Source organism: Oryctolagus cuniculus, chromosome 5 (genome assembly GCF_964237555.1).
Source record: "Oryctolagus cuniculus chromosome 5, mOryCun1.1, whole genome shotgun sequence".
Taxonomy (NCBI): Eukaryota; Metazoa; Chordata; class Mammalia; order Lagomorpha; family Leporidae; genus Oryctolagus; species Oryctolagus cuniculus.
Window position 1 is genome coordinate 169,469,062 of NC_091436.1, and position 142,770 is coordinate 169,611,831.

At 50.9% G+C, this 142,770-nt stretch overlaps 1 protein-coding gene and 2 long non-coding RNA genes across 17 annotated transcripts; 2 read left to right on the forward strand and 1 right to left on the reverse strand.

Moving 5' to 3' along the window:
- Positions 1-21,030: 21,030 nt before the first annotated feature.
- On the reverse strand, positions 21,031-81,443 carry DUSP22 (dual specificity phosphatase 22). Of its 14 annotated transcripts, none has more exons than XR_011389079.1 (10): positions 81,077-81,439; positions 68,150-68,183; positions 61,399-61,481; positions 40,144-40,193; positions 27,948-28,022; positions 24,060-24,231; positions 23,602-23,674; positions 23,258-23,463; positions 21,836-22,093; positions 21,031-21,556 (listed from the first exon to the last, which is right to left on the reverse strand). XR_011389079.1 is itself a non-coding variant. In XM_017337677.2 (10 exons), exons 1-9 carry the CDS (start codon positions 81,095-81,097, stop codon positions 21,879-21,881), a joined length of 693 nt encoding a protein of 230 aa, XP_017193166.1. In that variant the 5' UTR covers positions 81,098-81,291; the 3' UTR covers positions 21,031-21,556; positions 21,836-21,878. The 14 variants fall into 14 exon arrangements, 12 of the variants coding, with proteins under 12 accessions (XP_017193166.1, XP_017193161.2, XP_069930979.1 ...); XR_011389078.1 differs by having other exon boundaries at positions 21,836-22,184; XM_017337677.2 differs by lacking the exon at positions 23,258-23,463 and adding an exon at positions 59,985-60,071 and having other exon boundaries at positions 21,836-21,976; positions 81,077-81,291.
- LOC138849848 (uncharacterized) lies at positions 48,865-63,796 on the forward strand. 2 transcript variants are annotated; one of them, XR_011389080.1, is made up of 2 exons: positions 48,865-56,014; positions 60,395-63,796. It is a non-coding gene; the product is annotated as an uncharacterized lncRNA (long non-coding RNA). The 2 variants fall into 2 exon arrangements; XR_011389081.1 differs by having other exon boundaries at positions 48,865-54,298.
- Positions 81,444-131,189: 49,746 nt separating the features above from the next.
- On the forward strand, positions 131,190-134,690 carry LOC138849751 (uncharacterized). Its single transcript, XR_011388881.1, has 2 exons — positions 131,190-131,353; positions 134,110-134,690. It is a non-coding gene; the product is annotated as an uncharacterized lncRNA (long non-coding RNA).
- The last annotated feature ends 8,080 nt before the right edge of the window (positions 134,691-142,770 follow it).

Sequence of the window (142,770 nt, forward strand, 5' to 3'; positions counted from 1 at the left end):
TGTGTTCCATGTATATACAGTGTGTTGTGTCTTCTATGTATACACACAGTGTGTTCTGTATATATAGTGTGTCTGTGTGTGTTCTACTTGTATACACTGTATGTGTGTTCCACGTATACACAGTGTCTGTGTATGTTCTGTATATACACAGTATGTCTGTGTGTGTTCTAAGTATATACACTGTATGTGTGTTCTGTGTTTACACAGTGTGTCTGTGTGCCGTGTGTACAGAGTGAGTCTGTGTGGGTTCTATGTATATAAATTGTGTGTGCTGTGTGTACACAGTGTGTCTGTGTGTGTTCTGTGTATATACACAGTGTGTCTGTGTGTGTTCTGTGTGTACACAGTGTGTGTGGGCTATATGTACATATACAGTGTTTGTGTGTCTCTTTGTATTGTATCTATATACACAGTGTTTCTCTGTTCTATGTGTATACACAGTGTCTGTGTGTGTTCTGTGTATACACAGTATGTCTGTGCATTCTATGTATATACACTGTGTGTGTGTGTGTGTTCTGTGTGTACACAGTGTGTCTGTGTGTACACAGTGAGTCTGTGTGGGTTCTATGTATAACATTGTGTGTACTACGTGTGCACAGTGTGTCTGTGTGTGGTCCCTCAGGGTTCCTCCACCATGGATTTCTGATGCGCTATACTCTTGGTGTACCCAGGAAGGGCGGGAAGGGGCAGAAAGTGCCACAGAGCTGCCAGGGGTCCGTGCAGCCCTCTGCCCTTGCCCACCCCTCTTGTGCTTCACTGTGGTGCCCGCAGGGCTGCCGCAGAGCTGCCCAGTGGAGCAGAGGAGGGGTCAGAGCGAGGAGAAGCTGCCGGGACGGCGGACACAGCACTGTGTGTGTGTCAGATCCCAAAGGCCGCTCTGCCTAGTGCAGTGTGTCCACTGCCGTCACGGGGCCTCCCCGCAGGCCGCGAAGCTTCCCCGGACGCCGGGTGTGATTCCTCGCCTCCTGCAGCCCCTGGAGCTGGCAGCCAGGATTCCACATCTTGGCCTCTCAGCCGCCCAGAGGACACCAACCAAGCGGCCAATGGGGTCCTTGATCTCAGATAAAACGACATCGTTTGGTTGTGGCCGAGGTCTTACTCCTGGAGGGTTTGAGCCGTGCCAAGCACTGGGAGATAAGAGTGTCTTTGGTTTCGTTTTCTCAGATCTGTGTTCTTTAACCTCTGCTCCTCTGCACTGAGCTCGCTTCCTCCACACAGAGAATAACAGTAGATCATACCGGCGGTTCTGGAGTTGAACTGGGAAAGTGCATGCAGAGGGCGTTGCCTTTGGGCCACAAAAATTATGGTGCAATTTGTTGCTTGTGAACTGAATGCCCTGCTCGTCGGACTGCCGGCTGCTCCCCAGCTTCCTGCGATCCTTGCCTCTCCCACCACCCCGCCTGCTATTTTTCTATTGCTAAATGTTGACAACCAGGTTGTGCTGAGATGGCACCGAGAGACCGGAGCTGCAGCCTCTTTCCGCTCCTCTTCTCTCACGCGGGACGTGCACACTACTGTGTCGTATTTTAGGATATTTCAGAATCAATTCAAATAGTAAACAAACCCACAAGGGGGCTGGCATTGTGGCGCAGCGGGTTAGTGCCCTGGCTTGAAGCGCCGGCATCCCATATGGGCTCTGGTTCAAGACCCAGCTGTTCCACTTCTGATCCAGCTCTCTGCTGTGGCCTGGGAAAGCAGTGGAAGATGGCCCAAGTCTTTGGGCCCCTGCACCCACATGGGAGACCTGGAGGAAGCTCCTGGCTCCTGGCTTCAGATCGGTGCAGCTCCAGTGGTTGCAGCCAACTGGGGAGTGAACCATCATATGGAGGACCTCTCTTTCTCTCTCTCTCTCTCTCTCTCTCTCTCTCTCTCTCTCTCTCTTTCTCTGCCTCTCCTCTCTCTGTGTAACTCTGACTTTCAAATAAATAAATAAATAAATAAATCTTTTTTTTTTTTATTTATTTTTTTTTATTTTTTTTTTATTTTTGACAGGCAGAGTGGACAGTGAGAGAGAGAGAGACAGTAAATAAATAAATCTTTTAAAAAACGCACAAGGAGTTCCTATTTTAAATATAAAGAACGAAGCAAGTTAAACATAAAATTAGGCAAACAGAATCCCAATTTGGTGGCACTTGATACACACCTAGGGGAGGTTTACCTCCTGCAGTACTTGGTCTGAAACCGTGGCAGTTCAGTAATGCAGACCTTCTTAACCTTGGCATTGCTGACATTGGGGCCAGGTGCCGGGACCATGCTGTGCACTGTGAGACATTAATAGCATCTCTGGTTTCTCTCTCTGAGATGCCAACAGCAGCCCCACTGACAACCAAAAATGTCTCCAGACAACACCACGTGTCCCTTGGGGGTGACACAGCGGGTCCCAGGCAGAACCACTGGGCTAACCCATTAGTGATCAATTCTTAGCTTCAGCTAAAAAAAAAATCTAGATTATTTCATAAAAATGAAAGAAACACTGGTACGTGTTGCGGCGTGCTTGACTCTTAAAGTCTGACACCAGCCCTGCTAATGCAGCTGGGACAGCAGTGGAGGATGCCCAAGTGCTCGGGCCCCTGCACCCACATGGGAGACCCGGAAGAAGCTCCTGGCTCCTGGCTTCGGATCGGTGCAGCTCCGGTGGTTGCGGCCAACTGGGGAGTGAACCAACGGATGGAAGACCTCTCTCTCTCTCTCTCTCTCTCTCTCTCTCTCTCTAACTCTGCCTTTCAGATAAATACAATGAGTCTTTAAAAAGAAGAAGAGAGAGAAGATGACAAGAGGAGGAGTAGGAAGCTCTACTGAATCGGCACCTCTTTCACTGGACTAAGAGTACAGACTTCTTTAAAAAAGAAAAAAACAAAAACAAGAACGACTGAGCAGGTGATGAGCCCCAGCCAGGAGAGACTGTGGATTCCACTAATCTGGGTGTCCGTCGGGGCAAATGCACGAGGCTGAAAGGGGACAAAGGTCGTCGGCGAGTGCAGTGCCAATGGGCAGGAGGGAGTGCACGGGGTGACGCAAACGTTTAGAAACCGGATGCTGGGGAGGCTGCAGGACGGCATAGATTTACGAAGACTCATGGCGCTGTACAGCCTGGACGGCCGAGGCTGATGGTGGGTGATTTCGCCTCTATGCAGCTGCGTTTAAAAACCACGAAAAAGTCTGGAGGGGCCGCTGTGCTGCAGAGAGAAGAATCAAACCAGGAGGTAAAAGTAATCCCAGAGTTCCCTCTAACTACAGAAAACAGTCTCCTGAAAAGACAGAGAGGTCGGGACCCCACGTCGTCTTGACCCCAATGACCGTTAGACAAGCCCACAATATTTGTGCTGGGCAGACAGCTGCAGCGTCTGTTAGCACCTGATGTAGCCCAACGGGCTGCCTAATCAGCTCTGCTGTGTATCTTTCTATGGAAAATAATGGGTATGCATGGCCACCCATGTTCAAAACGGCCAGGAAGACACCAGGGGCACCAGCCTGGCGTGTCTGGCGAGACAGTCTATGTTTTCTGCTAGAAAAGTAAGAGAATCCACAGGAACACTGTGCTAATGGGGTACGCAGAGTGTGACACAAAATACAAAGAGGAAAAGGTTTGAAACCACCCAGAATTTCCCGTTGCCCACTCAAACCTCTACCATCATCAAAATTTTTTTTTCTCTCCTCGTTGGTTTGCATTAAATGACAGCTGCTGTTGTTATTCAAAGAAATTCTGGGGACCTTCGGTGTGATGGGCCACCACACGCTCAGCTGCCGCCGGTTTCCTGTAAAACGTGTTGGCTCTTCTTGTAGACACCGCGTGACCTCCAGGGGGTTCATGAACTGTCTGGCGTGCTAGCCAGGGCTGTGGCCACCACTGCACGGGGCCTTTTCCTGGCCGTGCTGCAGACAGACACTAACCTGGCAGAAGGCACAGCCGTTGGTGAGGCCACACTTGATCCTTCCAGAACCTGCAGCCCGGTGGAGGGAAGCGCAGATGGTTAAACAGCAGTGTTTGAGCAAATCATCCTACGGCCGCAATCGGGCTAAAGAAAGGTGATGAGACAAACCCTCACCCAACCCTGCCCTTTAGCTGGAAACCGGACAACGAGAGATCCTCGCAGTAATTCTAACTTCCTCCAAACACCACACGCACACAAATTTCCTCTTTAATAACTCTGCGACCCCAGCTTCCCGTATGGGGCCGGTTCGAGTCCTGACTGCTCCACTTCTGACCCAGCTTCCTGCTAATGCACATGGGAAAGCAGTAGAAGTACTCAAGTACTTGAGCTCCCTGCGTTCTCGTAGGAGACCCGGATGGAGCTCCAGGCTCCTGGCTGGGTTGCTTGAGAAGTGCACCAAAGGATGGGAATGCCTGCCCCGTGTCTCAGACGAACCCTTAAAAATGCTGAGAAACGCTGTCCTTGTTTTAAAGCCTGGTAAGCTGGGGACTGCGGTGATCGCCGCATCTATGTGGGCAGGAAGGCGGCCAGGGAAACTGCAAGCCCAGAGTGCCTGGCTGCTCCGGAAAAAGCAGTGGAACTCACGAACACTTCTGACAAGGGAGGTCGGAGGCAGGTGGGGCGCCGACGTCCCTGATTAAATCCCCCAGTTTCCTAGAACATCCTGTTCGGCTTTTGCTAATCAATAGGCAGATTAACAGGGCCACAGGGTTTGTCCCAGGTGTCTTCTCTGAAATGCACACACCGCCAGACCACAGTTGCACGGCAACATCTCACTCATCGGGACTCCTGCCACGCACACCGGCCGTAACCCGGATCTTAGAAAATACGGAAATAAGGGAAAAAAGGCAGCGTCTCCAGAACAAGTCCAAAGATTCTTTTCAAACCTTAAATGTTGCTTGCCTCCTCTGGGCAAATACGCTCAATGTCAGAAGTCATGTGAGAAGTTTTCATAGGAGCAGCTGTCAGTCCAGTGCCAAAATTAGGTCAAAAAAGCACACGTCTGGGATGAACTAGGATTCTCACCAACCAAGTGCTGCAAGGTAGGCTAATTCCAAAATACCAAGTCATCGTCTACTGGTTGAGATCATCATGCTTTCCCAACTTTGAGTTAAAAACTTCTAGAAACCGCAGGTGGGGGTGTTGCTGGGGTGAGGCACTGATTCATAAACAGATCTGCTCCCGCTAAGAAGGTCCGGCATACTGACCGTTCTGCTTAATCTCCTTAGAGGCGCGTTGTAACAACCACTTTCTGAAGTTTGGTCGGAGAGAGGCGCACACAGAACTCCTGTCCACGGGCTCACTCCCCAGTGCCCACCGCGGCTCCTGGCCGGGGCTGAAGCCAGGAGTCAGGGACTCCCTTGTGGGTGGCAGGACCCGTCACCTTCTGCTCCCGGCATCAGAACTAGCAGAAAGCTGGACTCTGGACTCTGCTGAACCCAGTTCCTCCCATCCGGTTACGAGCCTCCTAACAGAGGCACCAAGCTCCGCCCATAGCCGGTCTGTTCATTGGCCTATTGCTTCCTTTCATACTCAAATTTTTTTTAAAGAAAAAGTAAAATCCTTTTCCATGGACTCCAGAGTTCTTTCTTTTCCTTTTTTTTTTTTTTTTTTTTTTTTTTTTTTTTAAGTTTTAGAGCCACACAATTCTGGGGCAAGAGGACCCTGGTGTGGTGGTGCTGTGGCCCCTCACGAATGTTCTCTCCTCTGATGAGTCTGCATTAGACGGAAGGGCTGTCCTTGCTTCAGAACGGTCTATCTGAATACAGAATTCGGTGCTCCGCTTGTCCAGCCAGGGGTGAGGCTGTGCCTCTGAGCGGCCTCAAGACGCCCCAGGGCCCCGCAGCCCCCTTCTGTGTCCCCTGTGTCCCCTGTTCGGGGCAGCCTGGCACAGATGGAGTTTCTTCCTCCCTGTTGGCTCACTTCTGGGCCACTAAGCCGTCTGCTCTCCCGCATCTCTGGCTCTTCTCAGCACCTGTCTTTCTTGGTTCTGTCATGGGCTCTTGCGCAACGTCCCTCCCAGCAAGACCCAGGTCCGCCGGCCCCGCTAAGGGAGATGCTGCCTGCTGGGCCACTTCAAGTCTCAAAGACAATTTCAGATTCAGCGTCCTGGAGCCAGAGGCACTTCTGAAGGAAAGCAGTTTCCCTGCACAGATGGGTGGTGTGGTGGCCTCCTACCCTTGTGGGTAGTTAACTGTGGTCTCCACTAGTCGTTTCTGTTTTGTGAAGTCATAAACAGACCCTTGTAGGACCGACTGCCCCAGAGCATAGCGTCCCCACACGCTGTGCTGCTGAGTTATTCGGGACACTCTCTCTGCTCCACGTGCAAGACGGCTCCTCACCCACAGCTCTACTGCAGTCAGTACAAAGAAGCCCGGCCCGGGAGGCAGACCTGAGTGCTGCATCTCCGGCTGCTGCTTAGAGCTAGCATGGGGACTACTCACCTCATCGGTTTGCAAAAAAAAAAAAAAAAAAAAAAAGAATTCATGTATGGGAAACTGTTCCATCAGTGGAAAACACTTTAAGGGTATTATAGGAAGATAATTTTCTGGATATTTAAGACAGACTTATTTTAAAAAAAATTTGGGAATTGCAGAAAAGAGTTATTGGACAGAAAATCTAGTCTGGGCACTTTTTTCTAAGACACCCATGGAAAAGACATTGTAAAGAAAAACAGACTTGGGGCAAGCGCTGTGGCGTAGCGGGTTAAGCCGTCGCCTGCAGTGCCAGCATCCCATTTTGGGGCCGGTTCTAGTCCTGGCTGCTCCGCTTCTGATCCAGCTCTCTGCTATGGCCTGGGAAAGGCAGTGGCAGATGGCCCAAGTCCTTGGGCCCCTGCACCCACGTGGGAGACCCGGAAGAGGCTCCTGGCTCCTGGCTTTGGAGCAGTGCAGTTCCAGCTGTTATGGCCATTTGGGGAGTGAACCAACAGATGGAAGACCTCTCTCTCTCTGCCTCTCCTTCTCTCTCTGTGAAACTCCGACTTTCAAATAAATAAATAAATCTTTAAAAAAAGAAAAAGAAAAGCAGACTTCGTCCCTGGACACGACGTGTGGCACTGAGTGGCCACAGTCAGGAGTTCCTTGTGGACTTGACCATCAAAGCATCGGCTGGGGGGTGGGGAGGGGCAGCACTCGTGTTCAGTGTTATCCAGGGTCCTTTCTGTGGTAGGAGGAGAGTCCAGTGACAGAAGTTGTACATCTCAGAAAGAAAAGCGGCTTTCCACGCTGGTTTCAGCCGGTGCAGGGTTTCTTTGCCAGGGAACTATCAGCGTGAAACCCTTGTGAGAAATGAGTGTAAACTGCGCGAAAGACAGGGAATGAAAAAATCCAGGAACTAGAACGAGGCTATCAGATAGGAAGTGCAAGGACTGGGGTGAAAGGTGACAAAAATGTCAACCACGTGGCAACAAACTAGATCAGAGTTTACAAACCCAAGCTTGAAGAAAGCAGGTGAAGCCGAGGGTGGGCTCCGGTGGGGGCTGCGTATTTAATTATGGGAGATGGAACTGAACTAGCTGGCATGATTTTTTTAATCTTGACAAACCAAAACTCAAAAGAAACCTAAAACCTGCAAAGTTAGTATGCTCCTGAGAAGGTCTTTTTATTTTAGTTAAAAAAAATTACTATTTATTTGCTTGGGGGTGGGGATGGGGAGAGAGAGATTCCCTACCTCCTGGTTTACTTTGTAAATGCGCAGACAGCCAGGACTAGGCCAGGGTTGAAGCTGGGAGCCAGGAATGCCAGCAGGGTGACTCCTTGAGCCATCACCCACCCCTGCCTCCCAGGGTTGCCCATTAGCAGGAAGCTGGAGTCGGGAGTGGAATCCAGGCTGCTCTTGCTGGCCGAGGGGTGCAGCAATGGTTTGACTAAAATGCAGAGAGGGCACAAGGAGGTGGCAGCAGCAGGCAAAGGGAAGAGCGACAGAGAAATCTCCAGGAGCCACAGAGGAGAGCCCGCGTGACCAGGCGCCTCCCATGGCCCGGGCCCTTCTGAGTGACAGGCAGGCAGGAGGCAGGAGAGACGTGAGATACGTGCCCCTGGCCACTTGCAGCCCGGAAGGAGGGCACATGCTGTGACTGGGCGTCATCTAAAGCCCACACGTTTGAATCAGGCCGCCAAATGGGGATGGACCGTGGTTTTCTGCGGGGGAGGTAGTCTTGGTGTTTCGCACAGTGCACGACTGCAGCGTGTGACGCCCACATCTCTTACCAGAGAGCCTGGTCCCAGTCCAAGCTCTCCTGCTTCTGATTCAGTGTCCTGCGAATGCCCACTCTGGGAGGGGGCAGATGATGGCTCAAGTCCTTGGGTCCCTGGCACCCACACGGAGACCCCGATGGAGTTCCAGACTCTTGGCTTTGGCCTTGACCAGCCTTGCGGGCATGTGGGGGAGTAGACCAGTAATTGGAAGGCCTCTATCTCTCTGCCTTTCCAATAAAATGTATTCACACGAATTTTGACACGACTTATTCATTTGGGAGGTAGAATTACAGAGAGAAGGAGAGACAGAAAGAAAGGTCTTCCATCCGCTGGTTCACTCCGTAAGTGGCCACAATGGCTAGAGCTGGGCCAATCCAAAGCCAGGAGCCAGGAGCTTCTCCTGGGTCTCACACTTGTGTGCAGGGGCCCAAGCCCTTGGGCCATCGCTGCTGCTTTCCCTGGCCATCAGCACAGTTGTTTTGGAAGAGGAGCAGTCGGCACAGGGCCCATATGGGATGCCGGCGCTGCCGGGGGAGGATTAGCCTCTTACCCCAGGGCGCTGCCCCATCACAGGCGATTGTTTTTAGAGACCACTAAAGGGAATTCCCTGAGCCTCCGCGAGCCCCGAGAGCGGCAGGCCTCTTATAGAGCCCGAGAACCCTCTCCTAAGTGCTCAGGAACAGAGGTGTTTCCAACCTCAGATGTTTTTAGATTTGGGGGCATTTGCATATGCATAATGAGCTATCTTGGGGAGGGGACCCAAGTCTAAATACGAAATTCGCTGAGGCTTCACGGCGGCCTTTTCCACTGGGCCTGAAGCTAACACTGCACAGCAATATTGCTCGTGCGTCTGCGCTGCCTGGGACCCACGCCGTCGGTCAGACACGGAACTTTCCGCTTGTGTGTCATGGCAGCCGTCGGAAAGTGTCAGGTTCTGCAGCGCTTGGGATCTGGGGTTTTGGATTAAGGATGTTCAACTTCTGTGCGGTGCTTCTTAGTCCAAGGTTAGAACAGCAGCTTTCTCACCCACGGACCTCAGAGTCACCCTTAGGTCTTTTTAAAGAGAGGGCCACAGCCTGGCCTTGGGGCGCAGGGGGCTAAGCTCAGCCCTGCCGCAGCTCCGGTTCCATCCCGGTCCGCGTCCGGCCCAGCTCCCTGCGGATGAGGATGGCCCAAGTGCTTGGGAGACCTGGATGGAGTTCCTGGCTCTGGCCTTCGCTTGCCACAACCCTGGAGCATCTTTGTCTCTCTTTTGCTCTCTCTCCCTCCCCCCTTCCCTCTGTCTCTCTCTCTCTCTCTGTCATTCTGAATAAATAAATGAATCTTTTTTAAAAAGAGACAAGAAAGAAAAAAAGGAACAGGTGAGAAGTCCCAACATTTCACAATCCCTTCCATTTCTGTTGCTGTAGTTGGTGGGGAAACCCAACAGAATCACAGAATGGGGAGGTGGGGTGCCCACAAAGCTACAAATCAGGCAGCCTTCCAGGGCCTCCAGTATTTCCTTATAAAAAGGAGGTTGACATAAAAGAAGAACATAAATCTTATTTTTCATGAAGGCGCTTTTGAGCACAGAGGCATAGCAAGGATCTTCAGAGGAGTTCACGGAAACTGTGTATGTATTTAATGTACTTGTATAAATAAGACACACATGTATACATATATGTACACATATAAAATGCATATGCATACACATGTGTATATACACACACACGCTTACACACACACATGGGTCGGTGTGGTGGCGTATATACACACACACACACGCTTACACACACATGTGGGTCGGTGTGGTGGCGTATATATACACACACACACGCTTACACACATATGGGTCGGTGTGGTGGCGTATATACACACACACACACGCTTACACACACATGTGGGTCGGTGTGGTGACGTATATATACACACACACACGCTTACACACACATATGGGTCGGTGTGGTGGCGTATATACACACACACACACACGCTTACACACACACTCACATATGGGTCGGTGTGGTGGCGTAGCGGGCTAAGACACAGCCTGCAACCCAGCATCCCATATGGGAGCTTGTTCGAGTCCCAGCTGCTCCACCTCTGATCCAGCTTCCTGCTAATGCACCTGGGAAAGCAGCGGAGGACGGCCCAAGTGCTTGGGCCCCTGCACCCACGTGGGAGATCCTGATGGAGTTCCAGACTCCTGGCTTTAGCCTGGCCCAGCCCTGGCCATTGAGGGCATTTTGGGAGTGCACATGGCCCTGGCCATTGAGGGCATTTTGGGAGTGCACATGGCCCTGGGCATTGAAGGCATTTGGGGAGTGGATGGAAGATCTCCTTCTATCTCTGTCTCTTCCTCTTCGTCTCTCCTTCTCTCTCCGTGGCTCTGCCTTTCAAATAAATAAACAAAGGCACCTCTACGGCTTTCCCAGGAACATCAGTAGGGACTTGGATGGGAAGTGGAGCAGCTGGGACTAGAACTGGCGCCCCAGCAGGGATGCAGGTGTGCAGGTGGTGACTCAACCTGCTGTGCCCGAAAGCTGGCTCGGAAGCACCCTCAGATTGGCATTTCTCTGTGTGACAACCATTATTGATCAAGGAGTGAAACAACAGGGGTCAGAAAAATGCATGTGGTAGAGACGTCTTTCACAGGACATTATATCTATTACCAAGCCAGCAGCGAAGACGAACAGAAATAAATAGTGCAATAGAAAATGGGGACAGTCACATACTGAGGCTTGTTCAATAATGTATATTTTGAAATATGTTCAAAAAGGTTGTTCTTTCATATTAATGAATAATTACCATTTCTGTTTCTGGGCCTTAACCTGTGTAAATTTTCAATGCTTTTGTCAAGATTAAACTTCTCTTTTTTAAAAAGTTATTTATTTATTTAAAAGGCAGAGTGACAGAGAGGGAGAGAGAGAGAGAGGGAGAGAGAGAGAGAGAGAGAGAGATCTTCCACCCACTGGTTCAATCCCCAAGTGACCACAACCAGCCGGGCCAGGAACTCCACTCAGGGGCCCGAGCACTTGGGGCATCCTCCACTGCCTTCCCGGTGTGTTGGCAGGGAGCCGGCTTGGAAGAGAGCAGCGGGGACTGGAACCGGTGCTCTGACCGGGGATGCGGGTGTGGCAAGCAGTGGCTTAACCTGCTGCCCGCCAGCGAAGGGCCCTGCACATCTCTTTAGGTCAGGGTTGTTGATCTGTTTTCATCCATCCATCGAAGGACAATTCTGCTTTGATTTCAGCTAAAAGGCATCTTTTCCATTAAGCAACATGTATGCAAATAGTGGGGAAAAGTGTTAAGGCAAAGGATGAGATAGAGAGACTCCCAGAATTCCCAGTTTCCACAGTAAGCGTTGCTGTTTCTTTGAGATCACTTCCGGTGGCTTCCTAACCTCTCTTCTGTCCAAGTGTGCTCCAGGGAGCAGACAGCAAGCGGCCACGTAACGAGGCACGGCTGTGTTAACTGACCACGCTCTTGTCAGCTACCTGCAGTCTCCTTGCTGTGTGTGGGGGTCCCCTCCCCGTCCTGCCCCCGCAGAGCTCAGTTGTCCAGTACTTGTGAAATAACTGACCATGAGGACAACGGCCGTGAGCTCTCCACGCATGGAGTACGTTGTGCGTAATGAAATGCGCTAATTTGAAGTCCACCTGTTTATTATTAAACATCGATGGCAGTCGTAGGTCTTGGCCCATCAGGAAAAATCTGGGGGTGGGCGAGCAGGCATTTAGCTTGGCAGCTAAGCTGCCTGTGTCCCACACTGGAGGGCCCACGTTCCAGTCCCAGCTCTGCCTCGGGGCTCTGGCTTCCTGCAAGTGCAGAGCCTGGGAGGCAGAGAGGATGGGGAGACCTGGAGTTCTCCAGTCCTGGCCCCAGCTCTGCCCAGCCCTGGCCACTGACTGTGGGCATTTGGTGAATGAGCCAGTGTAAGGGGTCTCTCTCTCTCTCTCTCTCTCCCTCTCTCCTCCCAATAACTGATAAGTAAACAATTTTTTAAATTGTTTACAGTCTTTCTTGGAGGGAGGAGAGGCATTTTTTCACCAGGATATTTTTGGAATGCTGGCTCTTGGTGAATAACAAACAAACTTTTAGTCGTTTATTATACAGACACCCCCTCCCCCATCTCCTGCACCTGGGGCAGAGGGTCCTGCACCTGGCTTGGGGCTACTGAGCTGTACTCCTGGGACCTTCCAGCTGCCAGCTGCGCCCAGCCCATGGCCATCGTGGATGCTGGAGGTGGGGGAGGTGTTTCGGGCAGCCCGCGTGGGAGATGTGGCGTGGCGACGTCAGGCCTCCCCTTAGTATCAGACGCCCTTGGGAGCTGCCAGGCTGCTGGCTCCTGGAGCATGCTCAGTGCCCTTGAGCTCTGGCCTCTTCAGGCCTGCCTCGCCTGCCAGCCCAGGCCACTCCTCTGGGGCCCTGGAAGAGGCGGCCGGCACAGGGCTGGCCGTGTCTGCAGCCCCGGGCTCCTCGGAAGGGCAGCACCTGCTGGACGCACCCACAGGGCTGGCCACAAGGAAGCGAGACTGAGCTGTGCTCCGGGGAGCCGCTGCTCCCAGCAGCTTCCCCATCTTCCTGTCCGCGGGTCTGACCCCCAAGCTGTCCGCGGGTCTGACCCCCAAGTACCCTTCTCCACCTGCTCTGGGAGCACCCAGCGCCTGTCACTACGCGTGGCCATGGCCCTCCATCTGGCCACCTCCCTTGATGCCCCTCCCTCGCAGAGGTCCCTGGAGCACTCAGGCCAAACTGGGGCACCTGCTCCGCTCCGAGCTGCCCGTCCTGCTCAGCCCAGCTCAAACCCCACGACCCCTGACGCGCTCCACTTCGGGCTCACGGCCCCTTCAACTTTCTGCCTTGGGCCCCGGCTCAGTTACCTTCCCAGCGAGTTCGCAGCAGGTTCGCAAGCACACCAAGTGCATCCCGTGGGCCTGTACCTCTCCCTCACGCCACCTGCCATCCTTCCGCCGAGCTCTCCACCCTAGGCAGGGTGCTCTCCACTGAGCACCTGGGGCTCTCTCTGCCTGCACTCGAGGCTTTGCTACTCAGCATTCGCGAATGATGGCCTTCTCTCCCCAGTGGCTTGCCTCTTCACTTACTTGGAATGTAGAGCATGAGAGAGAGAGAGAGAGAGAGAGGAGAGAGAGAGAAAGAGAGAGAGAGAGAGAGGTCACCCATCCTCTGGTTCACACCCCAAGTGGCTGCAACAGCTGGAGTCGGGCAGATCCGAAGCCAGGAGCCAGGGTCTCCACACGCGTGCAGGGGCCCAAGCACTTGAGCCAGCTTCTTCTGCCTTCCCAGGCCGTAACAGGGAGCTGGGTCAGAAGTGGAGCAGCAGGGACTCAAACCAGCGCCATGTGGGATGCCGGTTCAGCAAGTGGCGACTTGACCTGCCGTGCCACAGTGCCGGCCCCTGCATCTTTTCTCTTTGCCGTGGCACTCTGCATGGTGCCGGGTCTGCTGTGACCGGGGGCTGTGGGCCCCGTGGCAGGATGGAGGCAGGGCAGACTGCAGGAGGGGGAGGGTGCTCGGGCAGGCACAATTCACAGCCACCTAACCAGAGGACCTGGCCCCGGGGAGGGCGCATTCCTCCCACTGGGCTGCCGGGGAAAACGCAGCTCAGTGGGGCACACGAGGCACGAATGCGTCCGGACACTTTGTGAGGGTGGACGCTGAGTCCTGGGTGCACGTGCAGGAGAGCCCTGGGATCCTGCTCAGACCCCCTCTCAGTGCTGCTTCCCCGGGCTCCGATGCTTCTTGGAAGCTGGGGGCACTTCCCCTACCGGGCTGCCTGTCCCCAGCCCCACCCGTGGCCGAAGGTCAAGGATGCCTGCGTGTAAGGCAGTAGCCAGTGCTGTGCCACCCTCAGGGGCTGCGTCACGAGGCTCCCCGGGAGACAGGGCAGGAGGACACGGGATGGGACGCTTGCACGCTCCCCCTGACCCTGGCACTGCATTTCTGTAGGACTGCTTCCACGGATCACCTCTTCCTTCCGTGGCCCCTGGGTGGACCGCCGCCCGCTAGCCCTGCTGATCAGTCAGTGCCCGGTTGCTCCCCTTGTCCCCGACCTTGAAGAGTGCCTCTTCGTTCTGGCTGTTTGAGCTGAACTGTTTCCTGCCAGGACGCTGGCACCAGGTCTGCGTCGGCCACTGCTGGGTGCTCTCGCTGCCGTCTGAGCCCTGCACACGCCTCGCTGGACGTCCAGAGCCTCACGCCAGGCCCCGCGGGCAGACCGCCATCGCTGATGCCCCAGGCCGAGCCCTCCAGTCTTGCACACACGGGCAGTTCTCGACTCCTGCACGAGGCATCAGGGGAGCGTGACGGCCGCTGTTTCATTTGCTTTTATTTGCTTCCTGGCCGTCCTGGTGCTTCAGAGGGACCGGGGTGGGGCAGGATTCCAGGCACACGTGCCCGTGACCGTGCCCATGACCGAAGAGCCCCGCCGCATGCATTGCAATCCCACCCGGGGCACTTTCTGACCGTGCGGCTGGAATGCAGCTTCTTCAGGTGACAAATGGAGACACAGTAAAACTGATCTCAGAGGATCGCCGCGAGGGCGTGATGTCTAAGACTTGGCCTCCCTGCCTGCCCGCAGTGCAGGAAGCACTCCCAGGCCCTCGCCATGCTCAGGCCGATGGGCTGACTTTTGGGATCGGAAGGGGCCTTCTGGCCAGAAAGTGCCACCCAGGAAGGCTGGCCCGGCCGCCTCAGCCGGGGTGTCGTCCGGCCCCTCTCGCCCCTGCTAGGGAGTTTCTTCCAGGGCAGGCAGGAGTAGAAGTTCCCTACGTGAGTAGCCTGCCTCCTCGGGGACTTCCCCCAAGGTATTCCAGAGAACTGGGATGAAACTGGGCGGCGGCCAGGCCTGCTGGCTTGTGACTCCCCGTCTGCCTGCTCACCGCTGGGCCCCAGGGCTCAGGTCTCTGCTAGGAACCAGCTCTGCCTCCGACCCGCACCATCAGGACCTGCAGCTCTTGCTCCCTGGCAGGTGGAGGATGCCGGGAGGGGCCCCTGTTGAGGGACGGGAACTACGAAGGCCCCGCACGGCTCAGCCCGCCTGGCAGCACCCTGAGACGCGAGCGTCTGCAGACAGCAGCTGCGCGGGGCTCAGAACAGCAATGGCTGCAGAGCTCTCACACCTTCCTGCCTCCCCTCTGCCGCCACGTCTGCGTGGCTCAGCACGGCCAAGGAGAGTCCCTTTGGCTGGCCTCGGGGCCCTGGTTCCAAGAAGCTCTTGTGCTGCTTGGGCCGTGGCTGTGAAGGGCACGCCCTTTGCAAAGCAGAAGGTGACATTTTTCTGGTGCACACGTAGGAGACTTCTGAGTTTTATCTTCCTACGAGGCTTCTTCATTGCGTGGGGAAACCCGAGCCGGCGAGCACACAGCAAGTGTGTGCTCTGTGCCGCCCCTGCTTGCTCCCGCTTGGTCAGCTCTGGGGCTGGTCATCCAAGGCCAAGGGCAGGGTCATCTAATGCTAACTGGACTCTGAGGGGAGGCTGGCATGTTCCATTTGCACACACTGCCGTCACGCATGGGCACCCTGGGTCAGGGAGAAGCCTAGTGGCCGGGCCCCCGCAAACTGCTGGGGCTCCCTGGGCCATGCTGGGAAGCCCCTCTAACCATCTGCTTTTCTCGCGCTCTCCTCTCTCCTCTCTCCACCTCTCCCCTCCCCAGCCCTCCCTTCTCTTCTTTCACCCCCCCTTCTCTCCTCCCCTCTTTCTCTCTCTCTGTCCCCCCCCCCCCTCCTCTTCTTCCTAAGGCAGAGACCATCTGCTGGCTCACTCCCCCCAGTGACCACAATGGCCAGACCTGGGCCAGGCCAAAGCCAGGAGCCTGGAACTCCATCCACGTCTCCCACCATCTTCCGCTGCTTTCCCAGGCTCCTGAGCAGGGATCTGGATGGGAACTGGAGCCGCCAGGACATGAACCAGTGCTCATGTGGGATGCTGGCATTGCGGGCAGTGGCTTAACCCACTGGGCCACAGCGCCAGCCCCCATCTAGCTTTCTTTATCGGGCCTTTGTACATGGACCACGCACAGGCACATCCCAAATGTCTCCTCTACCAAGCCCGCTTCCAGTCAACAGCCGGCACACCACCACCACGTGCCATGAGAATGCGGAACACTGAACTCCCTGCACTGGAAGGCACCTGCTGAAACAGCTTTCCTTCGATGCCGGACTCTCATAACTGAACTTGCAGCCTCAGGAAACTTCAGCGTGAGCCACTCCTTATGATCAACACTTTGCATAGAGATTTGGAGCCAAAATAAACCCACATTGCAGATGTTCAAGCCTCGCCCCCGCTGGAAAGAGGCTCAGATCAGCACTGGGAACCTCCCATCAATCAGAAGTTGACTCCGGCTGCTGCAAACGAGAACACTAATTGTGATACCGCCAGAAAGGACGCTGAAGTCGTCGTGCCCTGTTATCTGCCGTCACAGCGTCTTGGCACCCCCAGCTGTCTCCGCGGGACCCAGTGCCAGCACGTGGCCCCCGGGCGGGGCTGGAGCCTCTGAGGACGAGGGGATCCCACTGAGCGAGGCCAGGGATGCAGCCTCCGAGTGACAAGGCAAAGGCAGTCGGCTTTTTCTTTTTCAGTTTCTCCCTTTCTCTGGCAATAAAAGGGGAGGGAAGAGGAAGTCCCCTGAGCAGGCTTGGCGATTTCTTGGTAAGGACATTTATAAGCACGAGCATGTTGAAAGCACGTTCTTAATAAAATTATTAATAGCTCAGGGGCAGGATGGGTGGAACCATCTGATGTGGGATTGGGGCGAGTGAGTCTCGATGTGTTCCCCATTTTTAAGACCCAGGCTGCCATGCGCCCAGCTCCGGTGTGGGACGTGGGCTGGCTCGGACGTCTTCCTGGGCGCTGGCGGGGGCCTGCGGTTTGAGCGTCCAGGTGCCTGAGCGAGGCTTCTGCAGTGGCCCAGCCGGCGTCCCTGGAAGCTCGGGAGTTCCTTGAGATACAACTAAAAACCACGAAAACACATTCTGCCCTCCCCAATCCCAATCACCAGAACCAAGAGTTCCCTCTGTGCCTAAGTAAGAGGCAGCCCGGGAAGCCAGAAGGGGGTTCCTTGTCCAGACAGGAACTAGAGGAATCAGCACCCGGAGCACTTGCAGAGGCCCTCAGCGGGAGCCCCCTTCGAGGAGACCGGGGAAGACAGCAGTCTGGGGCAGGGGCCGAGAATCTCCATCGGAGTTGAGTCCCCGCAGCAGAGCGCCTGCACGACGGGGCTGCCTGGGGGCAGCAGCCCCGCTCAGCCAGGGAGGGGACGGAGCCCGGGACACCCTTGCTCACCTGCGTAATACTTGAGGACCGAGTCCATCCCTGCCAACATCTCGACACTCAGAGAGACAGCCTTGCAGGGGGCAAGGCAATAGTTCGTGTTCACAAGAATCGGGAGAGCGGAGATGTGCGTTCTGCATGTAGATTCATGGGTCTGGCCCTGGGCGTGCACGCAGGGTGCACGGACAAACCTGCCTCTTCTGCAGAGCTGCGCACCTGCAGGGTTGATCCTCCTTGGAGGCTGCAGATAGGGGCCCCTCCCCGGCCTCTTCCATAAATCTAACCTTGATGCTGAGGGGCACCCACACCACCCTCCTGGACGGGAACCACTGCATTGGAAGCCAGCGCCCAGCCAGCAGCGGGTCACTGAGCCCTCAGCACCCCCATCCACCCAGTCGCCGGGATTGCTTGTGTGTCCCTCCTGGCCGTCTTCATCGCCACGGCCCCGACCCCACTCAGGGCACCATCTTCCCTCTCCTGGACGCTGGCCCCAGGTGGGCACCTGTTCTCCACGGGCATCCAAGTGAGCTTCCATCTGCTCGCAGGCACAGCACCTGGCTGCCCCACTGTTCAGTGAGAAGCATGAGTCCACACTGCTTCCGAGACCCCAGCTTGGGAATCAGACATCTCTGCAGCCCTGCGCTCGTGGAGCTCCGAGGTCTGGCCCGTGGACTCCTCTGTCAGCTTCCTGGCACACAGTAACCGGCTGCAACTATAGACTGGATGTCCCTGATGTGAAAACCCAAAATGCTTCAAGAGCCAATACTTTTTGAGAGCTGACGTAATTCCACAAGTAGAAAATTCCACACCTGACCTCGTGTGACAAGGTCACAGTCAAAAACTGCAGGTTTGCTAAAAAAAATTTATAGAATTGTGTAAAAACAGTCTAAAATTACCTTCAAGCCATGTGTAGGAAGTATACAGAAACATAAACCAATTTTGTATTTATTTTTAAAAGATTTATTTGAAAACCAGGTAGACAGACAGAGAGGGAGAGATCTTCTACCTGCAAGTTCACTTCCCAAATGGCTGCAATGGCCAGGGCTGGGCCAGGCCGAAGCCAGGAGCCAGGAACTCCATCCAGGTCTCCCACGTGGGCGCAGGGGCCCAGATACTTGGGCCACCTTTCTTTGCCTTCCCAGTGCATCAACAGGAAGCTGGATCAGAAGTGGAACAGCGGGGTCTCCAACTGGCATTCCTACAGGGGATGCCAGAGTCCCAGGTGGCAGCTTAAGCCACTGTGCCACAACACGGCCCACGAGTTTCTGGATTTAGACCTAGGCTCCATTCCCAAGATAGCTCATTATGTAGATGCACATATTCCAGAATTAAAATAAAAAATCCCCAACTGGAAACCTCTCTGGTCTCAAGCATTTTGGATAGGGGAATACTCAGCCTGCAGTAACAGCTCCCCTGACCAGGCCGGAGCCGTGCCGCTGGCTCCGTCTGCACAAACCCCCACTGCCGGCCGCACTCCGTGCGCTGCTGTCTGTCACGTGGGGTGATTCCCCAACGCGGTGCTCCCTGTGCCTCAGGCTTGCCCACAAGTAGGGCCTCTGCCCAAATGCTTCCTCATTCCCAGTGTGCCCAGCTAATTCTTTTCCCAGGACTTCTTCCCTAAACACGCTCTGTCTTCCCAACTGGAACAGCGCCGCCCGCCCCCCCCCCCCCCAGCCCCGTGGCACCAGGAGCAGCTGTGGCTGTGCTCGGTGAGCACCAGGTTCCCACTGTCACCATCGCAGCCTCCGGTGTTGGGAGACTCGGGAGTGTGCCTGAGTCCTGGCTGCACCCACGCACCTGCTGGGCAGGAGAGAGGCGCAATGTGAATGAGTGAATGAGTGAGTGAGAGTAAGTGCAGTGACCCGGCTGTCTTGTCCATTTCTGGGCCGTGGTTCCGAGTCCCAGGCTAGAGCAGACCTGTGTTCTAAGAAAGCCAACAGAGAAACCTTGCTGGGCCACGGCCCACCTGGCCTGCCCAGCCAGGGCCTCAGGGAGGCAGAGGGGCCCCGGCCCCGTCTTCAGGGTGACTCACAGGCACCTGGGCTGCTCATGGGCAGAACAGGGGCCTCTGGTTTCTAACATCTCGCAGCCTCGATCCCGTCTTAGCGCAGCTGTGAGCTCCCGGGGGCGGGGGTCAGGAATGGCTGCCACCCCGTACGCGTCTAAAACAAACTCCCCAGAGGGACCGGGCGGAGGTGGGGGCAGGCAAATAGGGTTCCTGGTTTCAACAGCTGTGCTGACGCTGCAGCTGTGGGCCCGGCCCTCCCCCCGGCAGGCAAAGAGGTGCCTTAGGCGCCCGAGCCCGCAGCTGGCGCCCCCCCCCCCCCATCCACGCTGCCCACCGCCGACTTGGGACCCAAAGACCCAGCTGCCCTGGTGCCAGCAGTGCTAACGTCCCTAGTGGGAGGTGTAATTCCGAGCCTTGGGCGAAGGGCATGGCTTCTCCCTGGCCTTCTAGAACGCTCGCAGCAACAGCTCAGGATGTGCTCACCCACGAAGACGGGGTGACCCGCGTCAGTGTCACACAGGGTCCCGCCGGACTGTGCTGCCGCCGGAAGTGCTGCTCCCTGTGCACATGCGCAGGGCCTCCTGAGGCGGTGGGCACCTGGCCGCGCCGCTTGGGGGGTTTGGGAGACAAATCCGGAGCTCATCCTGGAAGTGAACACCCGCAGGCACCTGCCACGCCTGTGGCGGCCACGAGCGCCTGTGGAGTCAGCACACGCACTCCCAGGCCCCCGCTGGCTTCCCGGGCTGAACCAGGCCAGTGTGCACGCGCACCCCCCGGGGCGCCCGCCGGGGGCTTCTGGGCGTTGAAAGCGGAGGGTCCGAGCCTCTGCGGAGGCTGCCGCCTGCCGCCCACCACCAGTGTTGGCTCCCACATCCACCTGCCTCGCGTTCAAGCCAATCTTATCCTCAGAGAAAAAACCTTTCTCCCTGCCCTTCCTCCCACAAGGGAAGTTGAAATGGCTTCTGGGGTCCGTTTCTATTCCTTCCTACTCAAAGCTGACGAGGTCGGAATAGCTGCATTGAACAACGCGCAGCCAGTGTTCGTGGGGAACCTGGCAGTCCCCTCCTGGGCTTCGGTGCGACTCATTCCAGGGCTGCCAAGTAGGCGGCGCCCACTCTGCACGGGCCAACCTTCGCCCATGTCCAAACTTCTCTCCCCTCTCTGAGGACCAACAGGGACATGGATCTACTTTTATAGCAGTTGTCCTCTCATCGAAAGTCACGGGGTGGGAGGGCGGCGCTGTGGCATAGCAGGGCAAGCCACCGCTTGCAGTGCTGGCATCCCCTATGGATGCTGGCATCCCCTATGGATGCCGGTTCGAGACCTGGCTGCTCCACTTCTGATCCAGCTCCCCGCTATGGCCTGCGAAAGCAGTGGAAGATGGCCCAAGTCCTTGGGCCCCTGCACCCGCGTGGGAGACCCAGAAGTAGCTCCTGGCTCCTGGCTTCAGATCAGTGCAGCTCCAGCCATTGTGGCCATCTGCCTCTGCCTCTCTGTAACTCTGACTTTCAAAACTTTCAAATAAACAAACCTTGAAAGAAAAAAAAAATCACCCGGGGGGTGGGGGGGCGACGCAGCCTTCAGTCTTGCTAGGAAAAGAAAAAAGCATGGCACGTGATGTTAAATATGGCTAAGTTGACCTTTATTAATAAAAATGTGCAGCTTCTGGTAAATTCCCTCCTGGACAACACAAACCCTGGAGAGAGCACACACCGAGAGATGGTTCTCACGCCAGGGGCGGGGGGACCCCAGAACCCCAGAACACGTGGACAGTGTGCACACCGCAGGAGACCCAGAGGCCCAGCTGCTCATGTGAGGCAGGCACCATGGCTAACCAGTAACCAGAACAGACCAACAGGGCCCTTGAGAAGTCTGACAGGCAGCAAAGTCAAGTTAAGCAGTGGAGTTAAGGTGAAAAACATTCTCCCTTGCTAAAGAACATCCTGCATTTGCAATGTATTACAACACATATTCAGTTTAAAATGAACAAACAGCTTTACAAATCTCGGCTGGACACTTCAAAAATAAACTCTGGGTGGCTTTTTCTTTTTTGGCAGCACCAGCCTGAACTCTGCGATATTTCAGAAACGGCAGGTGCATTACAGTCTTCTGAGAAAGGCCCAGTACTTCAGAATTCTCGGAGTGGCTGTGGAGAAAGAGCGTTACTGGCAACAAGTATTAAGACGGCATTTCAAGGCCAGCAGGAAGACGTAATCGCTGGGCACGTGCTTTTAAGCAGTCAAGATAATATCGTAAATGCTTTTTCCGTTAGCATATTTACATGGCTTTTTGGTGTAAGGACACAAACAATGCCCTTTCTTGGCAGATTGCGTGAGCTGCCGATGCGGCTCGCGGTGCATCGGGGCCCATGCCTCCGTGGCGCGAGGCAGGCTACTGCGCTGTCCCCGGTCCCCAGGGGGCTCACCTTGGCAGACCCTCTACATGCCTGGGAAAACCGCTCCTCTTGCTCAGGGGCTCTGTTTGTGGCGGAATTCGGAGGCACTGGGTTGCAACATCTTTCTAGGGAGAGGTCGGGTGTACTTTTTCATTCGTGTGGCTCTGCGTGCTTAAGAGATCTGAGTTGGTGGGATGCGCTGGGCCACTGCGCTGTGTGCACCACGTCCCAGGAAGCCTACTGCCCCGAGCTGCGAACTGCACACACTCTCGCCACCTAAATGGGATTCTACCCACCAGGAAGCATTATTAGAGCCCTAATCAGACACTTCACATAGCTCAGAGACACTGACGCTTTATCTTCGGCCACACATTTTCTACTATGAGGCAGAGTTGATTGGAGTAACAAAAAAAAAAAACCTTTTCATAAACATTTAATGAGGTAGCTGAGATCCAATATGCAAACCACAGCATACACAAGGAGCTTAATCAATGCTCATTTTCAAATGCAAACTGCAGCAGAGCTTAATAAATGCCGTTTCTTGCCAGTTCCTGCAGGTGCATGCAAACCTCGAGCAGGGGCCACGGCAGAGTGAGGACAGCAGAAGCCAGGAGCGTGTGGAGCTAGGCGGGCGCAAGGGGGGCTGCTCGCCAGTGACTGGAGAAATCAGGGGCGTGACAGGCGAAGGGGCCTGGAGCAAGGCAGCGGGCGCTGACGGCCCGGTGCTCTTCCAGTGAGACGGAGACACTGCTCAGAGCACCCCACGGCTTCCCGGGGACCAGAACTACCCTCTTTCAGGAGAAATCTGCCCCCTGCTCCCCACTCACACCTCCCTGGGGTCTGGGTGGGGCTCTGCTCCCAGCCACTCATTCCCCTGAGTTCTCACAGGCACAGGCTGCTCCTAGCTGGACAGCTTTGCAGAGGTCAAGTTCAAATGCCTTCCAGGAGGAATCCAAGGGAAAAGTGGCCACACCAATCCTTGCAGTGTGGATTGGGTGACTTCCAGGAACATGGACATTAGGAATTCACACATGCAGCCACATGCTCACAATGCACACGCCTGTGCACACTCACACACAAGCTTACAGTGCACGCTCAGAGCCCACATCTCATTCACACAAATGAGCATACTCTAACACACACTCACAAGCTCATGAAAATGCACACAAGCCCATGCCTACACTCACTGTGAACACACTTGAGTGCACACACCGACATGCATATGTGCAAACGTTCATCCATGCACACTCATATGCTCACATGCATACACACTGACACACGCACACCCACTCGCCTGTTAATCTGTACTCACACATGCGGCTGCGTGCCCACACATCTGTGCACATGCACGCACACCCTGACACACACATGCCCACGCCCTCGCCTGTTACCATGCACACCCACACAGGCTCACACCTGCGCACGGTGACACACGTGCACCTGCACACTTACCTACGCATGCACAAAGCAGTGCACATCACAGAGCAGCATCCCGGGGTGCAGCGAGCTCAGCAGAGGGGAGGGGTGGGGCAGTAGGGGAGGGGTTGAAGCCTGGCCGGATAGGGTGGCGGGTACAGGAGTCCAGAGCCCTCCACCTTTCCCGCTGTCGCAGCAGCGCAGCCAACACGCCACCGCCCGGAACGCGCCGAAGACAAGCACTGCAGAGAGGCGCCAGATCCCTCCGCGTTAGGTCTCCGTCGTGTAGTTATTGTAGGCCAGAGGGGGCAGGCCCGGGAAGCTGCTCCACCGCCTGGCGCCAGGCTGCGCCTCCACACGCCCTTGCTCTTTATATTTACCCAGAATGCTTTTGGCTTCTTCAGCATCCCGCAAGGGGCTCTCTCCATACTCTTCCTTCAGCCACTGGCGATACTGGAGGTGTTGGAAACAAAGCCCGCGAGTCACACACATGGATGCCCCCTGGGCTTACGAGGGCGGGGGAGGGAATGCCTGCACAGGCACGGGCAGTCACCGCTCTGTGGTTGGCTGGTGTGGGGCAAGAGAAGTCCTTGCACCTGCAAAGTCTTGGCTTGAGCACGGGAAAACCAGCCACACCGTGACAACGGAACTGCGCCCAAAGGCAGAGGCAGAAGCGGATACGGAGTCCCGGGTACCAGGGCGGTGGCCGTGGCTGTGGCTGGTACACGGGGGATCTGTGACAACTCTCGTGGGGTCGCTGGTGGGCAAGGCACCCTTGCTTGCCACCTCCAGCCTCCCTGATTCGAGACGTGCACCGGGAGACCACGCGACGGCTCACCTGCTGGACTTCGTGCTTCTCGAACTCCTGGAGCTGCCTCTGGAAGCCCAGGTTGGGGTTGGCGCAGGACCTCCCGGCGCGCACTGTGTGCAGGGCGTCTTCCCAGCCGAAGTCGGTGACGGTCATGATGTAGGCGATCACCAGCGTCACGCTCCGGGAGACCCCCGCCAGGCTGCAGGGTGAGGGCAGTCTCAGCGCAGGGCTGGGTCGACCACCCTGCCCAGGTGCAGCAGGGGGCTCCGGGGACCCTGTCTGAGAGTCGCTTGCCCCGACTGCAAGTGGTCAGCAAGTAAGCAGGGGGCGGGAACTCCATCATGAGAACAGGCCGCCATCTCTGCTTCCTGACCCCAGGTTCTCAGGCGCCCCGAGGCATTGATTTTTCTACAAGAGATGGCTCCAGGCACTTCGGCTCTAGGATTTTCCATTACTCCTAAGCCCCTCCTCAGCTACTGCCCATTTCCTTGGACAAAATAAAATAACACAGGTACTCCAAGGGAGCTTGAGGCTGCCAAGACCCATGCAACAATCCACTTAAAATCTGCACTAGTTTGGAATGCCTCACGATTTTTTTCTTTAAGATTTATTTATTTTATTTGAAAGTCAGAGTTACAGAGAGAGGGAGAGAGATGGTTCTTCCACCTGCTGGTTTACTCCGCAAATGGCCAAAAAGGCCAGAGCTGGGCTGCCTGAAGCCAGGAGCCAGGAGCTTCCTCTGGGTCTCCCATGTGGGTGCAGGAGCCCAAGTATTTGGGTCACCTTCTCCTGCTTTCCCAATTGCATTAGCAGGGAGCTGGATCAGGAATGGAGCAGCCAGGAATTGAACTGGTACCCACTTGCAGATGGTGGCTCCACCTGCTGTGCCACAGCGCTGGCCCCAGTCAGTTCTTAAAAGGCTGGTTTCCTTGGGGCCAGCGTTGTGGCAGAGCAGGTTAAGCCAGCATCCCATGAGTACCACTGTTCAGCTCCTGGCTGCTCCACTTGTGATCCAGCTACCTGCTAATGCGCCTGGGAAGGCAGTGGAAGATGCCCTGAATCCTGGGAGGCCCAAATGGAGTTCCTGACTTTGGCCTGGTCCAGTCCTGGCTGGCATGGTCATCTGGGAAGAGAACCAGTGGATGAAAGATCTCTCTCTCTCTCTTTCTCTCTTTCTTTCTTTCTCTCACTCTCTCTCTCACTCCTCCCCCTTCTCTCTAATTCTGCCTTTCAAATAAATAAAAAGATCTTTTAAAAAAATATCTGGTTTTCTTAGCTACTATATAAGGACTAAATGTTAGATTTTTAAAGCCCAGGAAATACAGAAAAAGACATCTTAGTTTCATGTTCTTTTTGACATAATCAAGCCGAGTGCCAGCGTGGGCACAAGGAGCTTGGCCAGTAGTAACAGTTTGGTTCTCTGCAGCCGGCTGAGTAAGGACCAATTGTAAATGCACATGCAAATGAAGACAGTGACAAATGGCTGTACTGCACCAGCCTCGGGGTGTGCCGTGCCGGCAGTGGTCTAAGATGGGGAAGTCTGGCAGCTGTGTCCCCTTTAGAAAAACTCGTCTTCAGATGTGCACACGGAATGAAATGCGAATTCCTAGAGGATCAGGCTCGCCTGCATTCAATGTCAATAACAATGTAAAAAAAAAAAAAAACCCACACTCACGTGAGGCTGCCTCCCTAGACAGAGGGTTCTTCTTTTATTATTATTGATTTATTTGAAAGGCAGAGTTACAGAGAAAGAGGGCTGGGGAGAGGGAGGGAGGGAGGCAGAGAGAGAGAGACAGAGAAATCTTTCATCTGCCAGTTTACTCCCCGAATGGCTACAATGGCCAGAGCTGGGCCAGGCTGGAGCCAGGAGCCAGGAACTCCATCTGGGTCTCCCACGTGGGTCCCAGGGGCCCAAGCACTTGGGCCATCTTCCACTGCTCTCTCAGGCACTTAAGCAGGGAGCTGGATGGAAAGTGGAGCAGCTGGGGCTCAAACTGGTGCCCGTGTGGGATGCCAGCACTGTGGGCAGTGGCTTTTCCCCCTACGCCATGGCACCGGCTCTTTTCCTCGTAGGCTCAGGAAAGTAGAGCAATGTCCCCTCTCTGTTCTTTCCCAGGACAAGATGTCCAGCAGAAATGTAACAGAAACACTCAGAGAGCTTTTTAAAGATACATGCTCTTGGGTTGCACCCCTGGAGATCTGAATTCATGAGAATCCTGGAGAAGCCCGGGGGTGGGAGTTCCAGAACAACCAGGGCCCTTTAAAACCAAATGTAAACACACACAAAAACTCCTTCATGTCAGCATGCTTTCTAATCTTCCAGAACACGAAGATATGGGGCCGGCGTTGGGTGCAGTGGGTTAAGCCCACGCCTGTGGTGCCAGCATCCCATATGGGTGCCAGTTCGTATCCCAGCTGCTCCTCTTCCCATCCAGCTCTCTGTTAATGGTCTGGGAAAGCAAAGGAAGACGGTCCAAGTACTTGGGCCCCTGCATCGGCATGGGAGACCTGCAAGAAGCTCCTGGCTTCGGACTGGCCCAGCTCCGGCCGTTGTTGCCATTTAGGGAGTGAACCAGCAGATGGAAGAACTTTACCTCTCCCTCTCTCTGTCTGTAACTCTACCTCTCAAATAAATAAATAAAAATCTTAAAAACACACAAAAGACATGCAAAGATGGGGCGGGCATTGGGGGCACAGTGGGTTAAATACTGCTTGGGATGCCAGCAACCCATATGAGTGCTGGTTCAAGTCCCAGCTGCTCTATCTCCAATCCAGCTCCCCGCTGAGACACCTGGGAAAGCAACAGAAGATGACCTAAGTCCTTGGGCCCCGGCCGCCCCCGGGGGAGACCTGGATGACGCTCCTGTCTCCTGTCTCCAGCCTGGTCCAGCCCTGGCTATTGTGGCCATTTGGAGAGTGAACCAGTAGATGGAAGAGCTTTTTCTACTCTGTAACTCTGCCTTTCAAATAAATAAATAAATCTTTTAAAAACTAGGAAGAAAAACCAAACTATTTCAAGAACTGCAGAGCATGGTTCTAAAAGCAACCTGACTGCCTGGTGCCCTCCCTGCCTTCCTGGGTTTCCCAGGGACATCTGACACTTTTCACAGCTCAAGCCTCTGCTCTGTTAATCTGTGTCACCTCTCATTCGAAACCAGGGGGTCCTGGTCCTGCCTGCGCCTTGCCAGGATGTTGACCACTGGCTCCCTAGATCAACGAGCCAGGTTATTAGTGTGGCTGCTCATGGTGATGAAAATAATAGCTAACAGTTACCAAGAACTTCCTGTGTGCCAGGTACAAAGTCCAGGGCTTTCTATCGTATCCTTGGCTTATATGTCTTTGACCTTTCTTTTCACTGTGTGTGTGTGTGTGTGTGCGCATCCTAAGTTATAACAGCATGCAAGTGGAGAGCTGTCACTCCACCAGTCACCTGTTTAATGCCCAGGGTCTGTTTTAGACTTCTGAAGGCAAAGCAGTAAGGCAGACCAAACGCCCCAATCTACAAATCCAGAAGAAATGGTCCTTGGGTGTGACAGTGATATGATGTGAAACACCCTTGTCTGCAGGCAAAACCTGGGAAAGAAAAGCCACTGAGGTCTTGGGGATGAACCTACAGAACCGGTGCCACCTCGGGGAAGCTGTTATGATAAACGTTAGCAGCAGATGAGCAAAGGGTCCAGCACCTGGGGTCCAGGACCCAGACAGTCCCCACAGGAACCCAGCAGGGAGTGGAATGCAAGCAACACAAACGCGAAAGCAGTAAGGATTCTCCTTCAACAAAGGCAAACAAGGACTCACACAGCAGGGGACAGCTGCCCCGTGTGCTCGAGTCAGAGTGGAGAGCAGAGGAATGAGAACCCCAGCGAGTGGCTGGAGAGGCCAGGCTGGTCTGTCCTGAGCAGGAGACATACGCACCAGTGCACAAGGCAGCCCTCCCCCTGGAGTCGGCACTCATGAATGAACTTGATGCTTTCTTTGAAGTGTCTGGTCCTGGCGGGGAGAGCAAAGAGAGAGTAGTCACATCACTCTGCTTAACACAGGAGGGAGAGGACAATGTGCTGGAAGTTTCTGGAAAGGAGTCCCACATCTTTCAGTCCTGGCTGCCCTGCCTGGAGATGGGTTGCTTTGGAGAGGGTCAGCCATGCTGAGGGCTGGGGCAGGCTGCGCGTCATCTGGACCGTGGAGCTTCTCTGCTAGGGAGCCTTGGCACACGTGGCTGCTTCCGACTGCGGTGGGGGTGGCTCGCCCTCCACGTGCACAACCCGCAATGCCCACCGGCCCACGGGGACCCTCACACAACCTCTGCAGGTTTCTCTGCCCCAGCGACGGGGAGAGAAAGGTGCCTACAGCATGCGGGCTCCCCTCGTCCTAAAAGCTTGGTTACTGCTGACCGACCGCTCCACGTGGGTCTCTGGGGACTGTGTAGGTCCTGAGTGCCCGGCTCCACCGGTCCCTGCCTTGATGAGCCCCCAGCCAGCATGTGCGCCCAGCACTGCTCTGACTCCAGGGACACACCCAGCGTGCACTTTCCCAGCGTCCTCTGCCGTTTTGCCCATGACAGAATCCAAAGTTGCCCAGGACAAAACCCACTTCCCTTCACACACTGACGGAGCACTGACAGTTCACCAGGGACCCTGCCGAGCTGTGAGACATCCAGAGACAATAAGAGGCAGCTCCGGGCTGCAGCAGGACACAGCAAGTGACAGGAAGAGAACGGACGCTCAGGTGTGACGTGATGAACACACCCGGGTGCGGCCTGCAGAAAAAACCCAGCAGCCTGGCTGCGGGCGCCTGGTGAGCAGACAGCAGGTGCAAACCCCTTTAAGTGTGCACAAGCAAACACGCACATCCCCGCACACTGACCATGGTCACAGGGTCGCCACAAGTGGACAGGCCCAGGGCGGCGACTAGTCTCTAACTCGCACTCTTCAAGCTCTGCTTCGGTTGACTTTCCCAAACGCTGGCTTGCTCTCCGGCAGAACGCCGGGAAGGATTCTTGCTGGAAGCCTGAACTCTGAGAGAGGCCTCAGAGGACATGCGCAGGGCAGCCGGGTAGTGAGGCTGACCGCCTGGAGAGAAAGGTTTCCGGGGCCCGCGCCGTGATGTGAACTTGGCCCTGAGCAAGGTGCCAGGCAGCCTGGCCAAGGGCTGCAGGCAGGAGCTTCTCACCCTTCGAGCGCTGGAGGGGGCAGGCACGGCCTCTGATCTGCCGGTGGTGGGACTGCAGCAGGAGAGGGGCTTAGAGGTGCAAGTGCCCAGGGCCGCAGAGTAGCCCGCTGTTGCCACAAGGAAGTCAGAGAGGCTGTGAGTGTGTGTGCGCGCGCATGTCTGGAAGAATGTTTCCCTTGTGAGGAAAGAAATCTTCCTGCCGGGGGCTAGAGCGGGCACCGTGCTCAGGACGACATCAGCTGCCCCCGTCACGGTGGTGACTGCTGGGGACACCAGGCCTGGGAGTACCCCTGCCGGGCTTCCTGGTGAGTCTCCACCGCTCAGAAGGCGGTCAGTCAGATCTTCTGTTACTTAAAGCCAACTGTACACCACTTGGAGTCAGCAGCCAGCACTTCTAAAAACGCTGGATCAATTCATCTGGCCCAGAAGTGGCTCCAGGTTGCTGATGCGCCCTCTGCCCCGGGGCTTGCGCAGGGCAGCCTGATATAAACTGGACAGGCTCGAAGCTGGGCGGGGCGGGGCTGCAGACCCCAGGGCTGGGACAGGCTGCCTGATGCCAGGCTCCCTCCTGACCGCAGCCGGTGCCCCGGCTGAGGCTGCTGGCTTCAGCGGCATGGCCCGGCCGCACACTCCTTTGGCCCCCAAGGTGCCTGAGAGGCTCGCCCCTGGCCGTGGCCCCCGAGCTCGCCTGTTCTTTGTGGGGACTCCTTCTTGTGCAAGGAGAGCACGGGTGGGTGGGAGCGCAGCTGCTGGAAAAGCAAAAGCAAATCCAGAAACGAGCGACAACCGCCTGCGTGGAGCAGTAAACCAGAGTGCCTAGAACACACTGCACAGCGCAGGGAGCCACGGGCAAGGTAGCAGCGCCCCTCTGTCGGGGGGCGGGATTCCGTGTCTCGGACACACACACACACACACACACACACGGCTGATTCTGCCACCGGAGACCTCGGCCCGGCAGCAACTTCTTACATCGGGTGTTCACACCTCATATCCCAAACTACGACGAACCCCGCTGCGAAGGGTGGAGTCTGGGTCCAGAGTCAGCCTCCACACACTGGGATGGATGGAGTCTGGGTCCAGAGTCAGCCTCCACACACTGGGATGCAGTCTGGGTCCAGAGTCAGCCTCCACACACGGGGATGGATGGAGTCTGGGTCCAGAGTCAGCCTCCACACACGGGGATGGATGGAGTCTGGGTCCAGAGTCAGCCTCCTCACACTGGGATGCAGTCTGGGTCCAGAGTCAGCCTCCACACACTGGGATGGAGTCTGGGTCCAGAGTCAGCCTCCACACGCTGGGATGGATGGAGTCTGGGTCCAGAGTCAGCCTCCTCACACTGGGATGGATGGAGTCTGGGTCCAGAGTCAGCCTCCACACACTGGGATGGAGTCTGGGTCCAGAGTCAGCCTCCACACACTGGGATGCAGTCTGGGTCCAGAGTCAGCCTCCACACGCTGGGATGGATGGAGTCTGGGTCCAGAGTCAGCCTCCACACACGGGGATGGATGGAGTCTGGGTCCAGAGTCAGCCTCCTCACACTGGGATGCAGTCTGGGTCCAGAGTCAGCCTCCACACACTGGGATGGAGTCTGGGTCCAGAGTCAGCCTCCACACGCTGGGATGGATGGAGTCTGGGTCCAGAGTCAGCCTCCTCACACTGGGATGGATGGAGTCTGGGTCCAGAGTCAGCCTCCACACACGGGGATGGATGGAGTCTGGGTCCAGAGTCAGCCTCCACACACTGGGATGGAGTCTGGGTCCAGAGTCAGCCTCCACACACTGGGATGCAGTCTGGGTCCAGAGTCAGCCTCCACACGCTGGGATGGATGGAGTCTGGGTCCAGAGTCAGCCTCCTCACACTGGGATGGAGTCTGGGTCCAGAGTCAGCCTCCAATAAGCATGGGGGTGTGCTCAGTCTGGCAGCAAACAAACGCACCCCAAACAGAGGAGCTGAGGGCGAGGTGAGGAAGTGGCCCCTGAGCCCTGCTGTCGAGTTCCTTTGTCAGGTCTGTTACGGCAAGGGTTAAGGCTGAGACAAGCGTGGGACCCCGCCGTCGGCCCCACCGTGCCGTGCAGCCCTCGGGCAGGCGTCCGTGGCAGGACCCCCGTGCAGGCCTGGCCTGGAAGCACGGACGGTGCCAACACCGGGCAGCTCAGAGCCCCACTGTGAAACCTGACTCCTGGCCACCGCTGGGCACGAGGCCAAGCCAGGCAGACATTCCTAGAAATGCCTTTTCCAAGAAAAGCCAGGAGGCAGGCGGGCTCACTGCTGCTTTGGTGTAAAGACTGCGGGAGTCGGGGGTTATTTCCAGGGACGCTAATGACATAAGCCAGGGCTGGCCATTAACCTCCTCCTCCACAGTGGGAAATACCCACGGCCCCGCTCCTTCTCTTGCTCAATCCCATCGGAAGCAGAAGCGCCGACCTGAAGCCCGCCCACCCCGGCTGCTTCAGTGAGCACCAGTTCCCCATTCCTGCTCTGCGTGTCCTGCGGGCCGAGAACCTTGTGCTTCCACAGACGTGTGGAGCACACTCTCACCTGCACGGGAGCACGGCCTCCACGTGCAGCACAGACCCACCCAGGGGCACCTGCGTGTGGGCAGCTGGCAGGGGCATTCCGTGGCGGGGTGCCCTGAGTGTGTGAGTGGGGGTGGACATGCCTGAGCAGACGGACGTGGGAGGGGCTGTCAGGGCACGGCATTAAACACGCAGGACAAACTCACGTGCCATTGGCACCTGCCTCACTTCAGACTTAACGCCTCGTCCTTATTTTACAAGCAGGAGGTGCATTGCCATGCTTGTCACGCCAGGCAAGGTCACCATGACTGCACACCAGGCCGTCTGCTCCAGGATCATTTCACAGCTCCAAGAGAGAAAGGACACCGTGCAGGCTAAGGCGCAGGTCTTTAACTGAATGAGCCACGTCTCAGGAAAAGCGGGATACGCGCTGTCCAGAGCCTCTCCCTGCCCCCCGGGGCCTGAAGGATGCCACGACGGGCTGACCAAGTCCTCAGGAGCTGCACCACAGTCCCCCAGGGCCCACCTGGCCCTGACCTGATGCCAGCTACAAGCCCTGCAAGACAGCAGCAGAGTTGGAGGGACAGGAGACACCAGTGACACTAGAGACAGCGCAGACGAGGAGGAGGAGGAATGAGGCAGGAACGCTCTGCCGATGCTGTAGATACGGCCTCCCTTTCCTGTTCAAGCTGCTTCTCCCCACAAAACCTCACGCACTGCAGAGATCTGCTCGAGTCTCAGACCACGACCTTCACAAGCTCTCCGCTGTGAGGACGCAACACCGTCGACTCGGAGCCTGCCAAGGACCACACACGCTCAGACTGACAGAGAGGAAGAAAGAAATGAATTACTCGTTTAATGATGTCTAACTACAAAATGCCAGTGTGATACCTTTTCATATAAGAATGAATAAACAGAAGTTGAGATAATCCAACCACTCACTCTCAAAACACAGCAGTGGTCTCTACTTGAGTACACAGAAAATGCAACATTATTTCGGAAATGCTTAGTGTTAATAAAATACACGTCGGCAGGATGGGCATTCGGCACAGCAGTTACGATGCAGCGTGGGGCCTGTACCCTGTATCAGTGAGCCTGGGTTTGAGACTTGGATCCAGTCCTGGTTCCACTTCCTGCTAACACAGACCCACTGGGTCCCTGCCACCCTCACAAGAGACCTGTATTGAGTTCCCAGCCCCTGGGGGCCCTGGTGTTGAGGGTCTTTGGGGAGCAGACCAGCAGATGGTCTTTCTTTCTCTCTCTCAGTCTTCAAATAAATAAATTGGTAATTTTAAAAAAAATTTCTCTGAATACTATAAACATGTTGCTGAGATAGGTGTCTTACAGATGAGAGAAGTGAGGTTAAAATGACTTGCCCAAGAAAGCTCCGGGCTGGCGCCGCGGCTCACTAGGCTAATCCTCCGCCTGCGGCGCCGGCACACCGGGTTCTAGTCCCGGTCGGGGTGCCGGATTCTGTCCCGGTTGCCCCTCTTCCAGGCCAGCTCTCTGCTGTGGCCAGGGAGTGCAGTGGAGGATGGCCCAAGTGCTTGGGCCCTGCACCCCATGGGAGACCAGGAGAAGCACCTGGCTCCTGCCTTCGGATCAGCGCAGTGTGCCGGCTGCAGCGTGCCGGCCGCGGCGGCCATTGGAGGGTGAACCAACGGCAAAAGGAAGACCTTTCTCTCTGTTTCTCTCTCTCTCACTGTCCACTCTGCCTGTCAAAAAAAAAAAAAAAAAGCAGCTCAGAGAGACAGCAATACTTACCTAAACCCAATTCACTAACTCCTTGTGCCCCTACATAGACCGTTTGGGGAACACACAGCCTTCAACACACACTCCATCATGCCTCAAATTACAACAAAGCCATGAGGAACAGACCATACCAGGTCTGTAGGGGTCATTACGATGGACTTGAACTTTTCCATTTCCTGACGTGGTAAGGCGAGGTGGCCGGGGGAACCAAGCTAAAATGTCGGGTTAATGTTATCTCAGACCAGGTTTCTGCATTTTAAGTTCCTAAAAGATCAGAGGGGGAGATTCTCAAGGATTGAAGCCAAGACAGAAAACTGACCTTTCTGGGCAGTTTGCAGCAGTGGTCACGTGACAGCAGTCTGGGAGGTCACAGGCCTCTCACTGAGCACAAGAGCCGGAACTCCTGCTGCGGGAGCGGCTTGTGGGGAAGACTTAGCGCACTAAGTGTTAAAGTGTACTCAAGGTTGGGTGCTGTATCTATGCTCAAAGCCTGAGCAACACAGATTTTGAGAATTTATTTTGTCATTAGATGGGGCACCCTTAGGTCCCAGGGATCAGACAAAGCCAGGAGCAAGGATTACTACTTCCAGTTGTTGGAGTTACCCAGAGCTCATTTTCTAAGGCACAGGCGTGCTCTCTCTCGATTGTGCTAACTGGAGTGCTAAGTATTTGTCCCCCGACCATGACACTGGCTGCTGATGTACAAGGGGGAGGCTGGGATCAGCTCCTAATATTTGGGGGGATGGAAATACAGGCGACCCGAGGTGAGGTGGGCCACGGTGGGCCAAGGTCTGCCTGCCAGCTGCGGGCCAGTCCTTTGATTGCATCACAAAAGCATGCCCCTTGCTGAGGTTGAGTGTGCGGCCCTGAAAGTTCAGGTGTGAAGGCCTGGGTCTCTCAGAGTGGTCCTCTTGGGAGGAGTCTGGATCGTGGGCTGCAGGCCTCCTGGACAGCTGTGTGCCTTTTCTGAGAGAAGAGCTAGCTATTGCAGGAGTTTGGCCTCTCTTCCCTCTTGCCCAGTGCCTGCCTCCTGTCCTCCTTCCACCGTGTTAGGGAGCACCATGAGGGCCTCGCCAGGCATGGCCGTGCAATCTTGGCCTTCTCGGCCTCTAAAGCTGTAAGCCAAAATTCATCTGCTTTCTTCGTAAATTACCCAGCCTCAGGTATTCTGTTACAGCAACAGAACAGAGGAAGACATTCGTCACTGACAAGTAAGCTATGGGGCCAGCCCTGGGGTGCAGTGGGTTAGGCTGCCTGCTGCAGCCCTGGCATCCCATGTCTGAGTGCTGCTTCGTGTCCCGGCTACCCTGCTTCCCGTCCAGCTTCCTGCTAACGTGTTGGGAGACAGCACTGCAGGATGACCCAGTACGTGGGCCCCCGTCCCCAACATGTACGGAGTTCCTGGCTTCTGGCTTTGTCCTGGCCCAGCCCTGGGTGTTGTGGCCATTCAGAGAATGAACCAGCAGATGGACGATCTCTCCATAATCCTCCCTTCCCTCTCCTCTCTCTGTCACTCTGCCTTTAAAAACAAAAGCAAGCTATGTTTTCCAACAGAACACCACCAACAGGTAAACAGAAATTCAAGCTATTTCACAGTCCACCTCTTAAGAAACCCAACACACTCAAAGTTCCAAACTCAGCCCCACCATCTCCATAGAACTTTTTTTTTTTTTTTGACAGGCAGAGTGGACAGTGAGAGAGAGACACAGAGAGAAAGGTCTTCCTTTTTGCCACCGCGCTGATCCGATGGCAGGAGCCAGGTGCTTCTCCTGGTCTCCCATGGGGTGCAGGGCCCAAGCACTTGGGCCATCCTCCACTGCACTCCCGGGCCTCAGCAGAGAGCTGGCCTGGAAGAGGGGCAACCGGGACAGAATCCGACGCCCTGACTGGGACTAGAACCTGGTGTGCCGGCGCCGCAAGGTGGAGGATTAGCCTAGTGAGCCGCAGCGCTGGCCCTCCATATAACTTTAGTACAATAAGAAATATTTATGGAGTCACAGACATCTGTGTACCAGAGCCTCACTCGTGCATAAGCCTTGCTGTTATTAACGCAGTAAGCAGAAACTTCTCCCGGAGAATCATACAAGGGTCTACGAGCATGCCGCCATTGTAGAGTGCCGGCTTTTTCCGACTTTTTCTGAGTAGCCGTGTTGACTTCTTTTTCCAGCAGAAGTCTCACTCTTGTTGGACCTCACTGGGAACAGCATCACAAGCAGTCTCCCCATCCCTCTCCCAGGATGGTACTAGAACACCTGCCGAGCTGCTGGGCCTGGGACCCCACCCCACAACTACATCCAGACACAGGAGAGGGCAAGAAAAGTAAACCACCATACCACACCACAGGCCTCTTCCCGTCTTCAGGAGGGAACGAAGCAAAATCCATGGGCGAGTGTGCAGGGTGGTTTGACAGACGCACTGAAAGGACAACTGAGCCAAGTGGCAGCAGACCTGGAAAAGCAGCTGTCCATCCTCTGTCTCCCTTCTCCTCCACGTAAGCACGTCTTCCAAGTGGGTTTTCCAGGCACCGAAACGTGCTATTCCGGATACCTCTGAAGTAACTCTCAAGATATGCTAACACACTTTGAGTGGAGTAAAAGTACACCCCGACTTTCCAAAGTGCCGGAGCTCCTGGAGAAGACTTTCACATCTTGCCTCCAGAAATCCTGAAGCCGACCTTTCTCAGATAACGCACGTGAAGTGTGACTGAGTGAACGTGACTTGCCTGACACAAGGAACTTGTTGTAAATTTGAGATTTCCTGACATCAAGGTCTCCTTCTCACTTGTCTGTGGGAAGGCCCACTCCAGTACATCCATTAGGGCATCAAGCACGCAGCTTCCCAGCAAAGCCGAGTTCTGCGGCATCTCTAGGACAAGCAGCCATCTTCCCTGACAACAGAGGCCCTGCTGGGTTACAGTGTGATTCCTCTAAAGAATCCGATAGCCAATCAGGCACTGCCAAGTTCAACAACATGGCAGGATCTCGGTTTGAGATAAGAGCAAAGCAACCATTCTAAAAATAGCCACCAAAACATGGGCAGAAGATTGCTGTGGTCTTCAGAGAAAGGCAGTGGCTCATTTCCTTCCGTATCAACCATGCCCTTCCAACCACTTCTGTTTCTTGACACGAGTAGTAACCAAGGAAGTTCTCTGATGCTTCTTCCCCGCCCCTTTCCAGCCCTAGGGTACTACTTTGTTTTCCTAATAAAATTCCTCCTCTTTCACCCTCAGTCTTCAAGGTTCTCCTGTCTGTGGGAGATCAGCATGGAAACACGGCCCCTCGATAGAATGCACTGGTCCCAACTTCACACCTACCGTGTCCTTTCTCACTCTGACTCGACTCTGTCCATTTCCTGCCCTGCCGCCTCACCTTTCCCAATATCAATCCACCTGACTCCAGCCCTGTTTATTCGTTAGACAGACAGAACTCACAAAAAATACTGCCTAAGTTGTGATTTCTTCGGTCTCCAGCAGTGAAGACTCAAGGTTGGCCGACATTCCAACATTCGACAGCTTTTACGGAAGTCAGATACCGGGGACACTGAATACAGAGAGTGGGTGGTCAGTACTGCTCATAGGTAGCATCTGTATGCATTCACTCCTAAGAGCCATGGAGTAGGAATCCTGCAACCCTGAAAGCTCCCACATTTCCCACCACCACCGCCGGCCGTACCTTCCCCCGCGGAACGTGGTAACCTGTAACGCTGGGAGGCCCCTCGATGAACAGCGGCTTGGGCTGGGCTGAGCGCACTGAGTGGTGAAGCCCTTTGCTGCTGCCCCCGCCTCCAAGCCGTGAGCCTTCCGAGTCACTTTTGGATGGCCAGAGGTGAATGCTACAGCTGGAACAGCCACTGGTCTCCAGGGCCCGCCCTCGTCCTGCCAGAGCCTAATCCCACCCACCCCCATGCGGCTGCTGTGATCTGGACAGGCGATCGTTTGTGATCCCCCCGATAGGGACGGGGTTAACACGACATCAGCTGTGAGACTAGAGAGGGCAAGACTCTCCTGACCCAGAGGAAGGATTTACTCAGCTCAGGCAGGCTTTACAAGTTCTCCGTCCCAGGACTGGTGCTGTGGAGCAGCGGGTTAAGTCACTGCCTGTAGCTCCAGCATCCCATACGGGGCTGGCCAGAGTCCTGGCTGCTCCTCTTCCAATCCAGCTCCCTGCTGATGCACCTGGGAAAGCAGCGGAGGATGACCCAAGTGCTTGGGCCCCTGCACCCATGTGGGAGACTGGAAGAAGCTCCTGGCTCCTGTCTTCAGCCTGGCCCAGCCCTGGGCTATGGCGGACATTTGGAGAGTGAACCAGTCGGTGGAAGATCTCTCTGACTCTGTCTCTCCCTCTCTCTAAAATTGGCTTTTGAATAAAGTAAATAAATCTTAAAAAAAAAAATAGTTCACCACACCATGAGGCAGCCACCAGAGCATGTAGCCTTCAAGCTCTTGAAATGCAACTGGTTTGAACTGAAATGTGTTATCAGTGTAAAAAAGTGGAACAGATTTCTGATACTTCAGTATGAAAAAAAAGAGATGTAAAATATCTCATTCAGGCCGGCGCCGCGGCTCAGTAGGCTAATCCTCCGCCTAGCGGCGCCGGCACACCGGGTTCTAGTCCCGGTAGGGGCTCCGGATTCTGTCCCGGTTGCCCCTCTTCCAGGCCAGCCCTCTGCTGTGGCCAGGGAGTGCAGTGGAGGATGGCCCGGGTGCTTGGGCCCTGCACCCCATGGGAGACCAGGAAAAGCACCTGGCTCCTGGCTCCTGCCATCGGATCAGCGCGGTGCGCCGGCCGCAGCGCGCCAACCGCGGCGGCCATTGGAGGGTGAACCAACGGCAAAGGAAGACCTTTCTCTCTGTCTCTCTCTCTCTCACTGTCCACTCTGCCTGTCAAAAAAAAAAAAAAAAAAAAAAAAAAAAAAGAGAGAAAAAAAAAATATCTCATTCATGTTTTTAAAAAAAATATTTGGAAGGGACCCAGATGTCCATCAACTGATGATTGGATAAGGAAATTGTGGTATATATGTATGATGGATCAGCACTCAGCCATAAAAAAGAATGAAATCTGTCTTTCACAACAAAACGGATGCAACTGGAGACCATTATGCTTAGTTAAATAAGCCAGTCCCCAGAAGACAATGTCATATATTTTTCTGATCTGTTGTAACTAATACACAGAGTACCAAAAAATGTTATGTATAGGAGAGAAACTGACATTTTGAGATCAGATTATTCTTTGTAGCCCCTGTCTATACTCCTGAGGAATAGTGGTTTTTCTACTTGCTACTTGTTGGATTCTTTACTTAGTGGAAGATTAAGCTTGTGGTTATAAAGTAAACTGAAAATATGTCGCTGAAAAAGTTAAGAGAAAAATAAGAAAAGGAGGAGGAGGGAGGGAGGGAGAGAGGCAGCAAGGGAGGGTAGGGTGGGAAGTATTTTTATTCTATTAAAACTGTATCTATGAAATACATGAAATTTGTTCCCTTTATATAAATAAAAATTAAAAGGATATTGAGTACATATTGAAATGGTAGTATTTTGGATATACTGGGCTAAGTCAAGTGTGCTACTAGAATCGATGCCGCTTGTTTTCGCTTTTCCGTGTGGCTCCTAGAAAGCTTGCAAGGACACATGTGGCTTGCGTGTGCAGCTCACACTCGATTTCTCTGGGACAGCCATGCTCTGGACAAAATCCAACGGCTTCTCTGAGGATTTGCTTCCAGGGAAAGGGGAATGAGCCAGGCTGAAGTTTTCATTTCAGGTAGCTCTTTTAAAGATCAGACCCTTCTGTGGGCATCCCGTTGGCGGTGTTGCGCAACGGAAGGACCGGCAAACAAGAAGGCACCTCCAGCCGCAGCTCCGCCCCGCTGTGGTCAGCGCCAGCCTCGGCAGGCTCACATCCTCTCCCGGGGCCTGCAGCTGTACCGGGACACCAGGGCTCCCCGGGGCTCAGACAACTTCACCGTCCTCTCCCTATTTTCTAAAAAATACCTACCTATGTATCTGGGGCCGGCGCTGTGGTGTAGTAGGTTAAGCCTCCATCTGCAGCGCCAGCGTCCCATGTGGGAGCCAGTTCGTGTCCTGGCTGCTCTTGTTCCCACCCAGCTCTCTGCTGTGGCCTGGGAAAGCAGTGGAAGATGCCCACGTGCTTGGGCTCCTGCCACTCACATGGGAGACTTGGAAGAAGCTCCTGGCTCCTGGCTTCAGACTGGCCCAGCTCCGGCTGTTGTGGCCATTTGGAGAGTGAACCAGAGGATAGAAGATCTTGATCTCTCTGACTATCCCTCTCTCTGTCTGCAATTCTGCCTCTCAAATTAAAAAAAAAAAAGTCTTTAAAGAATGTCTATCTATCTGTTTATATATGAGACAGAGAAAGAGAGAGAGACAGACATTTTCCATCCAGTGGGTCTCTCTCCATTAGCCAGGGCTGGGCCAGGCTGACGCTAGGAGCCAGGGATCCATCCAGGTCTCTCACGTGGGTACAGGGGCCCAAGCACCTGAGCCACCTTCCTCTGCTTTCCCAAGGTGCCTTGGCAGAGCAACGGTACTCAGATCTGCACTCCGAGGCGGGATGCCAGCACCACAGGAAGCCCCTTAACCGGCTGTGCCGCGACACCAGCACCGTCCTCCCCGACACATACAGTCCTGTGTGCACGTTTCATGCCTCCAGATGCACACTTACAGGTTCTGAGATGGTGAATCCGCTGCCGGAATGCACAGGTATTTCACTCCCTGTAGAATGATAAAACGAAGCGCATAAGTGAAAATAAAGAGGGGGCCCTCGGTGGAGAACGTATCTAAAGGAACTGTTTACTCAGACCAAAAACTAAAAAATGGAAAGGAGAAGTTTGCACTCATCTTTCGTTGCCAAGGAACTGAGGGGGAAAAACTCTAATTAAGGCTCCTGGTTACTTTCCATGACCACACGAATATTCACTTTGCAAATAGCCTGTAGCTTTAGACAGAATTCAGAGTGACACAGGTGAGTCTTTTCCAGTGTCAGCAAGTTTCAAACAACCATCTCAGATGCCTGTTCACTTATCACACTTTTTACATGGATTTCACCTGCGATCCCAGCGCTCCGAAAGGAAGCTCCGTCAGTAAGAACATCAGCACGGTGACGGGACACTTCTCTTTACCGTCTCCACAGCTGCGGCGTCACCCACACACTGACGGGAGCCGTGCACCCCAGAAAGGACTGGTTCTATTTTGCCCATTTTTTAGAACAGTATAAGTTTGTGAATCAAACTAACACATTTCTTGAAAAAGAATTACCCGATTTGAAAAAGTTGACTTCATATAGTCCTCTATAAAAATGCAAAAAAATAGTTTGCATAAATTCATGCAACAAAAATCGTATTAAGTGTGAGTTTTATCCCAAACCTGGCTATTTCTCATTCAGAAAGCATAGCTTAAAAGGTCTTCAATGCCAAATAAAAATTAGCCTTCTTTATAAAAAATATTTATTTATTTATTTGAAAGAGTTACAAAGAGAGAGGGAGAGACAGAGAGAGGTATATTCCATCCACTGGTTCACTCCCCAGATGGCCCCAAAGGTCAGTGCTAGGCCAGGCTAAACCAGGAGCCAGGAGCTTCTTCCAGTTCTCCCACGTGGGTAGCAGGGACCTAAGCACTTGGGTTATCTTCCGCTGCTCTCCTAGGTTCATTAGCAGGGAGCTGGATCGGACGCAGAGCAGCCGGGACATGAACTGGCACCATATGGGATGCCATAACCTTTGCAGGAGAACATGGCTTTATGAAAAATTAGGTGAACTGTTTTAAACCCTTCCTCTTTTAATCACCGAATTTCACAGCATGTGCCACCATGCCATGGATAACAAAGGGAGAAACTCACTGGAAAGCAGAAAAGTAGCCAAGCAAGAGAAGGAGGCAGACAGCCAAGTCCCTCAGCGCCTCAAGTTACGAAACGACTTATCTGCTAGTCACTAGAAATGTTTAGTTCTTCGTGAAACGTTCGAGGCCATCATTTGGATTTCTGTGTTGCACACATGTGCTACTATTGTCTGGGAAGGAGCACGTCTGTCTGTGGCTGCCCAATCCTTCCACGGCCTCTGCACCTCCTGTGGCTCCCCAGAGTGTGAGTCCTACTTTTCCAACACAGAAGCTGCGTGCGCTGCATTTTCCAATCCCCCTTGCTATACAGGTGCAGACCGAAGAGCTGATTCCACCAACCGACACTCCACGACAGGATGCATTCGGGAGCAGCACGTGGGAGAGGGGAGGGGCAGGGGTGCAGAGCCACGGGCCACTGTGTCTCGAGCCCTGGGGACCACGCCTGGGACTTCAGCTGACAGCCTGTGTCTCCAGCTCTTCTGGGGGAAAGTAAGCTCCCCGTTGTCTCTTAACAAGCCCCTCCCTTCCTGTTGACCTCCCACCGTGGCGAGAGGTCAGTACAACATTTTCACCTTTATATTTCCTATGTGTTCTGCCCATCTTCGCAAAAGATCGAAAACATTCACCATGATTTTGAAAACAACGTATGGGTCTGCTGTGGCCCAGCAGGTCAAGCGTCCACTTGCGACACTGTATCAGGGTGCCAGTTCAAGTCCTGGCTGCTGCTTCCAGCTTCTTGCCAGCACATCTGGGAGGTACAGAGGAGGGCCTAAGTGCTTCAGTGTCTACCACCCAAGTGAGAGGCCCAGTGCAGTTCCTGTGTAGCCTGGCCCAGACTTGGCTGGTGTGGTCATATCCACAGATGGGAGGAGAAATCTCTCTCTCTCTCTCCCCCCTCCCCCGTCACTCTGCTTTTCAAAGAAAAAAATCTTTAGAAAGTTAAAATAAATCACACAATCTACTAGTACATATTCCAATAAAGTCTCCTTGGGGTCTTGACAGAGTTGAGCTAATTCATGGCCATTTACCCATATGGGAACACTCCTTCCGGACCAAACACACTTCACATGTGCAGGTTTCCAGATCAGCTGGCATGGGGCTGGCATTGCGGTGCCATGGGTTAAGGTGCTGCCTGCCACACCAGCATACCGTTTGTGCACCAGTTTGGGTCCCAGATGCTCCACTTCGAATCAGCTCCCTGCTAATGCACCTTGGAGAGCAGTGGAAGATGGTCCCCTGCCACCCATGTGGGAAACCCGGATAGATGGAGTTCCTGGCTCCTGGTTTGGGCCTAGTCCAGCCCACTTGGGGAGTCAACCAGTGGAGACATGGAAGATGTCTTTCCCCCTCTGTAACTCCGCCTTTGAAATCAATCAATGAGTCGATCTCAACAGAAAAGAGCAGCTGGCACGGGACACAGGGAAGCAGCCGGCTCTCCCTCGGCTGACTTCCACTCCACCGCACCCACCGGCCTCCTCGGCCGCTGTGCTCAGCTTGCTGCAGACCCAGCAGCTGTGTAGGCTGCTCTGGGACTCGTGGCAGCTCTCCAGGACTCGAAGGCAGCCCCGGAGCCAGGGAGGCCTGGCAGCCCTGACGCAGAGGGCGAGGAAGCGGGAAGCACGGCTCTAACTACACAAGGTCATCTCGCGCCTCCCCTCCGCCAGCGTGGATGAGGCACTGGTTTCCTGCAGCATCAGTGGGATGACTCATCAACTTTTCTCTCTGACTCTTCGGCGAGAGTCGGCGGAGGACTGGGCACCGTGGCTTGTGAAATCCCTGCCTCCCACACGCTTGCCCAGCCTCCCTCATGACCAGCACCTCCAGAGGGCCTGGGGGAGCTCAGCTTTCCATGTCCCTTCCACTGCCATCTCCGGTCTCCACGTCTTCACCCCCTCCAGGCCACGGGAGCGGATCTCCTCTCCAAGACAGGATGGAGACACTGCCTGTCACAGTGCTGATTCCAGCAGAGCCTAAACCCAGCCTGGTCCATGTCTTGGGAGGAAAGAAAAAAATTCCGAAGAACAGGCAGGGGCTGGAGAGAGGGCTGGTGCCACTGCTTTTTGCTATCCTAAGCGCATTTGCCATAAATGCCCACGGCAGTGCAACTGGAAAGCCCTGTGCTTCCTTCAGACAATCCTGGGATGATGTCACGCGGCCCTTGGCAGTGACCCATGCAGGAAAGGACAGAAAGCAAGTGCACCTTGTCAGGTGGGCAGAGACTCTGGAACCACAGGGACATGGTGCAGGGCACCCCTGCCCACAGCCACAGAGGACAAGGGGCTCACTTTTGTCCACACTGGGCCCCTCACCCTCACTGGCGGCAGCTACAGCTTCCCATCGATGAAACTTCTGAAGAGGAACAAAGAGGCTCCTGACCACAGGTTTGGGGACCCCCTGCTGCTAAGGCAGGACAGAGAAGACAGACAAGAGCACACTGTCTCAAAGACAGAACGACAACAGAAGCAGCTCCCTGGGGTGAAGCCAGGCACTAGCCAGCACCTGCAGCAAGAGCGAGGTGAGGGTCAGGACACACAGGGGTCCTACTGCGAGAACAGGCAGGGCAGAAGGAATGGATGGAGCACCAGCCCCGTCATCCTGGCAACCCCAGGAGCAGGCGAGCGGGGCTTCAGGCTGTGCCATACACAGGCACGCTGTCCACACCTGCTGCGGCCACATCTCCTGCCCCTGCCCGCTCGCATGGAACGTGGCTGAGAACACCTGACTGCGCTCTGCCACCGGCTCAGTCAAGGAGGGAGAGACAACTGTCAGAACCACTCAGCCGCTTGCCGCCAAGAGCATCTATTTATTTTGACTTAGTCATTAACAGAGCACACAAGGGGTCTCTTGGAGGCCACAGGCGAGAGAACCGGAGCTACCTGCAGGAGGCTTCAGCTGCCTGCACATGTGCACGAGTCGTGACAGTTGCTTATTAATCCAGAAAGCGGCCCAGGGCCCCAGTGCCAGCGCAGATCTAGCCTAGCACCACTGAACTGAGTCCTGCAAGTGGGCTCCTGCTGTGTGGCACTCACGCCCCAGCTACAGGACTCAAACGAAGGAGAGAGAGAGAGAGACGCGGGGTGGGCTGTGCTTTGTGAGGTTATGAAAAGTAGAGCAAACTTAAAGGTCACAAAAAGAGCTTATGCACCTTTCACATTTTATTTCAGAGTAGCTTTATATGTGCAAAACAAAAATTGTGCGGTAGGAATTCAGAGTTCTGTCATTCCATTTCCCCATCCAGCATCTCATATTAGTATCCCTGCCACAACTAACGCACCACACCCAACCCCCTCTAATTTTTAATCCAAAAACCTTTTATCCCTCCTATAAAAATTCTAGAAAAATCTGAAACACTTGTAAGTAATAAACACAGTTGCAATGTTTCCCAGCAGCATGGCACTTGCTATAGTATTGTATTTATTGTATTTATTTTTATTTATATTGAAATCTAATTCTCACTTAAATCACCCACACTTTCCATGATGGTGCAGCAAAGTGGACTGGTAGAAAGCCAACGAACGTCCACTCTGCCGGAGCTACTGAGCGTCAGCTGTGGCTTTTCGAGTGCTGGGGCTTGTCCGGTATTACACTGAGCCTGGCTCAGTTAAGGGAATGGGACCACCACAAGCGTGGCAGAGTGGCCAACTCCTCTGAGCACATGGCACTCTGAGTGGCCTGACACCCACAGACCTGCACCAGCACCGACGAGGTGGGCACCAGCATGGGGAAGAGGGGAACAATTCAGAAAAAGTCCCCACCTATGTTGAGGTGACCACATAGACACTGAGTGTTCCTGGTACCAAGCGTCCCAGCGATGGGCATGCAACGATGTGGTGTGAACATCAGGAAGACACAGAAGAGAAGCAGAAGAGCCAGGAGCCATCTGCACACAAGGGCTTTCCGGTGAAGCTTCTGTGTTTTAAGTTTCGAAAGAAACAAGAGGCATCTCTGGGCCGAGAAGAGAGCATTCCAGAGGCCCTTGCTGAACAAAAAGCTAAAGCTGAGTCCATATTCTCAACAAGTTCGCATATTTTCTCAGTTTTCTGTTTCAACAGGTATAGTAACCACCAAAAGTAAAAAAGGTTTTGGCCTTGCTTAGGGCTTGAAACTCAAGATTACAGTTAAAACGATACACAGGCAAGGAGCTAAGCAGCAGCCGAGATTCTGATTTCAAGAGTAGGAATGAGATCAAACTCTCGCTTGTTTCAAGTATGATTTCTAGAGCTCACTGTTCCTCTCCTTCTGAAACAGCGTCAGTAAAAGTCTCCTTCTGCAGAACCGAGCTGGTGTTCGGCTCTGCACAGGGAAGATCCAGCCCTGCGAGCGTGGTCTGGTGTCTCCCAGGAAAGCGAACAGAGACCCGTTACGGACAGGGCGGCACGCCTGCATTAGCGGGAGGGGTCAGGAACTCGGTGCAACGGAAACATGGGGACTGGAGGCCTTGGTTTCTCCTCTTAGCCCATCCAGCACCTGTGACAGCAGGAGTGAGCCCAGGCAGGGTCCTCCACAGAGATGGGGTCTTCTCCGTGACCACAACCACCTCTCGGAGGCATCACGGCGGCCTGCTGACCTGGATCTCTCTCTTCACGTGGTTCATTCACCCTGTGAAGGGGGCAGTGGGACAAGACAGTGACCCTATCGAGAGCTAGTGCCATTTCAGTCTCGAAAACTCAGTTCCACAAACAGAAATGAAGTTAAAAGCAAAATTTAAATCGGGACCGCCCCTCCCCCCAGTGAGAAGCAAGACCACGGCTCACACACAGTTAACAAACCACACACCCAGAAAAACCTCTCCTGTAGACATCACTTGCTGCACTTTGTTTATTGTGGGAGAATACAGAAAAGATTTACCACCTTAGCCAATTTTAGGTAGAGTGATACACACACACACACAGAGAGAGAGAGAGAGAGAGAGAGATCTTTCATACCCTAGTTCATTCCCCAAAAGGCCACAATGGCCAGAGCTGAGCCGGGCCAGGCTGAAACCAGGAGCCCAGAACTCCATCCTGGTCTCCCATGTAGGTGGCAGGGGCTCAAGCACTTGGGCCATCATTCATTTGCCTTCCTGGGTGCATCAAGAGGCTGGACTGGAAACAGAGCAGCCAGGAGTTTGAACTGGTGTTCCAATATGGGATGCCAGTGTTGCACGCAACGGCTTAATACAACACCCCTGCCCCCTCATGTTATCAGTGTTTAAGTACACTGTCCAGTGGCATTAAGGACATCCACTATTGAGTGACCACTGCACCGTCCATCTCCAGGACCTCCTCATGGTCCCAACCTGAGACTCTGGCCACTGAGGACTAACTCACCACTCCCTTCTCCTCTGTCACTGGCAGGCCTCATTCTCCTTTCTCCCTGTGACTGGCTATTCCTGCACTCTATAGAAACCTAACGGTAAGTAGACGCTGAGAGAACTGACTCTGGATTCCAGAAGGCCAGACCCAGGAGATGGTGACTGCTGACTTGAAATTGCAGTGGGATGCACTCTGGGTTGGACGGCCTCATCTCTGCAGAAGCCTGTGTTCCAAGGAAGCACACGAGGACTCCCACCTCGTCCGATGGGTAGAATCAAGCCGGTGCTTGGTATATGCATTTTGATTGGTTAGTATTTCTCCTCCCCATAACATCTGGATAATGTACTCAAGGTTAAAGGAAAAGAGAAGAACCTGAAGTAACATCCTTAGGAAGATCACACCTACAAACACGTGTGTACAGACGGACTACCAACTGGAGGTCCACACGAAGAAGGAGAAATGGATGACAAGTGGGTGGAATCCTTGGCCAGCTCCCTTTTGATTGCAAGAATCTCAAAGAAACTGTCATATGAAAACCCTCAGAGCAGTCAGATACGGTCCTCTGGTTGTGCTGCATACCCACGTTTCACTCCAGGGTCTAAACTGAAGAAGTACACGCTTGCCACTGATTCTTCCTGCACGAGCTAAATTTAGGAAACGCTAACTACAAATAATGACTTCCAAGAACTCTGTGGTCCTTGCGGGGTGGGGAGGGGTGGGCAGGTAGAAGTGGAGAGACAAGATTGAGCCTGGGGTTGGATTTTGTGAGACATGATGCAAATGAGAAACCTCCAACACCTGCTGCCTTCTTTCAGGTTAGTCAAAAACCGATGTGTGTTTGACTCGTCAGATCAACAGATGAGGGCTCAAGTGTTTATTTTTGTTCAAAGTACTTCAACGAAAAGCTAAAGTGGGCATAGTCAGCACATCCAGTTTCCTTAAGCCAGCGCGGGGTGGGTCATGCGAAGGCAGCGGGGGTGGGAGCCACACAGGCTCCTACCTGCCACCGAAAGCCACCGCTCGGTTCTCAGGTCCCTGTGTGGACCGGAGGTGCACAGCGGTGACTCATGAAAAACGGGCCCGGTGGGAGCTGTCGCCCCAAACCAAGGCCATCTCCTGTCTTACTTAAGGAAGGAGATGCTGGACAGCCATTTCCAGAAATTACCGTAAGTGAAAGCCACTGATTAGAAACCATCCAGAGACATCAATGGTAGACTTGTCAGAAGCTTTCTCTAAACTGGTATCGTCAAGGAAGGCTCTCTCTCATGCATCTCAGCTCCTGAAACAGGGTCCCTGGCTCCTCCCTGCCCACCCGACACCAGTATGCAGCCCCCTGCCCCTGATCTCGCTCTCTGCCACTGTCCCCAGCTCATCCGGCTGCAGGACACTGGGCTGCGTGCAAGTCTCAAATCTTCTGTACTTTCCTGCCCCTCCAAGTCCCTGCTGTTTCCTCTTTCTGGAACACCCTTCGACTCAGGGCCCCGCCTAGGGGCTCCTCCTCGGTACAAGCGCCGTGGTGTAACCCACTGGCCTCTCCCCTCACCACAGCCTCCAGCTCCTGCTCTGCACACCCCACGCACCCCGGCACAGCCAGCACACGCAGGCAGGAGGAAGAAAGCACACTGTTAAAGTCTGAATTTTTCAGAATTCTGGAAGTGCTGTTCCTGGGCCGGCCAATGCACCTGCATCGGCTCCAGAGCCAGGTCAGGTGCCGGGGGACAGAGGCCTCGGCACTGCGCGGCAAGACACTCCCCAGCAGTGGAGAATTCCATCAGCGGAGAGCATGCCACTGACAGCCATTTCCAGGGGACAACGTGGTCCCAAGCTTCAGGCCTGGCTCCTGGAGGGCCCCTCCCAGCGGTGCCCCACAAAGCCAGCCTGAGGCCTGCGATTACTGGGGCACAGCCATGCCTGCTGGCCACCTGTTGTCTAAGGTCCCTCCCAACACAGCACAGACACCCTTCAGACCCCCCAAACGCTATCCGGGCCTTGACAGAAAACAGTGCACCGAGGAGCGTCCAGGCAGTCTCATCACACACACACAGTCAGCCTGCACATCCATGCTCTGCTACATGTTAACAACAGCTGGGACAGCTACCGCCCTCTCAGCAAACGGCTGTGGTCACCTCTCTTCCCTACTCCACTAGAGACAGAGAGAGAGAGAGAGAGAGAGACAGAGACAGAGACAGAGAGAGACAGAGACAGAGAGAGGCCATTATTTCACCCCCTCTTCCCTCCCGCATGATGTCACAATATGTGAACGTCACTAAGGGCACTGCCAGGAGACAGTGGGTGTTCAACAGATGGTGGACGGCAGCAGGCCTCTGGTCAGTGGCTCTCCTGTGATGCTTGGTCACCTCACCCAGACCAGGCTGGGGAGCTGGGAGCAGGTGGCTCCAGGACGTGCCTTCAGGGAGCGAGCTGGCCTCACTGGAACACAGCGAGGCAGGCACAGGGCACTGCTCAGAATAGCACTCTTTGGCAGGTGAGTGAACCAATGCATCCTCAGGCTCCCCTGGCCTGTGATGTAGACAAGGCTCAAGCTACAGCATAGGGAGTGGCTGGCAGTGTAGACCTCACCTGGCAGCACCGAGGAGCCCCTTTCTTAACAGCACTCCCCGTGCTCCCAGCCTCACGCTGCTTCCTCCCTCTGTTCTGGGAAGGAGGTAGGACTCTGGCCAGTCCTCTGTGGGTGGGGCTCCGACTCCACATCATGAGCCAAGGCAGCTCAGCACCAGGGGAGTAGAGGGAAGCCAGGCGGGGGACAGCAGCTCCCCCATTTCTCTGACTACCCTACAGGTAAAGGCGGCCTGGTGGAGACGCACTGGACGCTCCTGGCGCACGCACACGCAGGTGCAGGCGGGAGGACAGGCTCCCGGCTGGCTGAGAGGGGCACTGCACTGCTGCCCTGCCCCCGCCTGCCATGGCCCTGGGCTGCAGAGAGCTATTTTTACCTCCACAGCTGCATCCTCTTGCATGCAGCGCAGAAGGAAGCCCCAGGCCACCTTGGTCAGAGTCCCTGTGGGGAAGCACAAGGGAGGCCAGGGGTCCTCACTGGGGTCAGCAAGCCCTGGCAATGACCACTGGAAGCCCTTCAGCCCTGCTGCTTGTCGCTGGGAGCAGTTTCCACGCACACGGGCAGGGACCTCAGTTTCCAGAACAATAACGATGCTACCTCTCCTGTGTCAGCTTTGAGATTTTTTTCCTTAGGGCATGGGGCCAGGCCACTCAGCAGCATGGCTTCCAGGGACCATCATCCCAGGCTGCACTGGAGCTGCCTCCTGTTTGGGTGCTGTGGCGCTGCTCTCCTGAGACAGCGGATTTCACATAACAGGTCAATGTGGGTTATACCTGCTCCACTCCAGGCTCAGGCCTCTCCCAAGGCCAGAACAGCCTGAGACACTCTGGGGGCCACAGAGCTTAGGAACAGTTCCCGGGGCAAGGAGTCTCATGCCAAGGGCCAGGCTCAACTCACCCCCCAGTCCCAGAGGGACAGAGACGCCTGTCTCTCTGTGGCCACTGCGAGAGGGCGAACGGACCGACGACCTGCCCCCCACCCCCACTCCCGTCGCTGCCTCCCTGGTGCCCTCTCCTTGCTTGGGCTTTAGTTCCCACCGACTTGTAGTCACAGGCCTCCACAACTGTCTCCCCGTAGCTGGGGAAAAGTCTGAGAAGCAAACAAGGATGGCCTCCCAGAGAAAGAAGCCCTAGCTCAGCTCCATCCACCTCCTGCCTTCCCGTGGCCCCCGGGCTGTGAGCCACCCGCAGTGCACTACCCCAACTTTCACTGAGCATTTTATCTGCTTTCCCACCAGAAAGGAGGGCAACAGGTAGCTGCCGGTGCCCCCGCTCAGTGATGAAGGCTGAAACTTGACGTCTTCCCTAGTTGTGGTGATAACTGAAAGGGGAGAAATAATTTCTCAGTTCAAACGCAGGGTTTGACAATATGCTTCACCCCAGTGCACCCACGTGTGCACACACACACGCACGCACACGCACCTCCAAACCATCTCAGGGAGTCAGGCCACAGAGACGGGAGGCACGTTACAAGCAGCACACAGGGCGCTGGCTCTAGCGCCTTCCACTGAGCTGATGAAACTAGCTGGGTGCTGTTGCCTCACTCTCGGGCTTTTCAAATACGGCGGGATCACTTCCCCTGCAGGTGTGGGCCGACACAGCCCCACCTGCAGTGCCTACCGGCACAGAATCATCACAAGCACCTGGAAACAGCACATTTGCTTAAACCAGTCTTTGGTAAACCAGGCTGCATCATGATTTTCCTTATGGTAAACACCAACAGGGGTTCCCAAGGAGCCCTTTACCTCAGCTGTGGGTCTTGCCCAGTTGCTGTCTTTAGCTTCCTGTTCAAACTTTTGATTGCAAACTGGCAGGCCCTCCACCCAGGGAGCTCTGAATGCAGAATTCCCTTGGAGACACCCCCTTCCCTCCCCGTGACCTGGAACTGGAGGCACTCCTGCTCCACGGATACTTCTTGGGCTGCTTCCTCCAAACCAAGCCACTCTCCTCTTCCCAGCCCTTCACTGAAGCTTCGCATCCCCTGTGAAGCCTTGTCCCTCCTCCCGTCTCAGCATCTAAAACAGCTGCACGCTCAAGGGTCTTCTTGGGTTGATGAGCGAAGAATGGCTGACTCTGGGGTGAAAGGAGACAGACTATCCAGGCACAGCGCTCGGTGGTGCCCTGCAGGGAACCCCAGAGAGACCGTGCTCACAAGAGCCGAGTGCAACTGGGATGCACGCAGACTGAGCAGGAACCACGATGTGCCGCCCTCGCAACATCCACCTGGGCCCGGGTGAGATCTGTGTGCTGTGCCCTGGACGTGGCTACACAACCCACAAACGCGTCACGGCAGGACGGTGTCACAGCACACGTGCACGCCGACGATGCTCAGATCCTGCTGTCCAGCCTCAGCCTCCCTTCCGAGCCCCGCACCTCTACCTGCTTGTGAACAGCACATGGGCATCTTGCCTAGGCCTGAGCCGGGCACGTTCTCCCACACCAGCTCTGCCCCAGGGCAGGCACGGCTGTTGGTCTTTTTTCAGCCTGTAATGCTGTAGCCTCGGGTGTCCCCCCATCCCCCTCCACATCTGTCTTAGCAGCAGACAACTCCCGTTCACTCCACTCGAGAAGTGACTTCTTGTCGACATTCTGAAGCCGTCTGATGAGACTCCTACAAGCTCGTGGCTTCCCGATGGACTTCTGTCTTTTCATGTACATAGTCTCAACCTTTGTCCTTTTCTTGGTTTGCTTTCAACTCCATTTCATCTGATAAAACTGTTCCCGGGCGCCTTTCTGTTGGTTCGCTTGCTGGAGAACCCGTTCCCATCCTTTCATTTTCAACCTTCGTGTGTCGCATTGTGGGAGACTCAGATCACATCAGGCTTCCATGTCTAGGAAAATAACCCACCCTCCAGTGTCCCAGCTCAAATCCCCGCTTCTTACCAGGATTCCAGGAAGGGCTTAGGATTCCCAAGTCCACACCATCCACAAGCCAGCCTGCTGGGAAAGAGTCTGAACGTGTCACCTGACTTGTGCATGGACCCTCTCTGGGTTTCTGTTTCCCCCAAGGTGACCAGACAGCTCATCTCCACAAGCCCTCTCCTGGTCTGTGCTGAGCCTGCTTTTCTGGCCTGGCCACTCCGTGGACTACTCGGCTGTGTGGTCCCCGACTGACACACATTGCCTTTGCAAGTCCCAAGCCTTTGCACACGCTGCCTCCTCTATCACGAATCTCACCACCAGCTCCAGCTGTTTCTCCTCTCCATCACTCCCTAACAGACCTCAGCTACGTGCAGCGTCACAACACATGGGCACCTCTGCCAGGCCTTGCTGGTGGCCACTTGCTGCTGAGCCTTGCCTCTGGAGTGCATGTGCAACTCTGCGCCTTTCTAAGGATTTACATGAATGCACAGCTTCATCTTTGTTCTCTGTGTTTGGTTTCAACTACAAGACAGGTGATCAGTAAATGTCTGCTAGATCTAGAGCAACAACCCCCAGTTTGGCCAAAAGGAGAACTGAGGATGTACCACCCTCGCCCCACTGCACAGACCACCTTCTGCACTCTCTAACCAGGCGGACCTCCTTGTGGGATCTCCTATGGCCACAGGGATCATTTCCTCCAGGCAATACCTGCCTCCCCCTCCTGCCTCCTGTGAGGCCATCTCAATGCTGTCTCTTTACAGTGTCTTCCCTAAATCCCCAGCCCTGGGCATGTGGACCATGTATAGACTTGACAGCGGCCTCACATCCAGGCCACACATCCTGGAGTGTGCAGCCATGCGAGCTGCAGTGTGTGAACGCATATCTCCCTCGGCTTGGAGATCCTGGCAGATCTTGCCACTTGCATATTCACCACTGACGACCAGGAGGGATGCAAACCAGGCAAACCCTCTCCCCACGCCAAGAACACAGTACTTAGCACACGTGCACTTGGGTCTTAATCACGCACAGGACTCAGAAGATGAGAGACACCAGGGGGGCGCAGTGCAAAACGCTCAAGAAACTGAGAGTTGCCCTGCAGGAGGAATCTAGAAAGAGTGTTCTGTAGAAGTGTGCCCTTGGTGAATGTGAGTCCTGAAAAGAAGGAGCATGGCAGAACTGCAGGCTGCCACCAGAAGGCCAGGCCCAGAGAAGCGGGCAAGAGCTGACTCAGTGATTTTAGGAAGCCCGGCTCCTCCCCAGAATCAGTGCTGGAATTCTCCCAGTGCTCCATCTGCAAACGAGGCTGTGGCAGAAGGGCCACAGGCAGATGCAGCCACCCTCTCGTGCACTTGACTGCCCACACACAAGGAACTTAGACACAGCCTGATTCGACACAGAGCGATTACTAGACAGTTTTCGATACCTACCATGATCATTTCTGTTTGAGTCATATCTATTTAAGTCTGGGGTTGGCGTCAAACAAATTTGCCTCGACACATGAAAGCTGCTAGAGGCCTTTGGTGGAGAAGGCACCGCTGATTCTTGGGCTGCATTAAAGAGATTTTCCTAGAGCGGTGAAAACAACCAAGGTTTTCTGGAAACAACTGTCAACCTGAAAAACCTTTCCCGGTGACACGAGGACTTGTTTTTCAAAGGCCCTGGCCCTTACCAGCCACTTGGCAGGGTGGTGTTTTCGTCATGCCAGTAAGGTACCTGAAACCACTCACCCCGGAAGCATGCCCACTCCAAATAGGAAAGCTCACCCAGGGCTTCCGGCTGGATCACCGGGTGAATGTGGGGACCCTGAAGATGGGATATAAACTCACGCAGGAGCGTACAGATACTGAGAACAAATTCAGTGCCACTAAAAAGATGTGGCTGGGGCTGTCCTCTCGAGTGGACAACATGCTTGTTTTGTGCCTGTTGACCATGGGTGACCACCACACATGGATCCGTGAGACACGGGATGCTTTTGGGCCAGGAGTTGACCTGTCACAGCACGGCCCACCCACCTACCCACCCTGCTTCCCTCTCCCTCTTCACTCACAGAGACACTTTGGGGATGTTCTCGTTGTAACACACACATTCAGTCACAGAAGCACAGAGCAGGAATGGAAAGCACCCTTCCTGCCTGTCCCCCTCCCACTGCCGTCTTCCAGGGAAGAACCTCGCTGCAGAGACCGCGTGGCACCGCCCTTCCGCACCCGTACCTGTACTGCTTCACCAAGCTCAGGGAAATGGAATCAAAAGGTAAATTTATTCTATTTAAAAAAATTTGTTAAACCCATGCAGTTTTTTCATAGTATGCATTTCCATGAACTTTTAAAAAGATCCTTGTATGCAGGAATTAAAAAAAAATTGGCACCAGATAAAGTCACCTTTTAATTCCATTTTCCATTGACTTTTTTTAGAAAATGATTTATTTATTTATTTGAAAGCTAGAGTTATAGAGAGGGAGAGGCAGAGAGAGAGAGAGAGAGAGAGAGAGAGGTCTTCCATTCACTGTTTCATTCCCCAAATGGCTGCAACAGCCAGAGCTGTACCCATTTGAAGCCAGGAACCAGGAGCTTCTTGGGCCCAAGCACTTGGAACATCTTCCACTGCTTTCCCAGGCCACAGCAGAAGCTGGATTGAAAGTGGAGCAGCTGGGTCTCGAACCTGTGTCCATATGGGATACTGGCACTGCAGGCAGCAGCTTTACCTGCTACACTACAGCACTGGCCCCATCCACGGACTTTTTGAAGGACTCTGGTCTATATACATACAGATGTGCAATATTACATAGAGGAGATAGTATCGTGGGTATTATTCTACACCTTGCTTCTTTCCCCTAAGGAACTGTTCTGTGTGCAAATACAGAGATCTTCCTTGTCTTTTTGAATGGTTGCTGCTGGTTGCCGAATATGGCTGGACTGTAACTGACCACTCTCTGCTGCACAGGCAGGCTGGCTCCAGTTTCTCCCTGCGACAAACACAGCTGCCATGAACATCTGCACAACCTGTGTGTGGCAGGGTGGGGGGAGGGCATGTGGCTTTTGGGGTTTATCCTTTTTGTGTCTACAGCCTCTGTGACTTGCTGGTCTTGGAAAGGACAGACCCACGGGTCCCAAGAGCTGATTGATGCGGTCACCAGGTGGAAAGACAAGGGATGTTCCATGGGTATGTTGAGTGGCACCAGAGCGGGGGCCCAGGCAGCCAGGCTCTCTGTCTTGAATGCTCTTGTGAGCTGACCACGAGTCCACAAAATCTGATACAACACCTTCCTGCACCTTGCTCCCCCCCCAGCCTTGGGCATGGGGTCCTGACTATGGCATTACCTATCATCTCTGTCTTGGATGCACGCTCCTCCTTACAGACCAAACCAAAGGAGCTGAAGGATGCCCCAGAGATCACTCGAAGTCCAGAAGCTCCGCAGGGGATTCTTGTCATAATTTAGTACGAGAGGATTCTGAACTAGAGAACAGGGTTGCTGCATAAAATACGCATCCCCGCCTGCCCGTGCTTCCCGGCAGGTGAGGTCCTGCACACCCAGCTCACGTGGGTGAGGCACACCCAGCTCACGTGAGGCTGCACTGCACTCATCGGATCCTTGGCTTCCAAAATTACTCAGGATCGAGAAATCATTCTTGACACAGCTCGACCTTCACACCCCTCCATGAGCTGCGAGTGGCCAAAGACATGATTTCTTTCTTTTCGTGGAGCTGAACGTGTGCATGGCGCTTCCCCTGTGCCCAGCAAACATCTGCAGAGCCGGCACCCATGTGCCAGACCCAAAGCGAGTGCCTCCAGAAACCCCAACACGGCACCTGCCTGCCACCAGCTCAGGGGCCAGGCCAGGAGACTTGGAGCACCAAACAGGTACCATGCCGTCTGCTATGGTCCAGAGGCTGTCCCAGGACAGACAGCACAGAGAAGGGGAAGAAGCCCTGTGGTTGGTGGGCACTGGAGTGTTCCTCTCAGAGCCAGGTGAGCTGGGGCTGGGCTTTGAAGCAGGGGTGGACTTGGGCAGGCGAGAGAGGGAGGGAAGGAGAAAGACGAGAGAGTTGAAGCAGCTTGCTTGAGCTTTAAATGCCTCTGAGCACCTCGCTTCTGTCCTGGGGCGCCTCTAGCCAGGGGCCACTCGGCCCCCGGGGACAGACCCAGTGCCAAAGGACAGGACTATCCAGGCAACCCGGGCATCTCACCTTGGCGAGGGTTTCCTTACACACACACACAGGTGAGTGAGACAGCAGTGCAAGAGGGGCAACAGCAAACATCAGGACCAGGCACAGAACTCACAGAATTAAATTCTGGGCAGCGTCACTGGAAGAAGTGTCCTTAATATTAAAGGAAACATAAGACAGAATCACCAGGAATGATGAAAGTCTGCCTGTGAAGGGACTCCATTCTGTTAAACAGGAAGAAAACGTAAATGGTTCAGAATATACAAGCCACACTAAAAAAAAGTCCCAGCTGAAGTACAGCCCGTAAATCCTAGCTGGTTTACATATCGTCCTCTGCTTTGCATGCATACGTACAAGCTATTTCTCTTTTTAATCATACAATATATATCATTTAACAATTAAAATCTTTAGGTCGCCAATCTAGTGAAGGCATGCGAAACGTTCAAGGCATTTTTGTTAATAGTGAAAAATAGTTTTGCTTCCTGCAGGTGCTCTGGTTAAATACACAGAATGAAAAATGAAACAAACTCTGAAATTTTTACCTTAGGAAGATAGTGTTCTGTTTCTTTTTTCAGGGGAAGAGAGAAACCTTTCATTGCTCAATATTACTTCCTCAGCATCTACGAATAATTTCGGGCTTCTGATTTGAAAAATCACGTCTCTGACACAGGAGTTTTCATTCTCCCCATCCCAAAACCTGGAGAAATCAGTAGGCACCGAAGTCACAGGCTCACACCTGTCGCACCGCACTGTAAGGGACACTTCTGAGAGAACAGAGCAACCCCCTGTGGAGGGCTGAGCAGGGCATCAGAGGAAGGCGAATCCCCCACCAAACTTCACCATTATCTTCCCAATTCTGGCTCTACTTTCTGTAATCAGTGTGACAATGTTTCCCCCCAAGGGCACTGTCTGGCAGGAAGACTTCAGCTTCCAGCCCTAGCTCTGCTGTGAGCAGTGCCCTAGCCTGGTTACTCCGCGGAGGAGCCAGGGTGATGCCATCCACTTGGCTCGGCATTCCTGAGAGCGAGGTGCAGAGTCCGGGCCACAGGAGAGGAAGTCCTGGCATGGAGCTCCCTCCCAGGCCACAGGGTCAGAGCCAGGTAGCCTGAACTCCCAGCCTCCCCCAAAGGCCCAGGCAGCTTCTCACTCACACAGCACAAAAGGGAGCTGCCGCAAACAAGGACCCGTTAGATTCCTCGCCTGATCCAAGCCACGCTCTTCTCTCACTGGACTGTAGTCACGAGGATATTTATAAAACAGCCACGATACACAGCTGGTTTATACACAAAGGGCTCTGCCACCACAGACCCCAGGGCCTGGCACACAGTAGGAGCTCAACAGAACGAATCACTAACCCCTTGACTTCAAGAGATTTGTCTGCAAAGCAGCAGGACATGTGAGGACGGCATTTGCGGCAAAACCAAAATCCTGCCAGTCAGAAGCAGAGAAGAAGAAAGCTCAGTGCTGGGGCCGGGTGGGGAGATCAACACTCACACCCAGCTACCACTACCGAGGCGGCCATGACAAGCAGCAGGCGTGCTGGGAGACTCTGGCCTGGGAGAGAAGCTGGCTTCCCATCCAGCTGCCCAGGCCGGCTGTAGGGTCCTTGGGCAGGGCCCTTCACGTCTCTCAACTTCAGGATTCTGGTTCACGCAGCGGTGGAGTCGGACCCCACTTTGCTGGGATTCCTGTGTCAGACGAAGAGCGGCGGGCAGAGATGGAGACGGAGCTCTTCGCCTCTCGGCTGTAACTCACAGTCAGCGACTGCCACGGTCCGGGAGTTTCTCCGGCGTTTCTGGGACCCTTTGTGCTGGGAGGTCTGCCTGTAACTGGGGCTCAGACCCCTGCTCTCCTGGTTCAGAGCGAACAGAAATCCTGTCCCGTCCACCAAGGAAGCACCAGAGGCTGCCCAGCTCCAGCCGACCCCCAGAACTCCCAGAAGGCCTGAGACCAGCATCTGCCAGCCTCTCCCCCACGTCAGGCTGCCCCACAGAGACCAGGCACTGCCAACACAGAGCTCCTCCCCACCCCCAGACTACCCAAATGATGCAGGGTCACATCTAACCCAGCCCAAATCAATCGGGTCATCAGTTCCCCAATTCCTCCCTAAATGAAACCAATCAATGCGCAACGACTGAACATGTCTCTAGCAGACCGTCCCTTGTGGGTGCGCTCGCTGCCGCTGATGCCGGCTGAGTCTCAGCTCTCGCCACTCAGAGACGTTGTAACAGGCAAAAGAAGGTACAGTCTCCATCCCCTCCACAGCAGGTTCTTGGAACAAAACAAAGGCAAAGAGGACCAGGACGTGGTGTGTGCACAAAGGCAGCCGGCAGCGGGCAGCAAGCCCAGGGCTGGGGCTGACTCCCCTCCCCAGGAGTCTCAGCTCGGCAGCGGGGGAGCAGCCCTCAGAGCAAGCACCCGCCCAGGAGCCTTGCCCAGGCTCCAAGGGGCAGCACGCCCTTCCCAGGGCTTCCTTCTCGGCATCCCCGTGACCTCAGCAGGTGACGGGGACAGGAGCGTGGGCTCACACAAACTGCCCCCTGCTCGGAAAGACTGGCAGATGTATTCCTCCGGCAGAGAGCCCTCCCTCCCTTCTTCCATCAGCACAATGGTGAAACCTTCCGAGAGGCCTCCAGCCGGCCCAGCCCCCGGGCTCAGTGTTTCCCCCCGGCATCACGTCCAAGCCCATCCTGAGAGTCCTCCCAGAGCCCCGACCAATGACCCCGGTGCAGGAAGCCGCCCTCAACCGCGTGCCTTCCTTCTCACTCAACTACCCGACAAGAAGAGCAGACGGAAGATTGCAAGCGTCCTTGATGATGGCTGTGAAGCACCCAAGTGCTTAAAAACCCACTGACACGTTTGTCGGAAGCCACCCAAAGACGTGTCTACAGTGTGGTGCCCGGGGCCTGCCTGGAACAGCAGCAGGACACATGGACACAAGGGGCTGAATTCTCCATCACGCTCAGCCCCAGACTTGGGCACCTGCCGTAAAATCGGGGCCATCGGACAAACACGCTTGGTTTTGGGATCCCAGCCCTCTCCTCTCCCGCGCACTATTCCGGCCTCCTGCTGGGCCCCTCACCAGGTGGAGCAGCAGCCCACCCCTTGGGCTCAGCCCTGCACACACTGTCCTCTCTCCCCTTCATCCTGCCCTATTTCCCTCCAAGAGTCAGGGCCAGCCTAACAGCTGCCGCAGAATAAAATCCACCCACCAGTCCCCACCGACTCCACACAACCAATGACCCTGACTCATCTCAGGCTGACAGAGCTCAAGGCAGGGAGTGCAGCTTGAGATTTAAGACAGACCAAACCCTGCAACTTCGTTCTGCTAATGAACGCGGCGGGCGAGTTCAAACGACTTCCGGCGCTTGCGTTTCCCTACTCCTGCAGTCAGAGGGGCTATTGTTTGAGTGGCTCCTTTGCTAAAGATTATTCATGAATTACCTGTGATCAAGGGGGAAGGCCATTCAACAGTGGGGCTAGTAAAGACGAGCTCACACAGAAGCACTCGCCAGTAAGCTCAGGCAGTGACAGCACCCAAAGACTACAACAGGATGTCCCCAGATAAAGCCGTCCCTGGGGAAAAGGGGGCAGAATTTTCCGTCTTCCCCTCAAGCTTTCTTCTTCCCTTCCTCACTGTAAAGCAGAGTTTGTCCCTTGTAGATGACACAGGACAGCACGTGGTGTGTTGCTGGTGGAACGATGCAGTGGGCCTCAGGGGCTATGCGCTGGTCTCTCTGTGCCTGGGTTACACTCCCACCTGCTTCACGCACCTGCCGCCATTTCCCGTGTGCAGAATGGGGAGGCAGGACAGGTGAGGACTGTGGCTCTTCCATTTCTAACACGTGGAGATCTGGCATCTGGGCAAAATCACAATGTGAACATATGTAAGGGCCGTGGCCACACATGGCAATGTGTTCCATGAAACAGGGTGTTCGAGTGTCGAGCGAGGAAGGCCTGGAGGGTGAGGGGGAAGGACCTGTATGTAATTTATTAAAATAAAGGAAACCTCAAGCCTCATCTTGTGATTAAAGAGGAAGTCAATCATGACCAGTGTGCAGTTTAAGTTGGCCATAGCTTGGCTATATTTTAAATGCAAACTATTGTTGATTTTTAAAAAAGCTTTTTTCAAAGCAACTGTGAAGCTCAAAAAAATTTTTTTTGTTGTTTCCAATAAAATCAGGCTGCAACACAAATCTTCCCACGTTAGAAAAAAAAAAAAAAAAAAGCAACCCGATGAGCTGAAACAGCAGAAGGAAGTGGAGCTCACGGACCTGGAGGAACGGATTCAGGTTTGCTCAGCACCCATGATGCTATGCTGCTGTCACAATGAATGGAGTCCCTTGTTCTGCGTTCTCCCCTGTTCTCTTCTGTCTCTGCTTGTTTCATGCCAACTATGTTCTGGCAGCTCCAAATTGGACTCCACAAAATAAAAATAAAATAAAAAATACTACCTTCTCTTGAATGATATGAATTTCAGTAAAACAGCTAGAACCGGGATTGCTTCTTTAAGAACAAGTCACCCCTCCCTCTCCAGCACCCCACCCTAAAATAGAAAAACACATACAAATCACAACCACACGCACATTATTTGCTAAAAAGAGGTAACTTGGGCTTTGTCAAGGCTAATAAACAGAAATAGATCTTGCTCCTGGCCAACAGCTAAAACCGTCCAGCGGGTTAAATTGAAAATGTTTTTGGAATTAGTATGCAAGTAGACACACCCTGTTTACCCCAAAACCCAAAATACAGCAACAGCCTCTACGCTGAGAGTTTCCAAAGTCTCCTGAGACCATTTACCTTCATTGTCTCTGACTCTCGAATGCAAATCAAAGGTATCTGAGCTTAGATGGGGGAAAACCAGGAAATGAGCAGCCTGGGAGATGATTTTGAACGGAGTGAGTGTTCAGTGTCCCTGCACTCCAGAGGGAAATGCAGCTGCAGCTCACTCTTTGGCACTCAGCCAAGACAGCCAAGCCAGCAATGCTGCTGGAGCACAGAGGAACACACCCGGCCGCCGTCGCCGTGCCGAGGGCTGGGAGTCATGCAGACACAGCCTGAGCACCAAACGCAGAGCGCCAGCCGCTGCGGGCACACAGAGAACAAGGCTGCCGTCCTCAGTGTCGCTTCCGTTGCCACGGAACCCAGTGCAGACCCAGACACACACCTGCTGAAGCCCTCTCTTACCTCCAACATGGGCCTGGCACTGTCGTGGACAGACAGGATATGTGTCACCTTGTTCTTGCTCAGCTGTTCTGCATCTCTGGCGTCTGTCATTGAACAAAAGGGATGAGTGTGTTAATTGTCTCTGAAAGTTAATACTCCGTAAGTCCAGCCAGAGAAAAACAAAAGCACACAACAATTTGTTTACTTCTTTCTTGAAACTTCATCATTGAACATACTCAGAACAATCTAGATATGGGAATGGAGAGCCATGGCTTTTATGTGTTTTGTCTGTTTTTTTTTTTTTTTTTTTCTGATTGGCACATCTTTTGATCCAGAGTTTATGTAAAACCAGAAATGTCCTTCAATGAATAAACACTATAATCATGATGGCTGCCATCAAAGGACGTGAGTCGATTCTGTAGTTCACATGGGCAAGATCAGGCTTCGACATGAGACACAGAGCCATAAAGATGTTTAAAATATTTTTGAAAATCAATTGCCTTTTAATGGTTAGTCATCCAAGTTACAAGTGAACACAAAAGACCCACTCACTGCAAAACATACAGAGACCCCCAGCTACCGCTGCCCCGGCAGCAAACGCAGGGGCAGGCGTGGATTCAGACAGGACGAGGTCTTATGTCTACATTCACTTTGGAGCACAAGGAAAAATGGGAGATTTTCTGGAAGTTCCAAACAGAGTTGTCCATCAGTCAACAGTTGGTTATTACTTATTTACATTGGAGTATAAACAGAAACAAAAATAATATTCCTTCCAATGCTCCAGCCTGCAGAAAAAAGATTAAAGGGAGTAGGTCCCCAAATTGGAAGCCCCTGCTAATCTACCACGCTGGGGGTGAGCACAAAACAAGCAGGTCAGCTCCCTAGAGCCCTGCCCTGACCTGGCTGAGTTCTAGGAAGTGGGTAAAACGGATTGACAGAAAGCGCTTCGGTAGCCTGTTTCTGTAGACTACTGGCTATCATGGGGAAATGCTCAGGACGCAATCAGAAGCAGAGGGAGGCAGGTCTAACCTGTAAATAAATATAGTCACCCCACAGGGAACCAGGTAGGGGGCCCACAGGCAGCCAGCCTCCATATACACACCAAAAAGAAATGTCCTACTCATCCTCAGTGTGTGCGTCATAGACGAGGAAGGACACAAGCTGGGGATGGAGCGTTCAGAGCTCAAGGCGGCCTCCCTGGGGCCAAAGAGGAGGCCTGGAGAGCAGGGCAGCCTGACAGAGCAGGTGCGTGGCCCATTCCTGTGGACCCTCCTGGACCAGTTCTGCCCAGGGTGTGAATTTCAGCAATCAGTACTTGTTTTAATATTGGTTCTTCCTACCGTCACAGGATCCACATCTGTGGATTCGACCATGGCTCGTAGATCAAAATAATCAGAAAAGAAAATCACATGTGTACCAAACACGTACAGATGTCTGTTCCTTGTCATTATTCCCTATGCCATGGTATAACCATGGCACAACCACTATACATGGCATTCACACTGCACCAGGAGGCGATGTGAAGCACACGGGGGTGCACACGGCTTCTATGCAGATACTGTGCACGGAAGGGACTTGAGCACAGAAGGGACCCACCGATTTTGGAATCCCTGGGAGTCCTGGAACCAGCCCCCTACCGATACCAAAGGATGACTGTATATTTTTCTCTTTCTACATCAGGTTTATTGAGAAGTAATTCACACATCATAAACTCATCCTTTAAAATACAGCGCAGCCATTTTTAGCCTACTCAGGGCGGTGTAACCAGAGCCACAGTCTAACTCTCACACATTGTCTTCGCCCTATCAACGTGTTTTGGTAACACGGATTATGGTCTTTACAAGTTGTCTGTGGAGCTGATGTCATCGTGGCACAGTAGGTTAAGCCACTGCTTGTGACACCAGCATCCCACATGAGTGCCGGTTCGAGACCCAGCTGCTCTGATTCCCATCCAGCTCCCCGCTACTGTGCCTGGGAAGACAGAGGAAGATGATCCAAGTGCTTGGGCCCCTGCACCCATGTGGGAGACCTGGATGAGTTCCTGGCTTTAGTTGGGGTGTTTGTGGCCATTTGGGGCCATTCAAGGGGTGAACCAGTGACTGGAAGTCCTCTGTCTCTCCATCTCTCTCTCTCTCACTCTGACTTTCAAATACAAAAATCTTTTTTAAACAAACTTGTCTGGGAATAAAGTCACGCATCTGTGAAGACAGATCACTCGGTGACGGAAGGCGCCCTGTGCAGCTGTGTTTTCTCCCAGTGCCTTCTGGAACCCTCGGGGAGTCCCTCCTCCCGTGAAGCACAGCGCAGAAGGCGGAATCCACACTGATAGAGGACGACCCTGGGTCTTTCATCCAACAGATGCAAACCACCCATCACTGTGGAAGGCTCCCTGCAGCCTCGGGCGCCGTGGTGAGGGGCCGGGAACACAGCCAGGAGTGACCCTGGGGCCACCGTCTTGCCCACACGCTCGAGCACAGCCTGGAAGTCCCAGACCAGCTCTTCCTGGGCACAGAATCGCAGGGGCAGAACACAACGCAAGCCTGGCTCCCGCAGCAGGGCCTCCCCGGAGTGGGTTAACAATGCTGGCTCACAGGCCCACCACAGCCCCACTGACCACAGCCTGCACTCTATCCTCTGAGGGCCTTGTGCACCCCACATCCTGAGCCCTGGTGGCCTGGGGGTGTGGCCTCTGACCTAGTACCAACATCACTACCCCGCCAAGCAGTGTTACTACTATTTCTAAGCCAGAAAACCGCTCAGAGCCACTTGCAGTCACAAGCACAATCCACTTTAACAAAACCAATAGGAGTATCAGAAGTGGAGCAGCCGGGACTTGAGTAACAAAGAGAGGAGAGACGGAGAGAGAGAGATCTTCCATCTGCTGGTTTACCCCCCAAATGGTCACAAGGGCCAGGGTTGGGCCAGGCTGAAGCCAGGAGCCAAGAGCTTCATCCAGGTCTCTCACATGGGTGGCGGGGACCCAAACCCTTGGGCCATCTGCTGCTGCTTTTCCCAGGCCATCAGCAGGAAGCTGGATTGGAAGTGGAGCAGCCAGGACAACCAACCAGTGCCCATATGGGATGCTGGTGTCACAGGTGGAGGGTTCATCTGCCACACCACAGCACCGGTCCCTACCATCCACACTGTACACATCAGGAAACTGAAATACATGGGCCGGCACTGTGGCACAGCGGGTAAAGCCACCACCTGCAGCGCCAGCATCCCATAAAGGTGCTGGTCCAAGTCCTGGCTGCTCCACTTCTGATCAGCTCTCTGCTGTGGCCTGGGAAAGCAGTAGACGATGGCCCAGGTCCTTGGGCCCCTGCTACCCACTTAGGAGACCTGGAGGAGGCTCCTGGCTCCTGGCTTTGGCCTGGCCCAGCCCTGATGGTTGCAGCCATTTGGCCAATTGGGGAGTAAACCAGTAGATGGAAGATCTCTCTCTCTCCTCTCTCTCTCTCTCTCTCACTGTAACTCTAAGTTTCAAATAAGTGAATAAATTTTTTTAAAAGTTTACCAAATAAATAAGGAAGGAAATTGCCTAGTGGCACTGGAAGGAAGGAGGGATGGGAGGAAGGAAGGGAAGGAGGAAATGGAGAGGCGAAGGGGGGGTGGGAAATCAGACGGGGAGGGGAGACGTGTTCCTTTTCCTTTACACGATTCTACACTGGAGGTGTGTTACACTCACTGCTTAGAAGAGAAAGACCTGTGGCCAGATGAGACTTCGGGCTAAAGCACAGGTGACCACTGCCTGCACCTTCCAGGAAAGGAGACAGGCTGGGTGTCCTCCCTTGCTACTCACTGGTGCAGACCTGGCCAGGCGTTGGAGCCTGCGAGCGACTATCTCACTTCCACGGGGGCCCCACAGTCAATGTGGTTCCCCTCTCACAGTGGACACTGGCTTCCCACAGCCAGGTGCCTACACTGGGCTGAGCACCTCACTGCACTGGCTGGCTCAGCCCCATCACACCCCGTGGGGCTGACGTCACTGTCCCCACTCTGCACTCCTCTGAGGGCATGCAATGAGCTCATGGGCAGTGGACACCTGGGATTCCAAGGCCATCCATCAGCTTCTCTGCGATCTGCAGATCCCTTCCTGTTCTGTGTCTGCTCAGGGACTCTCAATACCCGAGCATGGGGACACGTGGCCCTGACACGCTTGTCCAGCAGACACGTTCACTCACAGCATATGAGCACACAACACTGCCTCTCCTTCCAGCTTCTTGCCCCTGCTCCATCCTTCCATCATTGCCGGTGAGCCTTGCACCGGTATTTCATAAACGCTCAGTGGACACAACAAAACCACAGCAACAGCACAGCAACCGAAGGCAACTGCCGATGCCAACCAGCTACAAACAAGGAGAAACTGTGGGCTGCTGAGAACACCCCAAGCGGAGAAATCCCAAGGCCAGAGCCAGGAGCTGTGCGGGACCCCAACAGCACTGAGTGTCCAAAGACAGGTATAGATTCTAGCGTAAGAAGAGCTTCGAATATTTCCTTAATACCAGGTATGCATGTCCTTAAAAAAAAAAAGGCAACTTTCTATGAATAGAAAAGCCACAGCTCTCAGGTACTGCTGGGAGAAAGAAGTACTGAATTTGGTCAGTAGTTATTAAAACTTTTAATTTGCAAAACTTTCACCTGACAATTCTACTTCTTTTAAAGATTTATTTATTTATTTGAAAGGCAGAGTTACAGAGAGAGAGATCTTCCATCTGTAAGTTCATTCCTCCAAATGGTTGCAATGGCTGGAGCAGGGCCAGGTCAAAGTCAGGAGCCAGGAGCTCCATCCAGGTCTCCCGCGCGGGTTGCAGGGGTCCAAGCACCTGGGTCATCTGCTGCTGCTCTCCCAGGTGCATTGGCAGGGAGCTGGATTGGTAGGACTCGCATTGGCACCCATGTGGGATGTTGGCATCACAGGTAGCAGCTTAACCCACAGCTTAACCGGCTGCAGCGCTGGTCCTAGCAATTCTGCTCTAAGAGCTTACACTGAACTCTTCTCAGACATAACCCCACCCTATGAAGGAAGTTAATAGTGGCTCACTAAATAACTTCACAAAGAATTTGCTCACTGCATGTGTCCCGTGCCTCCGCCCACCCACCACGAAGCATTTACTGCTTTCGCAGAACCACGAAGTTACTAAAGTGGGGGCTCCGGTGTTACTCCTAATGTGTTCTAGTAGCAAATAGCAGCTGTCAGCTCCCTGTGCTCAATCCTCTTTGAGGCCAATCAGCGGCACTAGGAGCCCACAGGGAGAAATGGAAATAAACCGCGAAAGGGGGGAGGAGAAAGGGAAATGAGCTTCATGCAGAGAAATCGTAAAAACTGTTTAGCGTCGATCTGAACTGAATTCAACAGCTTCAGTAACAGCCGCGAGAGACGGGATGTGTGTTCAATCTGGCTCGGGTCCTGGCTTCCTGGGTGGGCGGGGCAGCGTCAGGTCCCGGGAGCAGGCCTGGCTGTGTCCGACAGCCAGAGCGTGCGGACCTGCAGCAAGTCTCCTAGGTCGCTTCCTCCCATTAACTGCACCTCCCGTAAGGGACCGGTGCTTTCACCTAAACTCAGAACTCAGCAGGGGGGGCCGGCCGGGTGACCACCATGCATTTTGTTCCACGGGCAAGCGAAAAATGGAACAGCAATAGCTGCAGCAAATCCATCAGTACAGGGAGATCATCAGGCTGGTGTGAGGAAAGAAGGCAGCAAAGGCGAGACTAACCTGCCGGAGATGAGACCGCTTACGTCACCTGGGAGACTTCAAAGACCAGAGTCTGAGAACTAGTGAGCGGCAGACCAAAGTGGCAAGAGATCATAAATCCACTCCACAGCAACGCCACGTGCCTGGCGCCACCGTCTCAGGGTAATAACGTCCTGGCAAGCACAGAGTCAGGAGGACCGGAGAGGTCGTGGCGCTCATACAGCCTGACGTCGCCTGGTCAGCTGCTGGCCAAGGGGCCGGTGCACGGTGTGAGCAGCGGCTGCTTCCAGAAGGCAGACTGAGTCCACGCCTCGAGTGGCCATCATGCGTGAGAGGTCTAAAGCTGTTCTTTTAAAACTGGACTCTGGTGTAGTGGGTAAAGCCACTGCCTGCATTGCTGGCATCCCATATGGGCACCAGTTAGAGACCCAGCTGCTCCACTTCCGATCCAGCTCTCTGCTATGGCCTGCGAAAGCAGTAGAAGATGGCCCAAGTCCTTAGGCCCTGCACCCACGTGGGAGACCCCGAAGAAGTTCCTGGCTTTGGATCAGCACAGCTCTGGCCATTGTGGCCACTTGGGGAGTGAAACAGTGAATGGAAGACCTCTCTCCCTCTGCATAACTCTAACTTTCAAGTAAATAAATAAATCTTAAAAAAAAAAAAAACTGGGTTTGCCCCTTCCACGAGTGTCTGCCCACACACGCGTGGCGAGCCAAATGCAGCCCATTCGCATGATGGACTGGAAAAGGCAGGAAATCCGACCCGTGCTTCAGCAATGGGAGAATCTTGGGGAAGCTTGGCTTAGACAGAAGTGACAGACACTGTGTGTGGTTCTGCTTACCTGAGACACTGAGAGCAGCCAAATCCACAGAATCAGAAGGCAGAGGGTGGTTGGTGGGCTGGGGCGGGGAGGTAGAAGAGGGAGTTGGTGTTCCATGGGTGCAGAGTTTCAAGGTGGTGATGGCTGCACAGCGTGAGTTACTTAGTCACTGGTGTGTGTGCTTACAAATGGCTAGGGCGGTACATTTCACTTAATGTGTATTTTCCTACAATGATTCCAAAGAGAAGGAACTTACCTTTGAAGTTGCCGATGTACAGGCCAGTCAGGATCTGGGAGAAAGACACAGGCATGAGTGTTGCAGACCCAAAGCAGCACTGGAGGCGCTGTCCCTGCACAGCTGTCATGCTGCCATCCACACCCACGGCCCAGCACCTCCCCGGACAGAGGGCACGGGTTGTCAGGCACCCCTGTCTGCAGGCTCAGCTTACTTGCGACAATAGGACGCTGCTCAAATGGCCCGTGGATGGCTGCACACCGGTGCCCACCCACTCACAGAACTCAGGCCCCGGATCTCGTGGTGTCCCCGGGCTTTCTGAGAGCCCACATGCCATCCACCTCTCCTGCCTACCCCTTCTCCCACTGTGCTTCTCTCTGTTGCCTGAGGCCTGTGCACCTGCTAGACCCCTGCTGTCTCCATCCTTCAGGCCCCAGCTCTGACTTGCACCCCGCGGGAGGCCTGTCCTGAGCTTCAAGTCTGGGTGGGCCCTGGTTCAGTACCCACAGCTCCCTGTGCCCACCCCAGAGATGCCATCCTGGGGGCATGACTAGGTGGAGCCTGCCTCCTTGCTGGACTGGGAAGCACCCTGGGCAGCAAATGCATGGTGTGGCTCACTGCTGCACCCCCAAGATGGCCATGCAACAAACATTGTCACAAGAACGGAGCAGTCATCCAGACAGATGCAAGGTAGCAAGAGCAGGTCCCCAGAGTCCAGCTCTTCCACTGCTATGCTTCCCAGACCGGGCTGTTCACCAGACCCCCAGGATCTGGCTGGGCAAGGCCTCCTGCCTGCCCCCACCTGCGGGCATGCTATGTGTTCACAGGTCTGAGATGAGAACTGTGGGTGGTATGTGTCACAAGCACCCCCACGATTCTCAGACTGCAAAGCCAGTTCTTTGTCCTGCCAATTCTTCACATGGCCACTGCAGAATCCAAATACAGACACTGCCCTGGAAACTAAAAATGGGCCTGTGACATCACCTGCTGGTTTCCAAGAGCATACAGTGGACTGGCACTGGTGACATCTCACAGTGGATCCCCAGATGCCCTGGCCACACCTTCCCTCGGCACCACCCCCGAGTCCCCCAGCTCCGGCCTCTCACGCTTCCTGTTTTTGTCCACTCCCAGCGGAAGGTCAGAGCAGCCGGTGTCACATTCCTTGTGTGGGCTTCTGGCTTCAAGCACTGACCACCGACGCACGCACTGAGTCGCTGCACCTGCCGGAGCAGCTGTACCAGGCCCAGTGCCACCCTCTGTGTGGGAGGACAGCTAAGCTGAGAGGACGTAAAACTGCATGGGCCAAGCTGGGACCCTTCCAGGAATGAAGAGAGTCGCCCTGGCTGACCCAATACCCAGGGTGCAAAATTAGCCACCACGGGGCCCTGAGGTCTGATGCATACTGACCGAAGTCACAGCACTCAGGCCAGGCCTGTGGCTAGGAACCGGGGAGAGAACATCCACAGGAAAGCACAAGCACCTGTGGCCACGCTCCAACACGGGACAGCTCTTTCCTGGAACACAATCAGGCGTTAGGTTCATCCTGGAGAAGGATGGCAGTGACGTCCGTGGGCACTCCCACGTGTGGAGGGCTTTTGCAAGTGCCACCTCCTGTTCTCTGGGGTCTCTCTTTATCAGGATGTGACATCAGGCACCAAAGGGCACCACCATCACATGGCTCTCATGGCTGATGGTGACAAGAACTCCCTCCTGCAGCAAACTTCAGTGGGGGTCCCCACTTTCCCACTAGGCCTGGGTCGACTGAGTCCAGTGCAAGCAGAGATCCGGGCTAAGGCACTTTACTGAGAACGCCCTGACCCCGATGGCTCCCAGGCCCCTCTTCCTCCACTCCTGGTAGCTCAGACATCTCTCTGCATTTCTGGTCCCAGCCCTTCTCCGTCCATGGGCTTTAACCACTGTCACCTTCCCCCTCCAACTTGTCCCTGCAGTACTGGGAGCTGAGTTCAGTCTCTCCTCTGTTGGAACAGTCGTGAACAAAGTCTTCCTTGCCATTTCTAACGAATGTCCAGAAGTGGCGGCAGAAAGCAGCTCTACATCAACTCAGTAGACCGTGATGATAGATGACGATACAAACACGTCACCCGGAGTCGCGGGATGCATCATGGTTGGGCAGCCAGGCACTGAGTCCCTGTCACCTCTGGGCCCCGCGCTGGGCACTTGGGGTTACAGGGGTGATGGGGAGAGGGGTGGCCACTGTGGAGTCTCACGTAGGGAAGGCAGAAGTGACCTGACCACTCTGTGGTCACACAGGACCTCCAGGAGGCAACGGCACTCAGGGTCTTAAGTCTGAGAGGAGAGGGCTGGGAGAGAGCAGGGACACACAGGGAAACAGTGGGATAGGCGGCCTGGAAGAAGAGGGCGGGAGCCTGGGGAGGCTGGGAGGAGGCGGTTGGCCCACAGGGAGGAGTTGGCCCCTCATGCCACTCAGCATTCTCAGGGCTCCAGGTGAGGAGCCGTGGGGGTCTCAGTGTTCTCAGGTGAGGAGCTGTGGGGGTCTCAGTGTTCTCAGGACCCAGGTGAGGAGCCGTGGGGGTCTCAGTGTTCTCAGGTGAGGAGCCGTGGGGGTCTCAGTGTTCTCAGGACTCCAGGTGAGGAGCCGTGGGGGTCTCAGTGTTCTCAGGTGAGGAGCCGTGGGGGTCTCAGTGTTCTCAGGACCCAGGTGAGGAGCCGTGGGGGTCTCAGTGTTCTCAGGTGAGGAGCCGTGGGGGTCTCAGTGTTCTCAGGACTCCAGGTGAGGAGCCGTGGGGGTCTCAGTGTTCTCAGGTGAGGAGCCGTGGGGGTCTCAGTGTTCTCAGGTGAGGAGCCGTGGGGGTCTCAGTGTTCTCAGGACTCCAGGTGAGGAGCCGTGGGGGTCTCAGTGTTCTCAGGTGAGGAGCCGTGGGGGTCTCAGTGTTCTCAGGACCCAGGTGAGGAGCCGTGGGGGTCTCAGTGTTCTCAGGTGAGGAGCCGTGGGGGTCTCAGTGTTCTCAGGACTCCAGGTGAGGAGCCGTGGGGGTCTCAGTGTTCTCAGGACTCCAGGTGAGGAGCCGTGGGGGTCTCAGTGTTCTCAGGTGAGGAGCCGTGGGGGTCTCAGTGTTCTCAGGACCCAGGTGAGGAGCCGTGGGGGTCTCAGTGTTCTCAGGTGAGGAGCCGTGGGGGTCTCAGTGTTCTCAGGACTCCAGGTGAGGAGCCGTGGGGGTCTCAGTGTTCTCAGGTGAGGAGCCGTGGGGGTCTCAGTGTTCTCAGGACCCAGGTGAGGAGCCGTGGGGGTCTCAGTGTTCTCAGGTGAGGAGCCGTGGGGGTCTCAGTGTTCTCAGGACTCCAGGTGAGGAGCCGTGGGGGTCTCAGTGTTCTCAGGACTCCAGGTGAGGAGCCGTGGGGGTCTCAGTGTTCTCAGGTGAGGAGCCGTGGGGGTCTCAGTGTTCTTGGGGCTCCAGGTGAGGAGCCGTGGGGGTCTCAGCGTTCTCAGGTGAGGAGCCGTGGGGGTCTCAGTGTTCTCAGGACCCAGGTGAGGAGCCGCGGGGGTCTCAGTGTTCTCAGGACCCAGGTGAGGAGCCGCGGGGGTCTCAGTGTTCTCAGGACTCCAGGTGAGGAGCCGTGGGGGTCTCAGTGTTCTCAGGACCCAGGTGAGGAGTCGTGGGGGTCTCAGTGTTCTCAGGACCCAGGTGAGGAGCCGTGGGGGTCTCAGTGTTCTCAGGTGAGGAGCCGTGGGGGTCTCAGTGTTCTCAGGTGAGGAGCCGTGGGGGTCTCAGTGTTCTTGGGGCTCCAGGTGAGGAGCCGTGGGGGTCTCAGGCGTACGGCGGGGCTGTTGAAGAGCCTCTGCGTTTTTACTTGATGTATCTTGGAAATGCCGTTTTGTAAAATGGTTAACTGTGTGCGCTGTACAGCGCTGCCATTCCTGTGCCTTCTTCTGTAAGGGCAACAGTGGGGCAGGGGTTCTGGGAGGACGAGTTCTGCATTATCTGAACTTTCCCATATAGTTTGAGGGCTGTAATATATGTGTTACTACAACCTACCCTTTCAAGTCAAGAGAGATTATTTGGGGAAAAGATTATGGCCCATTTCTGCACTTCTCCTTTGTACTTCTATTACCTTCTCTACAAAACACAAGCTAATATGTTCTTCATTGGAGGCCGACACTGTGGCACAGCAGGCAAAGCCACTGCCTGTGGCGCAGGCATCCCATATGGGCACTGGTTTGAGTCTGGCTGCTCCACTTCCAATCCAGCTTCCTGCTAATGTGCCTGGGAAAGCAGCGGAAGATGGCTCAAGTGCTTGGGCTCCTTCCACCCACGTGGAAGACCCAGATGAAGCTCTTGGCTCTAGATTAGCCCAGCTCCACCCATTGGGGAGTGAACCCATGGATGGAAGATCCCTTTCTCTCTTTTCCTCACCCCCCCAACACTGCCTTTCAAATGAATAAATAATTTTTTTAAAAAAACTCAGAATTACACCAAGTGGTACTTTCAAATAAATCTTCGTGCTGAGTGGATTTTGAAAAAGATGTTCTACATTATTTTTTAAAAATATTTATTTATTTATTTGAAAGTCAGAGTTATACAGAGAGAGAGAGAGAGAGAGAGAGAGAAAGGTTATCCATCCGCTGGTTCACTCCCTAATTAGCCACAATGGCCAGAGCTGCACTGATCCGAAGGCAGGAGCCAGGAGCTTCTTCAGGGTCTCCTATGTGGGTGCAGGGACCCAAGTACTTGGACCATCTTCTACTACTTTCCCAGGGCATAGCAGAGAGCTAGACCGGAAGTGGAGCAGCCGGGACTCAAACTGGCGCCCATATGGGATGCCGGCACTGCAGGCAGTAGCTTTACCTACTACACCACAGCACCAGCCCCAGTATATTATTTTTACAAATAAAAGGAGGACATGGCATAACACAATCGCTGTGCTCTAACATTCTAGAATCATGATTTTATGCCTTCACAATCTGCTCTTGGGAGCTCAGTGCCAGGTCCTGTCCTCCATCCCTCTCAGGATGGAGCTTATGCTAAGACTTGGGCCTCGGCCCCACCTCCAGCACCTTCTCCAGTGTCACCAGCACAGGAGACGGCTGGTACAGTGAGTCAGTGCAGCCTTGAGACAGCCTAGGGCCCCCAGTGCCGAGAGCCCCATCTTCAAATACTGTCAACTGAATATGTAAAGAGCAAAACCTAAATCTCTGACAAAAAAAAATACTGCAATTAAAAAAAAAAAACAAAAAACAAAAAAAACAAAGCCCATGTGCAGGTTGCCTGTGGCCCTTGGACATCTAGTCTGTAACTCCTCCCTGCTGCCTGCATCCAGTAGGTAAGCGTGCATTTTCTAGACTGGATTGGTCCTCCACAGATAGGTACTTGACTAAATGTTCTTTGATGAATGAACAAACAGACAAATGTGAACAGGGTGGGAGGTGACGCCCGGAATGGAGAGACAGAACACAGGGTGAGGACGGGCACTGGTGCAGTGGTGAAATCAACACTAGGACACCCACATCCTGCATCAGAGTGCCTGGTTCAAGTCCAGGCTACTCTGCTGCCCATCCAGCTTCCTGCCAACGCAGTCCTGGGAAGCAACAGATGATGGTCCGAGTGCTGGGGGCTGTGCCATTCGCATGGAAGACCTGGGTGGTGTTCACGGCTCCTGGCTCCAGCCTGGACCAGTCGTGGGCTGTTGCTGGCATTTGGGAAGTGAACCAGAGGATGGAAGATCTTGTCTGCCTTGCTCCCTCTCTCCCTTTCTAATACAATGGAAATTTTATTTACAATGATGGTCAGCAGAGCCTGATGCAAGCTTTGCTGGAGATTAAATATTGCCCCTTTCTGCCCTGGGTGGGTTTCCACATGGGAAACAGTGGCCAGCCCGGGAGCTGTGCACAGGCAAAGACAGGAAGCTTGGGGAGGAGAAAGTGAGGACGAACTACTAAAAGTCGTTTAACATGGATATTAAGGGCCAGCACTATGGCGTAGTGGGCAAAGCTGCTGCCTGCAGCGCTCACATCCCGTATGGGTGCTGATTCGAGCCCTGGCTGCTCCACTTTCCATCCAGCTCCCTGCTAATGTGCCTGGGAAAGCAGTAGAGGATGGCCCAAGTCCTTGGGCCCCTGCATCCATGTGGGAGACTAAGAAGAAGCTTCAGGCTCCTGGTTTTGGTTTCGCCCAGCTCTGGCCATTGCGGCCATTTGGGGAGTGAACCAGAAGATGGAAGACTTCTCTCTCTCTCTCTCTCTCTCTCTCTCTCTCTGCCTCTGCCTCTCTGTAACTTTGCTTTTCAAATAAATAAATAAATAAATCTTTTAAAAATTGAGCATTGTACATGTAATTAAAATACTCTGAAGTGCTATAAAGAGAGGACAGAGTTGGGTCAGTCAACTTTTTAACTTCATTTTCCAGAGCAGGAGAGTGAGCTAGAGTTTCACGGCTGGAATCAGAAAGCAAATTGCTCAGCTCCCATTTCTGTGGTCAGATCACAGTGCTCGTTCACACAGAACTACAGTTCGAGCCCAAGGAAGGCTGCTTCCAAGCAGACTGAGGGAGTAAACTTCCACACTGGGGCGGGGTTGTGGCACAGTGGGTTACACTGCCAGCTGGGACACCAGCAGCCTGTTAGTGTCAGTTTGAGTCTCAGCTGCCCCACTTCCAATCCAGCTCCCTGCTAATGTGCCTGGGAAGACAGCAGAGGATGGCCCAAGTGCTTGGACTCCTGTCGCCCACAGGGGAGACCTCGATGGAGTTCCAGACTTCAGGCTTGGGTCTGGCCCAGCTCTCTCACTCTGTTACTTCTGCCTGTCAAACAAATCAACATATCTTGAAAAAAAAATAAGCTTCGACACCAGTGAGCTTTATAATTAAAACTTACAACTGAAAACATCTGACGGATCTCTCCTGATATTACAGTTACTGCTTTTCCCCAAGCGAGAGAGGAATGGGACGGGAAGGACGGGAAGGGAGAGGAAGATGGGACAGGATGCCAACCAGGGAGAACAGGCGTTCATCTGGTACGATGCGGCTCCAGAAGAATCTGAACTCAAGCTGGGAGCAAGAACACGGCAATGGCAACGCACCGGTGCCTGCCAGGCGGCAAGGACGCATGAGAGCAGAAAGGTCTGTAAGCAAACTTGGGGATGTCCCCCCTCTGAAAGAGCAAGCACCGGGTAATCCTCCCCTCTTGCCCACCACGCACCCTTCATGCCTCCCACGACATGACAGTTTCTAGGTCCCCGTGAGGTGACAGTTTTCAGGTCCCCCACGAGATGACCACTCCTAGAAAGGTCTCTCTCGGCTACCAGGCTCCGAGCACCCACTCTCAAGTCACTGTTTCTTCTCCACCACACCTACCAGGGGCATTTGTTTTCCTTCTGACGTGTCCCCAGACGTGCCCATCGGTGAAGAAGTGCGGCCGAAACAGCACCAACACTGAGGAGGATGCTCTCCGGCACCTCGGCCGGCCGAGGAGAGTCCTGCTTTTGTGACAGGAAACAGCAGAACCCTCGTGAACAAACGCTCTGACCGTCACACGGAAGTCTCACGCTTGATGCCCCTCTGGGCCAGCACCTGTCACCCTTACATTACTCCAACACCAGTCGTAAAGAAATGTTAAAAAGAAAAAAAAAAGCTCTAGCTACAAAAATGCTCTTAACCAAAAACAAAGCAAACACTGCTTCTGAGGCAGGAAATGCTTTGTTTAAACATTTCACTTAGTACTTCAGGATGCCAAGGAATCTACAAACCCCACCCAGAGATTTGTGCGATAAACTGCTGACCAGGGAGCAGCACCAGGTCGTGTGAGTGTGTGTGTGCCGGGGGAGTCCTGATTCTTCCTTGGCCTCCAAGGGCTTTCTGGGTTTCAATGCCAGGAATGAAGGGGAAGATTCGGGTGGATTCCCCGAAGGGTTAAATGTCACTGAGAACTCTCTGAAGGCTGTTTGGCCATGGCCTTCGTCAGTCCACAGTTGTGAAGGGAAGACCCTAAGGATAATCTCGAATGCCCCGAGAAGCTCACTTTCAACATGAAGCAGAAATGTACCACGAAGGGAGAGAGGAGGTGACCTTCCGGGGGGTGAGACAGAAAGCACCAGCGAGGAGCTGTGTGTCAGCCCTGAGCCGGGGACAGCCTGGGCAGCAGAGCGCTCACACCTCGCGTGCACGGGGCTAACACCGAGCCGTGAGGGAAGTGGATAAGCTCCCAAGGCTGCCTGTCACCTGCCGTCACAGGCAAGGGCAGCATCTAACTAGCACAGAGACGCCTGAGCCCCTCGCCGCGCTACCCGACGGGAACCTGCCTCTCGGCCTCGGAAGCCCTACGGCACCGTTTGGTAACCAGCAAGTTCCCGCTCACCCAGGCCTCAGGAGGTTCTGGGACGCACGGACCTGGGGCTCCCAGAGGTAATGATGTCACCCTTCGCCCCCAGGGGATGTCACACCCCGTGCAGGGGATGCTACAGGCAACTACTGGGTGGAGGCCCAGGACTTGCTAAACCCTCCCACAGTGCACAGGGCAGTCCTCACGACAGATGATTCTGCAGCTCCAAACGGCAACAAGGCAGAGGCTGAGGAGGCTGAACTATGACTTCTTCTGAACCACACACCTTATCTGAGGCCAGGACCCGCCTAAAACAGGTGCCAGCCATAACCAAGGCGGATGTCGTCACTGTAACCACTGGTGGGACAAATCCCAACATGCGAATAACACGACAAATTTGTGCTCTAGAATCTGTGAAAATGTCTCGTAACGAATTCTCACTTGCTTCTCCCAACAGTGTCAGTAGTAGCTGGGGCAGGTTGTACTTGCGTTGTACTTGTTAAAGAGGAAATAAGCAAACCAGACGAGCTATCCAGCAAGGCTTCCAGTTCTAAACATCTATGGATCCACGAAGAGAAAGACACTGAAGATCTGAAACGTGAAACTTGTTCAAAATCACGCCCAAGAAGTGGCAGGGTGGTGGGTTTGGGGGCTCCTCCTAGCAACAATGGGCCTCTGATGGAAAAGTGATACACCGATCCAAGCGACTGCCCCTGGCACCACCCACGGGCTCCCCACGGAATATGGGGCGGCACCATTCCCACCAGGCAGGAGGCGCTCAGAGCAGGGAGCGAGGAAGAGGCCACCAGCCTGGATGCTCGAGGAGACAGACCAACAGTGGTCAGTGCGGGGCCAGCTGTCAGGGCCAGCGGCTCCTCCCATCCTGCACGGGCAGGGCGAGGCTCCGTCCTTAAGTCAGCAATCTAGGTTGATCCAATGGAGACACGCACCCGAGAAGCGGTGGAGGCAGCTGTTTTTGACATAACGCTTGGCTGGGGCTTTATGCTTTGTTCTGCGTTGTCCTGAATGGGGTACTGTAGTACTTAAAACCACCCAGATAACAGCGAGGAGGGGAGATTTACGCACAGGACCTCCCTCAAAAGGTTTATTCACTCAGACTCTTGCGAAAACTCGGAGTCAACTAGTTTTCAAAGGCTGGAGAGGAGCATGAGGGTTGCATGCAACAGCCTGCTTAGTTTAACCCTAGCCTCACCAGGGACATCTGCCAGCCTGTTCTAGCAGCAGTGAGGCAATCTCTCCGTGGCTATAACCCAGCCCACTTGGCTTCGGGTCCAGCTGAGTGACTGTGGGCAGATCCCTTAACCTCTGTGCGCCTCACCTGCAAGACAGGCACGAAAACAAGAGCACCTGCTCTACAGGTGGGTGGCGAGGCGTGGAGATGAGCTACTCCATGGGTGATGTGGCAACACGGGGCCTGGCACGCAGCAGCTTATCGGGGTTATGATTCTGGGAGCTGGACAGCATCTATCTGAGGAGCGTGTGAAAGGCAATGAGATCCTTTTAGCTGCTTGCCTCTACCCCCTTTATCAAAGCCAAACACGAAGGCTGAGGGGAGGTGACCGCCTGTTCTACAGTCAACCTGAGGAGCTTCTCAGGCTCTTTCAGGGACTTCAGGACGCGCTCGGGATGAAGTGGCTTCCAGATCAAGGGAAAGACTTTGCTGTCTTTGAAACGAACAGGAACTGGAGTCCAAACCTGTTAGCACTGGAATCACCTAACCTGTCATTCTGCATCTCGCAGTCTCCACAGACCGGATGAGACAGCCGGCCTCACAGGGCTAGAACGAGGCTTAGATCTTTACTGAGCGCAGGCGCATGCTACGAGGCTCGATAAAGACTGGACCACAACTGCTGGCTGCTTTTCTCCACTTCGTCAGCACCTTTAGCTGACCACACAGAGCATCCCTCCCCGACTTCCCTAAGACAGGTGTGACGCTCCGCCATACAGGGGCCTGGGACGGACCCAGGAGAAGCTCCTCCGTGGGATGGAAGCACAAACGGAAACTGCTTCCTCAGAGCGGCAGGGTGCAGTCTGCATCGATTACTCGAGTCTTGTGGTCAAGGATGACCCACTTGCAGGAGATGGTCCTCATCGCCCAATCGCTTCTCGGCCTTTTGGCTAAGATTGAGTGTAGGAGATGGTCCTAGTTACTGCGGGGCACACACATTACAAGCCACGTTTTTAGTTCCAAAGGTGTGGCACCTTTTTCATCCATAAATGTCCCGAGAAAGACATTTCTATGGTTAGCTTCTTCTACAAACTGCAAATCACACCAGCCATTCTTTTCTTTTCTTTTCTTTCTTTCTTTCTTTTTTTTTTTTTTTTCACAGATGGGTAAACTATGAAGCCTTACTCCAAGTCACACAGTAAATCCATGGAAAATCCTAGAAGAGCTTCTTTGTTACTGGTTCCCAGGAATCTACTTTGGCGCTAACTAATCTTGTGATGCGTGTGACTCCAGCAGAAGCCTCTGCCAGCCCCGAGCGCTATCCTGAGGCTGCCTTCAACGCCTCTTCTACTCTGCCACTCCCGAAACTGCCTGTCTCGTCCCCAGGAGCTCCTGCTACCCCGGCCTCGTGTCGGCCCCACCTCCACCCTGCTTTCACACACACAACAACCAGCGTTACGCAATGCAGTGCCATTAGCCACAGTGGCTAGCGAGCACTTGCAATGTGGCTAGTCGCAAGTGAGATGTGATTCAAGTCTAAAATACACACGAGACTTCGAAGACTTGGCTCAGAAAAAACTAACATATTCCACCAATAATGCTTTGGTTACATGTTGAAATGACAATATTTTTGAACTGTACCCTGGGTATCACGTCCCTACATCCAAGACGTCAGGACAGGAAAACAGCCAAGAATGTATTACTTCAAAAGCAATACTCACGCTATTCATATGCTTCTGCTGAAAAGTGTTAAAATAATTTTTGATGCCTTAAGGCAACCATTTGTATTCCTGAACAGAGTCTTTAAATTATAATATACAACACTACAAATTAAATGCAGAAAGAGGTGGAGAGTGAACAACTCAGGTATGAGAAACAAGCAACAGCCCAAGGAAAACAGAAGGGTGACTACAGTCAACGGCGTCCACGGATACGTGATGAACACCCTTGTTCTGTTCTGATTTTATCTTTATTTCTTATTGTATTTTACTCAAAAGGCAGAGACAGAAAGACAAATATCTTCCACCTGCTGGCTCACTCCCTAAATGCATGCGACAGGTGGGGATGGGCCAGGCCAAAACCAAGAGCTCAGAACTGGGTCTGGATCTCCCCGATGAAAGGCAGGGACCCAGATAACTGGAGCCAGTACTGCAGCCTCCCCATGCCCGCCCCCCGGGTGTGCATCAGCAGGAAGCTGGAAGCAGGAGCCGAGCCAGGACTCCAACCAGACACTGCCGGCATCCCACGTTGCACCCGAACCACTTTGCCAAACACCTGCCTCCTGTTCTCTAATTTTAAAATCAGAAGGTGCACGGTGCTGATGGATTCCAGCGCAAATGGGTCCATAACGCAAGTACTTATCCAAAGGATAGATGGCTGTCTCCCAAACTTGGCCAATGGCCAGGAAAAAAAAAAAAAAAAAAAGAAGAAGAGGGAAAACCAAGTGATCAAAATGCTTGGTACCAAAATACCTCAGTGAGTGGCATGCAGGCCCCAAACACACAGTTCTCTCAAAAACCAGGTCTCCAAGTCACAGGTGGAGAGACTTGAGCCGGGACACGGGACGTCCCCCCACGGCACGTTTCCTGCCCTGCCTTGAACCCCAACACTCCAGCTAAGGAAACGAACCAGCGCACACTCCAGGGAGATGGATGGGAGCCACACTTCCACACCCGCCCAACATGGACGCCCAGCGTTTGTGCGGATGCGGGTGGGCGGCACGCAGTGCAGGACGGGACACAGAAGGCAGAGGGGGATCTGACCCAGAGCCGGTCACTGTCTAAATCAGTACTGGACTGCGTCGAGGGCCCTGGAGTCTTCCAGGTCTTTGCGCTGAGTCTACACCAGCAAGTCCTGCAGCACGAATCCTCAAGCTTAGGCTCCACACGGGTACACCCAGGCAGCTCCCAGCTGCAGGGAGACACCCTGCCAACCCCACAGAACCGGGCCAAAGAGAGCCACACCGACTGTTCTAGAACACTCAGCGCAAGACCCCTAACAGGCTGCCCCCGCGGCCGCCACACCGCCCCAGGGTAGGGGCTCGAGGAGGGGGGCGCCAACTCCGTCCTCAAGACCCTCTGTCCACGTCTCCGTCCCCGGAGAAAAACTCGCGTCTACACGGGAGGGAAAGCGAATCAGGAGAAAAGAGGAAATGGCAGCACAGAGACACCCATGGACGCCGGCTGACTCATGCTGTGGGCGGCGAAGCTTCGAGAGCCCACTTCAGGAGCCGAAAGAAACCACAGGCGCTCGGAGCGCGGCGGGGGGCCCCCGGGCCGCGCGAGTGTGGACGCCCTCAAAGGGCACGGCTCGCCGAGGGCTCGCCGAGGACCGGCCGGCCGGGCGCGCGTGAGGCGCGGCTTCCCGGAAGCCCGAGCGGCGTGCGCTGCGGTGCGGCGGCCCGAGGTGCGGGCGCCCCGAAACGCACGGGCCGGCCTCCCTCCCCTCAGCCCGGGGAGACGCGTTACCTTGTTCATGCCATTGCCCATGGTGGCCGCCGCGCGCTCTCGCGCGCTCAGGGCATGTTACACCCGGAGGAGGGACGCGCGGGCGGGGCGCGCGCCGCGTCAGCCACCACAGTCACTGCCGGGGCGGCCCGGGCCACTCGCGGCCTGGCATGGACGCCAGGACTTTCCGCCCAGCCGCCCCGGAACTTCCCGGCCCCGGCAGGGCACTCGGGCTCCCGCACCTCTGCCGGGAAGCGGTCTCGCTCGGCCGCCGCTCCCCGCCCCTCCTCGGCCCGCCTGACCGCACCCAGGGCCTGGCGGTCGGGTTCCCGGCGGCCGCGCCGCGCCCCTCGATGCGGGCGCCGACAGCTGGGGCCGGGAGCCCAGGGCGCAGGCGCCGCCCGCTCTGTGCGGGGCCGGGGCTGCGGGAGCGGCCGGCTGGGCGCGGGTGCGGGTGCTGCCGGGGGGGCCCCCGGGCGGGCGGGGCCTCCCACCCCCACGCCGAGTGCCCCCGGCCTTGCGCCCCGGGCGCCCTGGGCGCGGGGGCTGGAGGTGGGCTGTTCCCAGCAGCAGCTGCCTGGCTTGACTGTGAATCAGGCGCTAATCAGAGCCTCGTTCTTGGGGGCTCCCCTGCCTGGGTTTTCTGCGTGTGACGGATTTAGGTTGGGGGATTCCTGCGGCCCTGCCCCGCCCACCGCGACCGAGAAGGCACAGCCGGTGGGGAAAGGTGGGCTAGGTGACTCACCTCTGGGGAGGCCTGACCTCTCCGCCCTGGGCAGGCAGAGGGCCTTGCCGAACCCCCCAGCTTCAGACTGGCCTGCGTCCCCTGCATCAGGCCACAGGGCACTTCTGGAAGGCGCGTGCCCGGGTTCCCCCGGGGGCCTCGCCAGTGTCTGCGCTGTGACTCCCTGTCTGACCTGTGGCAGCTTCCCTGTCTGACCTGTGGCAGACTTCGGGAGAATTCTGTCGTCCTTACTGCATTCTGAGGTTCCTCCCTGGGGACACTTAGAGTCAGGGGTATCTCGGTTTCATTTCTGGATCCTCAGCAGTCCCTGCACATAGTAAGCGCTTAATAAAAGCTTGGTGCATCCATTGGAAGATGGCTGACTGTCTGCTGACCTCATTCCTTCTGCTCGCCCACACTGGGGGAGTTACCCTCGCACTGGCCTGTGTTTCTGGATCCTGCCGGGGAACCTCTGCGGGGCTGTGCCCATTACCCAGACCTCTCACTCGGGGGGCTGCCCCCGTCCTCAGGATTGCAGCCCTAAAGTCGTCTCCTCAGAGACTTCCCGACCACTCGTGACAGCCTCAGCCCTCCATCACCGTCATACTATCCCAGTATTCTTCATATCATTTCACATTATTGGAAAGTGCCGTATTTGTTTGCTTGTTTTTCAAAATCTGTCTCACTAGACAGCAATGTCCAGAAAGACAAAGGACTTTGACTGACTACCACAGTCAGGTGGCCTGGGACAGCATTTAGCACATAAGAGACTTAGTAAATATTGATGAATTTTGTGGGTTGAGAAAACAGCAGTGGGCTCCTGAAGAATGTGGTTTTGGAAAGAGCTTGCAGAATTCACTTGCTGCCATTCCTCTCATTGTGCATCACATCTTCTGGCCAGGAAAGGGTGCCTGAACCCACGTGGGGCCCAGCATTGTGGCGCACCAGGTTAAGCCACTGTTTGTGCTGCCTGCATCCCACGTCAGAGTGCCGGTTGGAGTCCTGACTGCTCTGCTTCTGATCAGCTCCCTGCTGATGCACCTGGGAAAGCAGCAGAAGGTGCCCAAGTCCCTGGGTCCCTGCCACTCATGTGGGACACCCAGATGGAGTTCCTGGATCTGGACTTCAGCCTGGACCAGCCCTGACTGTTGTGGGCATTTGAAAACGAGCAAGGAAATGGAAGATTTCTCTCTCTCTCTCCCTCTCTGTCACTCTGTCCTTTAAACAAGCAACTCATGTTAAGAGAAGAACCCTACGTGTAGGATGCCCCCACTCAATGTGCACTTGCATTGTTACTGTAGCAGGATGGGGCCCGGACCAACCAGCAGCCGCCTTGCCCCTTGCTTGGTGCCTGTTCCTGCCCTACCTTCACTTCCTCTTCTATGTCCTGCCTCCAGTCACCTGCACAGCCCACCTACTTGCCCTCTGCTCACGCCGTCATTATGTCATTATTTTGACTACCTTCCTGGCTAGAGGCAGCACAGTCTGGTTCGTGGACTGCCTGGGGAACCCCAAGGCCAGCCTGGGTTTCTAGCTCCCCTCATGATCAACTCTCCCGAGCCAGCTTCTTCCTCCCTAAAGTGAGAACCTTCACCTGGGAATGTCTGAAGGTCTGAATTACTTTTACTTCCTTCCATCTCCTCTTGTGCCACTGTGTTTCCAGGAGTCAGAGGTACTTTTAAGAACACAACTAGTTAGGTTGTGGGCACTTGCCCGAAAGTTTCAAGTCCAGACCCAATGTTTTCACCTGTCATCCACTTGGAACTTTTTTTTGGCTCGTTCATCGTGTTATTAGAAACTAATTTCTCCAGCTCAGGTGATCTGCTTGGTGGTCGCTCCGGAACTCAGATCCTGCCGTGGCTATCCCCTAGTTCAACACCCCTGCCTGCATTTAGTATGGCCCTAGGAGGCCCACACACCCAGGGTTCACTTCGAGTTCTCAATATTTTGTTTGTTAAAAGGGAAAAGAGGAGAATATTAACGCCAGAAGTCAGAATGTCATCTTTAAAATTTTTAGGCTTTTAAAGGGACTGGTCTCCGTAAGAGACTCCATCTCCCTGTCCTTGCCCTTATTCCGAACCCTAGCGCTGAACCAGAACTTTCTCTGTCACAACAGAGTAATTCTCAGTCTTGAATTCCTCTCTCCTTCTTTCTCTTTCTCCCTCCCTCTCCCCCCCCCCCCACTTATGGGAGAAAGCAGGAGAGTGAAAGAAACCCCTAAGCCAAGGGTAGGGACCGTCTGGCCCATGCACTGGATGGAGCCCAGGAAATCCTTTGGTCCAGTCCTGCCAAGGCAACCACAGGTGGGACTTCAAATTCAGTCATTCTATAGCAGGCTGGTTTTCTGAAGCTGGTAACTGTGGACGGCCCACCAACGATGTGTTAGACATCCAAATGGCTCTTTGCAGGAAAAAATGTTCCTACCTGTGCAATGAAGCTGGCGTGGGTCACATCCAAAGTAGGCTCCATTTGTTCATTTGTGTTTTCTCTTACTCATGAAATTGTTTAGGCATCACAAGCCCAGTGGATGTCTACTCCAGGGCAGACTTTTAGTTCTGCTTTCCTCCTCAACGTTTTCCTCACTCGGCACTGCCGACATCCCAAATTTTGGCCAGAACTCCCACACAACACCTCCCTGTGTGCACAATAAGGAATGTTTCCTAAGTTCTAGGAGCCAGCTGGGTCCATGGCTCCATGCGGTCAGGGATAACTGGTTAGTGGTGCTTTTAACGAGAAATAACTGAACTCTTGGGTGGGCATATGTAAATGCCACGAGCAGAAGCACAGTCATTCCAGTCGTCAGAGCATTAGGTGAGCTGGTGATGATTTCAGAGAACTGTGCCGAACCTCTGCCCCAGTGAGAAGCGCTTATGTAATCTTTTTGGGCCTCTTGGTTTAACCAAGGCTTTCTCAACCTCAGTGCTGCTGACATTTGGGGCTGGACCAGTTTCTGTTGTCTGGGGCTGTCCTGTGCATTTCGGGTGTTTGGAAGCATCCCCAGCTTCTATTCGTCCATTTCACCTCATTAGCACTTGTCTCAGGACAGACCAAAATGTCTCCATTCCCTAAAGAGCAAAATACCCCCTCAACTGTCATCTGTGTGCTGGAGCAACTGGGTTGGGACATCCCTGGAGGGAAATATCTGTCCCCTTAAATAGTAGTCACAGTGCACTAACAGGTCATGTTACTTTTCTGCAGAATCCTTAGTCCACACTTTAAGATTAAGAACAAATCGTGAACCTGAGGAGCTCGGATAGCCAAAACATGGCTGAAAGTGAAAGCAAGCTAGAATCTAATCAATTGTAGAGGATAAAAAAGCTGGTGTCCAGAACTGTTGAGAAAGAAAGTCTGGTTTTCCAGCATTGTCCAGAGAGGGTGCCCAGGTGGCTACTTGCGTTCTCACTGAGGAACTTGAGTTCTTGAGCCTGACCCTGAGGGGACCCTGTGGTGTATGACCTCAGCCTTCCCCAGCCCATCCCCCCCACCCCCCAGCCCCCTCTCTGATTAGGAACTTGGTTTCTTCCTTTCACTCCTGAGGCTTAGGGAGCTCAGATCTCAGAGCCCAGGGAGCTGGAGAGCATGAGGTCAGAGATCTGCAGCCAGGGGTATGGAAATGCAGGCCAGGGGCAAAGATCGGAGAATCAGGAGGGGAGGGGAGGAAGGCAGTCGGACACTTGCTCAGTAGTCAAGCAAGTGTGTCAGTTCCTAGGAGGGCTGCAGAAGCTCGCGAGAGTGCGCGAGAGTGAAGTTCTCAAGCCACATCTAAGCCGGAGTGTCAGCAAAGGCAGGGTGAGACAGGGCTCTAGTTCCCAAACACTGGGTGGAGGACGGCCTTGTTCTCAGCCTGCAAGTCCTAGCGTGTGCGTCCTTGCATTGCCAGGACAACCAGCTGTTTTCTAAAATTGGAGCTTCATGAAGTGGAGACCGGTTGGAATCAATCTTAGTATTCAGCACTTGCAATAGTTCATAGTTTTAGGGGAAACACTTAGGAGTTTGTTGCTTAAGGAAAGAAACACAGTGGCGAGTTGATGAATTTTCCAGGTAAGAGGTCCTCAGACAGTTCATCCTTTTGCATGTCAGACGCTCTATCGAAGTTGTGGTTCCTGTTTTTCCTCTCCTAGAACAATGGCATTTCCATGTGAGACAGCCCTTCAACCAGGAGTGTGTGTGTCTGCCTGCTGTCTGTCTGTCCCTCCTTTTTAATAAATAAAACTTTTAAACAAAGAATCAGTGCCTGATTTATGCACATCCACCCCATGTGTTGTCTGTGGTTCTCTTCCTTGTCTGGAGTGGTTTGACTTGACTCATGTACTTCTCTTTCTCTGCCAAGAAAGGTCTACCCAAGATTGTAACAAACTAGGTTCTTTAAGCCTTTTCATGACTTCAAACACCAAACAACAAAAAACCCTCTTCAGGTTGATGAGTCAGGATCTGACCCACCAATGCATTTCTTGTCTCAGTAGAATCATCGTCTTTTTCCTCAGTGTCTAACAGGACTGATGTTGCTTTCTCACTCCCCTCGGCACAAGGAGACATATCCAAGAGTCCTTATCAGTTGTCTTCTACGTAGTACTCTCTTGGTGTGGTCTCAGAGGCATCGCAAAGTCCTATTCAACCTGGCCACAAGGGGTGCAATCCCCCAAGTGCCCCTGGATAGGGGATCCTATCTGTGTGCACCTGCACCTGCTGGCCAGCTGCCCTGCTCAGGACACAGCAGTGGCCTGGGGCAGCCAGGGAAGCCCCAGTTTGGAGAGGACTGGGTCAGGGCAGCCCTGTCAGTGTCCTAGCAGCCCTGTGCTAAATGTTACCTCAGAGGTCTTCCCTGGAGAAAATCTTGGCTTTGGGTTTGTTTGTACTCACTCTTTTATGTGAACTGAAAATGAGCTGGATCTGAAGGCACTAAAAACATCTGGGTAGGGGCAGAGGGAGCAGGGGGTTTCCTGAGGGAATGGAATGTCCCTATAGAAATTTCACCACAAGAGGGGAAGCCCATTTCATATGACATAACATGTCGGTATTGAACCCTCTCTGCTTGGTTTTACATGTGTTAAAACTCATCATTATTTTGATGAGTAAAACCCCGTGAATTATGAGAAAAGCATCCTATGTCAAGGACCTAGGACCCTCTCTTCATCACCCAGGCAGGGCACCTGCATTGTCACAGATGACACGACCTCAGCGGACGCAGCAGCCTGGTCCCAGGACAGCGCGCTTACACGAGGAAGATGGTTGATTTTCGAGTGCCCGCTGACATGGGCTTCTGTCCATCCATCTCTGCACACCTGGGTGGGGGGCTGTCAGCTCCAGGCCCCTCCCAAATAAGGGCGAGCTCAAGAACAGCTGCTGCGAGGAGCGTCCAGCCGTTGCCACAGCGGGGACAGAGTTACTCAACCTGTCATGCGCCCCCAGCCCCTAGGACAGGGCAGGAAAGGCAGAGGTGAGCTGCTCCCCGTTTCGTGAACGTGCAGCTTGCGTTACTGAAGAGACCAGACCAACGTCTCAATCTAACACTCACACCACGAATACAGGCAGCCTTTACTTTACCTTTGTGTAGCTACAGGGTCCTCCACGGTGACTGTTTCCAAGTGAGGGCACAGGATGTCCTAAAGGGGATACAAGATCTTCATCTCTGCGGACAGAATTTCATCACCGTTCAAGGGCAGTCCCTCCTGCCTGTGGAGACTTCCCAGGAGAGCCCAACAGGTGTGTGAAGGCAGAGAGCGCGTGGGTAGAGTTAGGGAACGGACCCAGACGGCAGCTTACGTGCGTCGACATCGCTCCTGGCCGCAGTGCTTTTAAAAATATGAACACTTTGAGAAGAACTTTTTGTAAAATTTCACTGTTTTGCAATCATAGCCACCGGGCTGACAGGGCAGGAAGCTGCTGACACTGTTGGTAGGCAGCATCTTTTTGGTACAGAAAGATGTCTTTTTCCCTCTCCCGTAAAGTTAACTCTATGACTGTGCTGGCTGAAGTTACATATCTGGGTCTCGCAGCGCTGCAGAAGTTAAATCCCTAACCAAGCCCTTCAGAAGACTGAAACAAAACCACTCACTGACAGCAACAGTTTCCCGAAATCACCAAAAAAAAAAAAAATCCCTTCATCCACTTTCCCTTCTTCTTTAAGGAGATTTGTGGTTTTAGTTTGCATTTGCTACTTTTTACTTTTAATCTGCTGGGTTTTTGTTATTATTACTATTCCTGAGATGCTCGGGCAGCAGGTCCAAAGGGAGATAATTATAACAAAGCATGGGGAGGGAGAAGCAGTGGTTTGCCTGGGATTTTCCTGATTTTAAAGCTGAACTGTGTCCAGAAATCCTTTTAGTCCTGGGCAGCCAGAGACAGCCTGGGCCCCACACCCATGGCTTATTTCGGTGAAATGCCGTGGTTTTCAAGGAAAAGAACGCGTCACCATCCTTCAGGCACCTTCCTCTTGGTTTCAAGCATGCCCGTGCGTGGAATGTCGAAAAGGGGACCCTCTGGGCAGGCTGCTGCGTAAGACCCGCACTTTGAGCTGGCGGGAGCTGGATTTCTTCTGCTCACGCTCGGGGTGGGCAGTGGATGCCCCCCGGGGAAGCACTGACCGAGGAGAGGCCTGTGTCCCTATTTCCTCACGGAGGAAAACACGTTTTGATCTCGCCCAAGACGAGTCAATAGCGTGTCAGGTTCCCTTGGAGTCCTTTCCCTAGAGACCGTCTCCAAACAACCACGAAAGCCAGCAGCTCTTCCTCGTGATGGCAAATTGAGATCACAATGCCGCAAAGTTTGTTTTTGTCTAAGTTGTTTAATTTTCACAAAGTGGAGGGCTTGGCTGCATAAAAAAAGTCTTTAATCATTTCCTTTCTCCCCTTAAACCCCCTGCCTGCCTAACTGGTCCTCTGCCCAGGGCCTACCGCGGGGACCATGGTCTCAGATGCCCTGGGCGCACTCCCTCACCAAGCACTGAGGCGCCTTCCTTATTCCTTCAGCCAGCATTCACTGAGAACCTACGGTGTCCTGGGCACTGTGCCGGAAGCTGTGGATGCAGAAATAAAAACAGAACTGCCCCACACTTAGCTCACATTTATTTACAATTCCAGGAGAAAGAGGGACCGTTAAGAGAGATTTCAAAAAAAAAACATAAAAAAAACTATGCATGGAGTTCAAACAATTTTGGGCCCAAATAAGACTCTCTTATCTGCACTTTTCCTTGAACTCTTTGAAGCACCCCTGGGTCCTCTGAATCTGCTTCCGGAACGTGGTGGAGGGCACCCTCACAACTGCCTCCGCTGGCTCTTCTTCCCTGGAAGGCTGGGCGCCGGTGCACGCCGGCTTCTGTCAGGCGAGGTGCAGTAAGCATCAGTGCTCCTGCGTCCCAAGCTGGACACTTTCTGTTACCCGAACCAAGAACGTACGACGGGCCCGTCATAATGCCTGGTTCTGGGGTTCTTGGTTTCCAAAGGGGCTGTGATGGGGCGACTGGTGCAGACTGCCTGGAGACCCTGAGGGCCCTGGGGGTGTCCACTTGTTCAGAAGGTGGATTCCTACCTTCTTCCATCCCCCTCCCCCTCACTCTGCAGAGGTGGGGACCTTTATTCTGCCAAGGGCCATTTGGATATTTATAACAGAGGCAGGGACCCAGAGAGAGGACACTCTCAGCCACTGGTTCACTCCCCCAGTGCCTGTAATGGGTGGGCCTGGGCTAGAGCTAGGCCAGGCTTGAAGCCAGGAGCCAGGAGCTCAGGGCAAGGCTCCCACATGGTTGGCAGGAACCCAGTTACTTTGTGGCATCACACTGCTTCCCAGGGTCTGCTTCAGTTGGAAGCTGTAGTCAGGAGCCAGAACTGGGACTCGAACCCAGGTACCCTTCTGCGGGCTGAGGAAATCTCAACTCCTAGGACAAACTCCTGCCAGCACTGGAGTCCTTTCTATTTATTATTTCAGTTCCTTCTAGCAATCCTGGAAGGTGGGTGTTATGTTCCAGAATCCTACAGGTGAGAAAACAAGGCTTGGGGAGGCTAAGCAAATGGCTAAGCAAGCTACCAGAGGCCCTCACCCGTCCCGGGCAGTGGGAGTTCTAGCCTAGTGGTTAAGGCACCTGTGTCACACACACATCAGGATCTCTGGGTTCAATTCAAGGCTCCAGCTGCAGCTCCTGAGGCCAGCTTCCTGCTGAGGCAGCCCTGCCAGGCTGTGCTGACGTCTTAAGCAATTCACTGGGTCCCTGGCACCCACGTGGGAGACTTGGATTGAGTTCCCAGTTCCCAGTGTCAGCCACAACCCAGCATAGGCTATTTCAGGCATTTGGGGGAGTAGACCAGCTGATGGGAGGGCTCTTTCTCTCTCTAAATAACGAATTCCTTCATTAATCATAAGATCCACCACCCCATGTCCCAGCCTACGAGCCAGCAGCCGATTGAGTAAAGAAGATGTTGTCTACACAAAAGCTTGTTGCAAAGGAGTCTGTCCCTCTGGGGACCTGGAGCATTCCACCACAGGGGAGCACAGAGGGCCCGGTGGGGAGGAGCCGGGAGGCAGGGACAGACACAGAGCATCCTCCGATGGCAGGGAGTGGGGTCTCCTTCCCAGAGAACTTGGAAGCCTCGGAGGGGTTTGGATTCTAGAACGAGAATGTGGACGGCAGCATAGGGGTGTCCCACTCCAGCAACCAAGACCGAAGGGCGGCAAATCGATGAGGAGACCCCTGCAGGATGGCAGGGGAAAACCAATGAGCGCTTTTAACCGAGAGGAGCTGCGGGGCTGGAGGTGGCGAGAGGGGTGCTCGCTGGGGGGGACTGGAGCAGGACGTGCAGACTGCAGAGGTGGAAGTGTGGAGAAAGGAGGAGCGCAGCCTGAGTCCCAGGCTCTAGGTTCATGAATGTAGGTTCAGGGTGTGGTTGTCACTCCCGGGAACACTGCAGGAGGAACAGGTTTGGTGGGAACGTGACGACTGCCTCCCAGACAGCTGCGTTCCAGGTGCTGTGGGTCATCCAAGCAGAACACACACACGGCACACCCAGCGACAAGAAGTCTGCTCCAGCAAGCTCGCAATAGCACGATCACTCTCCAAGCTGGCTATCTTCCCACCTCCGGTACGAGTGCTGAGCACCAGCCGCCGTGATCAGTCATCGTCCCATGCCTGGGATTTAGTGTTTTGTTAAACAGGCAGCACTTGAGTTCTCATTTTGCATAAGGTACTGAAATAAATGTTGGGAGATGGAAAAAGTAAGAGTGAAAGGTGGCTGGGACAGAGTGTTCCAGGAAGCGCTGACGGCGGAGTCACAGTGGAAACAGGGTGGTCCACGAGGACGGAGAGCCAGGCTTGGAACCCAGGTGGCCACTGTGCGTCCGAGGCGGCAGGATGATGAGAGCCGCTCGCGACTCCCACTCCAATCTTGTCTGCAGGAGAAGACAGTGCTAGGAGCCAAGGCCTGACACGGCAGCAGCGCTGCAGCCCCAGGGCAAAGCAGACCAAGCTTGCTAGGTACCAGATCTGTTTCTAATCTCCCACTGCCAAGCGCTCAGCTTGGAACAGGCAGTGCGTATGGAGCAAGCGGACGATTTCCGAATCTCTGTGTTTGACCTGTAAGCGACCCCAGAGATGGCTTTAAGAAATCTTAATTTGAAATAATCTGTTTTACTACGCATCTTAACAGGGGTTCAGGGTTTCTGAGATCCCTGGCGGTGGTCACCCGTAGCTCTTGGGAGACAAATAGTGACAATGAGCTCATGGGCAGGGAGATTTGAGTCCTACAAGTCCGCTGCAGTAGCACTGCGGGTCCAGTGATGTCCCTGATGTGTATCTAGAAACCAACTGAGACAAGGCACTATGTATTTTCTTTACTGTAAAAGAGAAACCTGTTTTCAAGGCCAATTGAAGATTCTAATGTGCATATTTAAAGTTCTTTTCTGGGTATCTTTCCTAATATAAAAAGGAAACATGTGGAGTTCTAAATACAAATTCTCCCCAATTTTTGATGAGGTTCCATCCTATTAAACCCATTGTAAGCTGAACATACGCAAAGTCAAGATGCACCGAGTCCACCTGCCATGCAGATCACTCTAGCTCATCAGCACAGCCCCTGCAGAGTGTCGGTGGTGTCTCCTCGTGATTGGCGGCCACTGCGCGCAGCAGCGAGTGCTCCTGTCCAGCATCTTGAGAGAGGATGGGTTTGCATGTCACCAGCTAGGAAAAGCTCCAAATTTAAAGTATGGTTTCTACAAAACCTGTATCACTTCCAAAGCATCATAAAGTTTTGAAATATCCTAAGTGCAGGCATGATAACTCAGAGAAGGCGAGAAATATCGCTTCCACAGTAATAAAAGCTGGCTAAACTATGTACTTAACACTTGTCTTGAGCCCATCAGAGACCTGAGTTCTTACGGTAACCAAATAGCCCAAGTCCTAGGGAAGATAAGCATTTCCAAGACAAGAAAGGCTAAAATACTCGCCCATAAGTGGTGGATCACGGGAAGAAGGAGACCTGGTAGGTGAGAAGCCAAACTGTTCTAAGATCACCAGAGGTCGAGAATGGGCAAGTACAGACGGCACGGACACAAGGGGAGTTTGCGCCACTCACAAGCTCTCCCACGTGGACTTGTATTCTCAAGAGAGAGGGATCTCAGGGGCCTGGCTGACTTACACAAAGCCTCCCCCATGGTACAGATACGGTGGGGGGCAGTGCTGTCTGTCACTGCAGGGAAATCTGAGGCCCACCCAGCCCCTCTGTCCCAGGTTCCCTCTTCAAGGGAAGGACACAGGTGAACTCATGTTGTGTCTGAGGAAGGATTTACAAAAATCTCCTATCCTTGGGAAAGGAATCAAACCGAAAACAACCCTGGGCCCAGAACCTGTAACAATACATTACAGGCCCCCTGCTACAGGCGGAGGGTATGAAACTTGCACACATCAGGTTACTGGATAAAAATGCAGTTAAATCAAAAGAAAATACAGTTAAATTTGAATTTCACACCCACAATAGAGCATTTTTCGTCTAAGTAAGTCCTATATGATACAGAGACATAGTCAGGTTGAGAAGTGATTTGTTGTTTGTGTGAAATGCACATTTATTTGGGCATTGTTTATTTTAACTGACACCCTTGCCTGGGTAACACCTTCCAGAGGTATGCGGCCACAGGAAAGTAAAAACAGAAATTTTAATAAACAATATAATTTAAAAAAAAATTATCTATTTATTTGAAAGAGCCACACACACACACACACACACACACACAGAGAAAGAGAGAGAGAGAGGTCTTCTATCTGCTGGTTCACTCCCCAGTTTGCTGCATCGGTCAGAGCTGAGCTGAGCCAATCTGAAGCCAAGCTCCAGGAGCTTCCTCCGGGTCTCCCATGCCAGTACAGCAGCCCAAGGACGTGGGCCATCCTTTACCGCCTTCCCAGGCCATAGCAGAGAGCTGGATCAGAAGTGGAGCAGCTGGGACATGAACCAGCGCCCATATGGGATACCGGCACCATAGGCGGTGGCTTTACCCACTACACCACAGCACCAGCCCCAACAATATAAATTTAATATAATTTTACTAGTAAAGCTAAGAAAGGTACAAACCTTGTAAAGTAGATATATGCAAGGTCTGTATGTTTAAAAATAGTGAAACACTGATTAGAGAAACTCAAGATCTAAATAAATGAACCTAAGAGGGGGTCTTCAAAAATTAGTGAAAAATTCATGTTATGAAAAATTATTCATGGATTTCAAAAAATTTTGCATCAAGCAAACTTATCTTTTAAGTCCACTCTTCCACGAACTTTTTGAAGTACCTTTATATACCATGTTTACCATGTTCATGGATTGGGCATTGTTTGAGTGTTACTTATCCAAATGGATCTATAGATTCAATGCAATCTCACTTATAATCTATGAAGCATTATTTGTAGAAATTAATAAACTTGGGCCGGCGTTGTGGCTACTTGGCTAATCCTCCGCCTGCAGCGCCGGCACCCCAAGTTCTAGTCCCGGTTGGGGTGCTGGATTCTGTCCTGGTTGCTCCTCTTCCAATCCAGCTCTCTGCTGTGGCCCGGGAAGGCAGTGGAGGATGGCCCAAGTGCTTGGGCCCTGCACCCGCATGGGAGACCAGGAGGAAGCACCTGGATCCTGGCTTCGGATCAGTGCAGCGCACCGGACGTAGCAGCCATTTGGGGGGTGAACCAACGGAAGGAGGACCTTTCTCTCTGTCTCTCTCTCTCTCTCATTGTCTAACTCTGCCTGTCAAAAAAAAAAAAAAAGAAATTAATAAACTTGTTCTAAAATATATGACAAGGCAAGGGAATCATAATTGTTGGATAAGCAATAAATTTCCTATGGTTCAAGTCACATTTAATTAAGTTTTATGCACTTGAAGCTAAAAGTATCCTAACCAATAAGAAAGTAATTGTTTTAGTAACAATATGCTAATGATGTCTGCATGTATAATGAAATCATCTTACAAATATCAGATGATAAAGCCTATTTACGACCCTTGAAATATGTGTTTAAGGTCAGTCTTTGAGATGGAGAGGTGACCTGACCCAGTCTGAGTTAGAATTTTTGGGTTTTATTTCACATGCGAATGTTTCTAGACAGCTGTCACTTCTTTTCTGCCAAAGGGAGGACATCTGCTAAATACCTGCTTTGCCTGCCGAGTTCAACTAAGTTGGTGGAGGAGGCAACAAAAAGGGGCCAGAACTTCAGTTCTGATTCTAATGAGCAATCAATACCAATGGAGAAATGGTGTTTTTTCTTTTTACAGTGTGGACTAGAAAGGAAAGACAATTCTAGCTACAGATAAATATCACAGGCTTTAGGAAAACATATTCCCTTTCTTTCTTGTTCAATTCTGTGAACCTAAATTCTGGAAATACTGAAGATATTTTATTTCTAGAGGTGAGAAATTGAACTTGCTGGAACATTCCAGGTGTGTGTTTATCTTCTACGGCTGCTGTCACCATTTATCACACACTTTGTGACTTAATACAACACCCACTTGTTTGCCACTGGTCAGAAGTCAACCGCTGGTTTCTTCGGGCTAAGCTCAGGGTGCTGTCATGCTGCATTCCTGTCTGGAGATTGCAGTGGACAATCGGTTTCCTCCTCATTTGGTTTGTTGGAAAAATTCATTTCCTTGCAGCTTTAGGACCTGGGTCCACATTTCCTTGCTTGCTGCAAAGTCAGGGCCACTTTCACATCTCTGGGGTCACTACGTGCCCTGGTTCTTGGCCCCCTCCTCTCCCTTCAAGGCAGCCTCCACTCAAGTCCCTCACTACTCATCACTCTGGTCACTCGTCTTTCATTCTCTTCCATTCAGACTGGGTCAAGGTCATCTCTCCATCTCAAAGACTGAACCTAAACACCTAATGCAAAAGCCTTCTGCCGTGTTACACGTTCACAGGTACCAGGCGTAAGGGTTTGGCCATGCCTGGCAGATCGCTATTCTGCCTGCCACAGAACAGCAGTTGGGAGCCAAATGATACAAAATCTGAGGAATGGTGACTTCAAGAGCCAAGGAATCATTTCCCGAGGGTGGAATGAAGTCCGGAGGTGTAAGTCTGAATTTGGGTGGTCCGTCGAGGATCCAGCCACTCGTCTTTCTACTCTACCATCTGCTTGTGCTGGCTTAGTGCTGCCGCTGCAGTTCCAATCACTGTATCTGCATTCAAGGCCAGAAGAAAGAAGGAGAGCTGGTCTAGGATCCCTCCATCAGACTTCCTTTATGAATCTTTAATCAGCATCTGGTCACATGACCACTCTGTTGCAAAGGAGGATAAAAAATAGAGCCCATGGCAGAGATGAACTGTATTGTCTGAAAGGGTGAAAGCAATTATAAATTAACTCACGAGAGCATTCTGGGTTTTGTTTCTTAAGCAAAGAAAGAGTTCTAAGGTAGGCAAAAACAAAAACAAAAACAAAAAACAAACAAAAGAAAACGACACACAACAGATTGTCTTGCAGAATCAAGCAAAACAAATACAGTCAGAGAGAAATACCCAGGCTGGATGTCTTGAAGGATCTTAGCAGCAAGAGACTGTGACGCTCTTGCTTAGATACTGCCAAAATGTGACTGGTCCCTGCGTTCCCACTTCTAGATGAACATTCCTGGGATTAACAGTTTGGCCGGCCAAGGTCAGGTCAGACGCCATCTTCCAGGCTGCTGAACTGTAGCTGGGAGGTCAGGGACCTTGAGCACAAGCAAGGTCGACCCTTGGAAGTCTGAGCCTGTGAACTGGCGCTGTTCTCAGCGAAGTCGTAATTATGAGTCGAATGGTTAACCAAGAGATGTCTGTCATCTTAGGAAAGTGAATATGGATGCAGGTTGTTTAGAAATCAAGATTCTGACTGCCGAGTGGTAACAATGACCAACACCATGGAGTGGCATCATTTTTCATGGAATATGTTCACTAAAGTTAACACTCCGTAGCACAGAAGTAGTTTGATGAGGGCTCATGTGCTCATGCAAGGACTGTTTAGTGATGAGTCTGTCATGAGGTATCAAGTGTATCACTGAGGTTTTGCACTAGCAATATCTGAGCATCTGGAAAACTTCTTGTTGCCCATTTATCCTTCTGGAAAGCATTTATCCATATAGAGGAGATTCTGAGCAGTGGGCCTGTAGCACATTCGTTGATGTGTGGGCTTAGGCAACAATCATAGCCTATCCCCAGTGGGATGTTCTGTTGCAGGAGAATGGAATTAATTCCCATTTTGGTGTTTTCACTAAAAATATTTAATTTTATAAAACCCAGAGGAATTCGTGAAATAGTTGGCAGGTATATATATACAAATTTATATGCCTCGTAAATAAATTGAGAGCTGTTCTAAAATTCAGTTCAGTCCAGGGTGATGTCAGGGATGACGGCAGATTACGAAGCTCCACGAATCTGTCTCTCTATCTGGACGGCAATTATGCTGCCAGAATTTTTCTGACGTGATTTTCTTTGGAACACTGGAGTCTATTTGAAAGCTTTGCACTTCCAGGGAAAATATTGGTAGATATTTGAAAATCTGGATATTCAAAAGCAACTGTGTATGTGGAGCAAGTTAGGAAGTTTCCACGCCCAGGGAAGAAGCAGCCGAGAAGACGCAAGAACAGCGTAGATTCATACCTCGGGCAGGTTCCCAGCACAGAGATCTCACAGAAATCAAAAAGAAGGCCGGCGCCGCGGCTCACTAGGCTAATCCTCCGCCTTGCGGTGCCAGCACACCGGGTTCTAGTTCCGGTCGGGGCGCCGGATTCTGTCCCGGTTGCCCCTCTTCCAGGCCAGCTCTCTGCTGTGGCCCGGGAGTGCAGTGGAGGATGGCCCACGTGCTTGGGAGACCAGGAGAAGCACCTGGCTCCTGCCTTCAGATCAGTGCGGTGCGCCGGCTGCAGTGCGCCGGCCGCAGCGGCCATTGGAGGGTGAACCAACGGCAAAAGGAAGACCTTTCTCTCTCTCTCACTGTCCACTCTGCCTGTCAAAAAAAAAAAAAAAAATTAAAAAGAAAAGCCGCACAAGCCCAGGGAAGGGAGCCCCAGAGTGACCCCAGTATGAGATGCAAAGGAATCAAAAGACATACAAAGAAACAGGAAAAGTATGGCTCACTCAGAGGAACAAAACAAATAGAAATCATTCCTGAGGAAAACCAGGTGTCAAACTCATTACACAAGTTCTTAAAAACAACTGGAAATATGAATAAGGATATATAACACGTTAACAGGAAAAAACCCTCTGGAGGCGACAAGTTCAGTATAAACAACACTGAAAAACATCCACTAAAGGTATTCAAATGGAACTTTGAGCAAGCAGAAGAAAAACTTCAGCAGACTCCAAGGTAGGACAATTGAAATGATCCAGTCTGATGAACACAACGAAAAAGTGCAGAAAACCGAGTAGAGACTGAAAGGCCTGTGGTGACATGAAGGCGATCTATATTAGCCTTGTGGGAGTCCCAGAAGGAGAGAGAGAAAGGGAAAGACAGATATTTAAGGAAATAACAGCTAAAGGGGCCGGCGCTGTGGCACAGTGGGTTAATGCCCTCGCCTGAAGCATTGGCATCCCGTGTGGGCACTGTTTCAAGACCCGGCTGCTCCACTTCAGATCCAGCTCTCTGCTATGGTCTGGAAAAGCAGTGGACCCATGCTTGGGTCCCTACACCTGCATGGGAGACCTGGAAGAACTCCTGGCTCCTGGCTTCGGCTCGGCGCAGCTCTGGCTGTTGCAGCCATCTGGGGAGTGAAACAGTGGACTGAAGACCACTCTCTCTCTCTCTCTCTGCCTCTCTGTAACTCTACCTTTTAAATAAATAAATTGTCCTAAATTGGGGCCAATATTGAGGTGTAGCAGGTAAAGCCACTACCTGAGATGCTGGCATCCCATATGGGTGTTGGTTCATGTCCCAGCTGCTCAACTTCAAATCTAGCTTCCTGCTAATGTGCTCGGGAAAGCAGCAGCAGATGACCCAAGTGCTTGGGCCCCTGCACTCACAGAGAGAATGAGAGAGACACAGTGAGATCTTCTATCTGCTGGTTTATTTCCCAGATGGCTGCAATGGCCAGAGTTGGGCCTGTCCAAAGTCAGGAGCCAGGAGTTCTTCCGGGTCTCTCATGTGGTTGCAGGGGCCCAAGGACTTCGGCCATTTTCTACTGCTTTTCCCAGGCCATTAGCAGAGAGCTGGATTGGAAGTGGAGCAGCCGGGACTTGAACTGGTGCCCATATGGGATGCTGGCATCCCAGGTGGTGGCTTTACCTGCTACACTTCAGTGCTGGCTCCATTTTATACACAATTTAAAGGAAATGCATAAAAAATTATTAAATATATATTTACAAATATTTATATAAATAAAATATATACTATAATATGCTATGTATAAAATAGATATGTATGTATTTATGTATAATATATGAAATATAATAAATATATTATATAAAATATGATAAATATATTATTTAAAATATAATAAAATATAAATTTTATATAAATGAATATATTTAATATATGTTTAAATATATATATTATATATATATATATCATAGGTAGTGCCCACAGTTTAAAGGCAGGGGCAGAGCTGTCTAGGGCCAGAGACTTTATGTGCACTTGAACATAAGCTGACACAAATTCAGTTAGACTGAAATAAATTTGAGATATTAAATATAATTCCCATTTAAACTGCAATGTAACAGCTGTAGCATATACACAATAGGAAAAGAGAAAAGAAACAAAATGCTTCATTGCAGCAATCCAGCAAATACAAAAAATGAGAGAAAAAATGGGAATGGGGAGGAAGCGATATACTCTAGAAGACTACGTACTCCATACACTCTACAGAAGACACAGAGCAGCATGGGAGGACTAAGTCCCACCCCTCCTTACCAGTGACTACTGTAACTGAAAGTGAGTTAGACACTCACATGAAAAGGCAGATATTGGCCTGAAAGGATTTTTTTGAATGATCGAACTTTTTGCTGTTAAAAACACCCAAAATTATCTAATTTGCTCTAGTTTCAGAGAAACAAAAAGGGTGAGAGTAAAAGAATGAAAAAATATATCCCATATAAAAAGCACCCAAAAGAGAGTTGAAAAGGAAATGTTAATAGCACACAAAATAGACTCACATCAAGCTTATGAGACAAAGGGCATTATATATCAATGAAAGTGTTAACACCATGAGATGACATCATAAACATTTACAGACCTAATAAGAGTCCCTTAAAGTGTATGAAATGAAAATTATTAGAAGTGAGAAAAGAAATTTATAGTTCTACAATCATAGTTTTGAGATTTCAATAATGGACAGAACAATGAAATAAAAGATAAAGAAATAGAGAAGAGGCGCTGTGGTGCAGTGGGTTAATCCTCCACCTGCAGCGCCCACATCCCATAAGGGCACGGGTTCATGTCCCGGCTGCTCCTCTTCCACTCCAGCTCTCTGCTATGGCCTGGGAAAGCAGGAGAAGACGGCCCAGGCGATTGGGCCCCTGCACTCAAGTGGGAGAACCGGAAGAAGCTCTTGACTCCTGGCTTCGGATCAGTGCAGCCCTGGCCGTTGCGGCCAACTAAGGAGTACACTAGCAGATAGAGGACCTCTCTCTCTGTCTCTCCCTCTCACTGTCTATAACTCTACCTCTCAAATAAATTAATAAATCTTAAGAAGGAAGGAAGGAAGGAAGGAAGGAATGAATAGAGGATATGAACACAACACAATAAGTCAAATAGATCCAACAGACATATACAAAATATTTTACCTAACAAAAAGAGAATACACATACTTATCAAATGCCCATTCTCAGGTTATTAGGACACAGAATTTGTCTCTATAGATTTTAAAAGATTAATATACAAATATCTTTTGTGGCCACAAGTTGAAGTCAGAAATCAACAATAGAAGGAAATCAGAAAAATTCACAAATATGCAGAAATTAAACAACATACTCTCAACCACTGTGTGTCCAAGAAGAAAACACAAGGAGAATGAGAAAACACGTGAGATGAGTGAAAGTTAAACACAACATAGGAAAACTTATAGGATGCAGTGAAAGTATTGCTAAAAGGAAATTTATAGCTGTAAATGCTTACATTGAAAAAGAAGAAAGATCTCACATCAACAACCTAAATTTATACTTTAAGGAACTAGAAAAAGAAGAACAAACTAACCCCAAAGCCAGCAGAGGGAAGGAAATAATAAAGATTAGAACAGCGATAAGTAAAATAGGGAGTAAAAAGACGACAGAGAAAATCAGCAAAGCCGAAAGTTGGCTCTTCACAGAGATCAACAGAAGTGATAATCCTCTACCCAGGCTGACTAAGAGAAAAGGAGAGGAGACTCAGGTTGTGAAATCAGAAAGGGAATTAGGGACATTACTGCCACTTCTACAGAGAGACAGAGGATTGGAAGACCTTGCCAGGAACGACTGTTCACCAACAAATCAACCTGCTTGAAACGGAGGTGACCCTAGAGACACAAAACCTACCAAGATGGAGTCATGAAGAAACAGAAAACTTTAACAGACACATAATTTGCAAGGAGATGGCATTTCATAGATACATAATTGGCAGGGAGGCAATCAAAAACTTCCCATCAAAGAAAAACCTAGGACCAGATGGCATCCCTGATCCATTCCACCACACATTCAAAGACATAAAAACCAGTCTTCCTCTAACTTTCTCGAAAATGAAGAGGGAGTACTTTCTGACTCAAACCAAGAGGCCAACATTTCCTTGATATCAAAGCCACACTAGAATGCTGTAAGACAAGTAAACTACAGACAAACATTCTTTATGAATATTGTAGCAAAATTCCTCAACAGCATACTTCTAAACCAAGGTCAGAAGCTTGTTAAAATGTCCAAATGGGAAATTTTGGTCTCACAATCCAAAGACGTTTCAACATATGAAAATCAGTCACATAATACACCAGGTTAATGACACAAAGAGAAAAAAATGTGATCATTTCGATTGCTGCAGAAAAAATCTCTGAGAAAAATGAGTACCCTATCATGCATAAAACACCTTGGGATCAGCACCTCAACATGTGACTAGGGTGGGGACACAAACATCCATCCATAGCACAGGTAGAGCCATGAGCTAAAAAAAAAGGCATTAAAATTGGAAAGGAAAAAATGAAATTATTTCCATTTACAGATCTTACATCAAGAAAAGCCTTAAAGTTTACACACACACGCACACACACAAAACTAACCTACAAATTCAGCAAAGTTGCAGAATACAAAATCGATATACAAAAGTCATTTGCCTTTCTACATATTTACAAGGAAAAATCAATCATGGAAATAAACAAATTCATTTGCAATAGTATTGGAAAGAATCAAATACTTAGGGATTAACTTAACCTAGGAGGTGAAAACTTGTAAACTGAAGACTATAAAATATCCTAGGGAGAAATTAAAGAGATAAATAAATGAAAGATAAATAAATCCATCATATATGGGTTGTGACTTTGCATTTTCAAGAAAGAACGCAATACTGTTGCAGAACCACCTGCCCAACTAGTTAGAGGTGTTGCTACAGAACCTCCAAACTTGGGTCTGCCAATCACTGACCTCAGGAGGGAGAAGAAAATGGGTGTTTATTGCAAAGCATAGAGCAGGTTCCCTGAGGAGTTGAGGGTGAAGGTTCCTGTAGATGGAAGTTGCAGCTGAGAGGTGCATGATCAGCTCGTGTCGAGTTCCTGGTTGGTCAGGGGTGCTTGTGACCTCCCGTCTACTGGTCAGTGATGCTGTACTCTTTAGGGAATTTTTATGTCGGCCAGGTGAGCTCCTGTTGGTCTGGTTGGGTTACATGCGAGTGGTGGTTACCTTCTGCCCCAGACCTGGGATTTCCCTGTCTGGACCTGGAATTCCCCTAAACAGAGCCCTCTGGACAATGCTGGCCAACGAGGTTTTATCTATTGGAGAGGCGAAGGACTTATTGAGTCGGGAGATTAGAATTTTTAAAGCCAACTGTAACACTCCCTCAATTCAGCAAATCCCTTTTGATTCTATAGGCTGGGCTGGGACACCTTGGGCTAAGGGAGAGAGGGTGGGTCTTGGTGGCATCTTGCCTACACTTTTTGGGGGCACTTGAATAGAGGTTTGGTTTCAACACTACCAACATGATCCACAGACTGAATGCCATCACTATCAAAATCCTGACCATGTTTTTTCCACAAATACAAAACTCTGTCCTAAATCAAAGCAGCTTCGAGTCCCCGCTGCTCTGCTTCTGCTCCAGCTCCCTGCTAATGTGCCTGGGAAAGCAGCGGAGGATGGCCTAGTGCTTGGGCGCCTGCACCCACACTGACTTGTCCCAGCTCCAACTGTTGCAGCCATTTAGGGAGTCAACCAGTGGATGGAAGATCTCTTTCTCTTTATTTCTTGCTCTCCATCACTCTGCATTTCAAATAGCTTATTTTTGTTATTTTATTCTTTTTTTAAAAAGCTGAAATTATAAAACTCTCAAGAAAACAAAGGAAAAAAAGTTTCGTGGCACTAGATTTGGCAAATATTTCTTGAGTATGATACCAAAATCACAGACAACAAAAGAAAATATAAACAAACTATCCTCCACCAAAATTAAATACTTTTTGTATTAAGCCCATTATCAACACATTTATGAAGGCTAGGCACATAATGAAAGAAAATCTTTGCAAACCTCATAACAGTTTGACATCCAGAATAGAACACCAGAAAGTGAGCAAATTCCAAAGCTTGAAAAGATATACTGAGGGCCAATAAGCACACTGAAGGATGTTCCCTTTCACATTAAGGGAATTTCACACTAAACCACAGTGCAGTACCACTTGGCACATCTTAAGGTTATTATAAAAGAAAAGCCAGAGGAAAGTATTGGGGAAGATGTAAAGAAACTGACATCCTCGCACATTGCTGGTGGGGATGTGCAATCAACTAGCCACTGTGCTGTCGGTCTGCCGTGTCCTTGGTTAAACACGGAATTACCACATGATTCAGCAATTCCACGTCTGGGTGTACAAAGAAAAGATTTGAAGGCAAAGACTCAAACAGATATCTGTGCACCCGTGTTCAAGTCAGCATTATTCAAAATGAACCCTCAAAATGGAAACAACTCAAATGCCGAGTGACAGATAGATGGGGACACAGAGATGCTATGTCCACCCAACGGAACATTCTCTTCAAGTGAAAAGAAATTCAGTTCCCGCTACAACCTCGATGAAGCCTGGAGACGTTCTATGGAGTGAAACACGCAAGATGCAAAAGGATCAATTCTGTAAGATTCCATGCATATGAAATAGCCATAATAGATGGGAAGGGATAGGAATGAGGGGTGGGTGCAATGGCGCTGGCCTCCTTTCTGGGGAATGAAAGTGCTCCACAGTTAGATTGTGATGAGTGGCAGACAACTCTGAAACTACTAAAAACTATTCAATTATATTATAAATTTAAAAGGGTGAGTACTATTTGTGTGACTTACATCTGAATAAAACTTGGGAAAAAAACTACTGAAAAGACTTAAAGATGACAAAAATTATATGTATGTGAATATATAGATTGTACGAATTTCAGAACATGGTCAGAGGTTAGTTCCTGAGTCTCTTGCCAGGCTCTGGTCAGCTCCTCCTGCCCAGGCCCCCCACTGAACCTTGCCCCATTTGGTTTTTGGTACTGCTTTAACTTCTCTCAGTTCGCAGGAACTCTGTCATCTCTCTTCTCCAGTGGTAGTCAGACAACACCCATCGATCCCACATGTGGGCTCATAGTGCTAACCCTCATCTCAGAGCTAACACTGGAGGGTCCTGGATGACCCTTTCTGTGCCCAGCATGGCCACTCCACAGGAGAGTACTTCTTTTTTATTCTTTTAGGATTTATTTTTTATTTATTTGAAAGGCAGAATTACAGAGAGAGGGAGAACACACACACACATCTGATTTTCTAAAATGGAACACTTTCTCCTTTTATTTTTAAAGATTTCACTGCCAATTTCAACAAAACTAATTATTTTGGAAAAACAAATGATATAACAACACATTACAATATATAGAAGTTATAAACTTTTAAAATTCATGTAGTATATTAAAAAAGAACTACTGGGTCTATAGTTTCTGACTCTTTTGTTCCATAGTGGCTCAAAAAATGTGTAGTAGGCAAAAATAATGGCTCCCCAAAGATGTCTACTTTTTAATCTCTGATATCCATGATCATGCTACATTACATGGCAAGGTGGCAATGCAGGTGGAATGAAGCTTAATGACCTTGAGATGGGGCAAGTCTCCTGCCCCAATCTGAACACAGGTATGTTTAGAAGTGGAAGATGACACAAGAGGTGTGGGTGGAAGAGATGCATGTGTGAAGGACTCAAGCCATCCTTGCTTGGAGGATGGTGGGAGGGACCAGGAGCCAAAGACTCCGGGGATCTCTGGAAGCTGGAAATGGACCTCCTATGACAGCCGTTGAGACAAGGTGAGCCTCATTCCTACAACTGCAAGGAATTGGATTCTTCCAGCCAACAAGGCAGACACATTCTTTCCTACTAGCTCCAGAAAGAAATGCAGTCTGTTGACCCCTTGACTGTAGACCCATGAAACCCAAGTCTGCTTTCTGACCCACATAACTATAAGCTAATGAGTTTGTGTTGTTTTAAACCACAACTTTTGTGGTAATTTGTTAGGGAATAAACAAATTGGAAATTAATAAAAGAAATTTATTGAGGCTGGGGTTGTGGCACAGGGGTTAAGCCACCACTTAAAATGCTGGAATACCATATTGGAGTACCACTTTGAGTCCTAGCTGCTTGGCTTCCAATCCAGCTCCTTGTTAATGTGCCTACGAGAGTAGTGGAAGATGGCCCAAGAGCTTGAGTCCCTGTCACCCATGTGGGATTCCAGATAAAGTTCCTGGCTCTGGGTTTCAGGCTAGCCCAGATCTGGCTGTTACAGCTGCTTGGGAAGTAAACCAGCAGATGGGAGATCTCTGTCTCTGTGTGCTTGTCTTCACTTAGCCTGTTAAATAAACAAATAAATCTTAAAATACAGCTAAGAAACCCATGTTGCTACATCATTATTACCTGAACTCCACATTCTATTTGTATTTCATTAGATTTTCCTTATGTAGATTTTTCTGTTCCAGGATCACTTTCAGGATACCATCATTACATTTAGTCATTCCTGCTGGTCTGTCGATTTTTCAGACTTTCTTCAATTTTGACAACCTTGACAACCGTTAGGGATACTGGTCAGGTATTCTGTAGAGTATTCCTCTATTTGAGTTTGTGCAATATTTATTCATGGAGCTCTTGGCTCCTGGCTTCAGATCAGTGCAGCTCCGGCCAATTAGGGAGTGAACCATCGGATGGAAGACCTCTCTCTCTCTCTCTCTCTCTCTCTCTCTCTCTCTCTCTGCCTCGCCTCTCTGTGTAGCTCTGACTTTCAAATAAATAAATAAATCTTTTAAAAAAAAGACTTGGTGTGCAAAGTATCGGCATAAAATAAATGTGATTCGTCCATGTGAAAGATTTGTCCGAGCTTCTCCATTTGTTCGCATGACTATTTATCTGTTCAGTTGTTTATATCATTATGGACTCATTGGGTTTGCTTTACATGTTGAGTTAAGCCACTTCCTGTGACGCTGACATCCCACATGGGAGTGCCAATTCAAGTCCCATCATGTCCACTTCTGACCCAGCTTTCTGCTATTGCACCTGAGAAAGCAGCAGAAAGGTGCCCAGAGTACTGGCACCCCTGCCATCCACGTGGGAGACCTGGACGGCGTCCGTGGCTCCTGACTTTGGCCTGGTCCAGACCCAGCTGTCGCAGCCACTTGGATAGTGAACCACTGGATGAAAGATGTTTCTCTCTCTCTCTCTCTCACTCTGCCTTTTACATAAATAAATAAGTCTTTTAAATAAAGGGTTGGATACTTCAATGTCCCACTTTCAATAATGGAACAAGCAGACAGAGATGAGTATGGAATCAGAGAACTTGAACCACAATAAATCAGCTAGATCCAAAAGACATACATGAACACTCCACTCAACAGAAACAGAACACATGTTCTTCTGGGGTGCACGGGGAACATTCTAGGATAGACTGCATGGGAAGCCCTAGAACAAGTCTCAATATATTTTATAAGAGTGAAATAATACAAAGTATCTTCTTGACAGCATTGGAATGATGCTGAGAAAGCAAGAACAAAGGAAAAATGGAAAAGTTGCAAATATGTGGAAATTAAGCAACGCGCCCTTAAAGAACCGTCAAAGAAAAACCTCATAAAGGAAATCAGAAAATTCTCACAGATGATTGAAAATGAAAACATAACACACCCCAAGGTATAAATGCAGCAAAAGCAATGCTCAACATGAAATTTACAGTTATAAATAGATTTTTTTTAAAAAAGAAAGGCTTTAAATCAATAAGCAAACTTTATATCTGAGGATCTAGAAAAAGAAAAGACTAAACCCCCTTCTGCAAAGGTAGAAGAAGGGAGGAAGTAGCAAAAGTTAGAGCAGAGATAAATGAAATTGAGAACAGAAAAACAGTCAACCGACCTTAAAGCTGGCTTTTTAAAAAGATCAGTAAAGTTCGCAAGTCTACTTAGACTGACAAACAAAAAAGAAAAAAGACAGAAATAATTAAAAGCAAAGCAAAAGTGGGGAGATTAGTACTAACTTTATAGAAATAAAAAAGATTGTGAGAATAGTAAAAATAATTTTAATGCCAACAGGTAAGATAACCTAGATGAAATGAATAAATTCCTAGAAACACATGAAGCATCTAACCTGAATTATGGAGACAAAGAAAATTTCAACAGATCTGTAACACATAAAGGGACTGAATCTATAATCAAAACATTCCAACAAGGATATGTCAAGGACTGGGCATCTTCTCTGGTGAATCTTAGAATTTAAAAAATCAACGCAAACTCTTGCAAAAAAAAAAAGAAAGAGGAAGAATACTTCCTAACTCATTCTATGAGGCCAGCATTTTTCTAATACCAAAGATAGAAAACAACAACACAAGAAAAGCAAATTATAGGCCAATATGCAATGTAAATACAAATGCAGAAATCTTCAACAAAAGACTAGCAAACCAAATTAAATGGCATATTACAAGAATTAAGTCAGCATTAAGTAGGATTTTTTTTCCAGGAGTGCAAAGGTCTTTCAAAATAAGACAATTTATCAATGGAATGGATGGTTTAATTTAATAGATCAAAGGGTAAAGGCCATTTGATCATCTCACTTGATGTAGAAAAGGTATTTGATAAAATTCAGCACCGTTTCATAATTAAAAAAAAAAAAAACAAACTCAGAAATCTCAGGAAAGAACTTCTTAAACATGATTAAGAGCCTTTCTGAAAAGTCCATTGCTAATGTCATGCTCAGCAGTGAAAGACAAAGCTTTTCCCTTGAAAATTTTGTAATTTCCCCCTTACAGGACAAGGATGCAAATTTCACCCCTGCTATTCAACACTATAACTGGTAGTCAGAGCAATTAGGCAAGAACATGAAAGAAAAGACCTCCAAATGGAAAGGAAAACATGAAACTCTATTTGAAGAGAACATGAGCCTATGGAAGATTCCAAACAGTCTACAATAACACAAATTCAGCAAAATTGCAGGTTACAAGGTCAGCACAATGATATTGGTTGTGTTTCTATATAACAGGGATAAACAATTAAAAAAACTAATAAAAGCATCTAAGAGAACAAATACCTAGGAATAAATTTAACAAAATAGGTGAAATACTGTTCACTGAAAACTATGAAACTTGTTGAAAAAATTAAAGATATAAGTTTGAAAGACAATCCATGTTTATATATTGGAAGACTAAATATTGTTAAGATGTTAAACTATCAACAGTTTCAATGCAATCCCTTATGGAAGTCATGATCCCCAAATTCACAGGAAATTGCAGAGGGCATGGAATAGTTAAAATAATCTTGGAAAAGTAAAACTAAATTGGAGGACTCACACTTCCTGATTTAAAAACTGACAGCAAAGGTATAATAATTAAAACATGGTACTGGCATGTGGATAAACACGTACAGCAATGGAACAGAACTGAGGATCCAGAAATAAATGCATCCATCTATGGCTGATTGGTTACTGATACACAAATCACAAATTCAGAAACATTGCAGGTTGCTAGATCAACACAACAAAAAGTTCACTTGATGGAGGGGAAAGAATAACTTCTTCAACAAATAGTACAAGGACAATTGACTTTCCATAGGCAAAAAAATGAAATTGGGTCCCCTATGTGCACCATATACAAAAGTGAGCTCAAAATGTGTCAAGAGAAAGAGAATGGATTGAGAATCTAAATTTAAGAGCTGAAACCATAAAACCTTTGAAGACATAAAGGCTTTTTAAGGCAGTGAAAATAGTGGGTATGATACTATAATGATGGAAACATTTGTCCAAACCTGTAGAATATTCAGCACCAAGAGCAAACCTAAGGCAAACCACGGACTTTGGGTGATTATGATGTGTCAAGTAGGCTAACAAATTGTGTATAACACTCTGATGAGGATTTTGATCATGAAGGAGGCTGTGCATGTGCAGGGTCGGGGCTAAAGGAACCAGCTGCACTTTTCTTCTAACTCTGCTGTGACTCTAAAGCTGCTCCTAAAAATAAGCCTTAAAAAATTCTTAGTAGATAACATAGGAATTAATCTTTATAATCTTATATTTGATAATGGATTCTCAGGGCTGGTGCCGCAGCTCACTTGGCTAATCCTCCGCCTGCGGCGCCAGTACCCCGGGGTTCTAGCCCCAGTTGGGGCACCGGATTCTGTCCCAGTTGCTCCTCTTCCAGTCCAGCTCTCTGCTGTGGCCCTGGAAGGCAGTGGAGGATGGCCCAAGTGCTTGGGCCCTGCACCCGCATGGGAGACCAGGAGGAAGCACCTGGTCCTGCCATTGGATCAGCACGGTGCGCCAGCTGTAGCAGCCATTTGGGGGGTGAACCAACGGAAGGAAGACCTTTCTCTCTGTCTCTCTGTCTCTCTCTCACTGTCTAACTCTGCCTGTCAAAATAAATACATAAATAATATAATGGATTCTCAGATAAGTCAACGAAAGCACAAGCAACAAAAGAAAAGACAAACTGGATTCACCATGATCTCTGTACCTTCTGCCTTTAGGTTCTCAATTAGCAATTTCTGTTACAGACAGGCTGCACGGAACAAGCCCTCAAACAAAAGAAAGTAAAAGAAATACAGAATGGGAGCAATATTTGTAAATTATGTATGTATCAGAATTTGTGGAGAGCCCCAGGAACAACAACACAGAGAGCAACAGGAAAGGACTTGAATAGATCTTTTTCCAAAGACACACAAATGGCTAATAAGCTCATGGACCATAAATCTCAGCATCATTGGTCTTCATGGAAGCACCGATCAGAACCACATGAGATCACTTGCTAGCTCCTAGGAAGACTATAATTGAAAACATTCAACAACAAGTGTTGACAAGGATGTGTTGACATTGCTGCTGGGAATGTAAAATGGTGTGGCCATTGTGGAAAAAGAGTTTGATGGTTCCTTCAAGGATTAAATAGTGAATTACCACATGATCCAGCAACTGCATTCCTAGGTCTATACCCAAAAGGATTGAAAAGAGGAACTCAAAGAGATATTTGTATGGCAGTGTGTAGTGCAGCATTACTCACAATGGAAACGACCCTTGTCCATCAACAGATGGATGAATTAACTACAGCACACCCACACCATGGAATATTCTTTAGCCTTGGAAAGGAATAAAATGCTGACTTGTACCACAATATGGGAAGCTTGATGACAGTACGCTAAGGGAACTGAGCACACTGTGAGAGGACAAATGTGCAACTCTGCTTCCATGAGCTGCCTAGAGGCAGCAAATTCACAGGACAGGGAGAGGAATGGCGACTGTCGGGTTGGAATGTGGAGGGAAAGAGGAGCCGGCGTTCGCCGGGTTTCAATTCTGGAAGACAAGTTTGGCAGTGTGTGGCGGTGACGGCTGCGCAACCATAGGGATGTAACTAACGCCACTGAATTGTGTATGGAAGTTGTTTGAATGGCCAACTCAGGTGATGAACATTTCACCACAATAAGTTTTTGAGACTTTCACCATTGCTGTCTGGCTCTCGGGCAAAACAAAGCAGAGGGGCCTCACGGTTTACTTTTCACCAATGGAAAGGAATCTGTTCGTGGTTATGCGGTGTTTCCTGCAAGAGTTCGCCTTACACTGAAAGTGCGGGAGTCAGCCTTTGGTGTAGCAGTCCTCAGATGCCAGCTGAGATGACTGCGTCCCACATCAAATCCAGCCAGCGCTCCAGTTCCCAGTTCCAGCTTCCTGCTGATGGGCACCCTGGGAGGCACCGGTGATAGCTCAGGGGGGTGGGCTCCTGTCACCCACATCAGAGACCTGGACTCAATTCCTGGCTCCTGGGTTCAGTCTGACCCAGTCTGGCTTCCGCAGGCATTTGGGGAGTGAACCAGCAGATGGGCTTCTCTCTCTCTCTCTCTCTCCCTTCCTCCCTCCCTCCCTCCAATAAACATAATTGTTTAAAAAGTGAAGGTGTCTGTTGCACATGCTGAATCAGCGTTGTGACTCACTCCTTCCAGAACTGTCTCGATGGGCATTCTGAGAGTGGCTGCAGTGTGCTGGATTCATAGACTCACCTTGTGTGGACGCCTGAGAAAGGGAAATGCATGTGGCCAAAATTCTCCCCAGAGATAATAACTTGGTCACTGCTGTTTGCTTCACGAGAATGCAAACTCATTCCGTCAAGTGCTGCCTACTTAGGCGGGACCTAGAATGACACATAGTAAGTGCTTCGTAAAAACTACTGACAGAATTCTAACACTGCTTCGCATGCAATCCTGCCTTCAGGTTCTCAACTAGCCATTTCTGTGTCACAGACAAGCAGCATGGAACGAGCCCTCAAACAAGAAGAGGCAGCAGTGTGTGCAGCAGGGAGAGGAGGAGGAGGAAGCCCTGTGCTCCCCCAACACAGCAGGTGGCCTGCAGGGGAGCAAGCTCACTGGAGGCAGAACGCCGCTGGCTTTCACAGTTTTCAGATGCTTCTTTAAAGCTTTGGACAGGCTCTCAACTTTTGGTGCCCTACAGGCAAAGCCATATTGGGCTATGCCCAGTTGCAGTTTGGGCCCACAGTGGCCTTCTCAGTGACCTGCTGGAACGATCCAGCCCACAGACTCCTTCCTGTCCCTGCTTGCTCCGGCTTCCGCTCAGGGAAAGGGAACTCCTGGTCCCCGAAGGCACCGGAAAGGATGCTTTTCTTCTCCACTCAGATCGAACCCCTCATCGCAGATGACTAATTCCCCACCAATTAAAGGTTGGGGTTACTGTGCAAAGGTCACCATCTACACACGCGCGCACACACGCACACACACACGCGGGGTGCTCTCCCTCCCTCCCTCTCTGGTCTGGTCACAGGATGCACCTGCCCTGCCCCCCCTCCACGGGGTAAGCCCAGGGAGCCAGGTGCTGCCCTTGCAGGGGAGGCCCACAGCTGTTCTGCTGCTGGTGGGTGGGTAGGGGTAAGTGTTTGTGAAGACCGTGTGGCCATTGCGTGCCAGCCAAGAGTTTTAATCCAGCCTTATCAAGAGTAAAGCCAGTAGGCTGAACTGTGTCTGGTTTCTGTCTCTCTTTCTGAACCAATTTATAAAGCCATCACAGGGAAGATACATGAAAAGTTAGATTTCTCAAACCCCAACAATAGTGGGTTTGATTTTCCTTAAGAATGATGGACATTTAGAAGTGAAAAGCTAGAGATCAAAATAAAACACATTTGAAATAAAAGTGAAAAAACAAAGGTGACACTTTCCCCCAATAATTTGTAGAATTATTGAGCTTTTGCAAGGCTCAGATCAAGGTGTGTGTGGCAGGCGTGGTTTGGGGGAAGCAGGGGCCTTGCCTCTATGCTGGCCAGGGCAGGGTTTTTGTGGGGGTCTAATCACTGACACCCTTCATTCCCACCTGAGGCTTCCAACTAATGAAGAAATAGGCCAATGCACTGGTCAATAGTGCAAGAGGTACAGCTGATATCTGCAGGTAACTGCAGGCTGCCCCCAGTGATGAGCAACCTCACGGCCCCCACCCCACCCCCACGGGGCAGGGGGTGCCCTTGCCAGGCTTACGGAGGAAAGAGGGATGGGGAACTTGGTTTTCCAAGAGCATTTTGTTTCCTACAGTGAGGGGGAGGGAAGGGCGGCTCCTTCAGCCTCTCCTTCTCAAACTCAGCAGGTGAGGAGGTCCGTTGGGCTGGGTAGAAGGCACGCAGGGCTCTCCACGCGGATGGGAATAGGAGGAAGGGTGGCAAGCGTTCTTCCTCCGACAACAAAAGTGGAGGTGAGTGCTGGGCAGGCACGGTTACTGCTGTCTTCAAACGGGTCCAAAGCCAGTGGAGTGCCTGGCCGGTGCAGAGCCAGGAATGAGAGCTGGACACAGCTGAGGCCAGTGGGCAGCCGGGAGGGCCACTCTACACTGCTGCGTCTCTCACGCACGCACTCAGATGTTCCCAGTACTCAGGGCTGCGGACTTGCGTGTATCTTCACCCAACTCACAACACACAATGTCTGCAGGACTGCTGTCCCAAGGGTGTCTCAGAGGCCCCTCCCAGCACCAGACAGCCAAGCCCACAGATGCGCTGTAAAAGTACAAAAATCAACTTTATACCACGAACACTCAGTTCTGCCAAAACTTGCCTTCCCTACCGGATCTGAACGCTGCGCTCGCTTCATCAATTCCATCAACAGCTTCGAGGCTTAAACTTTGAAAACTGATTTTTTAAAGTTGAAAAACTTGCGCTCATCGGGAGGTGTTCTTCCAGGGAGCTTCTCCCGTGTTGGAGGCACTGACTTGCTCCGTAGGAAAAACTGGGAGCTTTCTTGTGCCCCAGGTGACTACGTCAGAATTAGAATGACCTCATCTGGGCCAGGTTTCTCACGGTTAGTCAACCAAAAACAGCTCAGAGGAAGAGAGAATTAATTTTAAAAAGGAAACCACTTATCCAGGAAGTATTATTATTAATACTTTTTGCTAGAACACATTGTGTTTGAGAGGAAAATATGCTGACTTGCTAAATAGATATTTCACACTTCAGTAATGTAAGGAGAATTCTCATGTTGTAAAAATCTGAAGATTTTTCCTCAAAGAATTCTAGATCTAAGTTAAATTTTAGATTATTGACATAAGCTCATGGTCAGCTTAAACATTTTAAATTGTCAGACCTTCCTTCCCTTGCAAATGTTCCAGTGGGCTAAGCTGCCCTGTGACACCAGCCTCCCATTTCAGAGCACTGCTTCAAGGCCCAGGCACTCTGCTTCCAATCCAGCTCCCTGCTAAGGCGCCTGGGACAGCAACAGAGGATGGGGCAAGAGCTTGGGCCTCTGCACCTATGTGGGAGGCCAGGTGGAGCTCCAGGCTCCCGGCTTCAGCCCAGCCCAACCCTGGCCTTTGTGGCCATTTGAGGAGTGAACCGGTGAGTGAAAGATTGCTTTCTCTCTTTCTGTCACTCTGCCCTTCAATAAAAAAAAATCTTTTTTAAAAAAAAAGAAATATGAAGTAGGTGAACTCTAGGAAAAATGGCCACATTCAATATGTGTCTATATGTATAAAGTTGAATACAACTTAATACTAAGTTAAAATATAGTAATAAAAATAGGATGTGAACATTTCTGTGGCTATATATCAAATAAATACAATTTAGCATAAAATGTCACGGCTCTCCTGCCCCTGTGTCTCCATGTGCTGCCCCCCGGCAGATAGCAGGAGCGCTGACCCAGGAGCTCCTGTGGGCACCCACAGCAGAGTCAGCCAGGCTCAAACCTGCACAACACAGCTTTGACACAAATTTCATTTGCCAGGCTGGAGGAATGAGGGCACTTGGGTGCTAATCAGGTCAAATGTCATCATTGCAGAATTAATTCAGGTGATAGCAAGCAAATAACTAGATGTACAAACACAAACTCAGCTATGGGTACCTCCAGATCAGCTATGAGCAACAGCAGAAATTAAACTGTTAATGGTCTTTTTTTTTTTTTTTGACAGGCAGAGTGGACAGTGAGAGAGAGAGAGACAGAGAGAAAGGTCTTCCTTTTTCCATTGGTTCACCCCCAGTGGCTGCTGTGACCAGCGCACTGCGTTGATCCGAAGCCAAGAGCCAGGTGCTTCCTCCTGGTCTCCCATGCAGGTGCAGGGCCCAAGCACTTGGGCCATCCTCCACTGCCCTCCCGGGCCACAGCAGAGAGCTGGACTGGAAGAGGGACAACTGGGACTAGAACCCAGGGTACTGGTGCCGCAGGTGGAGGATTAGCCTATTGAGCTATGGCGCCGGCCTTGTTAACGTCTCAATGTGTGAATTTGCTGGTGCTTCTCTTCCACTGTGAGTGACAGACACGTGGCCTCCGGATGCTGGACGCAGCTGACAGTCACCAGAACACTGAGCTCGGGGAGGAGGGCCCCCTCTGCCTTGAAAGGATGACATGCTGGGTTGGGCCCATTTTAGTTCTAAAAGGCCATGATTTTCTATTAGAAGCTGTCTTTGGATTTTAAGGTCATGGTTACAAGAAAATGGACTGCAGACAGGCCTCTCCCTTCCTGTCTTGACCAATCTTTGTTGCCGTCGGTATTTTTAAAGGAATGTGATAAGCTCTAAGAAAGACTGCTAAGTCCCTAAAAATCCACCAACGACGTCTGTCCAATCATCACTTCCTTCCTGTTCAATGCCTTGTAAGAAAAGGCTTCATTTGCCTTGTTCTCTGTCATTGTGTGGTATGAATGCACAATCATGAACATAAAATATCCTTTTTAAAAGATTTATTTATTTATTTGAAAGTCAGAGTTACAAGAGAGAGAGGCGGAGAAAGAGAGAGAGAGAGAGGTGTCTCCCATCCACTGGTTCACTCCCCAATTGGCTGAAACGCCCAGAACTCTGCCGATCTGAAGTCAGGAGCCGGAAGCTTCCTTGGGGTCTCCCACGTGGGCGCAGGGGCCCAAGGACTTGGGCCATCTTCCACTGCTTTCCCAGTCCATAGCAGAGAGCTGGATGGGAAGTGAGCAGCTGAGACTCAAACTGGCGTCCTTAGGGGATGCTTGGCACTCCAGAGGGTGGCTCTACCTGCTGCACCCAGTGCTGGCCCCAACATGAAATATCTTAAGGGCAAGTGTCACTGCCTTCTAGGAACCTCATTTCAAACTTGAGTGGCTCATTCTCAGCTAATATTCTCTCTGTTTCCTTTTAAACCAGAAGTGGGGTTCACTTGGTAAGTCTTTCTTTTCCTATAATTTCACTTTTAGTTGATTGTATTCATTTGTGCATTCATTCAGAAAGCTTGTACTGAGTACCCACCCTGGGCTGGAGCCAGGTACAGAGAAACAAATAAGTCGGCATTGATCGGGGCCCCAGCACAGCTGGAGTCAGAATAACACCCTCCCATCCCATTCTCACTGGAGGACAGGAGGCTGCACTGTGTGACGGAACCTCCTCCATCTGTGTTCCAGTCTGGCCACAGTGGAGTGGGCTGGAGTGAAGGAGAGAGTGACTGGTCCGAAACTGGCCAACCGAAATTTCTTGTAAGGAATTCAGGTTGGAGGCCAGGAGAGAAAGAGTGTCTCTATCGACATGAAATACAGCAGAAGTGAAGAATGAGGGGCTGGTGTTGTGGTGCACAGGTTAGCAGGCTGTCTGTGACACTGGCATCCTGGATGAGCACCGGTCGAGTCCTGGCTGCTCCACTTCTGATCTAGCTCCCTGCTAATATGCCTGGGAAAGCAGCAGAAGATGACCCAAGTCTCTGGGCTCCCACACCCATGTGGGAGACTCAGATGGGGTTGCAAGCTCCTGGCTTCAGCCTGCCTCCCCTGGCTATGCTGCCATTTGGGGAGTGAACCAGCAGATGGAATATCTCTCACTTGCTCTCTGTCTCTCTGTAACTCTGCCTTTCAAATCAATCAATCAATATTTAAAAAAGAAATGAAGAACGAAATGGGCTAACAAGGAGAAATGGAAACAGAGAGGAAGAAATGTGACTTTCCAAGTTCCCCTCCACACCGTGAAAAACGTCTCTAGTTTTCAACTGAGGCCCCGTTGTATTCCTGCTCATGACTTTCAGGAACTACTCCCCGGCCCCATATTCTTACAAGCATTCTCAACCTTTGCTCCTCAACCTCTAGTGTTTACAACCAAAAGAGCTTGACACGGTGAGCATGCCCATAGCGAGACAGACTGACGCACACGCCACAGAGCTCCACGAGGGGCTAGGACTCCGAGGTCCTGGCCAGGCACTCGGAGTGCTATTCCATGCGTTGTCCTTATCCGTGCACCAGTCACACGGTCTCCCTGGTGCACTGCAGGAGCTCAGTGTGGGCTGTGAGTGCCGGCAGGGCAGGAACAAGTGCGCTAGCAACCACTCTCCCAGGTTCCTCATCGGAAAGGACCCTTAGAAGTCACTGGGGTGATGTGTTTATTCTACAGAAGAGGAAGCAGAGGCCCAGAAAGGTAAAAACCATTGGCCCAGGGTCACAGGGCTACTTCGCAGCAGAACTGAAACTGCAATTCACGTCTCCCAGCTCTAAATCCAGTGTTCTTTCCACGCCCCTGTGATACCCCCTTCCTGCCGAGCCAGTTGCCACTGCCCTCAAGGAAGCACAGAGGCCCCACAGTCAGCCTTCCCTCTTTAAAAGTTCTCAGTATGGATTCGTAACTCACCACCAGAGAGAAAAGCTCTCAAAAAGGAAACCCCTGGTGTTGATCATCGCTGGGCTGCGCTAGCCACAGACACCCTGCAGCAAGAGGAGGAGGGGCTGGCGTGTCATGAGAGACCCAAGGAAAGGTAACCAAGACAACCCACAGAAGTACTTCTTGGTCTATTACTCAGTGAGGAAGGGTGCTCACTGCCCTGATCAGTTGTAAGAATAAATGAAGAATTGATTACCCCAGTGCGGATGAGTAAAAATGTTCTCTTGAATATCACATGTGAAAGTCATTTCTGAGTAGGCTCTAAAAATAAAGCAACGTGCATCAGTTTTTTAATAAAGACGCAACAGGTGAAAATCCTACACTGAATGGGAGGCCAGGGACTCAGGATAACGATGGCCATCCTGAATGCTGCATGGGGAGAGGCTGGAATAAAGCGGGGACAGAATCAGAAACTACCCTGAAATGGTTGTAGTCCTGGCTTTTGTTTTGGTGGTGGTGGTGGGAGGGGGGCTGGGTTCATGGGTGACTCTCATACTACTAGAAATAAGCAAATTAGCAAAAAGGGGGCCAGGCATGGGCTGACGGTGACTGTGTGTTTTGTCCCAAGCATTATGAATCTCCCAGTTCTGTGCACTGAGACCCATGGGTGAGAAAGAAGAGGGGAAGAAAGAGTGGTGATGGTGCCCAAATAACACCCTTATTCTTTCAAACTGGTAACTACACGTGTCATGGCATTTCAATATTTCTGGGTTTGGTTTTGGGTGATTTTATATTGAGGTAATCATTTTGTCACTGCCAGGTAGAAAATGAAGTCTCTTTCATCTGTTTAATGCTTGAGTTAAGCAATGAATGTCAGTCGTAATTGATGGAATTATATAATACAAGCAACCATGCCTAGCTTACCACTGTAGAGTAAGACGCCACACTGAACTTGGGTTTCCTGCATATGGCTTACAATATCAGACTAGTGCTAAAACTTGCTTTAGTTTCGGTTATGAAATAATTAAGGGCAGGCTTTTTTTTTTTTCCTTCAGTGTTTTTTGAATGGGTAAGAAGGTATATTTCTAAGAGCTTCTGAAACTGGGCTCAAGAAGCTAGCAAAACTAAAAATGAAGACAAGAGCAAACTTTAGAAGAAAGTTGGAGACCAGTTTTGCATTGCAGCAAAGCTGCCTTGTTAGAGCTAAATTTCAGTGTGTGTGGCCTGCCTGCCTCTGGATTAAATGAGAGCTTGTGTTCCATACACCATCCCAGAAGTCATTGTTTTGCTGAAACATTAATATAGGTAGGGAAAATCTGATAAAATGCTGACATTTGAAGATTTTGAGGAGAAGAACATGTGGGGATCTTTGTAGTCTCTCTGCAACCTATGAGTTTTAAATTTTTTTTTTTTTTAGATTTTATTTATTTATTTGAGAGGTAGAGTTACAAGCAGTGAGAGGGAGAGACAGAGAGAGAAGTCTCCCATCTGCTGGTTCACTCCCCAAATGGCTGCAATGGCCAGAGATGAGCTGATCCGAAGCCAGAAGCTAGGAGCTTCTATCTGGGTCTCCCATGTGGGTGCAGGGGCCCAAGGACTTGGGCCATCTTTCTACTGCTTTCCCAGGCCACAGCAGAGAGCTGGATTGGAAGAGGAGCAGCCAGGTCTGGAACCGGCACCCACATGGGATGCTGGTGTCATAGGCACAGGATTACCCTACTGCAACACAGCGCCAGCCCCATAAATTATTTCAAAATAACAAGTGTACAAAGTAGATAAGGAATCTCGAATTAAAATATGGATTAGAATGCCATGACTAGCAATCAATCTGAAAGGCTCATTCAAACACTTTCACATTTGCAATCAAGTATTCTTTTTGTAAAGAGAAAAAACACAGAATAAGTTTTAAGTTTTTTTTTCAGGGTCTCAGATAACTTTTTTCTTTTCAGAAAAAATTTTTTCCTGTTAATGTGATGCTAATACAAAGAGAACAGATTCAATGTAGTTCACAGACAAAAGTCTAAGATTATAATTATATTCACTCTCTCCCCCCCTCCCTTTTCAAATTTGTGAGATCACATATTTTTAATTTACATCATAGTCAAAGGCTTAATGTTCCACTAATTAATGAGTTCAACACATACAAAATAAAAAGATCCTAGTTCTGTGGGAATATAGATAAGGACTATAAATGATAATCAAATGAAAAGATGACTATTTCACTCATATACAGTAAATTGTAAAACAATCACATGTCATTAAAACTACAGTAGTGTCTCATTATTAACCATTGGTTTGACAAGGATATACAACAAAGCTCGACAAAGCTATATTTGCAATAATCGTGATACACAGGCATCTCTCTCTCTCTCTTTCTCTGATGGGAATAACAGTTTTTAATAGGTGGTAAGAAAAGTATATAATTGAGTATAAATTATTGTCCCGAGGTTGCAGAACCACAGCAAGCCAGAGTCCAGTTTATGGAAAGACTGTAGGTCTTTTTTTTTAAGATTATAAAAGTTATATTTATTCACGGTGCTACATTTATTGCATTCCCTTAGAAAAATGGAGAACTATTTATGTACCCAATTTGCACATATAAAACTTTATACAAATTATGTGTAGCACAATAAAGGCCTCTGTGGTACAGCTAAAATCCTGACACTACAATTTGGGTATTCCTGCTTCAGGGTCTCCAGTTTATCAAATCTGTTCCACAGAAAATAAAAACTGTCATTATAGTCAGTCTTGCTGTGAACACTTAGAAATTATTTTAAAGTACAATAAAATAAAATTTTCTTTACTCTAAAACTCAAAAATACTATAAACTGGAAGGGGAGACATTTTGTTGCCAATCTCAACTTAACAGCATGACATTTCACACCTTATTTTGGTTGGGTCTTTCAGAATAAAAAATTAAAAGAAACACCTTAATTCTGACATTATCTTTCTAATGTGGCTGCTTCAGAAGGTCGTTTGTCAAAATATTTATCAAATAATTAAAATAGTAATAATATTCCTTTTACAAAATGGTACAATAACACCTTAAGGAACCAGGAAAGAGCAGCGCAGGGTGGAGAACCATCTAGAACGAGTGAGTGAGGCTGAATCCCTCCAGGGGGCAACTGTCGGGAAGTGTCCACGCAAACTTCCTGGACTGAATAAAGGGGAGCAAGCTTCATCTTACAGAAACACAATCTTGTTGGTTCATAAACTATCAGAGGGCAGTGGTAGATGAGGTCAAGTTCAAGGCAACAGCCTGCAGAAGAGGCTGTTTCACCCCGCAAAGTAGCAAAGTACTGCTCAAGGACACTGGAAAATGCAAATCTCAGGGTTGGGTAACACTAGGGAAATGCTCAATTTGCTAAAATATTGTGTCTCATTGCAGGTTTTACACAAGTTTAAAGGACATTTTTGTTGTTGATAGTGATTAGTTGGGGTTCTTTTCTTTAATTCAATTACAGGAAAAAATAAAATCTCCCTTGAAGAGCAGCAGAGTGGAGGCCTCTGTCGAGAGGCTGAAATGGGGTATCTGGGTATCTTCTCTCTTGATTCTACTGCCCTGGCTTAACGTGATCGTTCTGAGCACGCTCGCCTGCCTCTATGGGAAAGCGGTGTCCATCAACACACAGCAGTGATTCAGGAAGGAAGAAAAGGAACTCAAAACCAACTTCCAGGGAAGGAATGGCATTTCTCTTCCTTTGAAGGACTCCGAGGAGGAAGGAAGTGCAGGGTTTCATGTTCTCGATTCTGCTGAAGTTATGAGTCATCACACCTTTGCCAACGCCACGCTGGGAGGGCTTTGCGATGCCCACATTGGTCAGGCCCACGGTGAAGTGTGATTTTCCTACTCTGTCTCCACGTGTCCCTACACAATGGATTCAGAGCTGGGCTGCAACAAGCTCATTCTCTCTCCCCGGGTTTCCTTTTCTATTTTTTCTATTTCTCTATGGTTGAGATGTTTTAAGGCAGCACGTGGAGGTTGAGATGTTTTAAGGCGGCGCGTGGAGCCTCGATAGCTGAAGAGAATCCACATCTGGAGTTTCTTAAAGGAATCTGCAACAGGTAAAAAATAATACTTTTGCTTTCTCATTTTCCCCACAGCAGTCATTAAGGAGATGAATTTAATTAATAAGAACAGGGCAGGAGGGAGAGAAATTCCAAATTAACTCTCCCTCTTTTTTTTTAAACGTGTTCACCAGATACAAATGATCAAAACCGAAGGAAGAAGAAACAGAACATCTGAGTAGTAATCTAGAAGGTGAGAAGACTGAATCAGTAACCAAGAGGCTTCCCACAGAGAACAAAACCCAGACTTAGTTTCACATGGTGAATTCTATCTGCTGTTTGAACTAGAATCAACACCAATCTTTCAAAACTCTTTCAAAAGAGAGAAGAAGAGAAGTCACTTCCCGACTTATTCTCTGATCTGACATCAAAACTAGACAAAGTCATCACAATAAAAGACCAAATCAATGCCCCTTATCCATACAGACACAAAAGGCCTCAGTACAATGCTAACAAATGGAATGCAGTGGCATAAAGATTAATTCATGTAGGATTTATCCAAGGTATACTTAGTTATTATAACAATGAAAAGTATCAATGTAATATACCATAATAAGAAAATACATAGATTTTTAAGTTTTTCAAAACAAACAAAAAACCCACTAAGAATTGATGTTCTTCATCATGATAAAGGGTATCTATAAAAACCCCACAATTAGCATTATATTACATGGTGAAAAACAAATATATTCACCCTCAATCAGGAACAAGACAGGAATGTTCACTCTCATCATTTCTATTCAGCATTATATGGAGGAACAAACCAGGACAATTCAACCAGAAAGAGAAGTAAAAGACATCAAATAGAAAAAGAAGAAGTAAAATCATCTTTATTTGTAGACGGCATGATCTTATATATAGAAATCCTAATCAATCCACAAAATAAGTTTTAGAACTAATACATGAGTCTGTCAAGTCTGCAGGATACAAAAATCAGCTAGATCAGTTAGATCTACACACTAGAAACAAACAACTTGAAAATTAGATTAGAAAACAATTCAATCTACGAATGCGAAAGTATCAAAAAGAATAATATATCATAGGAACAAATTTAATAAAGGAAATGCAGCCTTTCACACTGAAAACTACAGTATAAAACATACTAGAATGAACTGAAGGATTTTTAAATTAACAGAAAATCACCTCATGACCGTGCATTATGATACTTAATATTCATTGTTAACATGGCAACACTCCCCAAATTGTTGTACACATTCAGTAACTGTCAAAATCCCAGCTGGGTCCTTAGAAGTTGACAAGCTGCTCCTGCAATTCATATGGAAATTCAAGAGCCCTGGAGTACACAGAACAATCTTGAAAAGTAAAACAGAATTGAAAGACTCACACTTTCCTACTGGAAAGACCTGAAAAGGCCTCTCTGTAACGATTTCATAACCGAAATTAAAGCAAGTTCTTCCATGCACAGGAAGCCCAAGTTCAAAGTGGAGTCTCATTCTAGAATGGTAACCCAGACATTGTTGTATATATTAAAAAATTACATGAACTGTGGCTGACACTCATTTGTCAGCGTTCGTCACTTAACTCAGATATCAGACAGAAAAAAGAGATTTTCATTTCTACCTGATGATGAAAAAGTGATTATCTCAATAGGTAAAATCACAACAAAACCCAAGAGTATTTCAACTGTCATGAGATGTTTATTTGCTAGCTGGCAGGCAATAATACTCATGCCACTTTTACACCACTATTAATCTTTCTCTTCCCTTTCCTTTTTCATCCATGGATTTCAGTTGCACGGAGTTGAATTACTCATTATCCTTGGGTCATAACACACTTTCACCATTTGTCCATGCATGGCCCTCCTTTGTTAACCTGTTCATTTATTTCTAAAATGAGAAAAGTCACCTATAAAACCTCCTCCCATTTTCACTGATGGAAAAGTCAGGCCTGGGACATTTGTCTTAGCTTAAACTATATATTCCCAGAAAAAATAATAGGAGTAAATTTTCATATCCTTGAGCAAGGTAAAGCTGTCCTGGACGCAACACCAAAACATAAGTGACAAAAGAAAAATATTGATGAATTGTATTTAATCAAAAGACTATCAAATGAAAATAAAATAAACTGAATGGGAGTGATTTTGGCCAATTAAATATCTTAGAAGGGATCTGTTTGCAGAATAAGTACAGGGGGCCGGCTCTGTGACATAGCGGGTAAAGCTGTCACCTGCAGTGCCAGCATCCCATATGGGCGCTGGTTCTAGTCCCGGCTGCTCCTCTTCGATCCAGCTCTCTGCTGTGGCCTGGGAAAGCAGTAGAAGATGGCCCAAGTCCTTGGGCCCCTGCACCCTTGTGGAAGACCCAGAAGAATCTCTTGGCTCCTGGCTTTGAATCGGTGCAGCTCTGGCCATTGCAGCCATTTGGGGAGTGAACCATTGGATGGAAGACCTCTCTTTCTCCCTCTCTACCTCTCCTTCTCTCTCTGTGTAACTCTGACTGTCAAATAAATGAATAAATCTTTAAAAAAAGAATAAATACAGAACATTTACTACTCAATAACACAATTAAAAAATAATAAGCAAAGGTGCTGAGTAGACATTTCTCCAAAGAAGCTATATAAATGGTCAACTGGCATTTTGATAGATGCTTAAAATTTTTAGCCATTAAGGAAATGAAAATCAAAACCACAAAGAAATACCATTTCCTACCCATTAGGATGACTGTAATAAAAAAGACAGAAATAACAAGTTTTGGACAGGATGTAGACAACTTGGAACGCTCTTAGTTCACTGTGGGAATGGTGCACCTACACTGGAAAGTGACCTGGCAGCTACTCTCTGTCCAACAGAGCTCCCATATGATTCAGACAAACCATTCCTAAGTGTAAACTCAAGAGAAATGGGAACATGACCACACGAAACTTGTCCATGAATGCTCATAGTAGCAACATTTTGTATAAGAAGCAGCCCAATATTCATTAATTGCTAAATGGATAAACAAAATGTAGTATATGATTCAGCCATAAAAAAGAATGAAGTTCCAATCCTTAGTACAACATGGGTGACCCTTGAAAACATTATACTAAATTCAAGAAGCCAGACACAAACATCCATACAGAGGATGAAATAATGTATATGAAATGTCTAGAATAGGCGAATCCATAAAAATAGAAAATAAATCAGTGGATCCCAGGAACTGAAAGGAGGGAAACACAGAGAATGGCAATAGGGATGGGTTATGTTTGGGAGGCAGCGATGATACAAACGTGCTGAATTAGATAGTGGTGATAGTTATGCAGCCCTTTGAGTGTATTGAAATCCCTGCATTTTTTACTTTAAATGGATGATTTTACTGCAGTTCATACCTTCTCTTTTTTGTCTCTCCCCCATCCCAGTTCTTACATGTATTTTTCCTATGTTCCTCCATTGTCCTCACAATAGTCATTCCATTAAGTAGTATTTTTTCAATTAACTGTTGGAGAAAATCCAAGTTCCCCTGTACACAGTAACAAACTCCACCAATCATGCCCCCATGCCAAGAGATGATTACTCTTTCTCTTTCCTTGGGCCCAGAAAGATCTTCATGGGTTAATATGTTTCTAAGGGATGGGTCCTGTGCTTGAAGGTCATGTGAACGGAAGAGGAGAAGGTGAGAACATGATGATGACTCAACACAATCAAGAGTATGTGTGGTACCACAAGTGGGGCCAATATTGCCCTTCTCCTGTGTGCATGTGTCATTATTGTCACACGTGGCACGTTGACCATCTTTGATATGGGAGAGTGTGGGTTTGTGTAGAGGAAGAAGAGGGAGTGTTGTGTAAAAGATAGCAAAGCCAAAGAATCTCTGGAACCCTGTCAGATGGAACTTCAGTCATAGACTGTATTTCTTTTCTCCTTCATTTTCATAGAAAGAGGCTATTCAGAACAGATGGGACGAGAGGGAGAGGGGGAGAAGAGGAGAAGGGGAGAGGAGGAGAGGGGGAGAGAGGGAGAGAGAGAGAGGGAGAGGAGGAGGGGGGAGGGGGAGAGAGAGGAAGGGGGGAGAGGGGGAGAGAGGGAGAGGGAGATGTGGAGAGGCAGAGAGACAGGGAGAGAGGGGGAGAGGGAGAGAGGGGAGAGGGAGAGAGGGGAGAAGGAGAGAGGAGGAGTGGGAGAGAGGGGAGAGGGGGAGAGGGAGAGAGTCAGAGAGGGAGACAGGGAGAGAGGGGAGAGGGAGAGGAAAGGGGAGGAGAGGAGAGGAGGGGAGAGGGAGAATGGAAAGAACAAAGGAAGAGAGGAAGAGAGAAAGAAAAGAAAGACTCTTCTCAGGACTTTTTTTCCTTTAAAACTGGAGGCAAGCAACCAGCAGTAAAACAGAATTTCATGCTGCAACTTAATTCAGTCTCCTCATTTTGGATTCTCTGGAAAAATAAATGAAATGCTGCAAGAGCCTCCAGAATCAAAGGAACACTTAAAAAAGTGATGCCTACTAATGGGGATGAGTATTTTAGAGCGAGAGTTAAGACAGCACGTGTTGTAATTCTTGACCTCACACCGCAATACTGCCCTACCTCTACTCTTGACATTTCTTAGAAACTTTCAGAAATGAAGCTTAAAGAAATAGTTACACACACATAAAGTAACATGGCGTTTGACATATTCTGCATATTCGCAAGTTATTTCATGAAATTCCTTTACCATTTAGATTTCTACTCAATATAAATATGATCAATAGATGTGTAAGTAGACTCATAGAATGACAGCACTCTGGCCTCAGAATCAGCCCTTAAGGAATTTGGATCCAGCTAAAAAGCCCATGAGAGTTTCTCAGGCATGGAAAGCCAAGACACTGTGGCAAAAAAAAAAAAAAAAAAAAAAAAAAAAAACCACACCTACATGAAAGATCTCTTAAGATCCTAGTAGAAAGAAGGGGCCATCAAAGAAGGAGGTACCTTTCTCTGAAGGGAGGGGAGAACCTCCACTTTGACTATGACCTTGTCTAAACAAGATAGGAGTTGGCGAACTCAAGCGGCTTCCATAGTCTTGGCAGTTCATGACAAGAGCCTCAGGTGATTACTGACATCATAAATAAGAGTGTCAATTGTTAAATCAACAATAGGAGTCACTGTGCACTTACTCCCCATGTAGGATCTCTGTCCTTAATGTGTTGTACTATGCGAATTAATGGTAAAACTAGTACTCAAATAGTACTTTATACTTTGTGTGTCTGTGTGGGTGCAAACTGTTGAAATCTTTACTTAGTATATACTAAATTTATCTTCTGTATATAAAGATAATTGAAAATGAATCTCGATGAAGAATGGGATGGGAGAGAGAGTGGGGAAAGGGATGGTTGTGGGTGTGTTTAGTACACGCATGTATGTGTACTAAATACAAGTACACAAAAACATTCACAGAAATGCATACCATGAAAAACTACACATACAGTTTCGAAGATTTTTCATCAAAATGAACTCAAACCAACTTGTTGTAACACATCTGAACAGACTCCAGCTTGAGGCACTAAGGAAGGTCATGATCTCAGTTTGAAAAGCCCCGATCAGAGCAACACATATTTTGCTAACACTGAGGCAAGAACGAGCAGCACGGTACAGCTGGAGTGGAAGAGTGGCAAAGTCACGCATGCTTTGTGAAAGCTTTCTGGGGTCAACGCCCCAAAGAAATCAGTAGTTTACAAGTGGATAACCCATTTTAAGGAGGGATGAGGCAACGGTGAAGATGAAGTCCACAGCGACAGACTCTCCACATCATTGGCCAGGAAAAATTCAACTTGTTTGTGCCTAACTGAAGAGGACCAATGACCAACAACAGCAGAAAGAAAAGCCTACACCACACACATCTCAAGTAGCTCAGGGTCCACGGTTCTGACCGAGAAGTTACAGGGGGCCAGAGCTGTTGTACCCAGGCCAGCAGCAGACAAGAGCAGAGCTTTCAATGGAAATGTTTCAACAGGCAGGAAGCATTTCTTTAAAAAACTGTCACAGAAGGGGCCGGTGCTGCGGCGTAGTGGGAAAGCTGTTGCCTGCAGTGCTGGCATCCCACACGGGCGCCGGTTCGAGTACTGGCTGCTCCACTTCCAATCCAGCTCTCTGCTACGGCCCGGGAAAGCAGTGGAAGATGAACCAAGTCCTTGGGCCCCTGCATCCGCGGGGGAGACCTGGAAGAAGCTCCTGGCTCCTGGCCTCAGATCTGCACAGCTCCGGCCATTGCAGCCAATTGGGGAGTGAACCAGGAGATGGGTAACCTTTCTCTCTCTCTCTCTCTCTCTCTCTCTCTCTGCCTTTCCCATCTCTGTGTAACTCTTTCAAATAAATAAATAAAATTTTTGAAATAATTAAAAAAAGCTGTAGCAGGAGACCATCACAATCCTGAAGACAAAGCACAGTGGAAGCTATGGGAACCAAGCGGTGGCAGTGACCCAGTTACAGCAAAAGTGGACCAGTCAAGATCAAAGGGCATGCAACCGCTTTGTCGAGATGCTCACGGCCTTGTACTTGTTGACTTTCTGGAGAGTAAAAAACTGACATCTGCTCACCAGGAGAGTGCTTTGAGGAAGTGAGCCAAAGCCTTAGCACAGTGCCCAGGCACGTGTCAGCAGTGTGCCTCTGCTCATTCCCCTCATCACACAGGGCGTGGTGTGTCTTCATGAAAAGTCTCCTCCCAGATTCGGCTCCTGATGACTTTTTTTGTTTCCCTATCTTAAAACTTCTTGAAAGGGCATCCAACCGTCTCGAGCTTATAACGTACAAAGGACTGCACTGCCAGGGTCGAATTCCCGGGACCTTCAGTTTGTTAGGGATAAACGGCTGATGTCATCACTGATAAATGTATCCTGAACTTGATGGAGCTTTTGTTGGGAAATAAAATGTATTTTTTAATTTTCGCTGTTTAACTCCTGTTTTCCATGAGCTGCTTGAAGTCACCTCATATAGGTATTTGATTGAATCATGTGGATTTGCTGGTTTTGGTCAGTTTAGCTTATAAAATAATAATTTTGTAGAGTTTAACCTAACAGAGTGACACACTTGGGAACTTTTTGTAAGAAGAGTGTGCATATTTGGTGACTTCAAACCACTGACCAAGAGATTGGGTTTCCAGACATTATATAATGAAATTGCTCATTTTATAACATCAATCTTATTTGATATCCTTTTCTTTTGCCAAATAATCTAAGTCCATCCAAGCTTGTGATTTAAAGACTTTCTTATAGGCTTTCTTCAACGTTAGATTATAAGGGTTTATAAAGGAGGAAAATTTATCTCATCAGCAGTAAAAATGTGGTAAAGGACAATTTTCCAGAAACGGTAAAATTAGACTGTCATACAAATTAAATTCAGTTTTAACTTACTCGTAGTTAAATGAGAGAACCAGTACAATGTCATAGCCACCTTAATAGATAATTACAAGATCCATACATATATGCATCTATGAAGGGAATAAGATATTATAGGATGAATTTGCAGGTAGTCTTTTGACAAATTACGTATTTATTTTATTTGAAAGGCAGAGAGAGACAGAGAGAACTCTCATCTCCTGGTTCACACCCACAATGTCTGCAATAGCCAGGATTAGACCAGAATGAACCAGGAGGCTCAAACTCAATCCACGTCTCCCCCATGGGTGGCAGGAATCCAACGACTTGAGCCACTGCCTCTCAGGGTGCACCCTGGCAAGGATCGAGACTCAGGACAGGAGTTGGGACTGAAATCTAGGCCTGCTGATGTGGCATGTGGGCATCCCAAGCAGGGTTTTAACCAAATGCCCACTCCTGTAAACGGCTTTAGATGATTGTTTAACAGTATAATGGTCAATTACACTCCAAAGCAGACACAGTTAACTTGCATTTCTGTGAACAAGAGTAATTTGCATTATTACCAGTTTCCTAGAACTTAGAGTTGTAAAACAGCTGAAAGACCATTTCAGGCAGAGGTGGGATGTGTAGACACAGAAATGTGAGTATATACAGACATCATCTACTTTTGCTACACATCTCAGGCCCCAGTTGGCTTCAGCTAACGGCCATTTCCTGCTCTTCTCTGGAAATGGCAGCTCCTGGAACTCTCTCCAAGCCTGGGAACAGAGGATCTGTGTCAAACATTCTTGAAACCCCCATTCAAGTGCCACAAGGAAATAAGACTAACAGGACTATGGGGTTGACTAGGGGAATTTAAGAAGTAGCTTGTTAAATAACCCATCACTCGTAGCACTACTGAGAGTGGTTAAGTGTGATCCCTGAGCCCAACTGTGCAATGACCATCAGCGGTGGCCACTGAAGCTCCAGAAGAAAACTGTCCCCTGGTGATTCCTCATCTCTCCAAAGCCCCGAGCGGCAGCACCAGCCTTTCTCAGGCCCTTCATGGCCTCTCCTGGGCAGCAGCAGTTGGTCAAAGACCCCAGGAGTTTAGACAAAGAGGAGAGGAGCTGTGTCAGTTGTCTGAGACGCGGCGGTGTGGTCGCAGAGTGTGGTGCAGGTGGCAAGATCTCTGCTGGAAGCCAGGGGACTTGGGTGTTGGATTCTGGCTCTGGCACTGGCAAAGTAGTTTCGCTTTGCAACACAAGTCACTTCATTTCTCTCATAAACATGAGAGGATGACTCCTTCCAGCTCTGTTTTATATTATTCTCAGCAGAAAAACAGGAAAGAAAACACAGATTAAAAATTATTGACCTAAATCTGGCCAATGTACCACTGCCACCTGCATCCACCCAAGGAGGGCCCTGCTAAACAACCCAATTCAGAAAACTGTCCACAGGGTTTCAATGAAGCTTTCCGTAACTGAGGGCGAAAATAAAGCCATGTGTGAGTTTCACTCTACCAGCTTACTACAAACGCAGTGGAAGTGGCATGGGGCCAGTGGCAGAATCTTCAAAGGACAAAGAAATTTCCCACGGGTGAGGGCAGAGTTCTAGCTGCTAGGGGGTTGTTTCTGAGGACACAGGGTTACTGGGACCTGGCAGCATTTGCAAGGCCAGAGGATGGAGATTTTGCTCAGGCAGGATAAAAATAGGGGGAAGAAGGTGCGGAGTCAATTTCTGAACTTATGGAAAGTACCATGGAAGTTCTCAAAAACAACCCCCAGCGAACACCTCACAGCCCAGAAACAGCTTTGGCATGAACCCGGCCCCTGCAATGCTGGGCTGCGTCTGTGTCTTTTTTTTTTTTTTTTTAATTTATTTGACAGATAAGAGTTAATGAGAGAGACAGAGAGAAAGGTCTTCCTTCCATTGGTTCACCCCCCAAATGACCTCTACGGCCGGAACTATGCCGATAGGAAGCCAGGAGCCAGGTGCTTCCTCCTGGTCTCCATGCAGGTGCAGGGGCCCAAGCACCTGGCCATCCTCCACTGCCCTCCCAGGCCGCAGCAGACAGCTGGACTGGAAGAGGAGCAACCGGGACTAGAACCTGGCACCATATGGGATGCCGACACTGCAGGCAGAGGATCAACCAAGTGAGCCCGGCGCCGGCCCCGCGGCTGTGTCTTAAGAGGCGACTCAGATGGAGGGAAACAACCTTTGGCATCCTCAGTATCGTCCCTAGGAGGCGTCTTCATTTGAATTCCAGTGGCCGTCACCTCCTGACACCAAATGACAAGGTCCTGCAAGGGTCCATCGGCTGATCTTGGTGTTTTAGAAGTACCGAGAAGCCCAGGAGACACAGCCGTTTCTTTATGTTGTAAGATGGGGGCCCAGGTACCAGAACGGCCAAGGACTAGGTCTCCAGGCACTGGCCGAGCTAGTCCAGCCTGGTGTCACCTCTCCCCTACATTTCACGAGCTGCGGGGTCTCAGGAATGGGGAAAGCCAGTCCCAGAAAGTGTTAAGGAGGCTGGGATTCTGGAGCCCTCTTCAGTATACTCACAATTATAACCGAAGTCCTTGTGCACAGAGTGCCTGCTTCCGACTAAGGAGCAATATATGCATAAAATAAGAACACCTGCAGGTCCTTTTAATGACAAGCGCAGAGTCGGAACACTAGATTGTCAGAAACCAACCACAAGTGAAGTGCAGTCAGCGCCTCGAGCCGGGCCAACGGGTTCTCATTCCTGTTCTTCTGCGTTCCGTGAAGTGCGCTCTTCCAAAAATCACCATTCATTGACACTACTGCTTCAAGGCACAAGGTGCAGGAAGAATTCCCTCTCTCCTTACTAAAAAGCTTCCAAACCCATTTTTCCTTCGAGATTCTTTATGGGGCACATCAACTGTGACTGCCTCTTCTCTGTGGGTTCAGTCTGCCAAGCCGCCTCTGGCCCTTGTCCACGTACAGCGCTCCCGCCTATGCAGTTCCTGGGTTCTTGGATCTCAGTGGTGCCAGGGAGCAGGGAGCTCCGTCCGGCTTGTATCACCGTGAATCTGGTGGCTCATTTATAGGGGGACCAACGGGAAGGACAGGATGGCCAAGCAGTAACAGATTTCAGCGCTCACTGAAACGGCATGCGGCAGATGGTAGGATTGCTTGTTTGTTTGGGGTGTTTTGTTTTTGTTTTTCTGTGAATTTATTTCAAATTCAGCAGCAGGGTGTTATCTTTAGCCTCCAGTTTAAAAACCAAAACTCACCTCATGACCAGCCCAAGCAGGTGTGTGGAGCACAAGCAGTAGCTGCTGTTTTTTTTTTTCTTTCATTTCTGGGAAGTACATTATTTTTGAGCTGTGTAAGTCATTAACGCTGAGTGCTGTCTTCCATGGACCTTCCGTGAGAGAAAACATTCTGGTGGAAGGCAGGAAGTATCTAGAATGACAGCAAGTTTCCCCAGCCACCCAATCAGTTTCCTTAGGAAAAAAAAAGCCTGGTGACAATACAGATACAGAAAATATATTGCAAACATTTTAATAAAAAATTAAATTGCCTGCAATCTAGAAATACTACTATTAACATTTGAGTTTGGGGTCTTTTAAAAGAACATGTTTTCAATTTATAGATGATATAAGCTTTATAAAAAACAACACTATAAAAATTGTTTCATATTATACACTAACCAATATTATTGAGACTTTTCTGTGTGGTTAAGCACCGTCTACAACTGATTTAATGTCTGCATAGTTCCTCCCTTGTACAGAAGTGGCCCTGATATATGTCAATCCCGTTTGGGGATTTTAGATGACTTCCAGTTATTCACCAAGCAGTACGTTAACAAATATTGTAGGGGCTGGTGCTGTGGGTAGAATGCTGAGACTCTGTCTGCTACAACGGCATCCCATGTGTGCCGATTCGGGTCCCGTCTGCTCCTCTTCTGATCCGGCTCTCTGCTATGGCCCAAGTGCCTGAGCCCTTGCACCTGCGTGGGAGACCCAGCAGAAGCTCCTGGCTCCTGGCTTTGGATTGGCTCAACTCCAGCTGTTACAGTCATCTGGGGAGTGAACCAGCAGATAGAAGATCTCCCTCTCTCTCTCTCTCTCTCTCTCTGTCCATTTCTGTCTGCAGCTCTGCCTCTGGAATGAATAAATAAATAAAAATCTAAAAAATAATTTAAAAATAACTATTGTAGCCACACATGTTTAGGTGCACATGCAATTTTCACACTGGTGTAAAACTCTTCCAAATAGAATTGATGAACGTTCAAAAGTTTTGAGGTTTTTGATGTCTACCACCCTAGCGTCCACGTGACCCCAGGTACATGTGCTTCTGCCTGTATGTTTATCAATGCTATGGACAAACAAACAGCGTTTCACCTCTGTTCCACACTTGTCCTGATGGCCCATGAAATAGACCAACATCAGCTAGCTAGGCCGGTGGCCATGGAGGGGCTTCCTTTCCCAGAGAGGGGCCACGGAGTGGTGTGGCCAGGGCCTCTCCGGTGCGGGGCTCAGCCTGTCTCTGCAGCGCAGGTGACCCACAGTGTGGGTGGTGGGGGTGACAGCGGCAGGGTCAGAAGGTGTCACCTAGAAAGGAGACACAGTCGTGGCGCAGCCTGAGAGCCGCGAGCTGGCGGGGCACCGAGGAGCGCCCCCTTGGCCTTGGTGCTGGAGCACCGCCCTGGCGGTGGGCAGTGGCAGCCTGGGCGAGCTGCAGCCCACGCCCGAGGCTGCCAGTGGGTAGAACAGCGCTGGGAGGCGCTTCCTGTGGCTGATCAAGTTCCAGTGATCGTCCACTAAGGTTTGAGGTCAGAAATGCCAAACGCCTGCTAGACAGAAACAGTTCTCTGTGGAGTATCTCAGGTGGAATTCCACCAGCCCCGGGCTTCCAGGGGCTGGGAGAGACCCACAGGGGTAGCCAGAGGCAGGGTGGTGGGCCAGCCCAGGTCGCTGGTCCGCCAGTTCTCCTTCTCGCCTGGATGCAGGGAATCCCAGCTCTCCAATCGTATTCAGCATCAAGCTCAGAGGGGGTGAGCTGGCTGTCACTCCTCTCTCGCCCCAGAGCGCTGCTCCCTGTGAAACAACTCGCCAGCCTCCACATGCAGCCCTCGGTGTGTGGGTGGACGCCTCCCCCGGGTGACTTCACACAAGATAAGTTTCTTTTCTACACTGTGATGTCTGAAAAGCTGGAAAATGAGAAATGAGGTCAAGAGAGACCTGGTGTGAGGCACAGAAACAGAGCCTGAGAGAGAGAGAGAGAGAGAGAGAGAGCAACAGGAAGTCAAGTCACCCAGGGAGTCACCACGCTCTTTCCCTTTCCTTCTTTCGAATGGGAAAATAGTTCTGTAGCGAATCAGAGCTTTGAACTTTCAGAAGAAACTGAATTATGACAGTCTTCACCCTTCCTGAGGTTCACCGTGGGAACGGGCATGGGCATGAAATAGAAACCTTTAAGAGGACCCCAAGAACTTGGTTTTTTTTTTTAAGATTTATTTATTTATCTATTTATTTGAAAGGAAGAGTGATAGAGGAAAGGACAGAGAGAGGGAGGGAGAGGGAATCTTCCATCCACTGATTCATCCCCCAAATGGCTGCAACAGCCAGGACTGGGCCAGGCTGAAGCCAAGGAGCCCAAAACTCCATCCAGGTCTCCCACGTGGGTGTCAGGGGCTCACACACTGTCTTCCCGGGCACATTAGCAGGGAGCTGGATTGGAAGTGGAGCCGCTGGGACTCGAACTGGCACTCCAATATGGGGTGGCAGCATTGCAGATGGCAGCTTAGCTCCCTGTCCCGCTACGCCAGCCCTATCATGAACTCCTGACCAAGGATTTGGACCCAACACACTGCCGTCTTACTAAAGGGAACAAAATTCTTGCACCACTTTCGCTGTTTCTTCCCTCCCTGCAGACGCAGTGCCCGGGACTGCAGCACCCCCGTTGCCCCAGGAGGGAAGCACAACAAGGATCTTACGGTGCTGGTGCTGACATCCTGGCTCCCGCTCCGCTCGGTGAGCACCTGCCTCGGCTCTGCGTGTCGTGTTCAGTGATGACGTGCTGCATCGGTCGAATTGTATCCCTCACAAAACTCTGATGTTGAAGTCCTAATGCAGAACTCCGGAAGGTAACTGGTGATTAAGATCTTTTAAAGGGGCCGGTCATTGGCGGAGCGGGTTAATGCCCTGGCCTGAAGCACCGCCATCCCATATGGGCACCGGTTTGAGACCCGGCCGCTCCACTTCCGATCCAGCTCTCTGCTATGGCCTGGGAAAGCAGTGGAGGATGGCCCAAGTGCTTGGGTCCCTGCACCCACGTGGGAGACCTGGAAGAAGCTCCTGGCTCCTGGCTTTGGATCAGCACAGCTCTGGCTGTTGTGGCCATCTGGGGAGTGAACCATGGGATGGAAGACCTCTCTCTCTCTCTCTCTGCCTCTCCTCTCTCTGTAACCCTGACTTTCAAATAAATAAATAAATAAATCTTAAAAAAAAAAAAGATCTTTTAAAGCGCAGATTAAGTTACAATGAAATAGTCGGTGTAGACTCTGATGCCGGCTGAGTGGTGTCCTGGTGAGAAGGGAGGATCAGAACCCGGAATCACACAAGGAGGAACTTGGGAGGACCAGGGAGAAGATGGCCATCTACGGCCTGGAGAGAGGCCTGGAGGAAACCGGCCCTGCCGACATCTCGATCCTGACTTGCAGCCTCCAGAGTTGCGAGGAAATGAACGTCTATTTAAGGCCTCCAGTCTGTGGCAATTTTTGTGTGTGGCAGCACTGAAAAATGAACACAAATACAGCTTAAGATGCTGTTGGTTGTGTATTCTTACAGCCAAAAGCCTTCCCGACACTTTCTAGTCTTCTGAAACACGTGGGATTTTTAGGGCCCAGGAAAGATATTTTTCTTTCATATTGAAACAGTTATGCACTGCTTATTTTTTTCTATTATGTAATAGCCAGGTCCCCCAACCCACTGCCTTTAAAACTTTATGCAGAAATTTCTTCAACAGTCTTTAGAACACACCTTCAAAATATAGGAACACAAAATAAAGGAATAAAGTAAAATTTCAAAAATTGAATATGACCCTAATTAACCAAAACGGTTTATCACCACTACAGGCGAGTAAGGTAAGTGTAGATTTAACTGGGACCGCAACAGCCCAGAGTCTGTTGCAGCAGAAAATTAAGAAACTTGACCTTTGTCACCATGACTATTTATATAATTATCTAAAGGGCTGTCTGCTTCCTTAAATAGCCATAGCGTCACACGCGGATGTGACACTGGGACAGATGAGCAGTGGATGGCATCTGACTTTGTAAAGGGCACCGAGGACCAGAGTTCCCGTGCAGCCACCATGTGTCACCAGAGTCACTGGGCTTTGTGACTGAGCTGCCACCATCTTTTAAAAGCGGCGTCATATTGAACTAAGCTAGAATCGTTAGGTTCTAAGAAAAGATGGGTGATTTTAAGAATAGTTGTGCTAAAAGAGAACATCCAGAATGCCAGAAGTAATGAAATTTATTGACAAATTTTGCAAACAAAAAAAAAGGTTGAAACTTTTTCATGAAAAATACACAAAAACAGAACACTGGGGAAAGCGTTGCAACACGGACGCACGATCGTGGGCTTCTTTGCTTGCTCCACAAAGAGCGTTGTCGTATCAGTGAGGAAAACGGAAACGACCAACAATTCTGCTGAAAAATAGACTGTCATTGGCCATTCACAGCCACCAAATGGGGCAGAATGCTCACGTTACAGGCTCAATTAAAGAAATGCACATGCAAATACCAACTCAGTATAGCTGGCTTTTGTAGACTGTTGGTGACAGCAAAGCTTGATAAAACTCTGTGCGGGTGAAGTTCACCAGACGCTGGCCTGCACGGCTGGGGAGGCGGCAAATCCGTGCAATGATTAGGGTGGGCCCTAGGGCAACTCCTGTCAAAACCTAAAAGGCACTCGTCTTTGTCCAGGAAGCTTACTCCATGGACATGTGTTTTCAAGTATCAGAGAGAGGCACCAGTTGCGGCCTTGTTTGCAAGAGCAAGAAAAGGAGAGGAGGAGGAGAAGGAAACTCCCACGTCCACCAACAGGAGAGGAATCAGATGAAAATTCTGCAGCTCCTGAACGGAATGAGGTGGTATGCGAGAGCTCTGCACTTCTTACCAGTGAAAGGACAGGTGTGCGCATGGGTGTGCGTGTGTGCACATACATGTGTGAGTGCGCCACTACATGCATATCTGTGCATTTATTGATTTATGATTTCACCTGGGATGAATCTGAGGGATTCACTTTATCTCTGGATAATGGAAACAGGTTCCAGGGCCAGGTCTGAAGTGCATGGGGGTTTGCTGTATTTTATTTTTATTTGTTGAGGTTCAAGGTGCCCCTCATTCTGAGTCAGCACCAGTGCCGCTTGCCGGCTCACGGCTCCAGGGCTCACTGGCTGGGAAGCCGGGTCGCGCTGGGCTGTGGGAAGTCCACAGGTTTCAGTTCACATGATTCGGAGCACACGTTCGAAGAGGGTCAGCCTCTTGTCCGCCACCCATTCGAAGGGTTTCAATCTGACTTTGGGGAGCATCTAAACCTGAAGAAAGACGCCAACCACACACACCCAGGTGAGTTTCATTGTCAAAACCATTGAAACTGGCTGCGATCCACACCCCCCACCCCATGGCCGGGCCGAGCTTCTCTCCGATTTCAGACCTCGAAGGGAGGGATGCGCTCCTGCAGCTGAGCCCCGCTTTCTGCCTCAGAATATCTGATGTCCTGACCACCCTCCCCCCGAAACAGCTGGGGTACTGGGAGGGCTCCTGAGCCCGGACTTTCCAGAAGGCAGTGCTGAGAGCCGCTGGCACTGCCCCAGGAGTCCACGGAGCCCTGCACGTGCTGAGGGGAGAAATCAACTTGCCAGGGGCACAGTATTTACCTCTTTCAGCCCCTGTCAATCTCCTCCTCCCAGCAAAAAAAAAAAGTGTCATTCTTTATTCTGGAAAATTGAAGAACATTTTCTCCCATAGCCATTGAGCAGTTAGCCAAAACGGGGGTGATGTGAGTCCTTCCTGGGTTGAAAATAGATTACCTGGCTTTATGCTGAGCCATAAAATGTGGGGGGGGGGGGGGGGCGGAGTGTACCTTCTTCAAAAAGTGTGAAAACTACTGAGCCGTGGACTGCCATGGCTGTAATGAGCAGGACCCTCTCCTAGGGCTTGATTGTCAAGTGTGTGCCAGAATCCACCGTTCTCATCGGCTCATGTCTTCCTTGTCTCCATACCTCTCGCTTCCTTCCTCCCCACTTCCGTCTTCCTGACACCCTGGCTGACCACCTCTGGTTTGAGAATACATTGCACATGTACTTCGCGTCATAGACCCGCCAGTCGCTGGCGTCATCTTCCTCTCGGGGGGATCTGATCAGATGTCCAGGGAACACTCTGGAGTGACTCACAACTGGCCCAAACAGAGGGCAGGAGCAGATTCAGCCCAGAGGATTTCTTCGTAGTAAGATACAGAGGGAGGTCTGCTGGACATACCTGGCAGCATTTTCCTCCCCAGTAAGGCAGAGAGGTCCAAGAGGAGAAAGTGGGCGTGTGCAGCCGCCATCTTGCTTGTGACGGATGGCTGCAGGGCAGGGAGCCTACTAGAGATGTCCTTTATGCTTTTTCTCTTTTTGTCCAAAAATCATATTAATGTATCTCAGCCCTAAAACACTGAATGGAGTGGGCACAGACATTTGGGTCCATGGGTAAGCCAGCTCCTGGGACTCCTGAAACCTGTACTGGAGCGCCTGGGTCTGAGTGCCACCTCTGCTTCTTTTTTTTTTTTTAAGATTTATTTATTTATTTGAAAGTCAGAGTTACACATAGAGAGGAGAGGCAGAGGGAGAGAGAGAGAGAGGTCTTCCATCCCACGGTTCACTCCCCAATTGGCCGCAATGGCCGGAGTTGTGCCAATCGAAGCCAAGAGCCAGGAGCTTCTTCCGGGTCACCCACGCAGGTGCAGGGGCCCAAGGACTTGGGCCATCTTCTACTGTTTTCCCAGGCCATGGCAGAGAGCTGGAGGGAAGTGGAGCAGCCGGGTCTCGAACTGGTGCCCACATGGGATGCTGGCACTGCAGGCCAGGGCATTAACCCGCTGCTCCACAGCACTGGCCCCCATCTCTGCTTCTGACCTAGCTTTCTTCCAGAGTGCTCCCTGGAAGCAGCAGGTGATGGCTCAAGCACTTGGATCCCTGCCACCTACATGGGAGTCCTCAACTGAGTTCCAGGCCCTGCCCTGGCTAGTGTAGGCATCTGGGCAGTGGGCAGCAGAATGGAAGATTTCTCTTCTCTGTCTCTTTTTTTTTCCTTTCAAATAAAATGAAAGCAAATGAACAATTTGTAAATCAAGTGAGACAAAGAATTGTATGAAATTAGTTACAATGGGGCATAGTAATCATGATTACAGAAATGCATCAAATAATGTTGGTTACACCAAAGAGTGAACAGCCAGCCCTGCTCCCAGGAGCTGGGAAAGCTTCCCTAAGGAGGACTGAGGGCACTGACCTTGACAGAGGGGCCCAGAGCTGGGCAACGAGGGTGAGACTTGCATTCTGGGGACTCTGGTCTAGGGCAGTCAGTGCCGCCGGAGGGTGACCTGCGACAGTGGTGTGAGGCCAGATGGCGGCGGGTTTTGCGTGCAATGCTCAGGAACTGAGTTTTGATTTCTTGATAATGGCATGTGTGTACAAGGACACTCGCGTGTACAGTACTCAGGCTCCTGTCACACAGGCCTTTGTCCCCACTTGCTGGGAGAGAGCCCCTAGGTCCTTAGAGACTCCCCAGTGACCGGAGTGTCTTGGTTACTCATGTGAGCCCTAAGGAGGTGCTAGGAGGTGACTCATGGAGGGGTCTGGATAGCTTGGGCAAGGGGGTGGCCCTGGAGCCCTGGAGCCCGAGTTCAACCACGAGGCCGACAGTTCCTTCAATCACGCTCTGTGTGATGAAACCCAGGAAAGGCTCTGGCCCCCACAGCTTGCTGAAGCTCCTGGCTGCTCAAACACGTCAAGGTAGGCGGAGCTTCTGGAGCACACACAGGCTCTGTCTGCAACCTTCCAGAAGGAGGCCCTATTTCCCCTCGGTGTGCTGGTCCTGATTTATGTCCTTTACAATAAAACCACCCCCCACCATGTGGAGCACTTTTCCTGGGTTCTGTGCGTCACCCTAGTGCATTATCAATCCCGAGGGGATAGGGAACTCCCTGAATCAGTGGCCACTTGGTCAGAAGTACGGATGGCCTGGACCCCGGCGTCTGAAGTGAGGGCTGTCTTGCTGGGGACAGTGGCTTTCACCTGTGGAGTCTGGCTCCGGCTTGCGGGGTTGGGGTCTGAATCTCCCCCCGGCCCGCACACTGCATGGAAGGGGCTGCAGCGGCTGGGGTGGGGGAGGGCTCTGCTGCACCCCAAGTCCACTGCTCCTTCGGGAAAATTAATGGAGTGGGGACTGGAGGTGAAAATGGGGAGAACCAAAAATCATCCTGAATGTGGCCTCTGAGGGGGCGGCTTCTTGCATCTGTCGCAGGGACACCCCATCCCAGATGCAGTGTCACAAGCAAGCTGCACATGGATTGGCCCAAATGCGCTCGATTTTTTCAGAGTAAAGAGTAACACCAACAGATAGCGTAACTGCCATTTACTGAGCACCCGTAAAGGGAAAGACACCAAGTAAGCGGGGGATTGTGGCATTTTCCTCTGATCCCCGCAGTCACCATGTAGCAGAGCGCAGGGGCTCGGCACCAAGGCAGCTGCCACCTGGCACCCTGGCACCAGGGTGGGGCTCAAGTTCTGCCAAGGAAGGCTTTGCAGGCTGAGTCAGAGGCTGGGGACCGAGTGCACTCCCCTTCCCACCTTCCTTCCTCCTCCCCCTCCCTGTCTCCTCAGTCACTTCCCCACGGAGGAGGCTGAGATCTCTGAGTTCTCTCAGTGGACAGCCAGCACACCCAGCTTATCAGGAGCCCCGGGAGGGAGTGAAATATGAGACAGGAGGGGTCTTTTGACTCACAGGGTGCTCTGGAACCCAGAAGGCGGGGCAGGGAGTGGCCTGGCCAGGGAGTGTTACTGTGGCAGAGCAGTCAGGAGCTGTCCCTGGTGGTGGGAGGTCAACGTGTGGATGTCTGAAGCGAGGACACAAAGCTGGGTTTGAGGAGTGGGTTTGCTGCCCGTTGTGAGAGTTCAGGCAGTGGTGCAGCCAGTGGAGGTGAGAAACTGAAGACCAGGTCTCTGGTCTACACAGCCCTCGTCTGTGAGGCGCAGCTGCACGACCCTCAGTGGACGCCTGAAGCCATGACTCTATGTAAGCACCTGTATTATACATATATGTGTATGTATGTTATATATACACACACACAGGTCTAAGACAAAGTCTACTTCATAAATCAAGCACAGTAGAAAATTAACAGCAGCTAAAAATAAAGTTGGACAAGTACAACAATATGATGAAAAGTTATTTTAAATTTATGAGTTATTTCTGGAATTTTCCATTTAATATTTTCTGACCTGGGTTGACCGTAGGTAACCAAAGCTGCTGGTGGGGGTAGGGGTGGGGGTGGATACTGTGTGTGTCGTCAGAGAACCCTGGGTTTCAAGCTCATTCTGCCACTTTCTATCTCCTATTTCTACTTCCATTTGGTTCCCTAAACTCTAAAACAGAGACAGTAATAGTAGGACGCCTGGTACAAAGCATGTACCCACACAATCATGTTTATTGTTTTTCACTTAATTCTAATGCATGGTTGAAAAAGATGTGTACCAAGGCACTTGTTGGAGGAATGGCTTGTATGCCACGTGTGAAAGTCCTGTGGAGGTTTTGAAGGATGTCACAAGTGGGCGTGGCACGCTTCCTCACCCAGGCCTCTAGATGTGACTTAGGACCCCAGCTTCCCCATCACACAGCACCAGGGAGCCGGCGACATCCATGAGTCCTGTTGAAATCCAGCTGGTGGTCCGCAGATCAAAGAGACAAAGTTGCCAACAGAGGTAAGAGATGCAAATCAGTACTGGGGGAATCTCTACCTTGCATTCCTTAGGGAACAGACTCTTTCTCAGCCTTTCAGAGGATAATGTTGGGGTGGTGGTGGGGGAGCAGCCAGGTAGAAGTCACTGTGCCATCTCCCAGGGCCATGAGGCAGGCAGAGGGCCCCGACCTTGAGAGGTGAGGGCTGAATCAGGCTAGCGATATGAGTCAGCCCTCTCTCCCAGAGCCTAATTTTGTGAAAAGTCCTGCCAAGATGTTCAGATGCAAGACAGAGATGAAGGTTCTGAGTGATTTCTGGAAATTGCTCTATTTTGTACTGCGATCCCTCCCTCGAGGCACAGAGCAGCCTGAGTCACAGCTAGGGAAGCTGTCAGCCCCTCAGGCTTCGCTGTCCCTGGGACTTCCTGAGCTCCCCACTGGGTTCAGCCAACCCCTCCCCCTGGGGAGGAGCCATCCTGCCCTTCTTCCTTAGTGGATCTGCCAGCTGAGTCAACCCGAGGCCCACTTGCTTAGGTTCTGGGCTGCTCTCCTCCGGGCTGTCCCCCGCCACCTCCCCCTGCCTCACTGGGCCGCCATCTTGACACGTGGCCACATTTCCGTGTCTCTCAGCCACCACCCTGTGTGGATTGTGGGGACGTAGGCGGGACGTGGAGGCGAGGGGTTGGGGGTGGTGGCTGCAGAAGATGAGCGAGTCACGAGTGACATTTGCTGAGCACCGTTACTTTCGCATAATCAGTGTGGGGCAGATTTTCCAGCCCCTGTCGGACGGATGAGAAAACCGAGCCTCAGGAGTTAAGTGACAAAGCTGCTTAGCCCGGCATCCAGCGCAGGGCTGGCCCTTGGCAGCGGAGGCAGCCCGAGTCTTTCCTCTTGGGCTCCACGTGGCCTCCCGTCCACTTCACTTGCGCCTGTCCCTGCCATGCATTCTGAGGGCATCCAGAATGCTCACTGGCCACCTTGCACTGAATCGCGTGCTCCTGCCCCAGCCCCACCACTCCACATGCTCTCTGCACCTCTCCGTCCTCATCAGAAAATGGGAGGATCATCTGGTCTACCCTGCTGGAGCGCTGTGATACTTAATGAGCATACCCTACCACCAGCGTCTACTTGGGGCCTGACACGTGGTCAGCTGGCTGGGTGCACAGAGAGAAAATGCCTTGGTTTCCCGAAGCCATTCTTTGAAAGCCTGACTTCCAACAGCTTCCTCTCTCCCCAATGCATCCAGACTTTGCATCGGTCAGAAGGGTTCCACAAACCTTCCGGAATCTGGATCGTGGGGGAGCCATCATTCTCCCACGGAGGGGCAGACAAAACAAGATGAAGTGTTAACAGGATGTAGGTGCCTGAGCGGGAACCCAACTCCTAGGCCGTCTCCTCAGCAACGGAAGGAATGTTCTCAGGAATCAGTGAGAGCGTGTTCTCTACAGGTGATCCACAGTCAAGACTCAACAGGCTCAAGTAACAGGCACTGTGGCATCACCTCCCACAGGAAGCCCAGAGTCAGGGCAGACTCCAAACACCACACTCCCGGTTGTGGCCCCATGGGCCTAACCCTCCCTGCCTCCCTCCTAC

Coding starts and splice junctions, on each gene's coding strand:
- DUSP22 (XM_017337672.2), bottom strand. CDS start 81,097: ATGGGCAATGGCATGAACAAG. Junction 28,023..40,143: donor GATTCACCATCTCAGAACCT/GTAAGTGTGCAT, acceptor TCTCCCCGCCAG/GACCAGACACTTCAAAGAAA. Junction 23,675..24,059: donor AGAAGCACGAAGTCCAGCAG/GTGAGCCGTCGC, acceptor CAACACCTCCAG/TATCGCCAGTGGCTGAAGGA.